Source organism: Phacochoerus africanus, chromosome 4 (assembly GCF_016906955.1).
Source record: "Phacochoerus africanus isolate WHEZ1 chromosome 4, ROS_Pafr_v1, whole genome shotgun sequence".
NCBI lineage: Eukaryota > Metazoa > Chordata > Mammalia > Artiodactyla > Suidae > Phacochoerus > Phacochoerus africanus.
Genome location: NC_062547.1, coordinates 149194469 through 149338647, shown reverse-complemented (window position 1 = coordinate 149338647; position 144179 = coordinate 149194469). Strand labels below are relative to the sequence as shown.

The 144179-nt window shown below is 39.4% G+C and overlaps 2 protein-coding genes across 2 annotated transcripts; both read right to left on the bottom strand.

Moving 5' to 3' along the window:
* Positions 1–9947: 9947 nt before the first annotated feature.
* LOC125126498 (double-headed protease inhibitor, submandibular gland-like) lies at positions 9948–14827 on the bottom strand. The gene is made up of 6 exons (XM_047778980.1): positions 14655–14827; positions 14151–14164; positions 13517–13638; positions 12030–12072; positions 10566–10678; positions 9948–10133 (listed from the first exon to the last, which is right to left on the bottom strand). The coding sequence occupies exons 1-6, from the start codon at positions 14719–14721 to the stop codon at positions 10088–10090; spliced, it is 405 nt and encodes a 134-aa protein (XP_047634936.1). The 5' UTR covers positions 14722–14827; the 3' UTR covers positions 9948–10087.
* Positions 14828–26156: 11329 nt separating this feature from the next.
* On the bottom strand, positions 26157–98325 carry SPINK5 (serine peptidase inhibitor Kazal type 5). The gene is made up of 31 exons (XM_047778979.1): positions 98211–98325; positions 96581–96606; positions 93036–93163; positions 91396–91468; positions 83534–83661; positions 81611–81677; positions 77591–77718; positions 76179–76266; positions 73337–73464; positions 72058–72139; positions 70832–70959; positions 70278–70359; positions 69830–69957; positions 67305–67353; positions 65216–65343; positions 63589–63676; positions 60526–60653; positions 59874–59937; positions 57239–57366; positions 55602–55698; positions 54025–54152; positions 47586–47658; positions 46310–46437; positions 46082–46157; positions 43919–44046; positions 42171–42243; positions 41155–41282; positions 40237–40336; positions 35177–35307; positions 32743–32833; positions 26157–26448 (listed from the first exon to the last, which is right to left on the bottom strand). The coding sequence occupies exons 1-31, from the start codon at positions 98263–98265 to the stop codon at positions 26440–26442; spliced, it is 2988 nt and encodes a 995-aa protein (XP_047634935.1). The 5' UTR covers positions 98266–98325; the 3' UTR covers positions 26157–26439.
* Between the last annotated feature and the right edge of the window lie 45854 nt (positions 98326–144179).

Sequence of the window (144179 nt, the reverse complement as noted above, 5' to 3'; positions counted from 1 at the left end):
TTTATAAAGTACCCAGGAATTCATGGCAGTTACGGAAAATACCAAGCTCTTCCACCTTTGAAGCTGGGTCTCTTTATAACTCCCTACATGACTTCCCTAAAATAGGACAAAAAGATAATGGCCCATTCAAATGTATAGCAAAGCATTTTCTGAAGTTCTGAATTTTTGAGATGCACTGTGGTGGAGGCATATTGCTCGTCATGCTCACTCGTTCCCTCACTGAATCACTTAAGCCCCTGGCCCCCGTGAGGTAGGTTTTATACTCTGTATTGTTAGGTGGAAATGCTGAGGTTCCTGCGCATTAGCTTGGAGGTGTTTTTAAAATGGTGTTTTTAAACACCATTCTCTCTCTCTGTATATAGATATAAACATACATAGTAAAATGGTATATTTCAATCAAAAGAACATACATATATATGAATTTCAAAGCTTTCTCTTTCAGGTTATAGTGTCAGAGCCCACCAATCAATCTTACGCACCTGCCCCAAAACAACTGCATCACTCACCAGAAGGTAACATTGGAAGTATCAGGTTAAAGAATGTCAGGGAGCGGAGGATTGGGAAGGATTTGGCCATTTTCTCTCCTGGAATGTCCTTACAATGATGCTCTGAGATAGTGCTTCAGGATGTTGCCTTTTGATAAAAATCACCAAAGAAGAGGTAACCAGGATAAGACCACTTCTGAAGTGAAATCCATCTTCAGACTACTCATTTTATCCTCTGTATACACCCTTCCATAAGAGCCAATGCCCAGGAAAAGTTAAACCTTGGTGGGTCATAAATAAAAGTAGAGGTCTCAGTGACAGCTCTGTGACACCAAAAGACAGAGGTAAATCAGAGGCTACCCTTGGAAAATAATAGTCTTATTTTAGTATGTAGGTATTTTAGGCATCTTGCAAAGTCACCTTAACATGACAATTCTCTCAAAGTATTTTTGAGAGGATACAGAGAAAACGAGGCCGCTAGCGGTTCTAGACCAGGGCTTCTCAATAAAGTGGATCTGAACTTGCTCATGAAGCAGACATGAAAGTTAAGGTAAAACTTTCTAATGCTCCAGGCCTTCTTGGCTGTGCTGAGAATCTTCTGACTCGGAGAGCTAGGCTCTCTTCGAGTGTTCTCAGGGCGTGGCTGGGAGGAGGGACATCCCACGCTCTCTCATGGGAGCCCAAAGGTATTTTCACCCGCGCGCAGAGGAGGCGAAGTTGGGGAGCAAGTCCTCCCTTGGGATCGTCTTTCCCTGCAGCCACCTTTCTGCCCCTCGGCGGTGATCTATGGAGGTTCCAGGGCCTGACCGAGGACCCTGAACTCTCCCTGTCTCCCTCATCCTGCAAAAGCAATTTGGTCCTCCCTATGTCCTAAGACCTTTATCTCTGTTCTGTAGCACATGTCAGTAGGTCATATATACATAAACTCTTTGCCCATATGCTGTGGGGTGATAATGTGGTAAATCTCAGACATGGCAAAGTTTCCACAGTACCCCACTCTCCAGGATAGCTGGAGGTTCTTGGCACAATGGCCAGAGCTGTCTACTCTGCCTGCTCCTGGGACAGTCTAGGGCTCCATGTCTGTCTGCTAAACACACCTTCATCTCTTCCTGACAGCTTCCCTGGATTCCTTTAGGCATGGAGCATCAATAGTGGAAGATCCAGCTGCACTAGAGCACACTGCCAGATGCCCACTCTTCCCACACTATGGGTCCTCTTTGACCTACCTCAGAAAGGAAGAGCAAGGCAACGTGCTCCTTTGTGGCTGGTGCCTCTCCTTTCCGAGGAGGCGTGTGTTAGGTCCTCAGGAGGAACGGAGCAGCTACACAGGAGAGGGGAAGCCCTGAGGCATCGTGTGCTGGCTGAGGAGGCCCTGGGAGACCAAATTAGGAGGCACCAGGGCAGGGAAGACTTGGGGGTGGGGCTGGATCACTGGCCAGGGCAGCCCTGGGCAAACAGTCCAAAGGGGCAGTAGCGGAGGAAATTTTGCAGCTTTAAAAATACACACACACACCAACATACACATGAACACATATACATATTCTTCTTGTCATAGTCATTCAAATTTTTGCAGTGCATATTTTCTGCTTTTTTCACATAGAAAGGTACCATATTTTCTTTTTTTATTATTCAATGACTTTTATTTCATTTATAGTTGTACAGTGATCATCCCAACCCCCTAACCGATCCCCCCACCCCCAACCTGTCTCATTTGGAAACCATGAGTTTTTCAAAGTCTGCGAGTCAGTATCTGTTATGCAAAGAGTTCATTGTGTCCTTTTTTCAGGTTCCACATGTCAGTGAAAGCATTTGATGTTGGTGTCTCACTGTCTGGCTAACTTCACTTAGCATGATTATTTCTAATCCATCCATGTTGCTGCAAATGCCATTATTTCTTTCCTTTTAATAGCTGAGTAATATTCCATTGTGTAAATGTACCACATCTTCTTTATTCACTCTTCTGTTGATGGGCAATTAGGTTGTTTCCATGTCTTGGCTATTGTATATAGTGCTGCAATGAACATTGGAGTACATATATCTTTTCGAGTCATGGTTTTCTCTGGATAGATGCCCAGGAGTAGGATTGCTGGATCAAATGGTAATTCTGTTTTTAGTTTTTGGAGGAATATCCATACTGTGGTTACACCAATTTACATTCCCACCAGCAGTGTAATAAGGTTCCTTTTTCTCCACACCTTCTCCAGCATTTATTGTTTGTAGACTTTTTGATGATGGCCACTCTGGCTGGTGTAACGTGGTTTTGATTTGCATTTCTCTAATAATTAGTGATGTTGAACATCTTTTCATGTGTTTTTTGGCCATTTTTATGTCTTCTTTGGAGAACTGTTTAGATCTGCTGGCCATTTTTGGATGGGTTTTTTTTTTTTTTTGTATTGAGCTGCAGAAGGTGTTTATAAATTTTGGAGATGAATCCATTGTCAGTCGCTTCATTTGCAAATATTTCCTCCCATTCCGTGGGTTGTCTTTTCGTTTTGTTTAGGGTTTCCTTTGCTGTGCAGAAACTTTTAAGTTTAATTAAGTCCCATTTGTTTCTTTTTGCTTTTATTGTCATTACTCTAGGAGGTGGATCTGAGAAGATATTGCTGTAGTTTATGTCAGAGAATATTTGGGCTATGTTTTCTTCTAAGAGTTTTATAGTATCTGGTCTTATATTTAGGTCTTTAATCCATTTTGAGTTGATTTTTGTGTATGGTGTTAGGAAGTGTTCTAATTTCATTCTTGGTTTATTTATTTATTTATTTATTTTTGGCTTTTGTCCTTTTAGGGCCACACTTGTGGCATATGGACGTTCCCAGGCTAGCAGTCTAATTGAAGCTACAGCTGCCAGCCTACACCACAGCCATAGCAACACTATATCCAAACCTCATCTGCAACCTACACCACAGCTCACAGCAATGCCAGATCCTTAACACACTGAGCAAGGCCAGGGATCAAACCTGCAACCTCATGGTTCCCATTCAGTTTCATTTCTACTGTGCCACACCATGACAGGAACACATAATTTCATTCTTTTACATGTGGCTGTCCAGTTTTCCCAGCACCACTTATTGAACAGGTCATCTTTTCTCCATTGTATATTCTTGCCTCCTTTGTTATAGATTAGTTGACTGTAGGTGTATGGGTTTAATTCTGGGCTTTCTATCCCATTCCACTGATCTATATTTCTGCCTTTATGCCAGTACCATACAGTTTTGATGACTGTAGCTTTGTCATATAGTCTGAGGTCAGCGAGCCTGATCCCTCCAGCTCCATTTTTCTTTCTCAGGATGGCTTTGGCTATTCGGGGCTTCTTTGCTTCCAAACAAACTTTAAAATATTTTGTTTGAGTTCTGTGAAAAATGTCCTTGGTAATTTGATAGGGATTGCATTGAATATGTAGCTTGCCTTGGGTAGTATAGTCATTTTGATAATATTAACTCTTCCAGTCCAAGAGCATGGTGTGTCTTTTCATCTGTTTGTGTCATAATTGATTTCTCTCATCAGCATCTTTTAGTTTTCAGAGTACAGGTCTTTTGTCTCTTTAGGTAGGTTTATTCCTAAGTATTTTATTCTTTTGGATTGCTATGGTAAATGTGATCATTTCCCTAATTTCTCTTTTTCATCTTTCATTGTTAGTATATAGAAATGCAGTCAATTTCTGTGTATTAATTTTGTATCCTGCAGCTTCGCCAAATTCATTGATGAGCTCTAACAGTTTTCTGGTAGTGTCTTTAGGATTTTCCAGGTATGGTATCATGTCATCTGCAAATAGTATAGTTTTACTTCTTCTGAGAAAGGTACTATATTCTCTTGATCTTTAAATATAATCACATACAACATGAATTTAGATGCCTGGTATCACATTCTGTCACATTTATGGACTTTGTTATATTAATATTCTTCCATAGTTGCTCAATTAGGTTGATTCTGACTTCCATTATTATTAACAGTACCAGAATGAACACATTTTTATTTACCTCAGTTAATTTATTTCATTATTTCATTTCAATAAATGCCTAAAAACAATACTACTGGTAACTTCCAGAAAATATCTGGGTCATCTGGAATATGAAAGAAGTGGTTTTCATTCCATCTGTGGTCTCTATACTTAAAATCTAACATGTAGCAATTTGAGAATACCCCGTCACCTTCCTAAATAAATCACTCATCTCCCAGTTGAGAGAGTTAGAGGCATTCCATTGTTGAGAAAGGATTGTGGACAAAAAAACCAGAAGATCTAGTTATAACTCTGCCAAGTTGAAAAGTAATTTCTTCTCTCTAGATAGAATTTTCCCATATGCATAGTGGGGTGATCAGACTTTCCTTAAGGGGCTCTTTGGAGGTTACATGAACTAACATTTAAACATCTGGGAAAACTGTCTAATCCAGTTTTCATCAGGGCTATTTGATGAAAGCTATTTATTTTGTCTCTGTCTTTGCCTCAGCTTCCTATTTGGACTTTATAGGTTCAGAGCCACAAATTCATTGCATCGTATGAATATTTAAAGATGATAGGAGTTCCTATCATGGTGCAGTGGTTAACGAATCTGACTAGGAACCATGAAGTTGCGGGTTTGATCCCTGGCCTTTCTCAGTGGGTTAAGGATCCGGTGTTGCCGTGAGCTGTGGTGTAGGTTGCAGACACGGCTCGGATCCCGCGTTGCTGTGGCTCTGGTGTAGGCTGGCGGCTACAGCTCTGATTAGACCCCTAGCCTGGGAACCTTCATATGCCGTAAGATCAGCCCAAGAAATGGCAAAAAAAGACAAAAAAAAAGATAATAATGATAGTGAAATTACTTCCTCACCTGATAATAAATAATTGACCTTTATTTCAACCTTGCTTTGTCACAGATTTTATTAGTAAGAGAATTCCCTTAGGCCTTCTACTGTCTGGGGTTCTGGTTTGTCAAGAGTTGAGTAGGACGCTGGAAATACAGCAGTGCTGGGCTGTGCCCCACTCCCTGCCCCTGGGTCTGCATGCCCTGTACTTGCCCAGCTTCAAGACCAAAGAAAGAGCCCAGAGTCAGCAACAGAGACGTCAGTGGTTTAATGGACAGAGGAATCTTTTTTTTTTTTTTTTAAGATTTTTACTTTTTCTATTATAGTTGATTTATAATGTTCTGTCAATTTCTACTGTATGACAAAGTGACCCAGTCATACATAGATACGACTTACATATTCTTTTTCTCACATTATCCTCCATCATAAGTAACTAGATATAATTCCCTGTGCTATACAGCTGGATCTCATTGCTTATCTACTCATTGCTTATCTCATTGCTTATCTAGCAGTTTGCATCTGCTAACCGCAAACTCCCAGTCTATCCCACTCTCTCCTGCTCCCTCTTGGCAACTACAAGTCTGTTCTCCACGTCTGCAAGTTTGTTTCTTTTCTGTAGATAGGTTCATTTAGTGCTGTATATTAGATTCCAGATATAAGTGATACCATGTGGTATTTGTCTTTCTCTTTCTGACTTACTTCACTTGGTAGATGAGAATCTTTAGTTCCATCCATGTTGTTGCAAATGGCATTATTTTGTTATTATTTATGGCTGAGTAGTATTCCATTGTGTTTGTATACCATGCCTTCTTAATCCATTCATCTGTTGTTGGACATTTAGGTTGTTTCCATGTCTTGGCTATTGTGAATAGTGCTGCTGTGAACACAGGGGTGCATGTATCTTTTTCTTACACATGGGAAGCAAGACCCTGGAGCGGCACCCTACCGTGTGCTGCAGACAGAGGGTAGGACATGGTGGCAGTCTTTGTTCCTAGGGGACTGGGGAACAGGGAGATTACCAGTTAAAGGCAAATTGACATCAGGTTGGCTCATCAGTTACCAGGGAAACCAGCAGAGGGGCGTGGCCCTCACTGCCCCTTTGATGAGCCATCATGGCAGAGGTCCTCCAATCTAAAGCCAGAGAGTTCATAGCTAGGGCTCAGACAAGTGTGTAGGCAGGGCAGTTTTGTGAGCAGGGTGGAGGTGATGCAGGCACTGGTTGAGTAGGGGATGTACAGAGAGCAAGAGAACAGCCATCCTGGGTGACCTGATTGTACAAGCAGTGAAAAAGACTGGCGTATTCCTTACCCTAATGACATGTATACCATGGCAGGAGAATATTGTTAAACAAATAATTACCCATCGAAGTCAGACTTGAGGAAGCAGTTTTTAATATGTGGGCTTTCTGAACCTTGTGACATTCTGCTCTTAAGCATGGCCTCTGTATTTCTCATCCTCATCAGCATTGAGAAATCAAATAATAGAGTACACAAACTGAGTATACTGACTAGGTAAAAGTGAAACAAAATATCCTAAAATAAAAGGAATTGCAGATTATCACCGCATGGCTTTGTTTAATAAATCTAAAAATAAGAAAACAAAGGTCTACAAATAGTGTAGAATCTTAAAGCACACAGAGGAAAAAGTAAAACATATGAAAGAAATCAGGATAAAATATTTTTAGCTTTTCCAAATGTCCCCAAGTTCCAGTTAAACTAATATTGGGAGAGGAATGTACGTCAGAGAAGGTGTCACATGTCCCCGAAAGAGTCCTTAGCCTATGTCGTCTCTCACACCCATGGTTTCGTTCCAAAAGCTGCTATAGGGGGCTTTGTCCCTGGATGTCAGACTCCCATTCCTAGCTAGGAAATAATTCAATTTGTATGTTCCAATACTAATATTTTAAAAAGTCAGTCCCTCTGTAGTCCAAAGCAGATTCTTAATCACCTTTCAAGGGTGTCAAAACCCTTCACAGGATTAACCCAAGGCTCCCTGTACTCCAGCAGCAAGTCTCAACTCCACTGCCCAAACCAGAGAACTTGGACAGTCCAGCCTGTTCTGTAACCACTCATATCGCCACCCCGGTGTTGAGCTGCCTTCATTTAGGTCTTGAAAGCTATTTTTCCATCCCAGAAAAGCCACCACGCAAATGATCACTTCCACCCCAGGCTGTAAGGTCAAGGCCTTCCCTTGTCAGGGGTTTTATGGACCACAGACGGCATTATCCAGACTAGGGTAGTCTCCTGGGAACATTTTGTTTAGATAAAAACAGAGTCTATGTAAGTAAACTCCCTTTTTCAATTTGTAAGTTAAAAAAGCCGAGTAAGTATTGCATAATCATATTTTTAAAACCCAGGTTATATAATATACTCTGCTCTGCAATATACAGTCTTTACTGTTGTTGATGTTTGTAGTTAAGCAAATTACTAATTATTGTAGGGCCGTCACCCATGTACCCACCATTCCAGCCATGCACTAGAGTGGCCATCATCCTAAAAGTGTTACTGCCTGAATATTTGTGCCCCACTCACCCCCGCCCCACCGGATTCATATGTTGAAACCTAATTCTCAATGCGATGGTATCAGGAGCTGAGACTTTTTGGGAAGTGGCTGGGTCCTGAAGGCACAGCCTCATGGATGGAGTTTGTGCCTTTATAAGGCAGACTCCAGAACAGCAGTGCCCTCTCCATCACGGGAGGACACAGCAAGAAGAGAGCAGACTTTGAACCTGGAAGTGGGCTTGTGCCAGACCCCAAATCTTCTGGCACCTTGATCTTGGACTTCCCAGCCTCCAGAACTGTGACACGTAAATTCGTACTGTTTAAACCACCCAATCTGTGGTGTAGACAGTTCCCTGCTTATGAGAGTTCGATTAATTTTTTGGCTTCATGGTGATATAAAAGCAATACTCATTTAGTAGGAACTGTACTTGAATTTTGAACTTTAGTCTTTTCCTGAGCTAGTGATACACAGTCCGACACTGTGGTGATGCTGGGCAGTGAGCCACGGTGCGCCGTCACCTGCACCGTCAGGAGGGTAAATAACCCACATGCAGACAAGCCACTCTGTACCCACGGAACCTTTCTGGTTTTCACTTTTGCAGGATTCAATAAATCACACGATATATTCAACACGTTATTATAAAAGAGGCTTTGTTGTCTGACTTTGTCCAACTGTAGGCTAATGGCAGTGTTCTGAGCACATGTAAGGTGAACGAGGCTGGCAGGCTAGGTATGTTTGCAACATAGGATATTTTCAGTTTGTGATGGGGGTATCAGGACATAACCACATCCTAAGTGGAGGGAGATCTGTATTTTGCTATTGCTGCCTGAGCAGACGAATACACTAGCTCGTGATGTGACCAATACCTCAGGCCTTCCTTTCGGTTCTTATTGAACGTTTACTCGCTTTGAAGTTTAGTAATCACTTCTTTAAAAATCTGTCTCTTCGCTTAGTCTACAAATTCCTTCAAGGCATGGACTCTTCTTTTTGCCTGTTTGTAGTGCTTCTCCCCACGCAACACATTTCTTGGCCTCTAGGGACCTTTCTTCGTGGGGTGTTAGGAAAAACCCTGCAAGTCTCTACAGCATCCTGGCAAGCATTTAACCAGCCTTTGCTGAAAAAGCTGTTGTGCTTTGGACACATGACCTTAGAGGCCATACCTCTTCTGTTTGGAGACTCACTATTAGAAAATTCTTCTCTCTCTTTCTCTCTCTCTTCTTTTTGGCTTTTTTAGGGCTGCACCTGCAGCATATGGAAGTTCCCAGGCTAGGGAATCGGAGAGGCAGCTGCTGGCCTACACCCCAGCCACAACAATGCGAAATGCAAGCTGTGTCTGCATCTTACACCCCAGCTCACGGCAGCAATGGATTCTTAACCCACTGAGCGAGGCCTGGGATCCAACCCGCCTCCTCATAGATATTAGTTGTGTTCATTACTGCTGAGTCATGATGGGAACTCCAGAAAATTCTCTTTACTGAGGGAAATATCTATCTCTGCACATCCACTGCTGATCTGAGCATCCTCTTTGGAGTCCCACACATGAGATGGTTTTCATATTTCTCTCTCATGACAGTTCTGCAAATACCTCCATTTCCCCCAGATACTTTGAATTGTTCTCAGCTCTCGTTAGTGACTTTAGCATATATTTGCCTCTCCCACGGCAGGCAGAAGTTCCTGGGCCAGGGATCAAACCCACACCATAGCAGGGGGGACAACACTGGATCCTTAGCTGATCGGCCACCAGCAAGCTCCCAGAATACATTGCTTTTTATTTCTTCCGCAACAGAAAACAGCAAGATGCCTTCCTTTGCAGATACCCACACGTGACTGAGCTCTTTTTCAGTGGTGGTGCCTAAAGTATGTTATTCCTGGCCTGTTCTGATTCGTTTATAGTATTAAGTAGTCTTACTCTGTCTTTCTCCAAATCTGGATTTTCCACTTTCCCTCCGTGTAGCTAAAGGTAATGTGATTCTGTCAAGAACCACGCTTTGATCCATGTTTGCTTTTTAAAAAATGATTTAAAAGGGGATGCTATGAGCAAATTCTCCTCTCACCACTGCGTGTATAGTCTCTCCAGCTCCCAGCTTGCGTAGAAATAGAGGAAATAGTTCTGTGTGTGACTCATAGTTTAGCAAGATGACTAGATATTTTCCTTAAGAATCACATCCATAGAGACAAGCCTGACAATTTTCTGCTGCGACTCTTTTATTGAAGAATTAGATTCATATGTACTTGTCTCCGCAACCATCCTAGAGAAACTGGTTTTCTACGTGGCATCTATCTCCCAAAGGAAACTTGGTGCCCTTGAGTTTCAGGGAGGCTCAGCATAATCCATATTTTACAAAAAAAAGTGTGCCACGGCTCTTCCTGCAAAGAAATCATATTTTTAAAAGGAAGGCTTTGGAGACCTTAAAAGAAAAGTTGCATAGCTTTCGATCAAGCATGAACACACAGCATGCAAGATGAGGGTTAGTGACTAAGCTGCAGCCTAGTGGGGAAAAGCAATTACATGTACTAGTGAAAACCAGTGTTAAGAGCCGAGAGTTCTGTGCATTTCTATTTCACCTGCCACTTAATAATATCAGGATGTTGGTCAAGCCTCTCTTTGCCTGGCTTCTGTGTCTCCTCTCTCCCTTTCTCTCTTCCTCTTGTTATTTCTTTTTGTAAAAATATTATGATTATCAGTCCACCATCTCTCTCTTATGCTTCATAGCAGCATCTAGTGTATGTAGCAAAGATGGTTCCTGGCTCTGGGGGAGAGGCTCTTTCTAAAAATACAATATTGAATTAAGCACTTACACAGCAGCGTTGCAGAAGGAACATCTGTTGCCATATACGACTCCATCAGATCCGCAGTGGGGGAGATACTCCATGGTGCATATCTCAGAGTATTGGGTGCATTCAACCTGCCTCTGTGCAAAAAAAAAGGGGGGGGGGAGAGAAAAAACAATTTCAAATCCTTAAATCATAGAAAAGAAACTTAGACGCCTTCAGCGTTCATTTAGTCCAAAAGCCTACATGCAAAAACACATAACATCTGCAGCTTACCTAATCTGACCCGACAGCCATAGAACCCCATCGTGGCAAGGGACCGCTCAGCCCAACGTTCGGGCCGCCCTCTCACTGATTGTCCACACCTAAGCGGCAGAAGTGGATTCTGCCTCCGACTTGATTTCTGACCTAGCGCTCTTCTCACATACGGTCATCCGCTTTATTCAGTCACAGGCCCTCAGTATGTCTTGCCTACACAGTTGCACTATCTGCCAGTTTAATGCCCGACCTCCATGCTCATCTGAGATTCCAGTCACCCTCTACACTGATGCCAGCGTGATGATTTTTTTTTTTTTTTTTTAGAAAACAAATGAGATCTTGTTCAAGTCTTTAACTGCTTCCCTGACAACAGCAAGTCCTGTCCTAACGAGCGCTTCCTTCTCCAGCCGCACCTGTCCTGCCTTCTACCCCAGCTGAACCCAGGGACCGAATCCCAGCGTGTTCTCTGCTCCGTCCATCCCTGGGCCTTCGCTTGTGGCGATTTTCCTACTGGCGTGACCTTAGCCACTTTATCTCTCGGACCCGCTCCCACGCCTTTAAAGGTCCCTTCCTTTTATGGCAGTTCCATGATGACATTTTTCTCCCTCGCTTAACAAATCGGGTTGGGGCCCCTTTCGAAGGCGACCTGTCTTTACCACCGCAGCCCCCTGTTTGCATCTCTCACATCACATGTCAAACAGACTTTCCACTTAGAGCTCTGCGCGCCTCGCTCATGTCTCCGTTTGTGCTCGTCACGTCTGGGTGCTTTTTCTTTACAACGTCCTTTATTGCTAGGAGCGTGTTCTTCGGTCCCTAATGTTCTCTTCTTAACCTACTCATTATTTGCGGTGTTAGAAAACAGCCACCTGTATGTCCGTCTGCCCCAGGTAAGGGCTGTGAGTAAGTCTGTGGCGTCTTCCTCTGGGTAAATAAAGGAACTCTACTTCTGTTGAGACTGGCCAGATACCTTAGTGTAGTCATAGATTATTTCTAGAAGACACATCTTGAAATAGTTTTTCTCAATGAAAGTGAAGATTCATTGAAACATTTTATGTTAAGAATACATACACCTTCTGGATTTCCTTGGTGTCCTCATGGATTAAGGATCTGACATTGTCCCTGCTGTGGCTCCCGTCGCTGCTATGGCGTGGGCTTGATTCCCTGCCTGGGAATGTCCACATGCTGTGGACGTGGCCAAATAAGCACATAAACGACGTTGCTGTGTATACTTACACATTCACCATCATGAAGTTTTCTGAGTTCAAGTCCTCTCTCTCTGAAAGAGAAGGTTTTTATTGAATGGATAATACAGTTACTTGGTATTTTATAGTTTAGAGTAAAAGACAGTCGTATGTCATTGTGTATATCTGACCTGAACTGAATGAGTAGTTCTGGTTAACATTTTACCCTAGTTAGCTAATATTTACCATTAATATCTTTGATATGTAATCACTTTGCAAACAGATAAAAATATAAAAAAATAAGATCAACACTAAAAGGAGATTGGGCATGTTTTAAATAGTCCCTGAGTATTCAGGTGGAAATCAAAGGCATAATACAAGTGTGAAAATAGTTTTGCTGTTGAAAAAAATGAAAATGTGCTCAAATCCATCCCAGGCTCTTATGGTCTGTGTAATTTTATTATAGTCACTTCTTCTTTCTAAGTATTTTATTTCTTCCTTCTAAAAAGAGAATTATATGAGATAATATAGTCAATAACAGCTCAGTCTTTAATCTCTGATGGTTTTGTTAGGGTACAAATTTGCATTTCCTGAAAGACTTTCTGTTGGATATAACACTTGCAATTATATTTGACTGTAAATTTTCAGAAGAGCTGGAAAGCAGGGAAATGATAAAGAGGAAAACTTGCTTCTATGAGTATTTCTCTGTGTCAGCTGCTTAGCTAAGATTCGATAGGTTTTATCACAGTGGCTCCTAAACATTATTATACTTTTTATCTTACTGAATACAGAGGTGTGTAGCCTATTGGGTACTTGCCTGAGGCCACAGATATACCAAGTGTAGCCTGGATTCTAAGCCACACGTCTAACACCAAAGCCCATGCTTTTAACTGCTAATCACAAAGGAATGAATTTGAATTGCTGGAATGACTGGTCATAAACATTTTTAAAGTTTCTTCGATGTGGAGGTGTTACATAAAGTGAGGACTTAATATTTAATGTGTGGGGCTAGTGGCAGTAGAGATTTCAACGAATTCTGACTGTCTGTTTGTTCTTTGAGTCTCGTCTCTAGACCTTTCTGGATAGTCAGGGGAAGGATAACGTAGGGAGGATAGAGCAAAGTCTTAGAGCAGTGCCCATGGCTAACAGCCCAAATACGGACGACTGTCTTCAGAGTTCCCCATCAGTGATAAGAAAGACGTAACCCACAGGACATTGATGACATTTCTACCAAGATGCATTTCCTGTCTGAGACCCAGTTCCTTACATGTCATGTGGGAATAAAAAGGCAACTGCTGATGCCCAAGGGACATTGTATAACATGAGTGAGAATTTGACTGGATAGCAAATAAAGATATATAGACAGCCTTAGTTACAGATAACTGTTTTTACCAAAGCTGTGTCCAAGGAGTGCTGGAAGATCGTGACAACAGGTAAGAATTGTCAGAGCAGGTTGTTAAAACCAAGCAGATTTTGGCCAGTGTGAACTTCATGATCGAAGAAAAAAGGAGGGGGCTTTAAGTTGAGCACTGTACTTACTGACTTAGAAAACAAAAGATGCATTCACTACTGTAAGTTTTCTGATCTATGCCACATATTGGCTTCCACTCCCTTGTGCAGGCAACTCTGGCACCTTTTCCACCGTATTTGGTGCAGTCCACCTGTAATTGGAACAAAAATAATACCCTAAATAATAATAATAAGCATCTTCCTTTAGTTCTGCCTTCGTTCTCATACGGATGGTTAAGAGTACTAGCCTCTTCAACTTTTCAGCAAACATGTACAGAAGTTCTTCTATGCACCAGGTGCCTTGCTACTAAAATAAATCAGACCTAGAACTCTCCTGAAACGAGAAGTTAGTGGTTTAAGAAGGAAATATTAAGCTCTTTTTTTAGGGTTATAATGAGAGTCTAGTGGAATAACGAATGTGAAAAATACCGAGCAACGTTTAGAATGCTACCCAAAGGTAAGAGTTTATCTGCTGTTCTCCTTTTGCAAGGAGTTTCATTTTGCAACCTTTGAAGAAAGGAATACTACCAGGAGAAGTAGAGTAGGAGCAGTTTTACCTTCTGGGAGATTCTTTCCGCCCATTGTGAGCCAGTTACCTACTTTCACAGCTCATTTACACATTAGCTCTGATTTCGTTTTTGCGCAGAGAAAATGTGGTACTCACCTCTACCCCAATTTCTTGATCACCGGAAGAGGGTGGAATGAGGTGCATTTGGAGAGAAGGGATTGGAGAAAGAGTAAATTCCACAGTTAGAAATGCAAAGCTAAATTCCTTGTTCACAATAACTAAAACCCATTTCCCAACATCCCTTGCCCAGGCCAGACCTAAGAGAGGGTACTTCTTTGCTCAGGACTAGCTCAGGATGAAGTCAGAGACGTATGTGATCCTGCCCCTGTCCCTCCCAGAAGGGGCCTGGGGTCCCTGGTCCCTGGAGAGAGAAAGGGCTGTCATCGGTGTCCAGGAGGTCCTGTGGGCATGTCCAGGGCGGGGATGTCCCCATCTCAAAGGAGCCTACGTGGTCCCTGAAAGGCTAAGTCATCAACCCAGAGACAGTCCGACTCGTCCCCACTTTCTTTCCTTTGACTTTAATGCGCTCTAACGCCTGAAGCTGGACTCTGTTGGAGTTAGCATAGACACATGAGTATTTGCAAAGGAATCCTAACTCACCAGGTAGAGAGACAGCCCACGTAGTGGCTGCCAGAGCAAGGAGGGCGAACGCAGTGACGCTCTTCATGGTGGTGGTGATGAGGGGAGCAGTGCGCCGCTGCTCCGAGGGGAGACGTTCGGAGAGTGAGGAAAAGCAGGCTGCTGGGAACACGTGTATATGTACACAAGGCAGGGTCCCACCCTTGGGAAAACAGACCTTTTCTGTGATGACTGGCTCTTAACTCAAGCTAAGGTATTAATTTCATTTGTCAAGGAAAACTTCCTCATTGTCTTGAGTTGCAGACAAGTCGGAAGAGTTACATCTTGCAACTCACCTACTGGAAGGTGTTTCACATCATAAGGCTTTGATCTCTCAGCAAATACAACGGCATGGCTATAATTGAGAGCAAATAAAGTCATAGCTGTATTTAAGGGCAAACAGACATTTAAAAGACATGTATAAAGGGCACTAAGCTTATATTAAATACAGGAAAAGTTGAAATAGAATACAAAAACAATGAGACCATTTCTTTAAAATGTACGATATTAAGCAATATTGCTAGCACTGTAAACCTTGCTTTTTTTCTGGCCATTGAACACACTTTGCATTGTTCTATGAAGCCTCATTAAATGATTAACCTGATGAAATATGAAGACCTGTATGACTGCTGTTTGGCAGATGGGACCACAAAGTCGGAAAGATGACATGTATTCTTTTTAGTCACATGCTTAGCAGTTGGGGGGCCCGTTCCCCCCAGCCCTAGCCCTATGTATTTTTTATAAATTAGGATAGACTATGTCAGTAACTAAAATGGGTATTTATAATAAAAATACAAATGGGGCCATGCCGTCTTATATTAACTCTTAAGATTATCACCGTGATATTCTCTATAAGACATTCCCCTGAATTCATACCTAGAATTTCTGTTTAGCTACATAACCAATATTCTTGCAATCACACAGACCCAGGGATGTCCAGTTCCTTAGCACTTGCCTCTTTAGCTCTCTCGAAGACAGAGTTAATATGAAGAATTAATTCACAAAGGACATGTAAAGATTGGGAGAGCTGAGCACCTTCTCCAAAGTAGACAGCTTATTGTGGTCTTGACAAAAAGCAGTTCTTCCAGAGTCAGATTTTACCATCTCCTCGTAACTGATTGCACTTGTTTCTTTCTTTTTTTTTTTTTTTTTTGTCTTTTTAGGGCTGCACCCATAGCATATGGAGGTTCCCAGGCCAGGGGTCCAATTGGAGGTGTAGCTGCCGGCCTACACCACAGCCACAGCAACGCAGGATCTGAGCCACATCTGTGACCTACACCACAGCTCAGGGCAACACCAGATCTTTAACCCACTGAGCAAGGCCAGGGATCAAACCCACATCCTCATGGATATTAGTCATGTTTGTTAACCACTGAGCCATGACAGGAATCCCTCTTTCTAATTTTTTAAGGTATGTCACTCTCACTCATGCTTTCCATTTTCTAGTATCTTCCAGTATCGCCTCTTTGTCTCAGATAAAATCCTACAATTTTAGTGTATACTGTTGTAAAAATTTGCATGCTTATATGTCACCCATGTTTCAAGGCTTTAGCAACATTCGAATGTGTATACCACAGTGAAATCCAGTCCAGAAGCTTTTTTGAATGGGGTCAATGGTCTTCTTTCCAGGAAGTGAAACATCTGAACAGCGAAACCTCTGATAAGACTGACCATGTATTAAGTAGATAACAGAATTTAGAACAGTGGCTCATAGGATATGTTTCCTGCAGAAACATCTGGATCTGTGGTTTTCAAACATTTTATTTTTAATTTAAGAATGTAACACTTGGGCTTTCCTGGTGTGGCTCAGAGGGTTAAGGATCTGACATTGTCTCTATGAAGATGCAGGTTGATCCATGGTCTGGCTCAGTGGGATAAGGATCTGGCATTGCCGTGGCTCGGCATGGGCCAAGTCCAGAGTCACAGCTCTGATTCCCCCCTAGCCACAGACTCATATGCTGTGATGCGGCCATAAAACAAAAGAAAAAAAAAGAAAGAAAAATGGAACTTTTTTCCCCACGCCCAAATGTAATTTTATGAGGCAAATGATAAACAGATTTTTTTTTTTTTCTCAGTAGCTCAAATAGAAGCAGTACAGGCCTCTAGGGCATCCCCACCACACAGCTCCTGGTTCCATAGAAATCCATTAGAAAACATCAAATCTAGACTGAAAAAACCAAACCAAAACAAAACAAAAAACAAAAAACTAAGGAAGTGGGGTCCTAAGAGGAAGAGGAAAAGTGCCTTGCCTAGGGCCGCTCAGGGAATCTGATCCCCTGACTGCAGAACAGGATTCTTTCCGGGGCGCCGTATCTTCTCGCCTCCCCACCACACAGCTCTAAGTCAGCATTTCTGCCCTACTCACTTTCCCAAAGAAGGTGAGGGAGGACCTGCCGCCTGAATCCTGGACTCAGCTGTCTCCTATTACTGGATGTCACCTTCTAGGCAGCCTGCAGGATCTTCCAGGTCCACTTGTTCCCCAGAAACTTTGCTGCTAAATCTCATTTTTAGGCTTCTCTCCGGTTTCACTCTGCTGATAGCTGTCCGTAGTAACCCAATCCAGAAGAATTGAGGAGTCTTCATTTCCTGTCTGATTCTCACACTCATTTGATCTTTCACCAGTTAGATTTTAATCTGGGTGTGTGCCTTTGTCTCCAGAAAGAATTTTTTGAAAATTTTGTTTCATTCACTCATTCATTTATTTAGAGTTCAAGAATAATGCCCCATAAATCCACCTCCCACGCTCTTCTCTTTCTGAAACCCTCATAGGAAACACTAATCTGTTCACTCTACTCTAACAGGACTGCATGTCCCTTTCTTCTTTTTGCCATACATTCAGTAACAAAGGATTTAAGAACTGTACCAAGAGTTACATTAAATTCAGCATCGTCATAATACATTGCCCAAGTCAAAAAACCCTTAGGCAAAGGCACACCCGTTTCTATTGCCACTTCCTTAACAGGCTCAAGGGTTCTGCCTCATCAAAACTGATTGTTTGGCTGTGATTCTGGGGGAGCCAGCCCTCGATACGGATTTGCACTGCACACGAACTCCTAGCCATCTCCAGCGTGGTCCCACACAGAATAGGCGTGAGTTTCGATCAATAAATGCGGATGTGCAGGACTGTCTGTTTCTTCTTTTTCTCCTAATAAAATTATGTCTGATTCTGAACTCTTCATTCTGCCAGGATGTGGTGGATATTTGGTCTCCTTCCTTCCTGGAGTTTGTGAGGAGCTGAGATGCTAAAGCATGCACCGCAAAGCATGCACTGCAAAGGTCCTCTTATCTCTGAACAGTCGTAGTTGCTGCCTCTCAACAGTGGAGAGGCCAGCCTGAAAGGGTTCCCCTCCGTGGGGCTGTTCCCTGATTCTGTGCCACTCAAGAGACAGTGAGTTTTGACTGAGATTGAGATATATCTGTTCAGCAGATAATTGCACAGTCATACTCTCTCAGAGGTCTCTGCCTCTTCAGGAAGCTGCCAAGCAGCAGTCTTGGTCAGTATTAGAACTCGGTTCGTTTGATTTCTCTTGAAAGTGGCGTTTCTTCTGTTTCGATTCCTTTCTAAAGTCCTCAAGCCATTAAGCGTAACTTTTTGCCTGTTTTTATGTTTTTGTCCAGTTTATTTCAAATACTCTCTAAGACAAAAATAGACCTTTTTCTTTTAGCTTTCTCATAGGGGAGGAAAACTACAAAGAAAACTAGTTAATAAATAGCTTTTAACTGTTGCTTTAGTTGTTAATAGTGTATCATTACTTTTTGTTTGCTGTATCAACATTCAAATGACTGTATCAGAATTCTATTCTTTTGAGTTTTATCTGGTGCTTCCAGATAACGACTAATCTGGGGACAAACAGCTCCAACAGAAATCCTACAGTGGACACTGATAGCTCAAGGTCAAGGAGCAGGCTCTGGGTGGAGAAGGACAGGGCATTTCCTGCTTGATTCATCCAGGTCTGTCCTGTGAGCAGAGGCGGGGACGTAAGCGAAGATCCCTTGTGAGCTCCATTTGTCAAAAGCTCATTTGTAGAGACCTTGGCAGGAGGCGTTCTGGCAGCTTTCTCACTTAAACTTCTAGGAGCAAAGTGGGTCCAGAGAGGAGAACATAAGAGCTGGCAACTCTTCGTTTTTGTGTTGCCCCCAGGACTTCTTTCCTCCAAGTCGTGTCATCAGAATTCACTTTTCATTGCTAATCCAGTTATTCTGTGCTATATACACAGGAATTTACTTTCTCTTGCCACATGATCCATAGATTTGGAATTGGAGTATTCCACAAATTAATCAAAGTGGCCATTTCTGTAGATAATGAATGGTTTTCTAGGATCACTGGATGCAAAATCCACTCTTTTGCCTGAAAACATAATCAGTTAGAGAATGTTGTTTGCATGAAAGGCATAGGACTGTGCTTCATGAGGCCAGAAGGAGGGTATAAGGAACGTGAGAGTAAAAGCCATTGACTTGAATTGGTGTTTATCGTTGCCACTCATCTGAGTGAGCTCAGGAATTCGCCTCCCCTTTCTGGCTTCAAGAATTCCATACGTTAAACATGCTGGATATATTGTCTCTCATTTTCTTCTCCTTCTGTCCATCTAGGAGTTTATCAACCTGGAATAAAATAACCTTTCCTTGATTAAGATTTTCTTTATCACTACATGTCATATATTTAACTGATAAAAAGCAAGTAATTAGTTGAAAGTTACCGCACATAGTTAAAACTACCCACTTCACAGCATATGTTTTTCTGGGCTCATGTTGCTTTGCAGTCCTCTTTAGCTGCAGCTTTTTTTAGGAGTTCTGAGACGCTAGCTTTCATTTGAGAAGGAGATACATTATATAAGTTCATGTTTTATGTAGCTAACTTGTTTCTAACCATCAGCAACAGCAATATTTAATTTGTACCAGGAAGGGGCTGTGGAATCTCTCAGTTCTTTGAAAATAAAAGTCTTTATAGGCTTTGTGTCATTGACTAATAACTGAGAATGCTGGTTCTAAATTTCCTTTTAAAACTCTCTCTCTCTTTTTTTTTTTTAATGGCCATGCCTGCAGCTTATTTAAGTTCCAGGCCTACACCAGAGCCAAGGCAACACCAGATGCAAAGCCACATCTGCCACCTGTGCTGCAGCTTTGATGAGACCGGGGATCGAACCTGCATCCTCACAGACCCTGTGTCAGGTTGTTAACCCACTGTGCCATAATGGGAGCTCTTCCTTTTAAAACTCTTAAGGGGCTCCTTTCATTGGGCAGCTTTTCATTGCTCCATGCGAGGTATTGCACTAGACCCTGGGAATATAAACCAGGACATTGAACCATCTCTTGTCTTAAAGAAATCACAGTCTAGTAAGAGAGAAGATTCGTAAATAAGCGACTATGACAGGTGGTAATACCAATGAAAGGACAAGACTCTATGGGGACCTAAGAAAGGGGTCCCTAATTCACATTCAGAGGGAAAGACGGCAAGGGGACCTCTAGAGAAAAGCTGTGCCTTTAATAAGGTGAGAACAAATTAGCCTAGAGCTTGAAGGAAGGAATCTTATGAGATGGAAAAAGTGGGGCAAACCACGGGGTGGAGAACGAGGCTTGTTTCTCAAGAACAGCTTGAGGAACAAGTTCAAGGAGATGACTCAGGGATAGACGGGAAGGAGGACCGTGTAAGAGCTGAGGCCGGACAGAGGCCTTGGATGTCAGGGTTTGGTGTTCCTCCCGGGGGCTGCAAAAGCCACACACAGGCTTTATGCGTCACACCATCAGATAAGGACTTCAGCTCCTCCTCTGCGTGCAGTGGAGAGGAAGGGAAGGGAGAGGACTGAGGCGGGAGGTCCCATGCAGGGCCGCTGAGGTCAGTCATGAAAGGATGGTGACGGCTCAGTCCATGGCCTTCGGAAATGTGGTGCTTAACTGTGTAGAGGGGGAAAGGGAGGGAAGAAATGCCTAATGTCAGGTGTGTCTCATTCAGCTTTGTTTTAGTGCTGTGTGGCTGCTTAGGGGAGGTTGCAAGAAAGAAAAAAATGCAGCTGGGGAATGAGACAGATCTCTGTTTTGAAGAGGTCATTTGGAGAGTTTTAATAAAAAAGTTGTGAAGTGTGGAGGCAAGCACGTCTGTTCGGTCATTGAAAAAGACCATTGGGAAAAAAAAGAGGGAAGTTCCTGTTGTGGCGCAGTGGAAACGAATCCGACGAGGAACCGTGAGGCTGTGGGTTCCATCCCTGGCCTCGCTCAGTGGGTTAAGGATCTGGTGTTGCTGTGAGCTGTGGTGTAGGTCGCAGACGTGGCTTAGATCCTGCACTGCTGTGGCTGCAGCTGCAGCATAGGCCAGTAACAGTAGCTCTGATGAGACCCCTAGCCAGGGAACCTCCATATGCAAAAATAAATAAATAAAAAAGAAACAGAAAAAAGAGGGGCTAAAATTCATGAAAGAAAAAAATAAGGTAAAAAGCAAGATGTCTTTAGGTTTGAAAGGTATTTACAAGGACTGTAACAGATTAGGACAGAGAGTGTGGACTAGCCTGGAGGCAGACAGCACTTCATCCTTCAAAATAATCGAGAAGGAACTGCTGTCAAGTGAAAAGTCCTTCAAGGATGACAAATATTTTATTACTTTTTTTTTCTGATACTGTTATGCAAATAAAAAGGTCTTTCTCTCTGTTCTCTCTTCATGCTTGAAGAATGATTTATAGTCAGATATTATTTAGATTGAACTTTAATTTCAATGCTGGAAAGAAAAAGGGATTTTTGTGCCAGATACCAGGGAAAGAACAAGATGTCTTGTTATGCTTTTTACCATAAGGGAAACAAACATCACCCATCATTGGCAAGGGCCACAGGATGTGTTATTTGAGGACACAGTCACTTCGTTTACCATAATCTAACTGCTATACTTGAGCCTGGCCTTGGTCACAGTCAACCAGGAGGCCATAAAGCTCGGGGGACTGGGTAAATGTGAAGCTTGCCATGTGCTCTTCTCAGTTTCAAGCACATATTAAGTAGACATGTCAACACTGGTTCTTTTCTATTATTACTGTAGAATAAGAAGTATGGTTGGTGTTTAAGTATATACAAGGGTGCAAAGAGAAGACAATTAAGTTACAAAGATGAAAGACAAGAGATAGATTGTTTTTTTTTTTAATTGAAATATAGTTACTTTACAGAATTGTGTTAGTTTCAGGTGTAGGGTAAAGTGATTCCGTTGTCTGTCTCTCTGTATCTCTGTCTAGACATAGATAGATGTGTATTTTCAGATGATTTCCATGATAGGTTATTACAAGATATTGAACCTAGTTCCCTGTGCTACACAGTAAATCGTTGTTGCTTGTGTCTTTTACATACAGTAGTCTGTATCTGTTCATCCCGTACTGCTGATTTATGCCCCATACCTCTCTTTCCCCTTTGGTAACCCTCTTTGGTAAATTTGTTTCCTATGTCTTGTGGGTATATTTCTGGCTTTTTTGAGTCTTTTATAAAATTTTAAGGACAGGTTTGGCAAAATCAATACCTGCTTATAAATTATATCATAGGCATCTAGGGTCATTTCTTAGGGTGACTCCCCCCAACTACGATGAAATGTGTCAGAGGATTTTTCTCAGATTCCTTTCAATTGCTTTATTACAGTTCCCTGCGCTGGTCAGTAGGTCCTTGTTACCTATCTTATATGTATTAGTGTGTCTCTGTTAATCTCAAATTCCAGTTTTTCCCTCCTCTATTCTTTCTTTTTTAGTAACCATAAGTTTGTTTTCTATGTCTGTGGATCTTTTTCTGTTTTGGAACTTCATTTGTATCATTTTTATAGATCCCACATGTAAGTGATATCACATGATATTTGTTTTTCTCTAATTTCACTTAATACAATAATGTCTAAGTCCATCCATGTTGCTGCAGATGGCATTATTTCATTCTTTTTATGGCTGAGTGATATTCCATTGTGTGTGTGTACATATATCTTTATCCATTCATCTATCAGTGGGGATTTAGGTTGCTGCTCTGTCTTGGATATTGTAAATAGTGCGTATAAACATTGGGGTGCATGTGTCTTTTCGAGTTAAGATTTTTCTCTGGGTATATGCCTAGGAGGTGGGATTTCTGGATCATATGGTAACTCTAATTTTAGTTGTTTAAGGACCCTCCAAACTCTTCCCCATAGTGGCTGAATCAATTTACATTCCCACCAACAGTGTAGGAGGGTCACCTTTTTTCCCACACCCTTTCCAGCATTTATTATATGCAGACTCTTTTTCGTCATAGCCATTATGACTAGTGTGAGGTGATACTTCATTGTAGTTTTGATTGGAATTTTTCTAATACTTAGCGATATGGAGCATCTTTTCACGTTCCTGTTGGTCAACTGTCTGTCTTCTTTGGAGAAATGTCTGTTTAGATTTTCTTCCCATTTTTTGATTGAGGTTTTTTTTTTTTTATTGAGCTGTATGAGCTATTTGTATATTTTAACAAATTATTGGGCTATAGTTGATGTGCAGTGTTGTATTAGCTTCAGTTTTACAGCAAAATGAATCAGTGATATATATATACTTACACTGATTCTTTTTTCCCCTATAGATTATTACAGAGCATTGAGTAGACCTCCTTGTGCTATATAATAAGTCCTTGTTAGTTACCTGTTTTATATGTAGTAGTGTATATGTGTCAATCCCTTCCTCCAAGTTTATCCCTCCCCACTGTGGTTTCATGTTTGGTAACACTAAATTTGATTTCAAATGCTATGAGTTTGTTTCTGTTTTATAATAAGTTCTTTTGTTTTTTTATTAGATCCTTCATATAAGTGATATCATATGATATTTGTCTTCATCTTTCTGACTTAGTTCATTTAATATGATTATCTCTAGGTCCATCATGTTGCTGCGAATGGCATTATTTCACTCTTCTTTATGGCCAAGTAATATTCCATTGTATATATATGTACCACATCTTCTTTATTCATTCCTCTGTCAGTGGGTATTTAGGTTGTTTCCATGTCTTGGCTGTTATAAACAGTGCTGCAGTGAACATTAGGGTGCATGTAACATTTCGAATTACGGTTTTTTCTGGATATATGTCCCGGAATGGGATACTGGGTCACACGGTAATTCTGTTTTTAGTTTTTAAGGAACCTCCATACCGTTCTTCACAGTGATTGTACCAGTTTGCATCTCCACCAACAGTGTAGGAGGGTTCCCTTTTCTCCACATCCTTTCCTGTATTTATTGTTCATAGACTTTTTGATAATGGCCATTCTGACTGGCATGAGATAATACCTTATTATAGTAGTGATTTGCATTTCTCTAATAATTACTTATGTTGAGCATCTTTGCATTTGTTTTTGGCCATCTGTCTTCTTTGGAGAAATGTCTGTCTAGATCTTCCACCCATTTTTTGATTGCATTGTTTTTTTGTGCAGAAAACTGCATGAAATAGTTGTATATTTTGGAGGTTAATCCCTTGTCAGTTGCTTCATTTGTACAGATTTTTTTCCCCACTCTGTGGGCTGTCTTATTTTGTTTATGGTTTTCTTTGCTGTGTAAAGTTTTTAAGTTTATTTTTTGTTGTTTTCATTACTCTAGGTGGATCAAAAAAGATGCTACTGTGATTTATGTAAGAGAGTGTTCTGCCTATGTTTTCTCCTAGGAATTTATAATATCTGGTCTTACATTTTAGGACTTTAATCCATTCTGAGTTTATTTTTATGTATGGTATTAGAGAATGTTCTAATTTCTTTTTCTTTTTTCTTTTTTTACATGTAGCTGTCTAATTTTCCTAGCACTACTCATTGAAGAGACTGTTTTTCCATTGAATATTCTTGCCTCCTTTGTCATAGATTAGTTGTCCATCAGCATGTAGGTTTATCTCTGGGCCATCTATCCTGATCTATATTTCTGTTTTTGTGCCAGTTCCATATTGTTTTGATTACTGTAGCTTTGTAGTATAGTCTGAAGTGAAGTTCTTCACCTCACTGTATCCCTAAGCCACATTCTTTTCCTGGTGCTCAGAATGATTATCAAAGTTTAGTTAATTCTTGAGTGTGAGATGACATAGCCTTAGTGCATATTACCTACTAATTATAATCAAAATAATAATGAAAACAGTATAAGGGGGTTGTTGTTTAAATCTCAATAAAATACTCAAAATGACATAACCCAACAACTATTTCTCCACAAGTAGTATGTCTTGGCCAGGAAAATAGTGTTTCAGGATTTCATAGAAATAACCAGGAAGGAGTTAGAATCTCATATATTATAGACTCTCTAAACCCATTCTGGACATCCTAGAATTGCCAAAGAAAATAGCAACATTTTTTTCTCACCTTTTTCCCCTCTGCGGTGGCTCTGTGCTTTCATGCTTGAAAAATGATTTACAAGCCTTCTTTCTTTCTTTTTTCTTGATGATAACATAGAAAAAAAAAAACACTGTAGGGAATGATTTCTCTTCACTCAGTTATAAAGGACCCCTTATCTAAAAAAACAAGGGCAGAGGGATAAATACAAAATTAACTTCCTACATTCAAGTAGCCCTGCCATGCATGGCACAGTTGTGCAGCTGAGGACAACTTGAAGCAGGACAAATTTCCCATCGCTTCCTCCATCTATGCTGTATTCATCATATTCTAGATTCATATTCTAGAATCTGGGTACTGTCTCCAGACCCTAGGAGCAAGGTTCTGAGCATGGCAGTGTTTCAGCATTGAGGCAGGAGCCTATGAGTTATTCCATCCCATCCATATCTAGTGCTTAAACTCCCTGGTAGGTTGCTGACATGTATTAGGCCACTGTATAGTTTAGTAGCCTCTGGCTACACGAGGCTCCTAAGCACTTGAAATGTGCCTGGTTCAAACTGTGAAGTGAAGTACTTTAAGTGTAAAATATATACCAATATCAAAGACTTAGCAAAAAATAGTTTCTAATGATTACATTTTGAAATCACTGACGTTTTGATACGTTGGGCTAAATAAAACATTACTAAAATTAATTTTATCCATGTCTTTTGTAGCTACTAGAAAATTTGAAATTACATATTTGACTGGTATTATATTTCTATTAGATGCTGCTGCCAAGTCTGGTGCTGCTCAGACTTGGATGCATTGGTCACTTTCATTGCCTTGGTCTTCCTCCAAAGTATAGGTCTAAGGCCCTGACATAGGAAATTATCAAGAGGTAACATGATAGATAGGAGAAATTCCTAGCTTCTGTCATTGGCTGAGGCCCATGTAACTGAGATAGTTATGCTGTTCATGGAAATACACAAGCTAGATAGAGGAATGGGTGAGAAAACAGTGACGGTGAGGGAGATTCGTAGCACAGCCACAGCTCCAGCTTTTGACTGCCTGGGGCCCTGAGCTCCCCACCTCTCTTCTAGACATTTCCTCCCAACTGTGACCGCAGCTCGAATCTGAAAAAAGCATCCTCTTTCCAGTGATAGGCTCAGAAAGACAAAAGGGTAGATTTCATTCAGCTTCTGGAAGAACAAGTTCCTGTTATCCAGGCAGTGGCCAAGAAAGCCCAGAAATGGCATTCTGCTGGGTTTGCTTTTATTGAACAAGCGTTTGAACAGACAGCACTGTGATCAGGAGGTTCCCACAACACAGACTGGGTGAGGATCCTCTGAGCCCTCAGACCACGGAATCGAGGAGGAAAGAGATGGAAAAGACTGAGATGCAGTGAGTCCATCCCCCTAACAGCTCTGTATCATTTTCAATAGTATAAAAGATGAGTTCTGTATACAGATGGTAAAGGTAGGCGATTCAGAATTGCAGTACGTATTTTCTTCATGGCTTTCACCAGCTCTTGCATCATTTGACCTAGAAGAGAAGATGGGTAGGTTAGATGCTAGAAACTCAAAGACATTATAGAAGTTCAGGATCTACATTTATACCAGGAACATATTGAAGACATCCATAGATTCCTGCATTCTGCCGAGAATGCACAATTTCAGATCGCTTTCACTTGAGTCAATTGAGTGTTTATTGAGCATCTAGTACATACCACCTGTTGAGGTGGATGCAAAAATGAACTCTGCTCTTGATTACCTGTGACCCTCATGGTAATGAAACCAGGAAGATGTGATTCACTTCACTTCACAAAGGAAGAAATTGAGCCTCAGAGAAGCTCACTGACTTGCTAAGGTCTCCCATTCAGTCAAGATTTAAATCCAGTTCCTCTACCAATTAATGCTTTACTATTATAGTTTGTTTTAGGCTATGAGAATTTAATCAGCTTTCTTCCTGCCTGACTCATGGTTGTCAACATATTCTTGAAATCAACATTTAAAACATTAAATCAATGTTTGAAATTTTTTAAAAAGGTAAATGCATCTTGTTTGCTGGTACCACTTGGAGAACTAGCAGCATTAGTGTTCCAAACTCAGACCTTCATTCTGGTTCTCGCATTAGCCCAATAAGGCTTCCCTTGATTTGACTCGCAAGCTCTGGTCTTGTTGAAACCTTCAGGGAATTGAGAATAGTCATTTATTCATCTCAAAAAATAGTATGGGTATGTTGGTTAACATATGAATTTCCTTCCAATGTAGCTAAACTTTAATTGAGATAATGCCTTCTTTAGAGCCCTTGGTTTCCAGAATCTCTTGACAACTAAGGGTGCCAGAGCACAAGAAATTAGGTCAGAAGGTCTAAAGTGGACTGAAAACATAATAATGAATAACTGTAGGAAATTGCAGGATTTCTCCCAGGCTCCCATTGTGATTTTCTGTAAAATGGGAGAGATAATGATCCCTGCTCCAAATACAGGTCTGCTGCGAGGATGCAAAAGGAAAGAGCACATAGAACTCTAAAGAGGTAGATGCATCTCAGTGGTTAATATACAATGGAAAGTATTTCTTAGAATAGGAAGTAAAAGTAGGGGTTCCAGAGTTTTCAATCTGTTTTTCCAGGAAAGTTGTGACTGCCTGGTCCCTTATACATTCTTGGGATTCTAGACTCTTTTAGAGAATCTTTTACTCAGGAACAAGTTTAAGCAGTAGGTTCCAACTTCCAGAATATGCACCCCTAAGTGTTATCAGAGCAATGCTGGGCCATGCCCCACCCATATCGCCTTGGGGTATATCCAAGATCACATAAGGGAATCATATAGCAGGAACTGAACCCATGCCCTGGACACCACTTGCTTTAATGATTTGTCCCATCAGACAACACCATAATTAATTCCTGCCATTAATAATGCCTGTTATATAATTCTAGCAGAAAGAAAACACCTAAAAATGAAAGCAAGGTACTTAAAAAAATTTGTGCTTCACCCTGGCACAATTCTTAATTATTTGAATAAATACACCTTATTAGTATTATTCTAGAGCCAACTCCTCATAAAGTCATTTTTATGAAGTTGTCTACATGAGATTACAGCAAGGCATGGTCTGAAATGTGGTCTCTAGAACTGGAATAAGTATTATTTTTACTTTCCTATTCTGAGATGTCCATGACCAGGTGTGTTTGTGAGATGGGAGGACAGTATATTCTGGCAATAAGGTGAGAAGCAAACCACTACAAGTTTATATGTAATAAGATAGCAAACACAATACAGGAACTAGAGTGAAAGTTAAAACCTTTCTTGATAGATATGTAAAGACCCAGAGTAGATAAATGACTTTTTTAACCCAGGTGAGCAAACAATGAAGGCCTGCATCTTGGTTACATTCCAGCAAGCCGCCTATTCTACTCTGCCTTCTAGCTGCCAGTGTGAAATCAGAAACACCCAGCCTATAGCTCCTGCTTTTCCACTTTATATCAAGGCTCCCTGAGCAGTTCTTTCAAATACGGTCTCATGTCATGTTGCCTAAGATCCTCAAATCTGGCAGAAATGTTTTTAATTCCAATACTGCCAAAGCCTTTTGTGGCAGTGGAAGAAGTAAAAATAGTTGTGAGTCATAATAACTGCCTATTAAATACAATTTATTAAAATATTGCATGTTTAATTAAAGATACTATCTTAATATCAAATGTGAATTTAAATAAAATTTATTAAAATTATTCAAACTAAGTAAGCATTCTGCTAGAGTCATCCTTTAGACTCTTAGGTGTGATAATAACAGTAAATGTCATTACTTTTTAAGCGCTGTGCCCAATGCTTAAAAGTCAGTATTATTAAATATTTTCAATAACTTGGTGAGATTTTTGGTTTACATACTTATATGATTTGCCAAAGTTTTCATATATTAAAAACATCAAATTGAATGCAAATTTATCTGGTAACAAAAAATTTTCTCTTATTTGAAAATTCCTAGCTTTTCCCCCAGGTTACATATCATCTTTTTTTTTTCTCAGTTAATTTTATTACATTTATAGTTGTACAAAAGTCATCACAATCCAATTTTAAAGCATTTCCATCCCAAACCCCAGGCACATCCTCCCACCCCTGCAACCTGTCTCATTTGGAAACCGTTAGTTTTTCAAAGTCTGTGAGTCAGTATCCATTCTGCAAAGTTCACTGTGTCCTTTTTTTAGATTCCACATGTAAGTGGTAGCACATGATGTTGGTGTCTCACTGTCTGGCTAACTTGGCATGATAATTTCTAGGTCCATTCACACTGCTGCAAATGCCAGTATTTTGTTCCTTTTAATGGCTGAGTAATATTCCATTGTGTATATGTACCACATCTTCTGGATCCACTCCTCTGTCGATGGACATTTAGGTTGTTTCCACGTCTTGGCTATTGCAAATAGTGCTGCAATGAATATTGGCGTACATGTGTCTTTTCATGTCATGGTTTTCTCTGGAGAGATGCCCAGGAGTGGGATTGCTGGATCAAATGGTAATTCTCTTTTTAGTTTTTTGAGGAATATCCATACTCTTTTCCACAGTGGTTACACCAATTTACATTCCCACCAACAGTGGAATAGGATTCCCTTTTCTCCACAGCCTCTCCAGCATTTATTGCTTGTAGACTTTTTGATGATGGCCATTGTGGTTGATGTAAGGTGGGTACCTCATAGTGGTTTTGGGTCACACATCATCTTGTCTGAGGAAGATATTCCTCAAATGCCATTACCAGGGAGCATGTCAGACTTAATACAGTAGCCCTCCTTATCCTCGGGGAACACATTTGAAGAATGCCTGAAACCGCAGGTCACTGAATCCTATATATACAGTGTTTTCCCTATGTATACATACCTTTGATAAAGCTCAATTTATAAATTAGCCACACTAGGAGATTAACAATAATAACTAATTATAAAATAGAACAATTGTAAGGTTATATGGATGTGGTCCCTCTCTCTCTCAAAATATCTTACTGCCCTGTACTCACCCTTCCTCTTGGGGTGATATTGGATACCACAGTGCCTATGTGATGAGGTTATGTGGGGCGAATGATCTGGGTATTGTGGTGTAGTGTTACGCTACCATCAACCTGAATACTCAGAAGGAGGATCATGTGCTTCTTGTGATCCCGTATCATCAAACTACGATGATGTTGATGGCTGGACGTCACCAGCAGGTGACGTTGATGGTCGGGAACCCTTGATACGCTGGGAACTTTGGGAATAACACCGTAATCGGAACTTGTTGCTCTTTCTTTATAACTCATCCAAGTGCTATTATAACCCTTTGGTGATCACATAGGTGACTTTAATGCTGTGTTCCATCCAAGGATCATATTCTATAATTTTGTCCTTTAATATCCATGCAATTCAGCACTTTGATAAATTTCGGTAATGTTCACATTTCTGGTTCTGCTTCAGTTTCTTTATCGTCTTCCTCTGTACATGACTCCGCAAATTCTTCCAGTTTCTTTTTCATTAACACTTCTCATTGGCCTTCTGTATATGTTCTTCTACTTCATCAGGTATGTCATAAAATCCTTTTCCACCAAGTTGTCTTGCACCAACTTGTCTTGTCCTATAAAGGATTTTTCTAACTTCTCCAGCAATCTCCAGGAAGCCTTGAAAATCATTCATGATTTCACTTCCAAAATTTTCCAGCAGTCATTTAACTTTCTCATTTTAATTCACCCATTGCAGTTTTTTTTTTGTTTTTTTTTTTGTTTTTGTTTTTTTGGTCTTTTTAGGGTCTCACCAATGAATGGCATGTGGAGGTTCTCAGGCTAGGGGTCTAACTGGAGCTGCAGCTGCTGGCCTACCCCACAGCCACAGCAATGCAGGATCTGATCTGAGCTGTGTCTGTGACCTACACCACAGCTCACAGCAACACCGGATCCTTAACCCACTGAGCAAGGCCACATATCAAACCTGCATCCTCATGGATACCAGTCAGATTTGTTTCCCCTGAGCCACGACAGGAACTCACATCCATTGCAGTTTGGATGAATGTTATCGTGTCAGTAAAAAGTGAATGATTTCCAGCGCTGTATTGTGTCCAGATTTGGGTCTGCATCCATTGCTGACCAAATGTGATCAAATACTAGGTAAGCGTATGTGACCTTGAAAAAGGTCGTGATGCCCTGGTCAAGGGGCTAAAGCAATGAGGTTGTAGAAATACAGCCTTGACCTTTTCATAGCAAGTAGATTCAGGATGGCCAGGTGGGTTGTCTGTTATTAACAGGACTTTAAATTCAAACCCGTCCTCTTCAAAGTATTTCTTCACTTCTGGGGTAAAACATTGGTGGATCCATCCCATAAACAATACGGCTGTCAGCCATGCCTTCTAGTTACGTTACCAGAACATAAGCAAGTAATTTTTCTATTGTTTTTGAGAGCAGTTTGGTTCTTTGCTCTGTACGCTATGCTTGGCTTAATTACATGCCCTGCAGTGTCACCACATGGGACCAGAGTTAACCGGCCCGTCCACGTTTACTCTCTGGTGCCTCCTCTGCACATTTATGGATGTAGGTCCTGTTGGGTGTGTCTTCTTTTGGAGGAGCCTGGTCCCACTGTATTTGAAGCATTGCTTTGGATGGTATCCTTTCTCCTTAATCAACTTTACCAACGCTGGCAGAAATGTAGTGGTAGCTTCTTCATGGGCAGACACAGCCTCTCCAGTAAACTTTATTTTTTTCAGTCCAAATCTATCTCTGAATCTGTGTAAGCATCCTTTACCTGCAGTAAATGGCTTGGGGGTCACTCATTTCAGGGGATTCCTTGCTAAAGTCTTCGTTCAGGCTCAATGGTTTTTGGTACAGTACGCCACCAATCAGAACACATTTTCTGTTCATGTGTCTTCTACCCACAAATTTAATGCCTTCTTCATCTTAACTAGCATGAATTTCTTTTTCCTTCTTCACAATTTCATGGATAGAAGATTCATTCTTAGCAAAGATCTAAGCAAACTGAGCATACCATTTTTGTCTGATTAAGTGTAGAACTTTCACCTTGCACTTAAAGGAGGAACGTTCTGGCTTTTCTTTGGTACATATTAATTTCCAGTATGACTTACTCTTTCGGGGCATTATTAAATAAAATAAGGGTTAGTTGAACAAAGGATGTGATGCCACAACAACTGATCTGATAGCCCAGATGACTCTTAAGTGACTGACAGGCAGGATGTGCTGGACAAAGGTAGGATTTACCTCCTGGGCGAGATGGAGTGGGACCATGTAGGATTTCATCACAACACCTAGAGTAGCATGCAGTATAAGACTTATGACTGCTTGTTTCTGGAATTTTCCATTTACTATTTTGTACTCTGGGTAAGTGAAATCACAGAAAGCAAATCTCAGGGAAGGTGGGATTACTGCAGTGTGTGTTGAAGTATCCTGGTAGGGATTTAAATGAAGAGGTCAACTTGGAAACCACTTCATGCAAAGTACAAGGTTATAGGGGCTACACAGAAATGGTTTAGGTCCAGTTCTGTCACTATCTGACCTCTCTTGGTCTCTGATTCATCTTTTAATTGTAGATCACAGAAAATAAAACCTATCTGCAAAGTGTGACATTGTGGACATTCCCATAAACAGTCTGCAAATGATCCCAGTAAATGGTATAAACATTTAAAACTTTTAGCTGTTACGTTTTTACTCCCACATATTTTGGTAGTTAATTACATTCACAGTGAAGACGTGACCAATTTTGAAGTTACCTGACCTAGTATCACCTCCCTGGCGAGAGAAATGTCCAGCACTCTGTGCAAGAGAACAGAAGCAGAACCAACCCGTTCTGACACCGTAATCAGGGCGCCCATGTACTTACAGAGGCTGGCAGGCTGAGAGGGTTTTTTTCTGGGATGCTGGTCTCCTTACACTTCCCCTCACTGCGTATGTGTGTATTAGTTTGGTGTATTCTAAAACAGAACAGGAAGTTTCAAAAATGGGCAAGTTCACAGTTAACAATGAAAAAAATAAAAGGCAAGAATCAACATGAGTGACATTAGAGCATCAAACCAGAACTGAAATTAGGAGTGGGGGCTGGACTCTACATTCAGCCACTTTCCAGTAGGGCAACATTCAGGTTTATTCTCTTCTGATTTAGCTCCACATCTGTGCCCCTGGCCTGGATGTATTTCATGACATTTCACTCACCTATGCACTGCCTACTCATGGAATTGTTGAATGTTGGAAATAAACCTGGAGATCATCTGGCCCAAAAGCAATTATTTTATAGATGGGAAAACGGGATCTCTGAGGGAAGTGTGACTATTGGATACCTATAATGTGACTTGGAGATTGTAAAACAGAATATATTTCATAAAATATATTTTATATAAATATGTAAATTTTCTATATTTATGATAAAACATAAGAACTTTAATACCTTTCTCATAAGAAATAACTATATATCAAACACCTACTTTTTTGCCTTGCCGATGAGAAATTCTCCATTAGGGTAGTTCACTTTGTCTTTGAACGTTGCTCAACTTGAAATTGCTTCCCTACAGCTTCCCTGACCATAGAAACCAGTAATGTTCCTTCTTGCCTGAAATAGCCTGAATCTTCTCCACATAATGTGTCCTCCCAGTTTGTTTAGCTAAACAGTCCATCTGGAGGAAGCCTTCATCAGTATTTCTATCATTGGCATGTCTGAAGTTTCTAAAGTTCCCTTTGTAAAGTATCACTTATTATGGATTTATACCATTAATGGAATGCTTTAAGAACACTGGATGGATAATTTAGGGCCTGACATTTACAATGAAGATAAACTGAAGGATCTCAGGCTGAAAATATGGCACATATAGTAACAAATTCAAGAATGGTTATACTCATTCCTTATACCTTTAAAACTATAAAATCCATGGATGGATTTCAGGAGATTTAAGTGCCCACAGATACACGCATACGATTTCTTGCCATTTCACAATTCTCTTTTTTGTTCTGGAAAGAGGTAGCTTTCCCCATGTTATCAAAGGAATTTTTGATTCCCCAAATGTTTAAGGAACTACTTTCTTGTATATAATTGTGGTGTGGTGGAGAGAGATGAAAACTTTTTTTAGACCCAAATCAACAAGGTTAAAATCCTGTCAGATTTACTTTCTAGCTTTGTCATTAAAAAAAAAAAATTACTTGGACTCTCCTGAGCCTCAGATTTACCTTCTGTACAAAGAAGATAACACCTCTCTGTAGTGAGTGGCGATGATTCAGTGGAACCTGAGTATGAAAGTGCCTTACTTACAGTATAACTGACAGAGCATTTGTCTTCAGATTTTACTCTACATATATGAACTACAGAATGGCTTTTTCTTTCATGAGTTATGTGATTTAATGGTAAATAATTCAGATATTTTCCTGGGATCGAAAAGCAGTATATCAGGCCCATCCTTCTATTCTGGACCTTCTTTATCGTATCCTAAGAAGGACCAAAGGCATATGCATGAACTGCAATGAAAGTCTGGGGGAGGGTGGTGTAGAGAAGTCAAAGACTTGCCCCCACACCTTCATTTAAAGCAGGTCCAGTTAACGCTGGGAACAAGTGAGGAACGTGTGTGGAGGTCAGGATAAAACAGCCCTCGGGCGGAAAAGCAGGGATGCATTTACAACCAATAATGCCAGCATTAAAACAAACCCCTTATATTTAACTAAAATAAACACAGCAGTTCTTCTCAGGAATCGAGTGAAGGCAGCTGGCTCAGAGAACTAGCTCCAGTTTTCCAAGGAAGAAACTCAATCTCTGAATAGTGCAATAATATGCCCACAGATAGACAGACTGGAGTAAATCTGAGAATAGACTCTGGGTTTGCCATTTACTGCAGTGTGCTTTCTTTTGCATGACAGCATTTCCTGCTCCAGGAAGACTTGGAGAGGACGGGAGATCTGTGACTATCAGGTCGTCCCAAGGACATTAGGGATTAGAGGCTGGCTCAGTCTGTAAAGCAGTGGTTGTGTTTTCCTCTTTACACAGAGGAGAGGTGATGGTCACACTTCCTGAGTGTACAGGAGCTCAGACACCCCCTCTCATTATTTTAACTCCACCCCTTTTTCCTTTCTCTTCCACTCAGTAAAGTACATGAAGAATTTTATTAAAGGGATGACCTTAGATCCTCTCTATTTTATACATGAATAACGTCATCCATGATATTTAATGTTTAACTACTGTGATTAGTAAATTGGTGGCAACACATCTCACATTCATATCCGTACACTACTAGGGTCTGCACTGGAAGGTAGTAGCATCACTGGACTTGTATACTTACAGATTTTCATGACAGAGCATGCAGGGGTTATTGTATGTTCGGCCGTCATCACCACAGACAGGCTGTAAATTCTTTGGGCAAAGGTAACCCATCTTGGGCAATACGCGGTAGTGTTTGCACATCTCAGAATCCTGAACAAGCAAAACACAAAGCAGATTTGCTCAGTGGCGTTTGAGAGATGTGGGTTGGGAAAAACCTCTTGGTTTCCTCAATAATGTCTGATTAAATGGTTAGTAAAGGAGCTGTAACATAGGATATACAAACTCACATATTTATTTTACACCATTATTAGGCAAATTCAACCTCCAGGGTTTGGCTTCTTTTTATCAGATAAGTAGATAAAGATACAGGGAAGGACAAAGCAATAAAAGCAGAAATCCTGCATGACATTGGGCACAGATAAACTGAGGTATGCCTTCAGGAAGAAAACAACCACGCAAGACATAATATCCTTTTTTTTTTTTCCTTCCTTAAATGAAGGCACTGGTTACATATAACCTAGAAAGGAAAAACTCAGAGGTAAATGCTAGGAAATCACATGAATTTTTGAGTCCTAGCTCTGCCACTAACTAGAGGAGCGATTTACCAGACTCATATGAGACTTAGTTTCTCAACTGAAAAACTTGAATAATAATAGCTCTTGCCTCATATTGTTTTATGGATTCAAATCCCTAATGTATTTATATGCATACATAATACAGGATTTGGCACATACTAAGTGCTCAGTATATGATAGTTGTTAGTATGTTTCTCAGGGTAAAAAATACATAAATCTTTCATGGAGAAAAACGTATTTGTTCTTGGTAGCCCTTTGGAAGTGAGAGTTTAATGATGACGATGACTTTATTAATTAAATAAAAGTAGGACCAAAGGGAAAACTACAGAGGCATTTAAAAACTAGAATCATAGAAGACTTAAATTCAGTGGTGCCAACAATTGCATTAACTATTACCAGGACTAATAACTCCAGTTAAAGAAAAGAGATTATCAGATGGGAGATAGAGTCTCATCATCAAACGAAATGACTCAGCTTATAATGTCAGATTATAATTAAATAAAAAGACTCAACTTAGAATGTTTCCAAGAGGTATACTTTAGGAGTTCCCTTTGTGGCTCAGCAGAAACAAATCCACTAGGAACCATGAGGTTGTGGGTTTGATCTCTGACCTTGCTCAGTGGGTTAAGGATCTGGTGTTGCCCTGAACTGTGGTGTAGGTCGCAGACACAGCTAGGATCTGGCATTGCTGTGGCTCTGGCATAGGCTGGGCAGTAACAGCTCCAATTAGACCCCTAGCCTGGGAATCTCCATATGCCATGGGTGTGGTCCTCGAAATACAAAAGGACCAAAAAAAAAAAAAGAAGTATACTTTAACTGTATCTTTGTATTTCAACCAATAAGTTGAAAGAAAAAGATAGAAAATATATACATGCAAATACTCATTATACAAAAGGTAATATATCTATATTAATATCACACAAAGTAGAATTTAGGACAAGTAATAGCAGAGATAAAGAAGAGAATTTCTAATTGTAAAATAATAGATTCAGTAATTAACAAACTTAAACATGTATGTACCTAAAGTGAGTTTCAAAATATATATGAGGCAAATCTTGACTGAGAGGAGAAATAGGCAACCTTGTAAACATAAATGGAAACGCTAACATACTTCATTTGGTAAATGATACCATAGACCAAAAAATATCAAAATATAAAATATTTGAAAAACAAAAGCAATCAGCTTGACCTAAATGATATTTATAGGCTTCTATATTCAACAACTACAGACCATACCTTCTTTTCAAGTGAATGTGAAATTGTTACCAGAGTACTGAAGTAGTCCATATTCTGGGCCATTAAGCCAGTGTTAATAAATTTCAAAACTGAAGTCATTAAATGTAGGTTTTAGGATGACATTTGAAATTATAGTAAAAAATATGATAGCTGTAAAATTCCTAGATATTTAAAAATTAAGCAACACACTGGAATCTAAAGTAATCATAATGGAATGTAGAAATGTTTTGAACTGAATGGTAATGAAAGTATAAAATATTAAATCTCAGGAGCTAATGCAGTGATATGAAAGTTTTAAGTGAGCACATAATTAGAAAACTTTTTAAAATCAGTGATTTAAACTTCCATCTCAAGAAACTAGCAGATAATAAGCAAATTAAGCTCAGAGAAAGTAAAGCAAATAAATTTATGAAATAGAAAACAGAACAAAGCCAAATGTTGGTTGTTTAAAAGACTAATAAACTGATAAACTATTTGCAAAATTGACAAAAGGCAAGAAGCACACATTATCAATATTAAAAATAAGTGGCATACCATATAAATACAGTTATTAAAAGGATAATGTGGAAATGTTGTGAAGAACTATATGCCAATACATTTGACAACTTAGGTAAAATTAAGTTCCTTGAAAAGCACTTTCTGAAACAGACACAGAGAAGAAATAGAGAATTTAATAATAGTAGTCCACCTGTTGATAGTCATTTCAGAGATGTAAAGAAGTATTGGCTAATTCCTTTTATTAAATAATTTAAACATCTGAAGGGACAGCTGTAGATTGTGGTGAATTCTGCGTCAACACAGATATTGAGGGAGAATTTAGACAAGCACCTTCTGTGAATCACTGGCAAAGGTAGGACCGAACCAAGGGTTCTTAGTCTTTTTCAGGTACCTTCTGATCCAAGGTTCAAAACTACTTAAATAAAGAATCATAAAGACTCAACAAAGACAGATACATCAACATAGTACATCAACTCTGAACACATTCTCTACCTTCAAATAGACCCAGAAATTCAACCACCTTTCAGGACCTCCACAGGATAACCTAGCATCATCACCTCTGTGGATTACTATTGTGGCTCACAGCTGTCTGACTTTTGTTCTTGCCGCCCTTCAGGGTGTTTTAAGTACTGCAGTCAGAGTCATTCTTTTAAAACATAAATCAGACCATGTCAGTTCTCTTTTCAAAAGCTTCATTCAGAATACTGGCCAACATCTTTAAAATGGTCTGCAAAATCCTACGGTAGCATCCTCCATGTTACTTCATTACTCCATAGTTTGCTCTGAGGTCACTCTTTCAACCATACTGGGCACCTACTTCCTCTTCGATCCCTACCTCAAGGCTTTGCTGCTTCTCTTCTTGAAATGTTACCTTCTCATTTACAGATATGGAATTAATCCCTTTAGGAAGTGCAAATGCCTCCTTCTTAGAGAGCTCTTTCCTTTATGAGCTACTTAAAATTGGATCGCAGCATTTACCATATCATTTTTCTTCTTGATTTCCCCCTTACTATTCTATTTTATTTATTCACAGAATTTATTGTCTAGGTTCGTCCATAACAATTTCCACAAATGTAGAGGTTCTGTTTTATTTATGGCTATTGGTCTCAGGTACATAGTGATACCTATCATATAGTAGGTGCTCATTAAACATATGTAGGATGCATAAATGATGGTAAATGAATGACGAAATAAATAATGAACATTGTTCTCTTCTCCAAGGGGAAGCTCAGCTCAAAACCAGGTTATATAGGAGGAAGCATGATGAGGTGTTTGGGTGGCTGGCGATACCTTATTTCTTGACCTATGTGTTAATACCACGGATGGGATCAGTTTGTACTATTTCATTTGGCTGTACACTTATGTGCACTTTTCTATATGACTTTAGTAAAGTTTTTTTTAAATAACATATTTTATTATATATATACACACACACAAACAGAAGAGTATTATTCAGCCATGAGAAACAAGAATATCCTTCCACTTGTAACAACTTGGATGACCCCTGAGGGCACTGTGCTAAATTAAATAGACACAGAAAGACAAACACTGTATGATATCACTTAAATGTGAAATCTAACAAAGCCCAGTTCACGGAAATAGTAGAATGGTGGTTACCAGGGCATAGGACTGGCGAGGATGAGCAGACAGTAGTCAAAGGGTACAGGCTCTTAGTGACAAGGAGGTTCTGGGGATCTAATACACAGCGTGGTGATTACAGTTAATGTTACTGTGCCGTATGTTTGAAAGCGAAGGAGTGGATCTTAAGTCTTCTCACCGGAAAAAGGAAATATGAATTCTGTGAGCTGATGGAGGTGTGTGCTAACCCTCCCGTGCTCACCGTTTTGCAGCCTGTAAGTTTTGTACACGTATTTACACAAGATGCCACGGCAACTATCAGTCAGTAAAGCTGGGGGAGAAAATTTTTGTGAATAGCTTTTCTCCGTGCTTCAGAACTCCTCATGTAGTGCCTAATTTATTAGAAATATTTAATTATTATGTATTTCACCAGTGTAACTCATCTATTATTTTACTTGATTTGGGAAAATAATCAGATATAATTCAGGTTTGATTACTTTTCTTCTTTCTTTCATCAGGCAGGTAACTAAAGTTTCTCTTCTAGGGCCCAATTTGAGATGGCCCTTTGTCAGTGCATATGCTTCATGGGCTTATATCCTCTTTTTCTTCTTTCTACTCCTGGCCTTGGCAAAGCTCTAAAAAAGCAACCGTGTGAGGCTCAGGCACACCAAGATACACATTAGGGATGGTCATCAGCCGTATTTTAAATAAAAGCATTAACACTGTGAACTGCTGATGGGTGGGATTTTGCAAGTATACACAAGGTCAGCATAGCATTCTAGGCTATTAGGAAAAGGACTTGGTTGGGAGGGGGAGTGAGAGGAAGCTGGATACGGAGAGCTAATGGTCTGTTAAATTACAGAATCCAGGCTCCTAGCTACGTATGGGACCATGGGCCAAGTCACATTCATCACATACCCACTTTTTAAAATTTCAAGAATAGACTGCAATCACTAGGAGCAGGGCTGGTAATCTCGGAGAGCAGAATAATGCACCAGTGAGTAATCCTAGAACTCTTAATAAGCATGGACTCCACTTCCCCCTCAAAGGATGGGAGGCTGCACTGGATCAGGTTTTCCAGAACTTCACATGGCTGAGATTTATGGAGGCTGAGTGGCCACAAGCACCGAACCCCTCACCCCAATAAGGGAATTAAATTATTAGGGAACCTCTTACAAATCGTCATTTTTACCAGAGAAGAAATGGAGGAATCTGGGCCTTCTTCTTCTTCAGAAGAGCTAATGTAGTGTGGCTGGTTTTGCATTTTTGTCCTTTCCAAAGCTTCTTTTTGACTAGAGAAGAAGACAAAGGTATTTTAAATCGATACCCGCAAAGACTAGCTCCTTTAACTTCCAGTGGGAAGTTAAACAGCCCTAATAAAATATGATGGACCCACAGAACATGGAACGAGATAGTGACCCAGATGGCATATTAAGAAAAATACACAGCTAGGGGCTGGCTTAGTGTTCCCATCACTTAATGGAGGTGCACCCTTGGACAAATGTTTAATTCATTGAATTTAGATTTCCTAGAGCATAAGAAAAAGATAATATTGCTAATTCTTACTTCAAGGAACATACTCTGAAAAGCTAAAAAATACTGATTTTTATTATTTTCATAGTGTTTTTTTTGCAACTGAATCATTGTCATCATTATCATCTGTCATATCTCTTGGTCACCAAATATGGTTATTTATCCGAATAACCTAGAAACCTTTTCTAAAAAACAATTCCTTAGCTCTGGAGAGCCTGACAATATATTTTGATGTACAAAAATCTGTTTGTGTGTGTAAGACTTCTCTGTTGAGTCTGAGCTAGTTGTGGAACAAAAATATGAAACAATTTCTTATTACTATGGTCCTGAGACTTGAAAAAAAAAAAAAAGACATTTTTAAGTGACATGGCTGATAAACATCATGGTTAGAACTTAAGCCTGAATTTCCTGTCTTCAAGTGTTCGTTCTCCTATACCAGGTGTTCTCCGCATAAGAGTCTTGCATCTAAAGGCTTAAAGCCCCGTGGATCCATGGGCACAGGTGTATTTGGTCAACAGTCTCTGAAAACCTGCAGTTCGCCCTCTAGCTGAAGGGGTCCCAGAATCCTGTTACTCACAAGACAGTTCTGCACATGGAGCACTTGTTTAGATATAACTTTCCATCAGCACCACGCACGGGGTCATTCTCTTGGGTGCACATGAGCTCCTTATTCCTCACGTACTCCCGAAAGTTGCTGCACTCATCCTAGAAAATGACAGGGGGAAGCAGGCATGGCTCTTTCCCTTCTCGGCTTGGTGGTTTTCTCAAACTTGGTTTTAGGAAGTCCTCTCTTGGCTCTCGGCTCAGACTCGCTGCCCTTATCCTGGCCGTGGAGGCCAAGGAACACCCAGACTGTCTAACCTTTCCATCCTCCACTTCACCCCGAACTTCGCTGCACTGGGCCTGGAGACACAGGGAAACACCACATAACTCTTGGTAGATCGCCTCGTCCCCTTGCCCTTTTCATCAACACTTCCTTCCCCCATCTTCCGCACGAGGTGTTGTCTTGACCAAAGGACAGTATCCCAGGAGTCTAACTCTGAAAATACGATTATCGCTGTTAAGACTGACTGAAGGGGATCTTCTTTGTGATCTTGAAAAGTAAATAGAAGAGGCAGCGTCATGCCCACGCACTGTTGATTTGTTGTTGCTCAGAAAACCATGTGGAGAAAACAGGAAAAAGACATCAAGGAGAGACTCCAAAGGGGAGGCTTTGAGACTAGTTTATTGCACCTGAATTGTTAAAATCAGTGTCAACAAGCTACCTTCACATTTAAAGTGTCAGACAGAAGCATGCAGTTGATGTGGTTAAAGAAGTTGCCCCTCCTTTTTTCAATCCACATTTTCCAAAGAGGAGAGACTAAAGCAGTGATGGACACGCACTGCAGGAAAATGCCACATAAAATTGAGAAAAACATTCAATCACAAAGGCAGAAAATAATCTTATTAGAACCCAAAGTGATAATATTGGCAAAATCAATTTTCTTTGAAGTAGAAGATTAGCAACTTTATTATCCAAAGAGAGGAGGAGAAGACAAGATTCTGAGGGTGGAAAGGAAAATGGTTATATCTTCATGTCTTGTAGGCAATAACCTTTGCATCCTTTGGCAGCTTGGTGCCTGATTTTTCTTCTTCATTCTTTTTTCTTTCACTAGCTTCTCGCTCACTGCAGAATTTAAAAGAAAGGACAGAGAGTTTTTCCAAGTTATGAATTTTTTAACCAAGTATTTCTCCAGTTCTAAACATTAGAATATCTAACACTGTTTTCTTTTTCTTTTTTCCTTTTTTTGATCACCATAGATAACCATTTTATTGCCACCAATTCAAATGAGGTAGTGAACAAGAACCAACTAGTGTTTTGTGCCTCACATCGATTTAAAAAATAATGATTATTCAAGTTTAAAGGCATCAGGCCAAACACGGTAGAATATGGCAAAGTTCAACTCAAGTCTAGGATACAGTTCAGGAATCTCCTTTGTTTCACCATGAGGACTTCCGGGAGCAACAGAAATATCTAAACAAAGAATTGGCAGAGTTTCCATTGCGGCTCAGAAGGTTACAAATCCAACCAGTGTCCATGAGGATGCGGGTTCCATCCCTGGACTTGCTGAGAAGGTTAATGATCCAGCGTTGCTGTGAGCAGTGGTGTAGGCCTGCAGCTTCAGCTCTGATTCAACCTCTGGCCTGGGAACTTCCATATGCGACAGGAGCGGCCCTAAAAAGCAAAAATAAAATAAAAACACAGTTATGATCATGTCACTTGCATGAAAAAAAAAAAGAATTAGTGACTCGACCCCTTTTTACAGAAGTTGTGTTGGTAACAGCGTTGCTCCTATAGACTTGGTGATGGCTTTGCCTGGGTAAAGTAACACTGGTTTCTCACCTCTATAAAAATACCTAAATCTAAGATACTTTTTTTAACTAATGAGTTCTGATTGTTGGCATTTTCATAACATATTTGTGAAAATGCTACCAACTTTCATAAATCCAGTTACTATTCTGCCATCCAGAATGATACAAATCTAAAAGGCCGTCCCTTTCTATTTTCCTTAAGAGAATGTATTTATAACTGTCACATAGAGAGTTGCTTCCTTTCTTATTTTTATTTTCATATTAAATTACAGTGCAACTCTCCAGGATTGATTGTTCTTTACGTAGTTATCATGCTTTACAGTTTATAACACTTCAAAAATAATACATTCTTGAATCCCCATAAAACTATATTGTATAGTTATGATTCCCTTTATATACACTTGAAACTCAGGCTCTGCAGAGTGAACTGGCCTGTCCCATGTTATTTGTCTGAGAAGCTTCCCCTTTGAAGGTTAGTGGTTTTGTCATGATCCAACAGCTGTCTTCCTATCCTTGTTCCTGGAATGAATATGTTGTCAGCATCAAAATGAAAATTCCTAATGGAATTGCTTTGGAAACATACTGTTCTCTTCTAAAGTGAGGAGCTGTTATATTTTAATTTTATTTTATTTTTGCGTTTTAGAGCCATACTCACGACATATGGCAGTTCCCAGGCTAGGGGTCTAGTCAGAGCTACAGCTGCTGGCCTACGCCAGAGCCACAGCAACACCAGATCTGAGCTGCATCTGTGACCTACACCACAGCTCACAGCAACACCAGATCCTTAACCCACTGAGCGAGGCCAAGGATTGAACCTGCAACCTCATGGTTCCTAGTCAGGTTCAATTTCTGCTACACCACAACGGGAACTCCATGTTGTTATATTTTTAACATGTGACGCCAAGAGCTGTAAGCTCTAAATTAAGAGGAACTATTTTCTGGCAAACAGGCACAAGCTATCAAACTGATCCATAAAGTGCCACACTTACAAGATGCTCTGACACATGGCACACTTGTTGATGTGCATCTTGCCATCTGGACCTCGAACGGGGTTGTTTTCTCTGGTGCAGATAAGCTTTCCGTCTTTCACCATGTTCCGGAATTCATGACACTGGTCCTGCCAAGAGGAACAAAAAAGATCTTACTGCAATGGTCTGCTCTGTAAAACTGAAATCATGACAGGCTGGTTAGATATAGACTCATAACACTTGAGGAGGAACAGAAAAACCAAGAGAAGCTGAACTTGTAGAGATGGAGTGTGTTCAAAGGCACTGCATTCAGCATCTGCTTGTGAAGTCTGAATCTCCGCCGGAGCATCCCTCCGAAGCATCTGTATTGCCCCAGTGGCGCTTCCCTGCCTCCTAAGGCAGTGTTCATCAGGCTGAACCCAAACCTGTCCCCCTGGACCTCTCCTTATTACTCCCCACTTAAAAAGCCCTGGAATGAACTGAAAGACACTCATTTGCAAGACATACAAACATGTAAAGTTTTAGTATCATCCCTCAAGAACAAAATTTTTTTAAAATTTTAATCAGGTCAGTATTACATTCTAAGCACTTCATTGGATGCTATAATGGATCTTTGGTTGTTCTTAAAAAACCTGTAAGATAAACCCTCATTATCCCCATAAGATAAACTCTCATTATCTCCATTTTAGAGATGAGAAAAATAAGGCTCAGATTATGTAATAAAAATCAGTGTTGGAACTGTGACAAGAAACCTGCTAACAGCCAGGCTATACTTCTTGATTCTTTGGCCTTTACATGGAGAGAATAAAAAAAGAACCTTAAAAAGAGGCAGTGAAATTGGATTAACAGGATTTGACCTTTGCTGAAATCTGTGGACATCCATAGACATTTTTCCTAAACTTCCTTTAAGCCCAAAGAGCCATAGTAGAGGTACGGGAAGACTACCTTCAAAAATAGTGCCAGTAGCCTGCACTGTTGTTGTCCTTCTTACTTTAAATTGTGATACCCATGAACAACTCCAGATCTCCTTTTATCTGTAGCATTTTAACAGTTCTCTGGAATACCTGCTCAACACAGTAAATGTCTCATAGCCATCATTTTTAGAAGTTACCAGAATTTCTTTCTTCTTCCACATACCCCACACATTACCTACGTATGCTTACGAGAGCACCCATCTGCCTGTATTGCAACCTGTGCTTTATACGGGTGCCACTTTCTGGCTCTGCTATTTGTTAACTGGGTTAACTTCCCTGAGTTTTTCTCAACTGTAAAATGGGAACATATTACCTACTGCATAGATTTGCGGCAGGTTTAAATATGATGGCGCATGTGCTTTATAAAGCTTATTTTACTTGGCGCGTGTAGATGAGACTGTGGCTTTCTTTTTGCCACACGCACACAAAATATCTGGATATTTTCTCTTCATTACATATATGGAGAATTTTTCTTCTTGCTTGAAACTCCTCAAGTAGATATTTTAAAAATTGACCAAAATTAGGATAGCCAGTAGAGATCATTTGAAATTGTACAATAGTCTTTTCTCAAAGATACTCATCTACCAAAGTGTAATAAAAGATATTCCTAGCATAGTTTTCAAAAATGACCATTACCGTTAACGCTTTCTTTTGTTTGGTCAGTAAAGAACTAATGAAAAGTGGCCTCACCAATGGGGAACCTTTCCTGGGTAGATCTCACTATTTCACTTTTCTCACTGAGGTCCACAGACAGGTTAGAAGAGACGGTGCTGTGTCATAGTCTACGGATAGGTGGTGTAAAGGGTTGAGCAGTGTTTTAAAAAGCCCAGAGTGAACACGAGATGGCACCAGAATGCCAAGTCAAGAATTTATCATCTGGAGCTCCAAGCTTTGGATAACTTGCTTTCTTGTTAGTCACTGTGACATCTCTTGGCTCAACTGTTTTAAAACTTCAGAAAAACATTTCGCCCAATGACAATATTTTTACAATGGCCCCTGTTCCTACAAATGTGTGGTAATTGCATCAGAGTCGTTCATAGGACGTTGAATTCCATGCTATTTCTTTGTAGCTCTGGCAAAGTCCTTCTTGTTTATCATTATATCCACAGTGGCGGGGACAGAGTAGGCACATTCTGTACATTATGCTGAACGAATCAATTGTGCAACCAATCATCCAAATTTCAGTATAAGCACATCTAACCTATATTACCTGTTTTTCATCGTTATTTTTGTTTCTGTTTCTCCGGTCACCCTCTTCTTTCTTTTTTTCAGCAGCTTCCCTTTCCCTTGAAGAAAAAAATGGGAAGAAATGTTTCAACCAAAGTACATAAACCATTATTTATCAGGTCTGCTTTAAAAAAATTGTCCCTTTCTTAAACGGATGAGCAATGATGATTTAAGACTCACAACAGAAGGCCTCTTTTTGAACCATACTCACAGTTTCTCCTTACACATAGCACACTTATTTCCATGTGTCTTGCCGTCTGGACCTCGGACAGGGTCGCTTTCTCGGGTGCAAATAAGTTGCCCATTTTTCATTTGACTTCTAAACTCGTCACATACATCCTGAAAAAAAGGAAAGATTAGGTTGGGAGTGGCGGTTTTCACGTAGCATTTGAACCCGGAAATTTGAAGATTTGACTCAAGAGTCGGGCAGCCACTTAACCTTGCTATGGGAGGCTATAGAATAATGGTCCACAAAGGTGTCCTTGTTCTGCTTCCTGGAACCTGCCAATATGTAGCTTTACACGGCAAAAGGAGGAATTTAGACTGAGGATGGGATTCCGGTTGCTACCCAGCTGACTTGGGAATGGAGAGATTTCTCTGGGTTATCTGGCTGGGCCCAAGATAATCACGAAGGTTCATATAAAGCAAATCAGGAAGGCAGGAAACCACTGCAGAATGATGCAGTATAAAAAAAAATCACTGGGCCTCTGCTGACATTAAAGATGGCAACAATCAAGGAATGCAGGTGCTTCTGGTAATTAAAAAAAAAAAAGGCAGAGAAATAGATCCTCCCCAGACCTTTTGCAAAGGAAAGCAGCCCTGATGACACCTTGACCTTAACCCATTTAGGACTTTTAAACTCCAGAAATGAATGGTAATGAATTTGGGTTGTTTTTGGCTTTTTAGGGCTGCACCTGCAGCATATGGAGGTTCCCAGGCTAGGGGCCTAACTGAAGCTTAAGCTGCTAGCCTACACCACAGCCACAGCAATCAGGATCCGAGCTGCCACCGCCACCTACACCACAGCTCACAGCAATGCTGGATCCTTAACCCACTGAGCGAGGCCAAGGATCAAACCTGAAGCCTCATGGTTACTAGTTAGATTCATTTTTGCTGTGCCACAATGGGAACTCCTTGGGTTGTTTTAAGTCACTGTTGACTTAAACTTCATTTTATAGCAGCTAAACTTCATTTTCTTCATCTATAAAACGGGGGTAAGAAAATTTATTTGACTAGGTTGTTGAGATAATTAATCCCCCCCCTTTTTTTATAAAAGTGATTTGTAAAGTGTTCACAGACTGAAAGATTTCCATGTGGCATTAAATATCTATGCCAAACAAGTTCTCAGTGATATTCGCTTAAGGATGACTTCCGACCTTCCAAGAGCAGGATCTTGGCTGGCACCACTGACACTCTGCTGCCAGTTTCTGAGAGTCAAGGAAAGACTTGGAAAGACCATTTTTGACAAAACCTAGTGAATGAGTCACCTTTCTTGATGCTGATTCAGTCCCATTTGATCTGTAGGTGGAATGCTTATTTTTTCCCTCAGCTTCTTTTTGCCTGGAAGAGAAAAGAGTCCATAGTCACCTTTCTAACACCACATACTCAGGTTCGGAAGGGGCCTTAGGGTTTAGGTATCCTAAAACACCTCCTTCATCGAGAATTTCTGCATTCTCAGCGATGGGTGGTTGCACTGCTTACTAAGAAGCTCCTTCATGACAAGGTGCATCAGCTCAAGTAATCTCAGAGTCTCCTTTATTTGTATCCTGATGTATCTCCCTATAACTTTCCGTGGTTCGTCTTACTTCTCATTCTCGAGACAACACAGGAGAAGCCTGCTGAATCCATTACCTCCTCCTCTTATGAACCCCTCAGGTATTTAAAGACCCTTCTGGTCTCCGAGTCCAGCCTCCTCAGTTCTTTCACCTGTTCATCATAAGCTGTGGTTTTAATTCCCTACCAATTTACCATTTTTGTTTCTTGATTTGAAGGTGAATCCATTATACTATTATTTCTTAAAGTATGGAGCCCAAGACAGAAAGAAGACAAGTGATACAGAAAGTAACTTAGGATCATAATTTTTTTCCTTTTTGTTTTTCCTTTTTTTACTCTTTAACCTCTCTTAATAAAATATTTATGCCACTCGTGACTAAATATTCATGTACATTAAGAATCACCTGTGAGATTTTATTTTATTTTTTCTGGCTGTACCCATGGCATATGGAAGTTCCCAGGCCAGGGTGGGAACCGGGCTGCTGCAGGGACAATGCCAGAGCCTCAACCTGCTATGCCGCAGTGGGAACGCCTCACCTCTGAGATTTTAAAGATCAGATTTACTGTCAACCCAGCAGTTTTATTGACAGGATCTACATGGGGATTCAGCCCTGATTTTTAGCAAGCAAAAGCCATGTGATTCTAATGCAGTTGGCCTAAGTCCCAAATGTTGCAAAGCCATGGTACGCATATTTCTCTTTTAAAGTTTCTTTTGGCTTTATACTTAAAACAAATGTGTATGAATGTATATAACATGTGTGTGTGTTTGTTTTAGGGAGTCGCTTTTTCATATTTAAGAAAGAGGGAAATGGTGGTAAATATATTCTGAATATTCAAACAAATACAAAGTCATGAAATTTTAATCAAATACTAGCAAAAAAAGAACACCTATACTGATTCAGTCTGGTGGGTTCAAGTCACAGCTCTGCTCAAAAATCTTATTGGCGCTCACCTCACACACAGAGTAAACTCCAGTGTCCTTGTCTTGACCTAAAAGGCCTCATATATTCTATCCACATTAATTTCTACAATTTTTCATGCAGTAATCCAAGACATAGCAGACCCCTCTCTGTTTTTTTGAGCTTGTGAATTTCATATCTATCTTTAGAACTTTGCACTGACTCTTGCTCTGCTGGCACTTCCTTTCTGCAGATGGCCAGCAGGTTCATTTCACACCCTTTTTACAGGTCTCCCTCACATGTCAGGCCTTCTTAGAACACTGTTAAATAAAAGTAGCACCTCAATCCCTTTGTGTTACCTTACTCTGCCTTTTTTTTTTCTTTTCTTTTTAGGGCTGCACCTACGGCATATGGAAGTTCTGGGGTTGAATTGGAGCTGCAACTGCCCGCCTATACCACAGCTGCAGCAACAGGATCTGAGCTGCATCTTCGGCCCACACCACAGCTCGAGGCAATGCTGAACCCTCAACCCACTGAGCAAGGCCAGGAATCAAACCCACATCCTCATGGATACTAGTCTGGTTCATAACCCACTGAGTCACAGCAGGAACTCCACTCTGCTTTATTTTTCCTATCGACACCTGATCTTATGTAGATTTTTGCTTCTTTGTTTATAATCTGTCTTCCCTATATTATTTTTTGTATTATTTAATAGTTTTTATTTTTTCCATTATAGCTGGTTTACAGTGTTCTGTCAATTTTCTACTGTACAGCAGGGTGACTCAGTCACACATACATGTATACATTCTTTTTTCTCATTATCATGCTTCATCATAAGTGACTAGATATAGTTCCCAGTGCTACACAGCAGGATCTCATTGCTTATCCATTCCAAAGGCAGTAGTTTGCATCTATTAACCCCAAATTCCCCATCCACCCCACTCCCTCTCTCTCAGCAAACACAAGTCTGTTCTCCATGTCCATGATTTTCTTTTCTGTGGAAAGGTTCATTAGTGCCATGTATTAGAGTCTAGATAAAAATGATATCATATTGTATTTGTCTTTTTCTTTCTGATTTAACTTCACTCGGTGTGAGAGTCTCTAGTTCCATCCATGTTGCTGCAAATGGCATTAATTTGTTCTTTTTTGTGGCTGAGTATTATTCCATTGTGTATATATACCACATCTTCCTAATCCAGTCATCTGTCAATGGACATTTGGGTTGTTTCCATGTCTTGGCTATGGTGAATAGAGCTGCAATGAACATGCGGGTGCATGTGTCTTTTTCAAGGAAAGTTTTGTCTGGATATATGCCCAGGAGTGGGATTGCTGGGTCATATGGTAGTTCTACGTATAGTTTTCTAAGGTACATCCGTACTGTTCTCCACAGTGGTTGTACCAATTTATACTCCCACCAGCAGTGCAGGAGGATTCCTTTTGCTCCACACCCTCTCCAGCATTTGCTATGTGTGGACTTATTAATGATGGCCATCCTTACAGGTGTGAAGTGGTACCTCATAGTAGTTTTGATTTGTATTTCTCTAATAATCAGGGATGTTGAGCATTTTTTCATGTGCTCATTGGCCACCTGTGTATCTTCTTTGGAGAAATGTCTATTCAGGTCTTTTGTCCATTTTTCAATTGGGTCGTTGGCTTTTTTGCTGTCGAGTTGTATAAGTTGTTTGTATATTTTAGAGATTAAGCCCTTGTCGGTTATATCATTTGAAACTATTTTCTCCCATTCTGTAAGTTGTATTTTTGTTTTTTTATGGTTTCTTTTGTCATGCAAAAGCTTGTCAGTTTGATTAGGCCCCATTGGTTTATTTTTGCTCTTATTTCCATTGCTTTGGGAGACTGACCCGAGAAAACATTTGTAAGGTTGATGTTAGAGAATGTTTTGCCTAAGTTCTCTTCCAGGAATTTGATGGTGTCTTGTGTTATATTTAAGTCTTCCAGCCATTTTGAATTTTTTTTCGTGCATGGTGTGAGGGTGTGTTCCAGTTTCATTGATTTACATGCAGCTGTCCAGTTTTCCCAGCACCACTTACTGAAAAGACTGTCTTTTCCCCATTTTATATTCTTGCCTTCTTTGTTGAAGATTAACTGACCATAGGTGTCTGGGTTTATTCTGGGTTCTCTATCCTATTCCATTGCTCTGTATGTCTGTTTTGGTACCAGTACCACACTATCTTGACTGTGGCTTTGTAATATTGCCTGAAGTCTGGGAGAGTTATGCCTCCTGCTTGGTTTTTGTTCCTCAGGATTGCTTTGGCAATTCTGGGTCTTTTGTGGTTCCCTATAAATTTTTGGATTGTTTGTTCTAGTTCTGTGAAAAGTGTCATGGGTAATTTGATAGGGATTGCATTGACTCTGTAGATTGCTTTGGGTAATATGGCCATTTTTACAATTATCTTCCCTATATTATATTACAGTTCCATAGGGCAGGAACTTTGTCTTGTTTGCTTGAAGAGTACTTGTCTATGAAGGTAGCCAAAAACCATTTATTATCGGATGAATAGGTTCCAACGATTATAAATATATTTCACTTATGTTCTCTTCTGTTATATACTCCCAGTAAGTATCTTATAACATAGATGGCATGGACTGTGTCAGCAAAGTTTTATCTTAATAATTCTCTGCCTCTGAGAATCATCGTGTGTTCCTTCACAGAATGATCCACTACTAATATGTGATGCAGAAAGAAACATCTATGTGGAATATTAATGAGGCATAAAAAAGAGTGAAATAATGCCATTTACAGCAACAAGGATGGACCTGGAAATTAACATACCATGTGAAGTCAGTTAGAGAAAGACAAATATCATATGAGATCACTAATAAGTGGAATCTAAAAACATGATGCAAAAGAACTTACAAAACAGAAACAGACTCAAAGATTTTGAAACCAAATTTATGGTTTACCAAAAGGGAACAGGGAGGGAGATAGATTAGGAGGTTTGGACTGACATACATACATATATATATATATATATATATATATATATATATATATATACACACACTATATATGAAATAGGTAAGTAACAAGGACTTACCGTTTGCACAAGGAAGTCTCTATACTGTGTCATTACCTATATGGGAAAAGAATCTCACAAGGGATGTATATGTGTGTGTGTTTATATACATGACTTTGCTGTACACCTCAAACTAATAGAACACTGTTAGGTCAACTATACTCCAATAAGATTTATCTTTAAAAAAAGTCATATGTGAAGAGCTATCTCAATTACACTTGTCATATCAACAAAGCATGAGGTGTGCAAAGGGGCAACCCAGTATAGTATAAGGGAGCATAACATTAGCCATTAGGCTATTGCCATTATTGGTGACACTACTATTTACTGAACACTAACGATAGTGCTAATAGTGACTATTCACATTTATTGTGCACCTTCTTTGTGTTAGGACTGTGCTAAGAGTTTCACATGGTTCCTCTCATTTAATGTTCTTTTTGCTTTTTAGGGCTGTACCCTTGGCACATGGAAGTTCCCAGGCTAGGGGTCAAGTCGGGGCTGCAGTTGTTGGCCTACACCACAGCCAAAGCAATGTGGGATCCGAGCCACATTTGCGACCTACACTGCAGCTCACAAGCAACGCTGGATCCTTAACCCACTGAGTGAGGCCAGGGATTGAACCTGCATCCTCATGGATACTAGTCAGATTCATTGCTGCTGAGCCTCATTTAATTTTCAAAAGAAACACGATGTGACTACTGTGGTTCAAGCTGTTCCACCCCCCAGTATAATGTGAGCAGACTGAAGCCTAGGGAAGTGAAAATGACCTTTCCAGGAACATGGAGCTGAAATCACCATCTGAGGCTAAAGCACCAGCACTGCCCCACTCTGCCACACTGCTTCTATTAGAGAATTTTTATCATGTGGAATAAATACTAGGCTGGTGTTCAGAAGAACCCGATTCTAGTTTCATCTCTGAAGTCACTCCCTCATGAGATCTTATACTTAAAAAAAATTTAGTTTTTCTGGGAGTTCCCCTTGTGGCTCAGTGGCAATGAACTCAACCAGTGAACATGAGGGTGTGGGTGCGATCCCTGGCCTTGCTCAGTGGGTCAGCGATTCGGCACAGCCACAAGCTGAGGTACAGGACACAGATGTGGCTCAGATCCTTCTTTGCTATGGCTGTGATATAGGCCGGCAGCTGTAGCTCTGCCAATTCGACCCTGAGCCTGGGAACTTCCACATATCTCAGATGCGGCCCTAAAAAGCAGGAAAAAAAATTCATTTTTCTCATCTATAAAATGCAGCATTTGGATGAAATTTTATCATATGGCCTCTACTACTACTAGATGGTGATTTTTTTTTACAAGAAAAAAATTTGGAGACACATTATCTGCTTATTAAACATATATCAATTAAATACAATAATTAATAGCATTGTGAGAAATATATCAAATTTTAGAATTCTGAGTACCCATCAAGGTCACCTAGAAAACTACTTCAAGGTACAATTAATACCAACAGTGGTTATGTTACTTGCCCAATAACACAAATCAGAAGTGGCTTAGGCACTCCCATTGTGGCTCAGTGGAAATGAATCTGACTAGCATTCATGAGGACACAGGTTCGATCCCTGGTCTCGCTCAGTGGGTTGAGGATCTGGCATTGCTGTGAGCTGTGGTGTATGCAGGTCGCAGACATGGCTCGGATGCAGTGTTGCTGCGGCTGTGGTGTAGGTAGGTGGCTGCAGCTCCATTTTGACCCCTAGCCTGGGAAGCTCCATATGCTGTGGATGCAGCCCTGAAACAAAAAACAAAAGAAAAAAAAAGAAGAAGTGGCTGAGTTTGATCATTTCGATCATTAAGCACTCCAATCAGTACCATTCACCACCACCCCCCAAAAATTGAAGGAACAAATCCTGGATTATGCAGCAGATGTGTCCCATACACGTGACAAGAAGCACCTCTCTTAAACTCCGCTGGTCGGCTCTTCCAAATGACCATCCCAAACCGTCCCTGGGATTGAGGCATGACATGTTCTAAAAAGTCATTACCTACCATGATGACACAGTTCCCAGAATTATGATAGAAAATCTAGTAGGAATCAGCCACTGATAGCTGCCCTCGCTAGTGCTCATTGCTCCTTAGAGGACATAAGAGAAAGAGATGCTAAAACCAGCATGAACCTAAAGGATAGGGTTCAGGAAGGGTGTGGTATGTAAATGAGAAAGAGGAACAGGTGACTCTCTTTTAGACATACAGGTTGACAGAAGTACTCACAGTTTCTCCTTACACATGATACACTTATTGTTGAACAATTTGCCGTCAGCGTCACGCACAGGATCCCTCTCTCGGGTACAGCTGAGTTTTCCATTTTTCATTTTTTCCTTATACTCGGCACATTGGTCCTAAAAAGAGGAGGAAGTCACAGGAGGCCTCCTGGGTGACTTGGTCTATTTTTATTTTTTTTTATGTTTTTATTTTTTATGTTTTTATTTATTATTTTTATGTTTTTATTGAGTTTGTTAAGTAATCTGAATAAGAAGTTCTCTCTCTCCTCTCACAAGGGATCTTACATGTAGGGTTGCTGTCTACAGGGGAAGAGGGGCTGGAATCAGCAGCCTTCTAAGAGGCCAGTTGTCATGGGTGATAAAGTTTCTTTTCAGGTTCTGCACAGGGAAATCATAAAGCTGGCTGGGGTTTCATCATGTAGCCTAGGGGACTTAGCTGTCTTGCTGTCCGTTCTTACATATTGAAGATACGTAAGATAAACATATATATATATAGATAAATCTTGAAACACACCCTCATTCATTTTATGTAAGATTTTAATTTTTTAATTATAGTTGATTTACAGTGTTCTGTCAATTTCTGTCGAGACAAATGATGAAAATATTTGCTATCTGGACTTTTATGGAAAAAAATAATCTGCTGACTTCCAATGTAGATAGAGGGAGAAAGACATGATGGGGAGACGGAAGACAGGCTTGAGAAGATTATGGAAGAGACAGACAAAGGGTCTCAAGTCTATCGCTTGAGAGTAAGAACTCAGCCCTACTCAGCAAAAACTAAAACGCTGAAATTTATCAAAAGCAAATGTCAGGCCCACGTCATATGCTGGAAAGAGATGGTCTTGACAGCCCCAGGTTGTAAGAACGGAAATAAGGTGGCTGTGATCTTGGACAGCTGTGTTGCACATGCCCAAGGAGTGGGCTTACAGGCAACACTGTCATGCTGACACTTAGAAATAGCCCAGGAAAGGTGCTAAACCCTTGCCTACATTATGTTATCATATCCCTCTAAGAGTGTTGCTAAGTAAGAAACTAGAGTTGAGGGACATGAGGTGGTTGATTCACAGCTTCACAAGTCCAAGTGGCAGAGGTGGGACCATACCCAGAACCATCTCACTCCAAAACATATGCTCTTTCACCCTATCACCCTGCCTTGGAGCAAGAGAAAATATACCTCCCAAAAGAGGTTGCCTTCAGGGACAGAGAAAAAGCAAAGGAAATGAAGAGCTGATGATGACGTGGGGTGTCTCCACGTTTTCTCACTTGCTCTCCTAGGATCAGTTATTGCCTGAAAGCTAGAGGATAGAAAGAGGAGTCAGGAGAGTGGCATCAGGTCATCATGTTAATTATCCAAGGTTTAAGGAGGTCAAAATGAGCTCTAGACAAACTAAGATTGCTCAGATATTACCCTACAGTCTTAAAGGGAAAACCTCATAGCCTTCTAAGGATGCTTTCAAACTCAGCCCTACATATGTCCTCAGCCTTTCACTGAATGCTCTGCCATGGTGCCACCGTCATGAGCTGAGCCCACTCTGGCTGTGGATGGAAACTGGGGGCTGCTCTCACCTGAGCTTTCTCTCCTGCGCCATCACTAGGACCCCGTCCTGCAACATTTCTCTGATCTTCCCCTTCTTTTCTCTTTCTTTCTTCATCTTCTTTCTGGCTGGAAATTAGAAAGTGGGAAGGAGGGAATAATAGATTGGAGAGTTTGGCATGTGTTTCTATGAGTTTCTCATAATATGATCAGATAAGATTTGTGTAGAATTCACTAGCATTGTTTGAATATCTATTACATTGCATGTCCACGTCTTTGAAAATAGAAAGATGAATTTCGTGGAGTCCTTTTGCCTCAAAGAACTCTCACCGCAGTAGAAGAAAACCAATGGTTACATAACCATGGGCAAGACTAGGTGAGCAATTACTTAGCATTTCATAAATGCTCATGTGAATCTCCAGCTGGATTTCTCTCAAGCAGCTCCTCTTCAAGAGGTCCCCAAATAATTACATTCTCTGCCCAGTGTGTTCTTCCTTCCTGATTCTCTGTCCTTCATGAAGAAGAAAACGTTGGAGCCAAGGGCTTCCTCTCCTGCTCACAGAGCTGTTGACACCAAACATCAATTTGACCTTCACCGCGGCTCCCACGCTGATCCACTCACCAGTGCTGGCTCCTTGCTCTCGTTACCTCTCCTTGGGGTATTGTAATCCTTTACTACCGCCAGCAGCATTCTGAATTTTAGTCTCCTCCTTCTCTTTCTCCTTTTCACTGCTGATAGAGGAATCTTCCTCAAGGAACATGTTTATACCCTTCCTCTCCTAGCTGACACATCTTAGCAGCTTCCCACTATAGACAGAACTGACTTTGGCATCCCTCATCTGGCATTCAAAGTTGGTGAAGTGGGAAAGGTGTAACTCAACGAAGGACTTGCTCTTTCATGTATATACTGCCGTTGTCTTCATTCTACCTGTTACCTGTGATGTTCCCTTCTTTCCCTCTCATTTCTTCCTGCACGGTTCACATAGTTTCCAAATTCCAAGGTGCAGTTCTGTCCCTCCATAAAACTTGGTATTAACTTTGCCCTTCCTCAAGCACCGTAACACATAATCATTTTTCAGTTCAGCACTTCCTCTTTTGTGTTATTTATGCCTATGTCTAATTCCGAGTGAACAATATGATTCCTAAGGCTTTCATTCACCTTTGTATAAACATTATATACATTATACATTGTACATGTTCAGGAAATGGCCATTGAAAGACAAGTCTTTTAGGTGTACTTCCCAACGTGGTGTAATAAGCTATTTTTCATTTCCTAAAAATGGGATTATTTTCAAAACTGTAGGTAGAGGAGTTAGATTGATAGCAAAATCTGTGCATATATTCTTCCCAATGGACATTACAAGATAATCCAGAGAAGAAATCCACCCGAAATCAAAGGACTTGAAAATTTTATCAAGAAAGATGTGTGGTCCATTGGTAGGTACCCCACACCTAACGGGGAATGTAGTATAATCATGTAGTCGAGTGTTTCCTGTGTTGACAGTTGAGAATCGTGGCCTCTGTGGGCAAAGGTTCACCTAAAAGTGCCTCACAGATAAGGATTTCTTCCTTTCAGATGTAAGGAAAGGGCACACACCACGTGTATTACCCTCGCAGCTCTTTGCCCCCAGCTCTGCCCCCACAGCACGGGCTCCATCTGTGCACTCACAAGACTTCTTTGCACATGGCGCACTTGTTGCCGTGGGTCTTGCCATCTGGGCCACGCACAGGATCATTTTCTCGGGTGCAGAAAAGATTTCCATTTTGCAGAAGGCTCCGGAATTCACTGCATTCATCCTAAAGGAGGAGAAAAGGCAAGAGCTGGGGTATTTTCTTTGAAATTACTTGGTTTGGGCCTTATTAAATATTTCCGGGGGGGGGGGGAGAAAATGACCTATGGATTTTTCTTTCTGGCATTTATTTTCTTCAATTCCTACTAAGCACAGAGGACTTAAAAAGAGGTTTCTGTTCCATTTTCCTTGAGTTTTCACCTCCAAATCCAGACTGAAACTGCCGTCACACACTAGCAAGAATCGTGCCTTTAAACTGTACATGTCATAGAATGAAAACCATCCAGGTTTGGGTAGAACTTGAACGTTCATCTGGCCCAACCATCCAGACCACGTCTCAGTCCCCTTTCCATCATGCCTGCCAGAAAGTCATCTAATTAGCACTGGAACACCTGCAGGGATAAGGGGTCTGTCACCCTCCACGTAGTTCACTCCAAAATTTCTGCTGGATCATTCCCACAAATTACCATAGTGCTACTTTGGGGGGAGCTTAGAAAATAATTCTTATCAATCCTGAAGGATCCCTACTGTTAAGGTTTTATTGTTCTAAGACATCATTGCAAATGGAAAGAGTGTGTTCCTTGAGACCAGTAGGCAATGCCAAAGTATTTTAGTTCACTCAGAGAATTAAGGACATTTTTCTTCTACATAAGGATCCTTCTGATATTTTGAAGGAAGGTTTCTTGTCCTTTTCTCCTCCCTGTGTTCTCTTCCAAGAGCTAAACACCGCCAGATTCTTCAGTTATTCTCTTTCAGTCACTTGCACCATATTTTGTTCTGAATTCTTCCTCTCTTCTGAAGAATTTAACATAATATTCCAGGCAGGGAGGACAAGCACTAACATATTGGCAGCTATGGTATAGTAGTTAGAATTCTGATCTGCCACTAGCAGAACCGGAGTGAAGGTTTCTTGCCTTTTGGTGCCTGTTACCTGATCTATAAAATGAAAATAATAATAGTATCTATTCCACACAGGTACAACAATCATGGCCAATATGCATTCATATTCAATATAGGTGCTGTACTGTGAGAATAACATGGGGTAATACATGCCTGTAGATTGACAATGACTAATATATCTAAGGGGTACTCAGTAAATGCTAGCTTCAGAATTACTTGAGGAACTGAGACAGAAGAAGCAAACTACAATCACAGAATTAGTTACTTCGGGCAGTTAGGATTGAGTTGTGGGTTTGTTTGTTTGTTTGCTTGTTTCTGTATCTTTCAGTTCAAGCTGAAACTCAGTGAGGACAAGAGGGAATTTTTCTCCTAGCTTTGCTTTAAGGTTCACTGCCAGATTCCCTAACTGGTCATATTCAGCAAAAGATATAGAATGTGAGAGGGCAGTTTATTGGTAGTAGCTGATGTGAATCAGAAATTGGCTCATACTGAAGAATTGTCTCTTGTAGCTGTTGCAAAGGGAATCTTACTAAGTACGCATTATTTTAAAATTCAGACTCACAGTTGTGGGACATACACATGTAAATAATCATACAAAATTCTGAGTGTGATGCTTCTTTAGAGATTATTTTCAATATGGCCAGTTTTGGATGGGAGAAAGGAAATGAACACACACCTGGAAAAAATCTACCTGGAATTGATCTTTTTGAAACCAAGAAAACATTATTTGGGAAAGTTATTTTCATACTTATCCCCCAAATACTGCCACCAAAAATAATGAATGGTAAAGCAAGAAGTATACCTGGTTTAGACATATGTGCTCATCAGGGCTGCACAGCCTGCTAGGAATAATGCTAGAGATTTGGTGCCGATAAGTTTAGGTTTGAATTCTTTGTTTCCACTTTTTAACTGTGAGAACTTTGAAGATAAAGGTTCTGGTACCAGTACTCCCACTACCTTTGTAAGCCAGTTCTTCCTTCTCTCTGGATTTTAAATCTTCACTTAAAAATACGGCAATGGCGTAAATCAAGGGGTTTGCAAACTATGACCTGTGAGGAAAATCTGGCTCACATCTCTTCATGTAAATAAAGTTTTATTGGAACACAGCCATGCCCAATTGTTTACATATTCTCTGTGGCTGCTTCAGAGCTTACAAGAACAGGGTTGAATAGTTGTAACTGAGACTGAAAGGCCACAACCTAAAATACCTACTAACCGGTCCTTTCAGAAAATTTTGTCACTCCCTGGACTAAGTGAACCTCAAGTTCACATAGGCTGCCAGTGATTCCATGAGTTTTTTTTTTTTTTCTTCCCAAGGCCGCACCCATGGCACATGGAAGTTCCAGGGCTAGGGAACTTGGAGCTGCAGCTGCCAGTCTACAGCACAGCCACAGCAATGCGGGATCCAAGCACATCTGTGACCTACACCACAGCTCAAGGCAGTGCTGGATCCTTGATGCAATGAGCGAGGCCAGGGATCAAACCTGCATCCTCATGGATACTAGTCAGGTTCGTTTCTGCTGAGCCACAGTGGGCACTCCCCATGAGTCATTTTTAAAGAGAAACCGCAAACCTCATCCTTTCCTTGTGGTGTGAAACTTCCAGAACAACTACCTTTTCAGCTTCTCTCTTGGCTTTTGTTCTGGATTCGGCTTCTTTTTCTTTTGCTTCTCGCTGGCTGTAACAGAGGGGCGATGAATCATTCCTATACCCAACACATGCTATCCTAAGGGAAGTTCCTCTAGGCAGGAATATTCCATTGCTTCTACACCTCTACCAGCTTAGCTTTGGAGCAGAAAGGTAAATGCACACCTAGACACACATGCCATGGCAAACCAGTAAATCAATTTTCACTACTCTCTTACTTTTGGAAAACAAATATATTGTCTTTCTCCCCAGAAAGCAAGTAGGATACTTAAAAATGCTGACCAGATGTTAGTAAATTTTCAACGTCTTAGCACCCAGTGACTCCACCTTTGGATAACTTGACAGTATCCGTGCAGAGAACAGAAATCCCAGGCCCTACATGCCATTAACTCTGGGGAGTTTGCCCTTAGCATGTGGTCCTCCCTTGACAGCAATTCAAGTACCTTTCAGAACACTGTGAGCACCAAGTATATGGCTTTACAACTGTAAATCCCCCAAGACAGGCTTCCTGGTCTGCCTCCTAGAGAAAACTTCAATACTGCCTTTCTCACGTACCACCCCTCCACCAAGCCAGGCCTGTCTTCTCCCTGGCAAGAGCAGTGACTGCAGCTGTACTCACAAGAAGGCCTCACACATGGAGCAGGTGTTGCCATGGATTTTCCCATCGGGGCCCTCGATGGGGTCATTCTCTCGGGTGCAAGGAAGGCGTCCATTCCTCGTGTAGTTGCGGTATTCACGGCACAGCTCCTGCCAGATGAGAGAGGAGTTAAGAATCAGGTAACTGAATATGGGAACGCATCCTCTACATTACCCCCTTGAAAACTGTGATATAATGCCCCAGTCCTAACAGCTGCATCAGAATGGTGATGCAGGAGTTCCCGTCGCGGCTCAGTGGTAAAGAATCTGACTAGCATCCATGAGGACTCGGGTTCAATCCCTGGCCTCGCTCTGTGGGTTAAGGATCTGGCATCACTGTGAGCTGTGGTGTAGGTCACAGACACAGCTTGGATCTGGTATTGCTGTGGCTGTGGTGTAGGCTGCCAGCTGTAGCTCTGATTAGACCCCTAGCCTGGGACCCTCCATATGCTGCAGGTGCAGCCCTAAAAAGACAAAATAAATAAATAAATAAATAGGTGGTGCAAACAGTTGGTATTAGAGGATTTGCAGAGGCCTAGGTCATCCATTATTTGGAATGTAAGATTGCTGTCACTTATCTCATTAGAAAACCTTTCGTTTAATTCACATCTTCTGGGCTGGTCACCATGAAAGATACAGAGAAGAGTCGTGTCCCTGTTGCAAAGCAGTTTGTGGTTGGCAGACTGATAGCTCCTGCCCCTAAATTTGTCCAAGTCCTAAGATCCAGGACCTATGAAACTGTTACAGGGCAAAGGGGACTTTGCACCTGTGATTACGTTCAGGACCTGAGCTGGGGCTACAATCCTGGATTGTCCTAGTGGGCCTGCTGACATCACAAGGCTTGGTCCTTAAAACCAGAAGAGTAAGACAGAGGAGAGTGAGAAGGAGATGTGACTGCAGAGGATCAATTAGAGGCGCAGGTTGTCGGCTTTGAGGAGGGAAGGGGTCTAGAAGCCAAGGAACGCGGGTGGCCTCTAGAAACTGGGAAAAGCAAAGAGACAGGCTTTCCCCAGAGATGCCGGACAGGAGTGCAGCCTTACCAACCTTTGGCTTAGCTCCTGAGGTCTGTGTCAGAGTGCTAACCTAAAGAATCCTAAGATTATAAGTTTGTGCTATTTAAGACAATTCGTTTGTGCTAATTTGAAAAAGAAGCCATGAAAAAGTTAGCACCTAGGTTTTAATTTCTTTGCAGAAAATAGATAGAAACATCTATAAGTTACAGTTAAAAAAGGGCAAGGTGAGAATTATAGAAGTTCCTGGTAGAATAGATAATAGAGCTATTAAGTGTATGATATAAATGGGGAAAACCTTTAGGGAACTGGAAGTATTTATCCTGAGCCATGAACAGTGATCAAAAGTTTGACAGCTAGAGGTTATAGACACTCATGACTGAGTAGGAAAAAAGCCACACAGAAGGTGGAGTTTGGAGTTCCCGCGTGGTTCAGTGGAAGCGAATCTGACTAGTGTCCGTGGGGTAGGTAGAAGATGCGGCTCAGATCTGGCATTGCTGTGGCTGTGGTGTAGGCCGGCAGCTACATCTCCAATTTGACCGCTAGCCTGGCAACCTCCATATGCCGCGGGTGTGGCCCTAAAAAGACAAAAAAAAGAAAAAGAAGAAAGTGGTGATCATTGTATGTATAATATCAAGGACTTAAGATATGTGAGGGGCTCTGCTGTTGTACGTGCATAAATTCCGTGGGATTCCATAAACATAATATACATAATACACATTATAATGACTCTAATATCATTTTGAAAATGAGGACACTAAGACACAAAGATGCCAACTGTCTGACTTCCTGCTGGGGAGATGGAACCAATACTAAAACCTGGCCGTCTGAGTCCAGGTTTCTAAGCACAGGGTTAGCGAGTTCAGGTGCTGGGAAAAACCACGAATCAGTGCTTGGCAAGTCCGTGGAGCAACCCGGTGACCAGAATGGCACTGGGTATGAGAGCAGGAAATCGGGTCCGAGAGGTGACAGAGGTCAGGTTACACGTGGCATAGTTGCTCACTAGAAGGACCTTGGCTCTTCCTCTGGGTGAGAGGAAAAGCCATTGGGTAGCATCCCCTGCCTTAGGTTTGCAAATAATTGTTTTGGCTTCAAAGTTGGCATTCAAAGATGAGAGCAGAGAGAGCAGTAAGACACGAGGTCTTCTCCATTAGATAAGGCTAAAGGGAAGGAGACATGAGGCACAGCCTGCGGGAATATCACAAACGCAGGTGGTGCAGAATCTAAGGGCATCATGGGCTTCAAAGCCAGAGCCTGTGGTTCAGTTGTTAGGTCTCAAATTGCTAAGTGTGGGGTGTGTGTGTATGTACATATGGATATAGATATAAGTGTGTGTGTATATATGTATATCCACATATGAATATATATAACTACTCATGCACATGTATATACAAGTGTTAAACATACAGGTACATGTATATATTTTCTAACTTTTTATCTAAGCCTCTGGTTCCTGTTCTGTAAGATCCAGATACTACTATGCACCTCAAACAGGCACGAGAAAGATCGCTTATAACATTGCTGCACAACATGTGACACAGTAGCAGCTCCCTGGAGAACACAGCCAGCATCAGTATCATCTCCATCCCTGTCATGTGAGATGTTACAGAATACGGACCCCAGGCTCAAAGATGCTTTTAAGATTCCCCAAATCTTTTCCAAAAATCTTACAGAGAACTAAGTGGGATGAAAACCCTATCATCCTTCTCAAAAAGGTCTGGAGAAAAGTTTAAAATCTACCTCTGTTGGTTTGCATTCAGACAAGCTAGGCATTGGTATATGCTTCTTTCCTAGGATACTCTAATTCATACGGTCAGTGGAGAAAAGGGTGGTTGTCTTCTCAAGTGCACAAGCAACTAGATCAGATCTGAGCTGGGTAAATTGAATAAAATAGGGATCTTCTTATGCATGAGGATCCAGATAGATCTCCTGAGCTTGCAAAGTCGCTGAGGACACTGGGATGAGGAGGGGGGAGGAGGAGCCTTGCCCAGAGAGGGTGGGATTGTTAGTTGGCTCTGATGATCTGAAGCAACTACCTCTACTGCTTCTCTCTTAACTTTCTCAGTCTCAGTTTTCTCCTTTGCTTCCTTGCCATTCTTTTTCTTCTCTTCTTCTTCAAGTTTGCTGCAACAAAAAAGAAGATACAAGCTAAATACAATTTCCCATTCTCTTTGGTAATATAATTTAAGAAGGAATGAGGCTCTTCCAGACCAAAGGTCAGGTTCAGTCTTCAGCACAAATTTATTCAGTCAAGAGGTGCTTAATCATTTGTCCAAAAATGCAGATATGCAATTTAAACTTATAAATGCAGATAAGTAGTTTAAACTAGTTCATACTACTAGTTTGAGTAGTTTATAATCCCCCTCAAGCAATAAAACTAGCATGCTTTTTTCCCCCCCAGTATGAGTCTTGGGGTAGTATTTTTTTCTGTCAGACAATGACTTCAATCAGTGATCTGTAAAAAGCCACCATTGCCTTTTTTAAAAAATTTTGAATCTTTTCCTACGTAAATAATTACTATTACTGATGAGAGCAAGGGGGTGATCCCAAGTCAGTGATGGGCCTGAATTGAAATAAACCATATTGCACTATAAAATATAAAATTTAAATATTGTGTTGGCATTCACATTCAGATTGAAATTCAAGTTTTAGAGTGCCATAATGATTCAAGTCCAAGAAGATTCAACAACTAATATTTTGAGGTCATTTATGAGCCCAAGATTCCTGTTATTTTCTTCGGACATGTAGCATATCAGGAAAAATCCTCTGCATTTATTGCATCTAATATAGCTATCGAGTCCTGCACTAGCAAATCAAGCAGGTGAGACAACAGCCCTGATTTCTTGGCTCTCAAGCCCTGTTTGGTCTGCTGGCTGCCTCTTTCACTCTCTCCTTTAAGGAACTGTGTGCCCATTCTTAAGGTTCGACCAAGACATGCGAAAGGTAAGGGGCAGTAGCTCTTCACCTCTTTAAAAAGGATATTATTTCAATATTTTTCTCAGCACGTATTTTCATGTGAGGTTGGGGAGGGGTTCAGGAGTCTAAGAAGGAGGAGACGCACTCAGCAAGACAGTGGCTCAACCAGAAGACATTTCATAAACATCTATTAGGTGGGCCTACCTGTGGGGAGTTCTACTCTCTATAATACGCCACTTACCAAAGACTTTATTTCACCTGCATAGGGTAATGCTCCTAACAAAATAAGCACAATCCCGTCTGTCCCGTCGCCTGGTCAGGCTGTTTGAGAAGTGCTTGCACACTTGCCCCATGGACCTCTGTCCAGCTTGTTTTCCCTGAACCACTATCTGAAGGTAAATACCACAAAACGTCCGGGTGGGAGAGAGAACAAAGGCGTCACCCCACCCAGGTCATCAAACGTCTGCTCTCTTTTTGTTGGGTGACAGCTATGAGGCGTGAAACATCCTAGCACTCAATTAAGACCTTTCCTGTGACTTAGCCAGGAGATAAAAAGCCAACTGAATAGAGCGTCACCGTGCCACTATGTGATTCAGTATCACTTAAGGTCTTGTCCATGTGCTTTAAAGACTTTGTAGCACACCAGCCATGGCATATATTCTGCTCGGTTAGGAGGAAGCGGAGATGAGGGCTGAGAAACGAAGAAGCGGTGCCGGTGGCGTGGGAGAGGCGAGCTTAGCTACTCACAACAGGCTGGCACACATGGCGCACTTGTTCCCGTGCATTTTGCCGTCGGGGCCACGGACAGGGTCTTTCTCCCTGGTGCATATGAGTATCCCCTTCTTCAGCTGGCTCCGAAATTCACTGCAGGGATCCTGGAAAACGGAGAAAAGATTTTCTCAGGGTGGTTTTCTACCCTTCCTACACTTTGGTCTAGTATGAGGATTAAGTCGTACAGAGGGAAAGTGATGACACGCAGCAGTGAAATCAATAAGCATTTAAAAGGTTTTGGTCATGGATGCAGAACCGGGCCGGCCCTGTAGTGGGGCTCAGTATTTATCATGACTGTCCTCTAGAGGGCGCTGCTAAAAGGTGCAGAATACGGCTGACAGAATTGGTGGAGACCAATAGGCAATGGATAAGTTCCTGCTATGTTGCCCATCACCGTCTTTAAAAGCTGGAAAGATCCAAGGCGAGGAGATTCGACAGGCCTCGAGGGGGAGACTTACTGGAAAAACTGGGACTGTTATGGCGCTTTCACGAGAACGAAGGGCACCCTGCCACTCATGGTACTTTGGATACAACTTGAGGATTTTTTGTACTCCGTGAAATAAGTCAGACAGAGAAAGCCGTATATTGGAGCTATCACCTATCTGTGGAATCTAAAAAAAGCCAAATTCACAGAAACAGAAAGAAAGGTGGTGGTTGCCAGGGGTGGGGCAGGCGAGGGGAGATCACTGAACGGGGTCCAAGGATACAGATGTAGTTATGAGATGAAGACCTTCTAAGGCCCAACATGGTGATTCTAGGTAACAGGACCGTATTATATACTTGAAAGTTGCTAAGAGAGTAAACTTAAATGGTCTCAACACACACACACACACACAGAGTAATTATGTTACAGGATGGAGTTGTTGGCTAAGGCTATAGAGCAATCATTTTGCAGTATGTAAGTACATCAAATCAACACTCTGTGCACCTTAAACTTACAGAATATTATGTCAATTACATCTCAATAAAACTGGACATTTTTAAATTTTAAAATGTGCAGGCAAAAAAAAAAATATTGTAAGCCTTCATTTGTCTTTAAAAGGCTGAGGAAGAAGAGAAAACATGCTCAAGCTAAGAAATAAACATCTACCTGAAATAAAGACAGAGGATGAGAGAACAACTATGGAAGTGTGATGCCTGGAGAAGCTGACACCTTGCTGGGAGTTTCTTGGTAACATCCAGGGATGGGGGATTGCAGAGTCGAGACAGAAGAGTGATGGAGAGAAGGAGGAATATGTCAAGACAATTTGAAAAAATCTAAGAAGATCTGGAAACTGATCAGACATTATAGATAAAACAAATTCTCAATTCTGAATTACTAATAGAAAGACGGTTCCCGCTAACAGAAAGCTACCAAGAAAGGGAAGTTTTAAATGATCTCAACTCCAACTCCCCCCACATTTTTAGGCTGATACTTTTGCAGCTATCATTAAGAATTAGAATAAAGGATAACCTTGTGTAAGGCTGTGGGAGAGGAATTTCAGATCTATATAAAGACAGTTCTGCTACTTCAAAATTTATAAAATAATACTAGGTTAAAGATAATTAGAAAGTTGAAGGATTTACTTAATAATCATAATTGAAGGTGAGAATACTAGTATTCCTTCCTGGTTAGGTGGTGACAAAGATCAGATGTGATAATATATGTGCATTTTGGTTTGCAAATTGGACTAATGTGAATGGTAGGATCCTGTACTCCCTCTTTGAAATAAATAAGAGGTAGGAATTGCGTGAGCTGAAATAAGTAAATTTTAAAAATTGCTGTGAATAAGCTGTTCCTGACAACAGAAATCTAAGAAAATCCAAACATAGGAAGTATTTCTTACAAAGAAAAGTTAACATTCTACTTTTTATGAAATAAACCTCAAATTGTGATTCATCCTAAAATAAAACTGATATTCAGGAAACTTGTAATCAAGACCCCCTTTTCAGGTTAAAGCTTGTATTTGTTCACTTCAGGCATAAAAATTAAACAGGGAGACATTGATGCTAATGAGATTATGTAGAATGCTGTTGTAGAAAAAAGAATATCGGGGTATAAAGTCAGCATTCCTTGAAAAATTACCTCTGCAGCTTCTCTTTTAGGCTTTGCTCTTGCTCTTTCTTCTTGTTGACTGTGAGAAACAGGAAAAGGGAGAGAGAAGAAATGAATCTTACTACGTAGAGTAGCTTCCTAACATTCACAAGCTGATCAGTCATCCCTCTGACTACACTCAAGCCACCCCAAATTTTACTGGTGAGCAGTTAGATAATACTGAGTAAACGCCTCAAGAAAATGGCATGCAAGAGAGTCTCTCTTAATTAATGAGCAAATTCATGGAGCTTCCCAGTAAATACACTGCAATAAGACTTTCCTGCTGATGCTTTTGCATCTGCAAAAGATACAGAACTCTTTATAAAGTGGTGATATTTGGCTTCAGGGAGGCAGCATAGCATGGTGATTAAGAAGAAAAACCTTTTTCGGCAGATTGAATAAGGAACACAAGAAGTGTCTTAACACTTCTATGCCTTCCTCATCTTTAAATGGGGAGACGGAGCAGAGGAATAGAAGAGGTAATAAGAACACTTTTTTTCATAGGACTGTTGTGAGCATTAAATGAGTTGATACTTGTAAGGCAATTAGAATAAGCATCTGGTACATAATAAGGTCACTGATAAAAAATGATATGAGTGAACGATAAATCACCAATGTGGTAATCACTATTGAACATGAATCCTCCAAAAATAGGCATATGATGGAAATTAAATGTAAATAATTCAGTCACACGGTAGAGACAAAAATGTTAAAATGTTTTCATATGTTACCGTCAACATAAAGATTGCTCACTGATCAAATTAAAACTTCTTTAAAAGTTGAAAGGACTCTTCATATGCTAAAAAAGTGTGCAAGAAGTGACTATGGGAGGAAGTATGATTTGCTAAGAAAGTCAACAGCCTTTGCTAACATATCCGTAAATTATGAGGTACTAAAACTTTAGTTTGATAAGGAATTTCTTAACTGATGGAAGAAACTAAAATAGCTCCGAAATTGTGGAGTTTGTGGTACTTTTTTATATAAAAACTGATCAAAACTTTACCATGAGTCTAAGTTGACTATAAAATTTAAGAAGCATTTTCTTTTCATAATGGAGTTTTCAGAGGGAACAGCACAGCTGACCACTAGGTGGCAGAACTACCTTCTTATCATGAAAGATTAACGCCGAGGAAGAGACGGAAGCCTGAATGCAGGCAGGTGTAAACGCCCGAAGTTATTTAGCAAAGGCAGCCTTTGCTGAATAACTAGACCCTGTCTTCACAATACAATGAGAAATCTTACCATTTTCTTCAATTTTCCTGTGCTGAAATTTCCATCCTTCTCAGCTTTTCTGGGCCTTAATTTTTTCATCTATAATTTGTGGTAAAACAAAGCCCATCCTGCTGTTGTGAGGATTAAATGAGATTGGGCAGCAGATCCCTTAGCAAGTATGTGCTGATGGTATGCAGCCCATAAATGTTGGGTATGGCCATCATCTGACTGCCTGCTAACAGATTTTTAATGCTTCCATGGCTTGCTTACACTGTGGGACAAATTTGCTGGGTTCTATTGCTCTCTACTAGGGGAGGTAGAATGACTGAATCTTTTCATAGATTCTGGACATATAGAAAATATTAGAGATGATCCCTTGGGACAAAGAGCAAAAGACAAGGAATATCGTAGACTCTGGTTCGAGGGGACATACCAGTGTTATCTATTCTAAAGTCATACTTTTGTTCTCTCTGTAAGTGCATGTCCAGCTCCTGCACAAGGACACCTGCATTCCTCACGCAGCCGTTCTCTCCTCTATTGCAAAGCTCATCTTCATGTTGTACCCAAATATGTCTCCCTCTCTCTCTCCTCAATTTTAATTCTATCCCTTGAGGTCACACAGAATGAGTAGAAAGAAAAATAGTGAACTAAAACAAAAGAAAATTCTTAAAATTTGCCACAGATATATATATATATATATTACATGTAATCTCATGCTCTCCTTTTTCAGCTGCTAATCCTTCAGAAAACTAAAGCCAGTCAGTATGATTATCATAGAGTATGCTCTTCTCTGAATAAAAGATTCTGGGTTCCTGAATGGAAATGGCCTGAAGTTATTCTGCATCTCCTTGTATCACAGTAGTTATCTGAAAGCTCTCCACTTGCTTCTTGGCTTTGTGATTTTTTTTCCAGTTCATTTAAATGTGATGCTTGGGAGTTCCTGCTGTGGCACAATGGAAATGAATCCCACTAGAATCCTTGAGGACGCAGGTTCAATCCCTGGCCTCGCTCAGTGGGTTGAGGATCCGGCATTGCTGTGAGCTCTGGTGTAGGTCACAGCCGTGGCTCAGATCCCACTTTGCTGTGGCTGTGGCGTAGGCCAGCAGCTGTAGCTCTGCCAGTTCGACCCATAGCCTGGGAACTTCCATATGCTGTGGGTGGGGCCTTAAAAAGGAAGAAGGAAAAAAAAAAACACTCAAGACTGAATGCTGCATTGAAGAGGAAATGCATTATTCACACTTGTTTGAAAGCTCCCTGTAGCAGTTCTCTCCCCCACTGTCTCAGAAGCCCTGAGCTCTACTCACATGAAAGCCTCACACATGGAGCAGGTGTTGCCATGCATCTTCCCATCCGGGCCCTGGATGGGGTCATTCTCTCTCGTGCAGAGAAGCTGTCCATTCTTCCTGGCTTTGCGATATTCCCTGCACAGCTCCTGCGAAATCAAGGAGAAAGGTGTGAGGTATTGAACACAGCTGGGATCGTATTCCAAAAAATGCTGATATTTAGACTTTTTTTCTTAAATGGGGGTCAACAATTGCAAAATTTTACAGTTCTTACCTTGAAGACATAGATCTTTTTAAATGACACAGTTACAGAGCCACAGTTTAGAGTCACATATGCACATGTATGAACAAATACACAAACCCAAAATGTATAAATGTTTCATGTAGTTTCAGGGAATATATGGCCCCCTGAATGCTGTCTATGGATCCCAGGTCCATGTGCATCTGTTGCTGGAGAAGGTCCCCTCACCTCAAAGGAAGATGTATTCCCAGATTGTCTTTTATTTCTTGATTCACCTTCCTTCTTTTTCTTTTCCTTTTCTTCTGCTTGGCTAAAAGAGAGTGATTAGAAAGATGAGATGAGTAAGAATCATAGAATCTCCAGAAGGAAGGTGATCTCAAATACTCAAATATCATTGAATTATTACAGTTAATATATATTACCTATTATGAAGTGTGTCTGAACTAATGTTCCATTTGGCATATTGACATGTTTGCTTGTGATCTGTCATGTGATTTCAGATGACATGTGTCATGTGATTTTCTGTCCCCCTCTGCAAGCTAATGATCTTTGTTTTACATTGTTGCCATTTCCATAGGAGCTCAACCAGTGGCTGATATGAAGGAATCATTCTTTGATAATTATGATATTATGCAAAAACGTGTCACAAAAAATGCCACTAGCAAGACACAAACAGTCTTGGGAACAAAATACAGTTGAAATACCCCCTTCCCCCCCAAAAAAAGAAATGACGCAGAAAGGATAGAGCCCTCCCCCATTTTCCCAGCAGCAGATTTACTCACAAGAAGGCTGCACACATGGAGCAGGTGTTGCCGTGCATTTTCCCATCCGGGCCCTGGATGGGGTCGTTCTCCCTGGTGCAAGGGAGTTTGCCATTTCTCACAAGCTTGCGGTATTCACTGCACAGCTCCTGCCAAGGCGGAGAAGGTAATTTGGACAAACATTTTATTGCCATTCAAAGCAGAAATGCAAAGCATCTACATTGTGGGAAACTCATTTTTGAGCCCCAGATTTTAGGTGTGTTCCTCTCCAATGTAAAATTCAACAGACAAGACTCATGACTTGCTAAGAGTTGGAAACGACCTAATAGCATGTCACAGGATAATAAAAGAGGTAGACAAGCAAATCCCCTGTAATCTAACTAGACTTCAGTAAGTGCAAACACACAGGTATGAGAAAATGTGAGAACTCAGAAGCTGGAACCATGAGATCTGGTTGTGGAAGTCAGGAAAGATGTTAGGGAACTACAGTAATTTGAGTGTGACTATGAAGCGGAAATAGGATTTTCCTGGTTAACGAATGGATTGAGAGACATCATTTCAGAGTGCTCAAATAAGCTGAGAAGCACAGGTTGAAACCACATGGTGTGTAGCTGAACATGAATTTCCGAACGAGGGTGAGGAGCCAACTAAGAAGAGAGAGAAGGAGATTGAAATGCATGCTTTAGTTGATGATGAGCTATTCATGCATTTTAAGAAGAGCAGTGTTGTGATCTGGTTAATATTTTGAAACTTAAGTCCAGCTGTGTTAGGGAGGGTGGTTGAATAAGAAAAAGAATAGAACCTAGAGGGAAGATGAGAAGATTTTCATCTAAACAAGAAGTTATGACAACTTATAAAGGGCCATGAAGATGAATATTGCAATATTTCAAAGGCGAAAACTATGTTTTGTTTGTGTGTGCAAGGTATTTTTAACCCAACTCAGGTGTGAATTTCAAAAATTCATATGTACAAAATATACACGAACTGTCTCTGGGAAGTGGTTAGCAAAAGCTAGCACAGTCTGTAAGAGATGTAAGTAGAACAAGAAATCATTTTTTTAAACTGTAAATAAGTTCTTTTTAGTGCATAGAGTTAGTCTCCGAAGCAGCAGGAATTGATCAATCTTCTGTAGCATTCATCTCAATGTCATCTCCAGATTGAAAGATAAAGATTTCTGGGAATTTTTGCACATGCAGTATTCCAGCCTTTAGGCTCTTTGAACTGTGTTCAAATTATAGTCTACTCACTGCATATGAAGGAGCTTTTCCAGATTCTCTTTTACTTCTTGCTTTTGCTTCGGTCTTTTTCTTTTCTTCAGCTTCTGCTTGGCTGAATAAGAGAAAAAAATAAGAAAACACAAGATTCATAGGACCAAACACAGGCAGTGGCTTCTTCACATGCCTACACAGCTAATGTCTTCCCTCCTTAGGAAGAAGCAACCTTGCCCCTTTATCACAGCATATTAATGAGAAGGAATGTAACAGCCTCCAGCATGCTAAGATACCATAACTTCTTCATCTTTACTGCTTATCACTGAAAGAAAGGTAGGAATAGCTGTGGATCTGGAAGACGTGCTTCCTGCAAATTACCTTTCTTGGCTATGGTCAAAAAAGGAATATCATCAGTGTCACTAAGGAGAAACCCAAACTCGCACCATGGTGCTGCTACTTTACACCTGGAGGCCGAAAGTCACCTTCACAGAGTGACAGGTCCCCATGTTTGACAGAGACAAGGGAAGGAGTGGGGGCTTTGATGATACTCTCAGGAGATGATCTCATGACTGTTCTCTAAATGCTACAACATGCAGCCCCTCGCCTTGTTAGTTCACTTTACATGTATGACGTACTCCCGGCTGGGTTATCTCAAAGATGATATAGAACGGGTGGAAAAAGCTCAGTAATTTCCAAACACTGATAAACCAAATGAGCCTGTATTTGCTTCATACAATGCAATTGCATAGTACGTACAGTTAACTGATGGTATTGCAACCATACATGGTCGTCAATCAAAACAAAAGACCATAGATCCTAAATATAAGTCAATGGCCTAAACTGAGCTCAACCAAGTCAACTGGGGGCAGTCCCAAATTTTGAAGCCAAACATAGTGATAACTTGAGAAATGTCACATTATATATAAAGTCACATTTGCTATAATTTTATAGTCATTCATGGTAGTTTAATGAATTTCTGCAGTAAGTGTTAACTCTGGGTCCTGACTCTTCCGGAAGATGAGATGCCTATAAACTTGTACAACAGGTTCACAATGTGAAGCTTCACCAGAAGGGAGAATTTGCTATCTGCACAAGTCAGGATGTTCCAGTGCTAAGAGAATGAGTGTTGGGGAAAACAGATATTTTGGAATAAATAGCTCTAGGTATGTCCTCCCAGCCCTGTTACTAATACTCCCAGTGTAACTTCTTCAACTCCCCAGTTTCGAGCTACAGGCTTCCCATTTATGAAACAAGCTGTTTGTTAGGTCACCGTAGGATCCCTCCTCTCCGTGACATTCCAAAGCTCTGTACTCACTAGAAGGCTTGACACATGGAACATAAGTTGCCATACATCTTCCCGTCTGGACCTCGGACGGGGTCATTTTCTCTGGTGCAGAAGAGTGCTCCGTTCCTTGCATGATCGTGATACTCACTGCAGAGTTTCTGAACAATGAAAATGAGGCAGTTTACGTATACTTCTCTGTCAATTTTAGATACTCTTTATCAAAGCTATTGGAAAAGAGGAATTAAGGACAAAAAAGTAAAACTTTCAGGATTTAGAATTATCCAAAAATTTTATATTTCTCTACTCATAATATTCATCCATTTAAATATTCAACAACCGTATTAAGTTAGATTAAATATGAATGTGATTTAGCCCTTTCATGCCCTGTGAAAAAGATTAGGAATTGCAATATAAAAAGATAGGGATTTGACACAGTTCTAAATTGTGTACTAGCACAAAGGAAAGAATGATTCAAGGAAGCTTAGAGAGGAGATATATCTTAGTTGTGAGTGTAGGACGTGCCCAGGAACACAGGGGGCAAAAAGCTTCTCCAAGAGGAATAAGCAAAGACGAGGCGTAAAGGAACATATTTTTGAGACAATCTATTATAGCCTTAAGTATAGTAGCTAAAGAATTAGCTGGGCACAGAGGAAGATTTAGGAATTAGTCAAAAGGAATCCTTGCAGATAAGTCAAAACAAGACCACTAAACTTTAAGAGAAATTTGACTTTATTTATTTTTTATTTTTTTTTTGTCTTTTTGCCTTTTCTTGAGCCGCTCCTGCAGCATATAGAGATTCCCAGGCTAGGGGTCTAATTGGAGCTGTAGCCGCTGGCCTCCCCCACAGCCTCAGCAACGCGAGATCCGAGCCACGTCTGCAACCTACACCACAGCTCATGGCAACGCTGGCTCCTTAACCCACTGAGCAAGGCCAGGGATCGAACCTGCAACCTCATGGTTCCCGGTCAGATTCGTTAACCACTGAGCCACGACAGGAACTCTGAAATTTGACTTTATTTTTAAGAAAAGAAAAACAACATTTCTGGGCAGAGAAAGATATAATCAAATCTTTTTTTTTTTTTTTAAGATATAGTCAAATCTTTGTTCAAAAAAAATCCTAACAGATGTGTGGAGGATTTAAGTGATGAAAGACTGAAGTCAGCACAACTATAGAAGGGAAGGAAGAAAGGAAGGAAGGGAAGAAGGAGGGAGGAAACAAAGGAAAGAAGGAAGGAAGGATGAGAAGAAGGAGAAAATTGGAAATGAGAGATAAAGGGATAGTGGAGGGGCATGTGAACCTAAAATTAAAAAGATTGAAAAATAAATAAATAAATAAAAATTAAATAAAAACCCTCCTGCACTGTTGATGGGAATGTAATCTGGTACAGCCACTATGGAGAACAGTATGGAGATACCTTAGAAATCTATCACAGAACTACCATATGACCCAGCGATCCCACTTTTGGGCATATATCCAGACAAAACTTTCCTTGAAAAAGACATATGCACCTGCATGTTCACTGCAGCACTATTCACAATAGCCAAGACATGGAAATGACCCAAATGTCCATTGACAAATGATTGGATCAGTAAGATGTGTTATATATACACAATGGAATACTACTCAGCCATAAAAAAAGAATGACAATGCTATTTGCAGCAACATGGATGGAACTAGAGACTCTCACACTGGGTGAAATGAGTCAGAGAGAGAAAGACAAAGACTATATGATATCACTTATAACTGGAATCTAATATACAGCACAAATGAACCTTTCCACAAAAAAGAAAATCGTGGACTTAGAGAACAGACAGGTGGCTGCCTGGGGGGAGAGGGAGGGAGTGGGAGGGATCGGGAGCTTGGGGTTTATAGATGCAAACTATTGCTCTTGGAATGGATTTACAATGAGATCCTGCTATGTAGCATTGAGAACTATGTCTAGATACTTACATCACAACACAACAATGGGAGGAAAAAGTATGTATATATGTATGTGTAACTTGGTCCCCATGCTGTACAGTGGGAAAAAAAATTAAAATAAATAAAATCAAAAGGATTTTGTAACCTAGAATTGAAAGGAAGAAAGCAGTTGAAATCGAGGCCTAAGCAATAAGTTAAAATTACATGGAGGCAGGAGGTGGACTGACTCATGGACTGGGCTATTTTATGAAACCATGAAACACGGAAGGTGGTATAATGCTCTGTAAGTAATAAGTTAATTACAGTTTCTTCATGGAGTTGAAATGGTTGAAATATACTCTAGGATAGCTTTCAAGTGTCAGATGTTCATAATGCCATTGGTTCATGGAAATATTTTCTACTTTATGAAAGCGACATGGAAGATGAATTGGGTCTCGAGGACTAAGGGAGATGCTGGGTAGAAGTACAGAGACCAGGCAGGAGCTAATGTGTTAGTGCAAAGGAGAGCTATTTAGGTATCCGGGAAAAAGGCAGAGGACTAGTTAAGAGATGTTTGTAAGTAGAATGTAGTATGATTTCAAAGAGAACCTATTAAAACTTTATATTTCTGTTGCTTTCACAAGGAAAATCTTCAAAACAACTACCACACATTTGGAGAAGAATACGTATCAAAAATTGAATACAGATACTGCTTTGATATAGCTCCTTCATTTAGGCGTGTGGACCAGTTTTTAGTACTACAACTTAATTTCCTCCAAGGAGAGCTAAAAATTGTAATGCCATAATTATTCTTCTAAATCTTATCAAGTAATAATTAAAATTTAGTTTCCAAAAAACCCATTAGTGTGGAGGAAAAAATAAATAAATATGGAAAAGGCATTCTAGAGTAAAACACCCACTCTCTACACCCTCTGCAAAAGTCAAAACTAAATTGATCAAACAAATCCTCACCTCAGTTTCTCTTTTAACTTTAACTTTTTCTTTAGCCTTTCTCCGGTTTTCATCTGCTTTATTTTTTCCTTCTGAAGAATTCCGTTTGCTGGAGAAAGAAACAAAAGTAAGGAAGTGAAAGAAATGTTTAGAATCTTCAAGTTACACAACAGTCATTTAGATGCAGGTGGAAAGAGCTAAGTGTTCCTGGAACAAACATTTTCAAATCACCTTAAAGCCCCTTATTAAACTGAAATCTTCACTGTTCCCCCAAAGGACCTCTCATTTTGCCTTCATGTTTCCTATTTCTTTCCACTGTAGCAGTCTTTTCTTTTTTTTCTTTCTTTTTATTTGGGGGGGGGGGGCTCATCTTCCCTTCTTTTAAATCTCCTCAGCTTAAATTCCACCTTCCTTAAGAAAATATCCCATACCTCAAAGTGGAAATGAGTTCTACAACTGTCACTGTGCTAATACCTGAATATTCTTCGCTTATGATTTTTTCATTGTCTTGCAATATGTATGTTTGTGTGCACATCCAAAGATTACTCAGCTTTAAGCATCTTAAGATCAGAGATCTTTGTTCATACATTCATTCATTCACTCGCTTATTCAACATTTAGTTAGTAATTATTTTTCTGGCAAGCATTGGCAAGTGCCCTGGGGAAATGGTACGGTAAGTCGCAATATAAAGACATAGCCTATCTTCTTAGAACTTACAGACCAGTAGAGAAGACTGACAGTCAACAGTCCCAGAAATAATTACACAAATGCCAACTATGATGATGGTGATGAAAATTATTCAGTGATATAAAGATTGAATTTCAATTAGGGATTGTAGGAGCTTTTATCCAACAAAGGATAATCTTGAAGTGCAATCCATAGATGAGACATTAGCCGAGACAGAAGAAGAGGGAATAGGAAAGCTCATAGGAGAGGACGGAGAGTTCAAGGATCTAAAAGAAAGTGTGAAGAGACCTTTTCTGAGCCACCTTCATAAATGCCATGTTTTGTATGTTATGGGGTCTGCTCTTCCACAAAGGTCAGATGTCCAAGGTGAAAAGATAAAGTTAGTCCAGTTGACAAAGGAACATGAAGTTTCTTGTGGGCATCCTATCTATTCTGTCACAATGAGGTGATTACGGGAGGCTTTTGTCCTCCTTCTGTACTACGACTAGCTCATCAAAAGGCTTACAAAGATCGGGGAAGAAATGATAACGAGTATTCTGTAATCCAGTCATCCTACTGGAAATTAGAACCCAGTGTATTAAAAATGAACCTAGAAGAGCATCAGAGACTACTTATTAGGCGGTCTTATGTGTGGAGAACATAACTCTGCTCAGAAGCTCTCCCTTTGGCACTGTTCCTACTCATCATTGTAGTCAATCTCCACTTCACCTTTTGAGTTATTCCAAAGAAACCTCCTCTCTACTTACAAAAGTTCAGCACACAGGGCACATTTGTTGCCATGCATCCTGCCGTCAGGGCCACGAACTGGGTCGCTCTCCCGGGTACAATAAAGTCTTCCATTCCTCACTTGGCTTTCATACTCCTTGCAAAGATCCTTTAAAAAGACAGCTAATTATATTTCGTACTTTTCTGCTTTTTAATCTAGAAAATGTACATCACGGAGTTATAGTCAAGGAATGTCATCTCTAGAAGGTGTTCTAGACACATACAATATATTAATGAGAACTAATGAGAAATATCAAATTACTCAGTACCTCTAAATAAGTGGTATATTTATTAAAAGGTAAAAGAACCTAGGAAAGGATAAAGCTGAACAAATTTTTTTTTGGCTTTTTGCCATTTCTAGGGCCGCTTCTGCAGTACATGGAAGGTTCCCAGGCCAGGGGTCCAATCGAAGCTGTAGCCACTGGCCTACACCAGAGCTGCAGCAACGCGGGAGCCAAGCCATGTCTGTGATCTATACCACGGCTCATGGCAATGCTGGATCCTTAACCCACAGAGCAAGGCCAGGGATTGAACCTGCAACCTCATGGTTCCTAGTTGGATTCGTTAACCACTGAGCCATGATGGGAACTCCATGAGCAAATATTTTCTAAAACTAGATAGTTCTTGTTAACTTTCAAATCGATGAAAAAAGATAGTAAAGATCTGTTAGCAGTGAGATGCTGCCGTTTAGCCCATGGAACTCTACCTGATCACTTGTGATGGAACATGATGGATACTGTGAAAAAAAGAGAATGCGTATAATGCAGATGTATATGCATATGTGTATAACTGGGTCATTTTGCTGCATAGCGGAAATGCAAGACATTGTAAGTCAACTATAATAAATTTTTTTAAAAAAAAGATAAACAAAAAGAAAACATCTATTATGGGGTTCCAACAAAGACATATCAAAACACAGCAGCCAAAAACAAATAAGAAACGTTGCCAGTGAGCAGAATCTGTGAGCTAAGATATTTAAGAGCTACTTAGTATGGAACAAGTCCAGAACAGTCTTATTTAGTTTGCAAGGAAAAGGGAATAAGAGAGACTCCAACAGCCTTCTGCTTACTCTGTTGTCTCTGTGGCTCATTGCGTATACTCTGCCTTCCTTATCAATGTTTATTTCGGACACTGCAGGTGGGATCCTCAGAGAGAGAGGACTCTACCTTTCCTTCACGTCCTACTCAGAAACGTGGACCGTCAAGACTAATTTTTACTTGGAAAAACTAAAAGGGTTGCGACTGCCTCCCAAAATTCAGAAGAGGTTTATACATACAAATTTTCTGATTAATGCATTGATTCAGTATTTTCAGCTTTCTCTCCCTGTTTTGAAATTTCTACTATTTGATGAGGGTTCTCTCTCTCTCTCTCTCTATGTAAACATATATATACATCAAATGTATGTTTATATATATGGTAAATATATATATATATAAACTTAAATATGTATTTTTTGGTACTAAAATACTATCCACACTTAATTAGACTTGAATACATATATATTACAGGCTTTGGAATCTTTATTTCAATAAACATTTTGTGATAGCATGTGTTACTATAATCTATAAAAAATGATTCTCTGTAGCTTTTTTCAACTGTATGGCCTTCATTTTCCCATTTCAGCCAAAAAAAAAAAATGAGCATAAGGAGCATAATTTATTCACTACAGCATTATTTATTATAGCCAAGATATGGAAACAACCTGTGTTCCTCAATAGATTAAAGAAGATGTGATATATATATAATACAATGCATATGTATATATATATATATATCGGATACTATTTGGTCATGAAAAAGAATAAAAGCTTGCTGTTTGTGACAACATAGATAGCTATTAGATGGTATTATGTTAGTGAAATGAAGTCAGAGAAAGGTAATCACTGTATGACTTCACTCATATGTGGAATATAAAAATAAACCAACACAGAAATAGACTCATAAATACACAGGACAAACTGGTAGTTGCCAGGTTGAAGGGGTCTGGGGGCGGCAGGTGAAACAGGTGAAGGGGATTAAGGGGTACAGACTTTCAGTTATAAAGTTACAGAGATGTGATAAACAATTACAGTGGTATTGTAAGAACTTTGTAAGGTGTATATGTATATATAAATCACTATGATGTATGCCCGAAACTAGTATGATCCTGAACATTAGTTACAGTTCAATTAAAACATTAACAAAAGAGTGTGGTTGTGAGTCCAACGTGCAACAAAGCCCCGTCGCTTTTGAGACGTTCATTTCTCCACCAACACCAAGGAGGTTTTTAGAATAGATGCTCTTGAGGAGCCTTCCTAGATCTAGCACTGATTTTAAAAAAGATTTAAAAAAAAGAAGGAAAAAAAAAAGGAAAACCTCATACTTCACTAGGACGCTTTAAAGAGAGACTCCATGAGAAGACACTTCGTCTGGAAGGAGCAACGGGGGTGCTCCCAGCTCCCTGGTAACGAGAACCAAGGAGGACGGACGCAGGAGGCAGTCACCTGATAATCAAAGCGTGGTAATAAAATTAAGGCTCAGTGGTTCCCACAAAAGAAACAATGATAATTTCCGTTTATAAGGTGTGATCCATCCAAGGAGATTCTGAGGGAATACTGTGTGACCAACCCACTGAGAGGTGAATTATGGGGCAAATACAGCTCTCAGTATAAAGCGGTCCAATTTGGCACATTCATGTCCAATGACCCCTCGGAAACAATGGCCCCTGCCACAGAGACAGAGAGAGAGAAAAGAAGCTGAGACACGGTGAAAGACAAGGGCAAAGAAACTCCCTGTTGCGAAGTAAGGCAATGTTGACTATCACAAGATGACAGGAAGTGTCAGTCTGAAATTTAATGAGCGTCGCAAAAGAATTGCTTTTCAAAGCATTGGTAATTCGGAATGTAGTGTGTATCTTATTTTAAACGAGGAACGCCCTATTTAGGGTAGGACATTTGTTTCACCGAACTGTATAATGATGTGGAAAGTCAGCTCCTAACACCAAAACCCGGACCTGGGTCTCCCCTTAGCAAAACGTGCAACGCTCCATAAAAACGGTATCCTGCACAAGAGGATGCAGGACACAGGCAGACTCCAGGAGAGCTGAAATCAAAGTCATTTCCCCAATGTCCTTATTCGACCAGGAAAAATGAGGCCTGGAGGGAAGAGATGACACACTCAGTTTCCTACACCCGGAGCAGGGCAGACCTCAGGCTAACACTTAGGTGTTCTGGCTTTTCAACAAAAAAACCTGCTCATTACCAAAGCAACTGCTATCACTCTCATTGAAATGAGGGTTTAATAACCTTGGTGGTTTAAGAAATCCAGGCTGTGATATAATATAGTCTATAAAAAAGGCTTCTCTGTAGCCTACAATGGGTATTCAATTAATGAAGGAATAATTTTTTTAATACTAGATTGAAAAATCACTGAATAATTTAGAAAAACCTAATTTTAAGGGTATCTTAAAAACCAAATGTCAATATTTGTTTGAAGTTTTGCTTAATCTGAAGCATGACCTTTATAAATACAAGCCTCTCTGAATGTGAAAAACGAGTAACTCTGTGTCCCATGGGATTATACATAAAGTGACCCAGTGGATATTCTGTTTAAAAGATGCTGGAATCATTTCAAACTTATTCCTGCCAAATCTATGTCATGTTGCTTTTTAAACTAATTTATTCAAAGCAAAATTAATGTACACGATGTCAAAGAGAAGTCTGGTGGAAATTAAGCAGAATTTAATTTGCATACGCTTTGTCTTATATTCCCTTTTTTAAAGCAAGGAAAGAAATTACGTATTTTGAGCTTTTGGTGCGAAATGCCGTTTTAACTTTGAATCCAATAACTAATATACCAGGAATAATATACTAGGAATTCAACTTAGAGAACTTGGAAATTAAGGAGAAAATTCAGTGTAATAATGAAGTCCAATGACATTCCTGAATTACCTTAAAGGTTCAAGAATCAGTTCCTTAATACTCACGTCCACAGGAACGGAAGCATGTGGATGTGAAATTTACCTTTTCAGCACTTCGGCGAATTCTGGCTTCACTTTCTCGCTTGGCATTTTCTCCAGCTTCTTTCAAGCTGTTGAGAAGATAGTTGGTCGATTTATGACTTTATCCTATTTCAGGGGCCAGGTCTGTGCTAAGCCCTTTCATATCCTTGCTGTAACTTGCTAAACCCACTCACACACAGGAGACAAGACTTTCCCTGTCTTGAATGGCTGAGCCAGAAAATTGCCAAAGGTAAGGAGGGGTATGATACTGACTCACTGACAGTCAATTAGAAGCTTTGTTCTGTAAAACTGGATGGGTGTGACTCCTTAATTGACAAACAGAAGACTGTCAGGAAAGTTCACTTGGACAGGCCAAACAGAGAGCTTTAAAACAAGGCTGTGACCTTTGGAAACCATGTTTTTCAAAGTCTGTGGGTGGGGGGGATGCGCTGGAGTTGTGGGATGGAAATCCTATAAAATTGGATTGTGATGATCACTGTACAACTATAAATGTAATAAATGCCTCGAGTAATAAAAACAAACAAAACAATTTGAAAAAGTTGATTAAATGATTTAAAAAATAAAAATAAAATAATGCTGTGCCAATGGCGAAACCACACTAAGCATTTGAAATCCATGCTGTCATCCAAACCCTTATGGAGAGCTTTTCGACCCTGGAGAGTATTTGTTTGCCTTAAGGTAAAAATACCCTTGTTAATAAAAACGACATTGAACTGAGCTTCTACGTCCTTTCACATCTGTTATCTATTTGCCGTCTCAACTTGGAGATGGGCCACGACTCTCTGAGTTCTAAGACAGAAGAAACCAACCAGGAGTCAGGAAGGTCAAGTTCTCTCTTTTAGCTAGCACACGAAAAGAAACCAACTCACAGAATTAGGGAAGGTCTGAACACTAAAAGTTCATGCCTCCTAGGTAAGAAGGTGGTGGTAAGGACGCCCTCCTGTCAGGAACCAGTTACAACCACTGTTTTGTAAGCCTGATAGGACATGTTCTAGAATTCCACTACAGCAGACTGTAATTTTCAAAGACAGATGTGAAGTTCTTTATCTGTTAGATCTTCCTCTGTCCCGATTTTAAAGACCCAGCAATGTAAACACAGCACTTTGAGGCTTGTTGACACACAGATTAGAGAGTCTCTGCTTTGTTTAACAGGCAGAACGTCAAGACTCATTGGATCTTATGCATCCTTGGGTCTCGGTGCTCAGAGCGGTGTCAGGCACTCGGAGAAGGATTAATCCAACAGTTCTTCCCTTTTCCAAGTCCCACGGTGTACACAACTAATCAGTTCAGCCACAGGACATTATCATTTTACGTCAGACTGTCATTTTCAATAAGACTATCTATACATGCCTGAATGAAGCGGTGCGTGTCAAATGACTGACCTGGACCTTTCCAGAAGAGAGCACTTTTTAAATTTTAAAATACTGTGCCTTAAAAACATGGTATTTTTGAGTCGTCATAAGTAAACAAAGAGTCTTGAATTAAAAAGCTAGAATAACCACCCTATCCACTCCTTTTAAGGAACTTTATCAGATAACATGAATTAAGAAGAAAAGAAGCCAGAGTTCCTGTTGTGGCTCAGAACCTGACAGCGTCTCCATGAGGATGCAGGTTTGATCCCTGGCCTCACCCAGTGGTTTAAGCATCTGGCCTTGCCCCATTTGCAGCACAGATTGCAGATGAGCATAGGTTGGCAGCCTATCTCCGACTGATTCGACCCCTCGCTTGGGAACTTCCCCATACCGCAGGTGCGACCCTAAAAAAGCCAAAAAAAGAAAAAAGAAAAAAAGGAAGCCACTCTGGGAGCAGGCACTATTTCCCCTTATGAAGACAAAGGATTATATACTTTCCTCCCTGTGGATGGGTTCTCAGAGCAGCAACCAAGTGCTCCTCAGGGCCCCCTGCTGGGGATGGGCGTACTTACAACAACTCCGCACACATTGCACATTTATTGCCATGTGTCCTTCCATCAGGACCGAGCACTGGGTCATTTTCTCGCGTGCACCCAAGTCTTCCATCCTTTACGTAAGGCCGAAAAGCACTGCACACATCCTGAAAAACAGGGGAAGATGCTCTGCTCAGGGCACACCGCTAGCCAGTGCCAATTGTGTAGAGGTAGGTAAGTATTGTAAAATTCACCGTTAGGTGTAGAACTCATTTATTTGTTTATTCATTTATTAGTAAACGTGGAAAGCCTATGATGTGCTGCAATGGAGACGGAACACAGTCCTTCTTAATTTTCTCATAATCTAACAATCTCATAATGATACAAAGAAACATTTAAAATACCATGGGCTAAATATCTTGGGGGAGGTAACTTCTGGTGGAACAGCTGTATTTGAGAAGGGCACAAGACCTAGACTTAGGAAAGGCATGCAGCTACAAAAAAATCAAGTATGATCTTGATGTAGGAGACACCCAGCCCCCCCCCCCATCACAGGCTCCTTAAGAAGCAGTTAAAAACAGAGTGAAAGCAGGATACATCATGACCATATGTGCCCTCTCATTGATTTGGCTGGTCATTTATTGCTCAAAACCCATGACACACTTACTAGGCTCTTGGCATTCAACTAGACCATGGCCCTGACACAGCAAAGAAGAGAAATGGAATACGTACTCCAAGGGACTTACATTCTGATGAGAAGAAATAGACAATAAATACAATAAATTATCATAAGTGCTATGAAAAAATAAATGGAAATAGGGTAGCACCCAGAATGGAGGCTATTTTAAACACAGTGTCAAGAAAGATCTTTCTGCCAAGGTAACTTGTGCAATGAAATGAGATGAGATGAATGAGGAGGACCCGGGCATTAAAAATATGAGGAAGAACGTTCCAGGCATGGAGAACTTGCAAGTGCATGGCTTTTGTGGCAGTAACTAGACCTGTTTAAGGAGCAGAAAGAAGAGCATGTGGCTGGAAGGAAAAGGCAGGGGTATATGGAAAAACTGCTGATAGGCTCCCAAAAATAATTTCTAGAGAAGTTGCAGGAGCATGGGGTTAGGGATCAGAACAATTAATTTGGGGTAATCCCCTGTCCTCATTCACCAGCAAAATCAACAGCAGCATACTAGGTCACAGGTGTTGGCAGGGTGATGACAGGGCTGATGAGAAGCCCAGCTGGGAGGTGATGAGCTCAGGTACAAGCATTTACTACCCCACCTCTGCCTCCTCCTCCAAACTCCAAGGGCTGGAGGGACAGGGCCTACAGAGAACACCTCTTCCTGATGCTGCCAACTTCTGAGAGTTTGCAGGTGGATTCCTGAGCTGGTGAAGTGGCAGCAAACTGGAGTTGGCAACCTAGTTCTAGAACCTTCTGCTTTGGGCCTTAACCCTTGTCTTCTCCTGACACCAGGAGAGGCAGAGGCTGAAGCTTGGCCTTGGATATTTTCTAACTCACGTTTAGCAGAAAAAAAAATTGCTAAAGAAAAATTAAAATTAAAAAAGCACACAAATCACCTCACACCAGTCAGAATGGCCATCATTAATAAATCCACAAATAACAAGTGCTGGAGGGGCTGTGGAGAAAAGGGAACCCTCCTGCACTGTTGGTGGGAATGTCAACTGGTACAGCCACTATGGAGAACAGTTTGGAGATACCTTAGAAATCTATACATAGAACTTCCATATGACCCCGCAATCCCACTCTTGGGCATCTATCCCGACAAAACTCTACTTAAAAGAGACACGTGCACCCACAGGTTCATTGCAGCACTATTCACAATAGCCAGGACATGGAAACAACCCAAATGTTCATCAACAGATGATTGGATTCGGAAGAAGTGGTATATATACACAATGGAATACTACTCAGCCATAAAAAAGAATGACATCATGCCATTTGCAGCAACATGGATGGAGCTAGAGAATCTCATACTGAGTGAAATGAGCCAGAAAGACAAAGACAAATACCACATGATATCACTTATAACTGGAATCTAATATCTAGCACAAATGAACATCTCCTCAGAAAAGAAAATCATGGACGTGGAGAAGAGACTTGTGGCTGCCTGATGGGAGGGGGAGGGAGTGGGAGGGATCGGGAGCCTGGGCTTATCCGACACAACTTAGAATAGATTTACAAGGAGACCCTGCTGAGTAGCATTGAGAACTTTGTCTAGATACTCATGTTGCAACAGAACAAAAGGTGGGGAAAAAATGTAATTGTAATGTATACATGTAAGGATAATTTGATCCCCTTGCTGTACAGTGGGAAAATAAAATAAAAAAAAGCACACAAATGTAATAGAATAAGATACAAGGCGAAAATGACTCAGAGGGCAGAAGCAACAATACTAGTACTTAACGTATAGAATTCAGTCCAAAATACATCATAAGCATCAAAGAAGGACATTACATAAAGTAAAAAGAACAAGGAGGTACAGTCATGAACGTACATTCAATAACGCAGGCTCTAAATATGTCAACAATAACCAATAGAATTATACAAGTCAATGATGGGGTTATTGGGTTTAGCACAGATTTCCCAGGAACTGATATATCAAAGGAAAAAACTAAGATGCTTAAGCCATTAGAATTTTCATAGATAATTACACCCAAGAAACAGAAAGTAAACATTTTTCAGAACATAGAAAACATTCATGAAATCTGAATATTTATCAGGCCTCAAAGAAACTCTTAGAAAATTCTAAAGGATCACTATCACATGGCCTATGTTCTTTCAACATGAGTCAAGACAATTAAAAGTTAGTTCAAGACGGAAAAAAGGACCACACATCTGAAAATCAATTAATGTATGACTAAGTAACTTTGAGAGGGAGAAAAAGTAACACATGTTGGCAAAGAATGACAAGCGAAAACACCTCAAGCGCAAATCTTGAGAGAGATGATCAGACAGTTTCCATCAAGTTATTTTGATGCCAAGTTCGGGTCATATATTCTGGTTGCTTTGCCTATTTCATAATTTTTGCTCAAAACTGGACACTTTATTTTATTGTATTTTATTTTAATGGCCATACGCATGGCATGTGGAAGTTTCCAGGCTAGGGATTGAATGGGAGCTGCAGCTGCCAGCCTGCACCACAGCCACAGCAACACCAGACCCAAGGTGTGTCTGTGACCTACACCACAGCTCCTGGCAATGCCAGGTCCTTAACCCACTAGCGGGCCAGGGATCAAACTTGCATCCTCATGGATACTAGCCAGGTTTGTTACCACTGAGCCACAATGGGAACTCCAAAACTAGACATTTTAGATACTTTAGCAACTCAATTTATGATTTTATTCTAAAGATTATTTTGCTGTTTTATTGTTTGCTTAATTGGTTGAGCTACATCTCTTTCTTTCTTTCTCTCCCATAGTGTGTAGCTGTTGATGTGTCTGCTAAGAAAATATTTATACAGTCATACTTTAGGGGGTGGGGTGGTTCCAAGACCCCCATGGATACCAAATTCCACAGATACTAAAGTCCTTTATATGAAATAGTGTAGTATTTGCATTTAAAATATCATCCTGCGTACTTTAAAGCATCTCTAGATCATTTATAATACCTAGTATGGTGTAAGTGCTATGTAAATAGTTGTAAGTACAATATAAATACTATATAAATAGTGGCCAGCATGGGGCAAATTCAAGATTTGCTTTCTGGAAATTTTTGGAGGGTTTAAAAAAATATATTTTTGGTCTGTGGTTGATTGAACTTATATGGAGAGTTGATTGTAGGTTTTTGTTGTTGTTTTCTGTTTTATTTTGGTTTTGTTTTTATTTTAAGCCTAGTTTTCTAGGTTTTTTTTTTTTTCCCTGTATCAGTATAACTTAGAAGTTGGCCACTGATCGAACACTGTTTTTGCTCAAACAATCTCAAGCTGGTAAGACTTCCAGCCTCCACAGGTTGACCCGTGTATGGAGGGGAGGCTATTTAAAATTCAGGCCATTTTTACATATACCCCAGTATTCATTTTTCACTGGGATTTTCTCATGTCTTCTAAGTGCTTGCACACAGCCCTATGCTTGGCCTGGACTTTTTCAACTGTTTGGTCCCTTTTTGGTCTCTGTTGCCCCTGTATGAAGACTTAGCCAGAAATATACTTACTGCAACCACGCTCCAACCTAAGATCATCTTCTTACTATTAGCAAAGATCATGACTTCCATCAAAAATATCTCTGGTATGACAGTTGCCCTCTACTCCAAATTTAGTAACCCACTTTCAGCAATGGCAAGGCAGTCACTGATCCTCATAGCCTACTCTGCTGTGGTAGAACATATCAACCAAGCCATGGGGCTGAGATAGGACTGTCACAAAGCAAGAACATCATAGACGCCCATTGTTCTTTTCCAAAGTTCAACAGTTTTTCAAGTATAACTAATTGCTGGATTAACAAAGGCTGCTGGTCAATTTCCAGAGTGCTAAAATGGTTGTTTTATTCAATTTTGTCTAGCCTTATAGTTGCTGTTTGGGGAAGGAATTTACTGACATCCTTTTTCAGCAACAGCCTAAAATGCCGCCCCTCAGGGTAGTTCCATGTTCATTCCCAAATCAGATAAGAATAATTACAAAGGGAAACATACAGACTAATTTTACTTATGAAAACAGTCTCAAATTTTATAATGTTAGCTGCAACTTCAACAATGTATAAAAAATTACATTGTGATTAAGTATGATTTACCCTAAGAAAATAATAATGATTTAACCTTCGCATGTTTATCAAGAAATGATACAAGAAATTAAAAATGTTAATAGACAGAAAGAAAAAAATTATTTCAGTAGCTGCAGAGAAGGCATTTGATATTGATCAAAATATTTTCAGAAGAATAAGAAAGGAACTTCCTAAACTTGCCCAAGTTTATAGAAAAAAACACCTATGGGTAAAACATTATACTTAATGGAGAAACTTTAGATATAGTTCCTTTAATGTGGCCAAGAGCAGTCAGTTCGAAGTTCATTATCATCACTGCTATTGAACTACTGAACTCTAGATGCTCGCCAATGAGATATGGGAAGAAAAAGAAGCTATAAGATTGAAAAGAAAGTTATATAATTTCCATTATTTGCAGATAATGTGATCACCTCCCCCCCCACAAAAAACCAGAATTAACAGATAAACTATAAATATCAACAAGATATAATAAGGCTTTTAATATAAGATCAGCTTATAGGAATCAATAGGACTTGTCTTTGCCAACAATAACCATGAAGAAATACCATAAACAACAAAATACCACTCAATAATAGCAATGAAATTATAAAAATTCTAGGTATTCGCCAAAAATATAAAAATATCTACAGAGAATATTTTATAGATTTCAGAAAATACACAGAATTATATAAATTAATGATCAGATACACTATGCCTTTGACTTAGGCAAATTACTTATTGTAAAATGTCAATTTTACCCAAATTAGTTAATAAATTCTTTGTAGCCTTAACCATATTGGGTCCTCCAATTTAAGTTGAATTTTTTAATAAACTCAGTGAGCTTCTTATTTCAAAAATATTTGTAGAAAAAATGTATACATTCATGGGTAAGTCAACTTTGAAGAAGTAGCTAAGAAAAGGGGATTGTCTTATTAGTTACTAAAGAAATGAATCAATACAAACGGAAAAGGAAAGTTGGAAAAACATACATACATACACACCCATAAACTTAATATCCTGCAAAGTTGGCACCCTAAATCAATGAGAAACAATGAATAATTGAATTGATCAAGTAAGAAATCCACAAGTGTCTATATGGACCAGAGATGTCCGTGATTCGAAATTATGGAGGATTTCAGGAAACCGGGTGGTAGAAATGGAATCATGAGCAGGAGTCAAATTAGGGTTATACACTGAAGGCAAAACCAACAAGGCTTGTGGACGAAGTGGTTATCAGAGTCATCAGGTTAAAAAATGACATACACATCAATGAAGAATAAACTGATGATGCAAAAGAGAGAAGGTATTTGTAGGAGGAAGATTCTGGAACAGGCAGATCATCTTGCTCTGAGAGTAACAGACGGTTAATTTTTGATGGGAGTGGGCTATGCAGAGAAAGTGAGTAGATTGTTCTCTTTTATCATAAAGAGAAAAAACAGTAATAAAAACACAGGGTAATTGCATTAACCCATTCAAACACAGACAAGTAAAAATCTAGACAGAAGTTATTTGAAGGCACATAGCCAAATATTAACTGCCTTAATCTGTAAGTAGTTTCCTAGGTAACAAAACATGAAACCACAAGAACTTAATTATCTAGAGGTCAAAATTATAACCTAGGCATAAAACCTTAACAGAGAAGTATAATGTCTTAATATTCTATAATTTTATTTCTTAAAAAACACTATTTGATTAAATTCAGTAAATGTCTGTCTACATATGAAAATATCCCACTAGTAATATTTCAAAATAGTGGGTTTGTCAAGAATGATTGTGTGTGTGTGTGTGTGTGTGTGTGTGTGTGTGTGTCTGTGTGTGTGTGTGTATTGGGAGGATTTTTATTTTTTTACTTTCTTATATTTCATATTTCTAAACATCATTGATATACCTGTTTTTCATGAGGAAAAAAAAGGAGGAGGAAGGAAATTGATTTTATAGAATGAGTTTCTCTCTAAATGTGACAAAGAAAGGCAGATTTGAAAGCTATCAGTAACCCTTTCTGACCACCACAGGGAAGCAGCTCTTTTTTGTTCAAAGAATTTGGAGTTATTGACTAGTTGTGTGGCCACTGTTCTAAGAGTCAGACTGGATGAGCCCAGGCAGATGTTGACTGAGTAGGTCTGCTGTGCAGGCTGAGGTGTTCAGACGCTCCTGAGTCACAATGACAAGGAAGATGGTAGCTTGGGTAGGCCAGGGGTATTAGAGTAATGAGGGTGTGTCTTCCCTGACTGATCATTTTAATTATGTGTCAGAGGCAGGAGGGGAGGAAGAGAAAGAAGATATTGGAGCAGAAGCTACGTGGAGACCTGGAGTCATGTGAGTGGTTGTCAATACCTGGTGATAGTCCCAGCTTTGTCAACAGCTTTGCGACATTGTACGGCAGAAATTTTGCTCAGTCTGGGCCTAGAATTTTTTTGGCATAAATAAAAACTTTTGTATAAAGGGAAATTATTTATAAAGGGAAATTATTGTGTGTTGGTTTGGCATCTTTGTGGTTTCTTTCACTTTGTTTAATTTTTAAGTTTAAAAAACTTCACCACAGAAAGAGTTTTCTCAAACAAATATTACCCTGAATCCCAATTTGCAAAATAGATAGAAACAAGCAAGTCTACTTGAATTAGGGCCAATCTCCAAGTATTAGAAAACATGTGGAGTACGAAGCAAAAGAGAAAAGAAAAAGAGAAAGGAAATAAAATAGGTCAATGCCTGTTAACACATGTTAAATTTGTAGCTGGCTTTTTAAACTTATTTTCTCATTCAATCCACATTCCACGTCACAGGTGAAAAAACTGAGATACAGGGGTACATAAATTCTCCAAGTGAAGTGGACAAGACATACAAATTCTGAGATTTGAACTTAGGTCTACAACCCCATAAAGGCTTGTTGGAGATAAGACAGAACAGTAGGAATGAGAAATGGCCATGAAGGCAGACATCGCCTGGGCTCACTCCACCTCTTAGCATCCGTCAGTGCTCAGAATGTTTTCAGAGAGCTGGGTCATGGGTTGGGCCTCTGGACAAGCTGTACTGGATATTTAGCCCACCCCTGGGCTAAGCCGGGTTCCCTCCCTTCTAAGTAGCTGGCTTCACAACAGGCATGACCTAGTAATTAGGAAAGAAACAGACAGATGGAAATAGGCTCGAGCGCCCTCTCCAAAGCAGCTGCAACGAGCTGACTCCAGTCTCACCTTTGCTGGGACAGTGGCCCTGGGGGCTCCTGCTAAATGCCTGGCCCTTCTTTGGGATTTGGCTTCTTTTTCCCTGGAAGACAGCAAAGAATAGACTTCTTAGACATGTTTGCCCATGTTTTAGGAATAGCAACGTACATGTTAAACTTATTTTTGACTCTTCTTATTGGCGCAGTCCAGCCTGTCCGAAGAGGAGATATATCCAGAAATGATTACAGATACCACCAGTCTCTCCTCAGTGATGAAATATTTCTTAAATGTGGTTCTACTGGAGGCCAGTACCATGAACTGCGTAACAGACGACCCCATGCAAAGCTTCCAACACCCAGGTTGTCATCAACTCTAAAACCATCTGTAGCATTTTTGGAAAGCTCTCTTTGAAAGATCACATTCATATTGAGCCAAAATCTACCTGCCATCGTGGTTCTGGTGACAACCTCTAAGGACACACAGAGCAAATCCAGCAATTTAATGACAACTTTAATGCCTCACACAGTCTCCTTTCCAGGTGAAGAAGCCAAGTTTATGCCAGCATAATTTACATAAGTAATAAAAATAATAACTGAGTGACTTCCAAGTGATAACATGTATAACTCGTATGTCTTAAGACATTTTATTTTGTTTTAAATGACTTTTCAATACACATATTCATAGTTTCAGTCTATGTAACAAGGAGGAAACTCTTTAGTAAATAATACACCTGCTGGTTTACACTGAGCTTTCAAGACACAAAGAGAGGATCATCCAACCTGCCCTGGGATTCTCCGCTCCCTAAATTTGCCCTGCCTTCCTTCGTCTTCCTACAGTGTCTTCATGAGAAGCAGCACGTGTGACCAGAACTTCCTTATCCCAATCTAATGCCCTGACACATTACCAACTTGCCATTTTAAAAGCTAATTATAACTTATCTTAAATGGGTGGGGTTCGTATTGGCTTGGTACCAGTATTGAAGTTCTGACGGTGGTCAAGACTGAGAATGAACTCCCTGTTCAAAGGCAAATGAAGTCACTTTGAGGATTTGTAACCGATAGCTCAAGCTCTCTCCACCCATGGGGTGCCATTGGAGAGAAGAAAGTCAGGGTGAGAAGCACGGCAACAGTGTCAGTCAACTCCCAGAACCCTCGTTCTTTCTGAGCTGCAGGCAGTTGGAAGCTGCAATCAATTCCATGGTCCATCTCATGCTGGCACAATCCTAGGTGGCTGAAGACTCTGGCAGCTCAGAATATCCTGCTTCTCCTGGTCGGCTGCCACGAGAAGAGGATGACACCCTTCTCAAGGGGCTTTTTTCAGCCCCTACGGTACCACAGAGTCAGGTCTTAACAAGCTCAAGAACATTTTTCTCCCAGGTGGTAAAACGCAACCTTGAACTCTTGTCCTCAAAAGACTATCACGTGCTTCCTAGTAACGTATTGATTCTGCGCCCTCCAGGATGTTTTGGAATTCTAGGGGTGAGCATTCCAGGTGGGTGGGATTTATCCAGCTTTATTTGATGAGAGGTATCGCAATAACTGCTAAGCATTTTTATTTACCCATTTATATTTAGAAAAATGTATGCGACAGAAAATAAAAGCAGCACACTTACTAGTTCAGAGAATACCTGGTAACTCAAAACACTTGAAGGCAAGAGGGGCTTTACTCACAAGATCATTTTGCACTTGGCACATCTGCTGATGAACACCATTCCCTCGGGGCTTTGAAAAAGTGTTTTATCTTGGGAACAGAACAACTTTCCATTTTTCATCAGTGCCCGATATTCGCTGCATGTTTCCTTAGGAAAAGAGGAAAAAAGTGTTTACTTTCGAAGAACAGTGTTATTTCATGACTACTACCCCCTTGGTAGGGACAACATTCACTCAGTTGATACAAATAACACAAATCAAAATAATGACTCTGGATTGTCCATTGGAGCTTGAAAAATCACCTGAAGTTTTTCATCTGAAACTAAGTGAAAAGGACAGGACAAGAGACTTGGGGTCAGAAGATCTAAACTTATATTCCAGGTTTCTCATTTACAAGCTCCAGAGCCACAGCCGGTCAACTTATCAAAGGCTCACGTAGATACACGTACTTCCTAAATTCTGTGTGGATTAAATAGCATAGCCATGTGAAGCCCTCAAAGAGTATCCAATACGTAGTAGATGTTCAATAATGACATCCTCCGCCTCTCCTCTTCCTCCTGCTTTATTATTATGGTTGCTCTTCTTCTTATTATTAGAATATGCTAAGATAACACATATAAAATACCTAGCACACAGTACTTCAATCATAATTGCCATTAAAAGGTATACAAAAAGGTTGCTGAAAAGGTTAATTCAATGTATTTCATGAAGGCCTGCTGTATGTCACTTTTTCCTGGGAGTTTAATATCAATAATGCATTTGCACTAACTAGTAAAGTACTGATTTAAAGTGTTATACGACCTGTTAGTTTAAGAAATCTACTAGGTCCTTTGGAGTTTATGTTTTTGGATTTTTTTGTCTTGTTTGACTTTGGGGGGAAAAAAGCTTCAAGATCCTTCTACCAGAAGAAATAAGTTAAAAACCAATCCTTTGCTTCAATTCTGACAAATGCAATGTCTTCCGAAAGACTGATTATAGAATTCTATGCAGCCTCCTATGTCTTTGTAATAATCCTTCAGTTAGTCAAAACGCACGTATTATGAGGATGCTGTACTTTTCTAGGTGCCTTGGATAGAGCAGTAACTACGGGGGCAGAAGAACCCTTGCCTGAATGGTGCTTACCATCTAATGGATGATGATGTATCTAACTTAGCATCTCCTGCATGGTAGGCCGTTGGTAGCACTTGAAGAATGAAGACTGGTTAATGGCGAAGAAGAGGAAATAATTTCAAAGTCCGGCCCCGGGAAATTTCACGAAGGGTGACCCACCAGACTACCTTTAAGATGACTCTCACCGCCCAGTGATCTTATCTGATAATTTCTGGCAATAGACTGACCACTGAGATCCGTGTCTCGTCTCTGATTCTAGTGCATCTTGTGCCACTTTTGCAAGTTCCTGGTTAGCTTCTGGATATAACTGATTCTATAAAGTCTAGATAAAAACCTTGACGTAGATTCAGAGAAGAGGCTGATGTCTTTGTCTTAAAAATAGATTCCTCGTGAGGTAGGTCTTAAAGAAAGTACTGAAAACCAAGATTCATAGCACTAGAATGAAGTTTAAATATATTTAGTGGTCAAGTTAAAAAGAATATTATCACCCAAGATAATTTCTGAATTAGACTTCTTTGATGTCACAATGAGTTCAATAATTAGAGAAGACCTACTGGTTTATTTTTTTTTTTAATTTTTTTTTTTTACACAGGCAACTGAGTCCCAGAGGGTAGGTTAAGAAACTTGTTCACAATAATCACTAAAGATGGAACTCAATGCTCTTTTTCTGAGTCATGAGGTTATCCAATACATTCTCTTGGAAAATAGGAAAAGGCCATACAAACTGAAAGCAGAGTTGGGATTTTCTCTGGGAAAAATGAAATGCCCTGCCAATGACCCTAACGGAGCAGGTCTAGACCACACAGGAGCCCCGAGGCGGGAGGAGGACGTCCACAACTGTTTACCTGCAGGCTAACTTCTGGCCGTTGGCTCATTTTTGTTTTCTTTTGCTTTGTTAGCGTTGCCGTTGTTGGTGTTTTTGCCACGTCTCTGAAAAACGGCAGGCCTGTAGGGCCAAGCTCCTTCTGTTTTCCTTCACTGGCTGTGATAGGGCCCACGCTCTTCCATCGTCCCTCCCCAGGAGCCGAAATCGCACCTACCCAGGAGCACTGACAAGGTAGCTTTGCTTCTGTGATGCAAACTGAAGCATATTATAAAGTTCCCTGCAGATTACTACAGCACGCTGCTGTGTTGTTCCCGCTCATACCTGTCAGAGTCGATGTGTTTTTATGGTCCTAGAAAGGACTCGAGCTACTGAACTTGGCAAACAAAAATTCCAGGACTATACGAAAGACTTTTTTTTTTTTTGTCTTTTTTTTGCTATTTCTTTGGGCCGCTCCCGCGGCACGTGGAGGTTCCCGAGCCGTGTCTGCAACCTACACCACAGCTCACGGCAACGCCGGATGGTGAACCCACTGAGCAAGGGCAGGGACCAAACCCGCAACCTCATGGTTCCTCGTCGGATTCGTTAACCACTGCGCCACGACAGAAACTCCCTATACGGAAGTCTAAATCAACAGTTTTCATTTCTGCTGAAATATCCAAAGGCTATCATCAGAAATGTTTCTAGGTAAATAATTACGTTTTATATTCTTTTTGCTTATGCCGACATAAGAGGGGGCTAAATTTGTTTCTAAAATGTTTTTTAGTGAAATAGAGTTTAATAGTATGAGAAATATCACTGAAAAATTTGAGATAGCCATTGATAAGTACCACCCATTATCCAAAACTGTGTGAAAGAAAAGTATGGTTTCATGCACAGTGAGACTCACATTACACGCTTCTTTTCCAGCATAAAATCCAAATGAGCAGACTCTCCAAAGCCCAGCCTTTTCCCTTCCCTACCGTACCATTCTCCCGACGCCGTGGAGGTTTCTGAGCCTCTCTTTAATCAGCAAACTTAGATGAAGTAATAGAGGCTATAAGGAAATTCTCTAGGATGCCCCAGTAAGAAGTTTCTTTTCTTAAAAAAAGAGGTTGCAGTAAGATAAGGCAAGAGTATTTTGACATGGTTATAAGAATTTTGGTGTAGAAAAGAATCTTTTGACGGTTCTATTCTTTTAGTATTCATGGTCTTTGAGAGACATGGTAAATAGTTGCTATATAATTAGCGATATTTTAAATCTGAAATGGCATAGTTTTCTGTGTGTGTGTGTGTGTGACTGGCTCTTTCAACTTGTCTTTCAAATTGATGAAAACATTTAAATGTCTATAGAAAATGATCCCTTCTAAGAGTTGGTATAGACCATTCCTGAGTCACAGGTCCTTTGCGTGGTAGACTGCCTCTCGCAGACATGCATTTTCTTACATAACTCGTGTGCATGTGTGTGTGTGAGAGCGAGCGAGCATGCTTCATGTCTTCCTTCATAAAGATCTGCTTCTGCGTTTTTAAGAAAAGATGTCAGCGCCCATCAGTAAAACACGCCTGTCTTAAGAACTGTGAAGGTGCCGGTCACAGAACATTGTCCTTCAGGGATCTTGGAATGAATTCAATGAACAGAAAAAGCAAGACTAACCTGATTTTCACCTTCACTGGCAGCATCTGGGACAAAAATACAGAAACCAAGGTTAAGGGAATGTAAAATATTTAATAAGTAAAAAAAAAATTCACGCAGGGCTTTTCCTTTCTTATTTTAATGGAAATATATTGCAAAACCACAAACCAACTTGAACACATTAAAACTGACCACAGCACATAAAGTGAGGGCATTCCACCAGGCTGTGTATAGTCACAAAGATCTATCACTCAGACAGGTCCAACTACTTCAAAAAATAATACTCATAAGCTTTCTGACTCCTCAAAATATCTAACTTCTAAGAGGTCCTTTCCAAATAAAGTATGGCACACCTCTTTGAAAGTTATAACATACATATCAAATATCTCCATTATAGTTTTAAGGTATAATGGAGCATAAAGTTTATTATCATACATATTCATAAAATTAAATTTTCTGATTTCTGATAATTCTGCCTCCTCATTACAGCCACAGAAATTAGAGCTCTGGTCAATATTAAGGTTCATTAAAATCGAGGTGCTCTCTCATTAACGGATTTATGCACCTGCACACGTATTTTAGGAAAGTGGACATCGCCTGCGTACAGTGATCGCCTACCTCGCCATCCTGTGAGGTTTCGTTTTAAAAAATGTAAGCGCCTGAGAGCAAGTGAAGTCCAGGCAATTTTGCTCCTTTCAAATACAAATAGCAAAAGCAAAAATCTACCTCCTACCTCCCACAAAAGTCCCTTACCATTTAGAAGAAATAGTTTCAATCCATCTAGAATTTGAAAACACAAAAATAAAAAAGGCTAGAAAGCACTACTGCTTTAAAATAAAAACAGATGGCTGAATTTGATTTTAATGTTTCATTTATAAATAGAGTATTAAAATATACATATTAACTGCATATAAGTTTTTAATAGCTTTTATATGCATAATTCACATCAGTTATTAATTCATGTGTTTTATGTCCATATGTGTGTAATATGTATAATTCATGTCATTATGAACTGATACGTTTGGTGAGTGGAAGATGGAGAAGAATCTATTAGAATCTATTTGCTTTTCAGAACTAATGTTGAATTAATGGAAGTGGAAGGATTTCTTTCTTTCTTTTTCTTTTTTCCTTTTTTTTTTTTTTTGGTCTTTTTAGGGCCACATCTGCGGCATATGGAGGTTCCCAGGCTAGGGGTCTAATCGGAGCTACAGCTGCCCAGGCTACCCCACAGCCACAGCAACGCCGGATCTGAGCTGTGTCTGCGACCTACACCACAGCTCACGGCCATGCCAGATCCCTAACCCACTGAGCAAGGCCAGGGATTGAACCCGCAACCTCATGGAATAAAAATGGATGGATAAAAATTCAGATTATCACAAACTACTTGACATTTTTAAAGCTAACATAGTTATAAAGCCACTTACGTACTTCTTCAAAACTCTATGTCTAGCAGACCTATGTCTATGTCTGGCAAGATATTTCAGGATCATTATACATATATATATGTGTGTATATATACATATGTGTATATACACATACACATATACACACATATATGTATGTACATATTAGGGAGGAGGCAAGTCCCTGCCCAGAGCTCCAAGCTTTGGAATGTGTGGCAAGAGGCAGAGATTACATCCAGATTGCTCACCTTGTATGAGGCAAAGAGCCAGGATCAGAAGCGATGGCACTGTGGCTCTCTTCATGTTGAAGATGATGCAAGTTAGTTACAAGGCTGCTCCTTGCATTGCTCACCAGCTGGTGCTCTGAGACTGAACCCGTGGAGATGCAGCTCACTTTTATATATACACCGCGGGTGACACCCACAGCAGCAGCCAACATTGTAAAACCAGTTGTTCAAGGTCACGCTAAACTTCATATACCACATCAATTTACTTTGCACCTTTTAGGATCCTGTCAAGGTGGCAGATATGAACAGATACTATTTCTAAGGTAGTTCTGATGTGTTTTCACGACACGTTCCTAGAAGGCAATGGATTAAGTCCAAGGACCCTACTCAAAGCTGAATACTTCAGTCCCATGGAAGACCTGAATTCCTCAGCAACGCCAGACACGTTATCTCATAGACAAACATGTTTCTAACTCAGCTCCCTGCCTAAGTGGGAGGGAAGGGAAAAAGAAGACAGGTGGGTTGATCCTACCAGTCAGGGAAAGATTTAAAGATTTCCACGTCTGGAGAAAGCTACTTAGAGCAAGAGAATCTAGGATTCCTTCTGCTTCCATCTGCATCTGTTTTGAAGTATCTCAACTCTGTGTTAAAGACACACATACAAGCTAGAATTAAATGACCCTGAGAGATAACCTACCAAAATTCCGACACCGAGTGCACGGGGAACAGAAACTCAGAGAAGCAGCAACGACTTTCTGAAGAGCACACTGCTTAGCTGGGAGAGGCAGAGTGGCACTTGAAGAAAACCACAATGTCAACATTTTTTCAACTCCATACCCTGCCTCACCATCCCACACCAGTAAAGGCAGAAACTATATGAAAGCAAAGCTTGCGCACAACTACTTTGAAAACTTTCCAATCGGAAGGACGTTGTATGTTCTCAAGTCTTATCTGTACTCTAGCCAAATATCGCAATCATGGAGTCACAAAACTTTCCAATCGGAAGGACGTTGTATGTTCTCAAGTCTTACCTGTACTCTAGCCAAATATCGCAATCATGGGGTCACAGGGCTTAACTTTCCACAGTCCACCACTCCCCAAATCACTGTTTGGAAAATGTGGCTCAGTTGATTTTCCCCTAAATTAAGTTTGCTCCTTAATGGAAATGACTCTAAAATTACTCCATAATAATGTGTCACTCTTTAGCATCCCAAGAAGTAAAGAGATAAAACATTAAAAAGTATAACCATATAAATGCCGCATTTTTCTAGACAAAGTATGTCTCTTAGTTCCATCTTCTATTCTGCAAGTAAAGCCTTTTTTTAGCAGTTTATTTTCCTCCACTACCTCAATAAAGCGTCTGAAGAAGTTTGTAGAGATGATGGAAACCGAAAGAGTCTACAGAGTTTCCACATCTACAGAAGGAAAGTTGTGGACTTAATGGGATCAAAGCCCTTTTAAAGATGTTTCCAGACAACTGAGCTGAGACTTACTGATGCTGAGATGTCAACATTCTGAATACCGCCAAAGACAGACTATGTCCTTTTTTTGTCCCCATGAAATAACTTCTTTCCTGTAAAATATAATCATTGTTCTCAAGGTCGATGTTATTAGCTTGCTTTCTTTCCAATTGTTTGGTGAAATGAGAGACCGTGGAAAGTGCATTCAAATTGTGTTATTGTTACAGGTTAGAAAACTGACATCCATCAAAGCTTAATGGAAAGAGAGTGGGACAGGGAGTCAGAAAATGTTTCTATTCCTGTCTTTGCAACCACATAGCATAATGGAAATGAACCTGGCTTTGGTGCATAATAGATCTGGGTCCAAAGTTTGACTCACAAATTACTCGCTATGTTGCCTTAGGCAAGTCACTTATTTTCTCTCAGCTTTAGTTTCCTAATACATAAAACAGGGATACTACAACTATATCGTACAGTTGTTTTAAGAATGAGATGTACATTGTGTGTATGTGTGTATGTGCGTGTGTTTGTATGTGTGTGTGGGCCTGATGTTTACAACAATCCCAAGTACACGTATAAGCTTTATAGTTAATGACAGCTGGTCTTGCATTTTATCTCATTATAAAGATGTGGTTGTACTAGGTAATTTCTCAGACTCCAAGAAAAGTCAACATCTCTTAAACGTGGACCACAATGACAGATTTAAGTTTACCCCACATGGAAATAATAAACATTCTGAAGAAAAATCAAGATGTTTAGACACAAGCTCTCTTTTTCATCCTATCATTGCATTCTCAATCATGTTACCTAAAACAAGTCAAAGCATTAGCCATCTAAAATTTGCCAACATCGTTGCTGGGTTTCAGTCGTCACTGACTCCTTATCTCTACCCATGCAATCCTCTTCTGCATAAGACCATTCCAGTACTAATTTTTTAATCTTCCATTTACTCGGTTCAACCACAGGAAACGTGTCCCAACCATACACTCTGTTAGTGGAGGTAGGAAAGTTTCAGGGTGACTGCGTAATATGCTGCTGTGAACACCCAACCGAGCCCAGATGGACCGTGTTCCCAGGAGTGGAAGTGGCGACGGGGTGGAACAAGCGAACCCAAGGATGACTGCACCTCCCAAGTGTCCCTGCTATGAGGAACGCCTGAAGGGGTTGGTTTCCTTCTTACTGGAAAAGTGTTCCTCACTGACTCCCAGAACCTTCTGAAATGATGAATAAGAGCCATGAAACTGATACCCTCTTCCAAGAAAATAAGGTAGCCGCTAGAAGATTCCGTGAGCACCCCCAGTACTGGAAATACATGTCAGCTGGCTCTCGTCATCAGAGCTACTTCTCCATTTCATTCCGGAAACGTCATAAATCCAGAGGTGGTTGATCGTATACTCTGTTAATCACTCCTTATTTTTATTTTTTCCATTTATTGATATATAGATATATTTTTCTACTGTACAGCATGGTGACCCAGTTACACATATATGCATACATTCTTTTTTCTCACAGTACATGTTCCATAATAAGTGACTAGACCGAGTTCCCAATGCTACACAGCAGGATCCTATTGTTAATCCATCCTGAAGGCAACATTCTGAATCTATTTACCCCAAGCTCCCAGTCCCGCCCACTGCCTCCTCCTCCCCCTTGGCAACCACAAGTCTATTCTCCAAGTCCATGATTTTCTTTTCTGTGGAAAGGTTCCTTTGTGCCTTATATTAGATTCCAGATGTAAGTGATATCACACGGTATCTGTCTTTCTCTTTCTGACTTGCTTCACTGAGGATGAGAGTCTCTAGTTCCATCCATGTTGCTGAAAATGGCATGATTTTTAAATTCAAATGAATGGGATTGCTGTTTTAGAGAAGCAGGGTTGGATTAACAGTGAATTTTTGTATTAGTTTATTGGAGTACTTTTTAATTCTATTTTTTTTCACCAGCCCTTTCAATTATTCATCGCATGTATAAAACCCGTTTTCTTCTCATTACAAAGGAATGGAGCTAGGTTGTAAAAAGTGTCAACTTTACAATTCAACACATAGAGCAAGTGGCCCAGAATCTGCCTTCACACCACGGATATTGACAGAGATGGAAGAGATGAGAAAACTATGAAGCAAACCAGACTTTCTAGGCCAGTAAAGTGACTGAAGGTGGAGGTTATTTCCAAAATCCAAAGTTAGCAGATCACTTTCCAGAGCGTCTCGTTTTTCTGTGCTGAGATACCCCTGATGATCACAACAGAGTACATTCAGCCTCGTCCAATTAAGTCACCTCCCGCATCTTTCCAAACACCCTGTCATCCATCAGCTCCCTTGATCTGCTTACGCAACGCGGGGAGGTGGCAGTGCAGGTGTTGCTATCCTTTTCTTCCCTGTCGAATATGGTGCCTTCAACAAGCCCCCGAGTAGGAACGAGCGTGGATGGGCATCCCAGCCTTGGCATGCTCTTACCTTTTATACCCTTTGTGGCCACAGCATAGACTTTCACACAGTTCAGAGGATCCAGACATTATTGTGCTTCAAATTAGGTGCAGCATTCTGCGGCTAATGCAATCCTTTCTGTTTATCCCCTGCTCGCACACGTTCGCACACACACCCATAAACCCACGACTGGGGCAAAAAGAAGTGTGTTGGGACCATGACTGAAAAAAATCTATGTCCTAACAGTTCTTAGAAGTTGAATTCGTTTCTCATTTATTTTCCTAGTTTTTTAATTTCCTTTCCTTATGATTCTCATATTTTCTCCCATTAATTTAACATGTCCGTCTTCTCCTCTTTGAAAGGTACTCCCCAGAAAACGGCCTTGACCCCCCCTCTTATCTTTAAGTGTCCCATTAAAGTTTCCCTCACGTCCTCTCTGGGAATTCCTTCCGTCTGCCTAGAACAAATGAGAAACTATAGAGATAAGCATCTCATGTTATGTAAGAGCAGGATGGGATGGGCACTTATTGATCACTAAGCATACAGCCCCTGATATTTATAGACATAATTGTTGCTTTTACCAGATCAGGAGTAGGAAAATAGGAACATTCCCATGACTGATTTTAACTGTATTAAATTTTACATATTGGATTAGCTTTGGTTCTTAAACATAATATCCAGCTTCTCCCTACAACTGATGCTACAGGAACTCCTGTTTCATGATCCCATACTACGAGCACCTGAAAATTCAGTACATTCTCAAGCCTCCTGGGATCCATTCTGACTGCAGAAAACAGGAGTTTGTGGTGCCACAGTCCTTTGGAGAAAAAAAAAAAATCACCATGAATTAACTCTGAAGCAGCTGGTCTATTGAGTTTGGACAAAAGAGTAATGCATGTTTTATAGTGAACTATTTTGTGTGTGTACAATAAGAAAGAACAAAACTGAGATTGATCAATTGTTAGATTGATTTATAGGGAAAATTGGGAAAATATGGCACACATCCTTATTAAATTATTTGCAAAGAGATATAAAATTTGCTGTCTTTCATGGTGCACTTACTAAGTTGAAGGGTACAGCCATAAAAGGTCAATGTCATTTTGTTATTTTTTTACAGGTTATAAAATGAAACTTTGGTGAGATTGTGTAACTGTTCCAAGGTCATAGAGCCTGTAAGCAGTGATCTTGACAAATGACAACTGTCAATGCCAATAAAGGCAGGCAAAGCCAGAGCGTGAGCTCTTAAATACTATGGACGGTAGAGGCCACCCTACCTATACCTATAACGAATTAATCTCAGACACTCCCTGTTAGATCCACCACTGTGCTCCTCCAAAATTCGTATTTTTAAGTCTTAATCCCAGTAGCTCAAAAGGTGATTGTGTTTAGGAGAGAGCTCTTAAAAGGTGGTTAAGGAAACGGAGGAGGAGGAAGGACAAATCAGGAGTTTGGGACTGATATACACACTCTACTATATGTGAAAGAGATAATCAACAAGGACCTATTGGATAGTGGAGGAGCTATACTCAGTATTTTTAAATAATCTCTAGGGGAAAAGAATACGAAAAATCTATATGCGTAACTGAGTCCCTTTGCTGTATGCTTAAAGCTAACACAACATTGTCAATCAAATATACTTCAGTACATTTCTTTAAAAAAACATTAAAAATGCTCATGATTAAGTTAAGATGAGGCCATCAGGGTTGAGCCTCAACCCAAGGGACTGGTGCCCTTGTAAGAAGAGGACATTTGGACACAGGATAAGACACCAGGAACGAGCACAGTGACTCACACTCGGCCACGTGGTTTGTAAGTGGCCGTGCTGTGACTCCTGTCTAGGTCTGAGGACTTACCAATCTCATTCCAGCAAGTGGCGGGTTAAATAGCACTAACCATTGAATCACATTGCAGTCTTGGTTTGTTAGAACAAGGGAGTGAGAATGAATAATTAACCAGAGAATTCTCAAGTATGGGGACAAACTACTAAAACGTGATTTAAAATTAAAGATGTAAGTCCAACGTCAGGTGCAGTGGCATTCCAACAGATTCCATAGTACTCCCCACAAGAACACAACATTTTTTTTTTTTTGCCTTTTCTGGGGCCGCACCCATGGCATATGGAGGTTCAAACAAACAAGAAACCCACTAAATTCAAAAGAATTTCTACATTCACTCCTAAATTTCTTTTCTTCTTCTTCTTTTTTTTTTTTTGGTCTTTTGTCCTTTTCAGGGCTACACCCGAGACATATGGAGGTTCCCAGGCTAGGGGTCGAATCAGAGCTGTAGCTGCCGGCCTACACCAGAGCCACAGCAATGCTGGATCCGAGCTGCATCTGCGACCTACATCACAGCTCATGGCAATGCCAGATCCTTAACCCACTGAGTGAGGCCAGGGAGCAAACCCACAACCTCATGGTTCCTAGTTGGATTCATTAACCACGATGGGAACTCCCTCATCTGAACTTTCAATTTCCACTATATTACTAGTTAGTTAACTAACACCATTTGGGGGGCTGGAGGTGAATTTAAAAGTGAATGTAGGAGTTCACACTGTGGCACAGCAGAAACGAATCTGAGCTAGAATGACAGCTCCTGTGTGATAATGCAGTTCAACACCATTCAACACCAATTCCTTACCATAAAACACCTCTATTTAAGAAAGTATTTTTTCAGAAAGTAATTTTAATATTTATTGTTTAGTTTGGTTTAAATGATAAGATTTCTGCTTCTAGCCAAGAGGCAGTAACAAGGAAAGGCTATTTCCTCCCACCTGACATAGTAATAAGTTCTTTCTGACACTGGACATCAGATAAGGTCTGACATGATCCCTGGGAGTGGGAATGAAACCCAAGTTAGCCCCACATTATCACAGCCTACTGTCTGGAGAGAGAGAGAGAAAAACCACAGGGAGGGCATTGCAGTCTTCCTGAGATGAAGACAGGAAGCTGAGAGCTGGGCAGACCAACTGGGCTAAAATTTCATGGCATGGTCCCAAGAGGACAGAACTTAAAGAGAAGCCTTCAGAGATAGGCAGCAACTGTTCCCCCTAGAGTATGCAACTGAGGGATTATAAATAACTGTATGTGAGAAAACTGCTCAAGGCAGTGGTGGGGGTGGGGTGGGTGGGGGAATCACACTAACAATTAGAGAGAACAACATCCAGAGTTTCAACAGGAGAAGAGATGGCTTGTGTTCCACCAATTAAAGGGAAAAGCCTCTCATTTAGTTACAGATCTGAGAAGGGTATTTCCTTAGTTGTGGGACAAGATTAACCGCAAAAGGCTATTCTATTTCCACCTAACAAAGCTTAAAGCCAGGCTGGAGAGAATCAAAGTTTTTTCAAGTAACTTTAGTGTATCTCAGAAGAAACTTCAATGACATTTAGAGGAATACAAAAATATTCATCACCTAACAAAGTAACCTAATGACTAGCATACCATCTATAATTACCAAACAAACCAAGAAACAGGAAAGAGAATTCAGGTTAAGAAGAAAAATCAGGAGTTCCCATTGTGGTGCAGTGGAAACGAATCTGACTAGGAACCATGAAGTGGCGGGTTCAATCCCTGGCCTTGCTCCGTGGGTTAAGGATCTGGCGTTGCCATGAGCTGTGGTGTAGGTTGCAGATACAGCTCAGATCCAGTGTTGCTGTGTCTCTGGTGTAGGCCAGCGGCTCTAGCTCCGATTAGACCCCCAGCCTGAGGACCTCCATATGCCGTGGGTGCAGTCCTGAAAAGACAAAAAGCCAAAAACGAACAAAAAACAAACAAAAAAAAAAGAAGAAGAAGAAGAAGAAAAATCAATCAAAAGAATTGATTGGACTCATGACTCCAGCCAAAATACAGTAACAGGCACTGGAGTTACACTGCAGCCTGCAACGAGTAAACAAACAAATAAAAAGGGACAAAATGTAGGAAACGATGATTTTCAAGATACTAGACATCAATCTGTTGATGTGAGGACAGGTGATCCATGAGAGACAGTAAACAGACAAGCTGAGCCTTAAAATTGCCCCCACTCGCTGCCTTGAGAAAATGTCCATACCACGGAGCATGAAGGAGAAGCTTGGGCACAGCCATGCCGAGCTGGAGGACAGCTAATATAAGATCAATGCAAGTGTAACTGTGGCCCCCAAAGGTAGGCCTGGGAAGACAGAAAAATTGGAAATTTAATGGCCTCTGATTTTCCCCATTGTAAACCAAGAGGTCAAGACTCTCAATGGACTGCAAGCACAAGAAGTGTGAACAACCGCTATGAAGGGACACCATCATCAAGTTGTCAAACATAGTGAGAAAGTCTACAGAGCGGTCAGAGGGGGAAAAGCTCCATCACACAGAGGGTAATAAAGATGCGGAGAACAGCAGATGTACCCTTTGGAAATAACGCAAGTAAAAACACAGGGAAGCAACAACTTTAAAGTACTTAAAGAACATCCTGTCAATCCGTAACTCCACGCCCAAAAAAAGCACCTCTTAAAAATGAAGGTAGCATCCTGTGGCTCAGCGGGTTAAGGATCCAGCATCGTCACTGCAGTGGCTCAGGTCACGGCCGTGGCAAGGCTTCGATTCCTGGCCTGGGAACTTCTGCATGCCACAGGCACAGCCAAAATATGAGACAAAAACAAACAAACAACCCCCCCAAAAAAACCCACAAACCCCCCAAAACAAACAAAAAATAAGATGAAATAGACTTTTTCGTATAGAAAAGTTAAAATTCATCCTTTCCTCCATAGCTTTACTAGAAGAAAGGTTAAGGAAGACTTCTCAGCAAGAAGGAAAAAATACATACTACACAATACTATCCATCTACATAAAGGAAAGAAAAATCACTAGAAAGTAGAGCTACATGGGTAAATATATGAGAATTTTTGTTATATTTGAACTCTCTTTTAAAAATCACTGCCTAAATAATAATAATGACTAGAGAGCTATAGATAGTAAATTAACAAAGGAGTTGCAATAAAATCACAAGATACTTGATTCATCAAAAAGCAGAAAAAGGGTAAAAGGTAACAGGAAAACAGATGGAACAGAGAGACCAAAAAGATGATAGACTCAAAGCTGACCATATCCATAATCTACATTATACTTAAGCCGAGATCTATTTTATGTAAGACATACGTTAAATGAAAGTATACTCTATATAAATTATTAGGAATAAATGTGTGTGTGTTACATATAAATACATAAATTAAAAGACAGATGGCCAAATTAGATTAGAAAAAAGGAAACCCTATTTGCTGCTTTTGAGAAACACACCTTAAATACAAAGAGAGAAATAGGTTAAATGTAAAAGGATGGGGAAAGTATGTATGATGCCACCATTAATCGAAAGAAAGCTTCATTAATGTCAGACAACGCAGATTTCAGAGCAAAGACTAATACCAAGGGTAAAGAATCTTTTCACGATGACAAAGAGATCGTTTACCAAGAGGACACTACTATCGTTCTAAATGTTCTGCGCCCAATAAATAAATGAGAGGTAGCCAAGAGTTATAAAAATTACATGAAAGAGTATTTCTTATGTCTATGGTTTCATTAGATAAAAAGCACTCATATGTTTATAAATTATAGCATCGGTTTATAAATCACATTAATCCACAATTGCTCCCCATTGCCATTTTAAATATTTATCAAAGTCTTGAAATTCTTTACGCTCAGGTAGGAAAAAAAAAAAAAATCGCTGCATTCCGTGTAGCCTAAGAAAGCAAAGCTTAGAGCCTGTCAGACAGTGCGATGATTCTAGTGAAAGCAGAAGGTCTCTAACAGTGAAATCTGTCCAGAAATAAAAGCAGCGGGTTGCCATGGAGAGATTGTGTTTTATGCCTCTGGAGAAGGCAGAAAAACCTGAACTAACACTAACACATCACATGAAGGAGCTGTGGATTTTAAACGATAAAATGTGAATGTTATGTAGAAATTAACTAGAAGCAATGATGATGGTACAGAAATATTCAATGTGGAGATTTGAAATTAAGCCTTGTTCTCTTGTATCCTTATTTCTAAGGATATTAGTGCCAACCAAACACCTTGTAAATGTGTAGGCATCATATGGAATTTAATTAACCATAGGTGTTGGAAGTAAGGAGAAAAGAAAGATTATTCTACACTAGGGAATCTAACAACCTAGTAAGGATGACAATCGTTGCATCAGAAAATAAATAATGCAAGAGAACATAAAACATTGAAGCGTCACAAAAGAAGTACAAATAAAGTGTCCAGGAAAGAGATGCTATTTCTCTGGAAGATAGTAATGATTTATTTTATTTTTTTTGAAAGACGTGGCCTTTGGGTTGTGCCTTGAAGCTTTAGGCTGTTTGAACACTGGGAATGGGAGCGTCACTGATGTTTCAGCAGAACAGCGTGAACACAGTTCCCAGAGCAAAACACAGTGGGGTCTCCGTGACTGTAGTACGTTTTGACTGCATGGATATATGAGAAAGGAAAGAGTGAAAAGTAATTTTCAGATGAGTGGAACGGAAGAACGGCTACAATAAACAATAGTGACCACATAGAATGCTGGAAAGTACCTAGCGAAACCAGTCTCTCCTGCGTTGCTGGGCGGGAGGGTAAAATGGTGCAGCCACTCTGTTAAGTAAATTGGTAGCTGCTTTAAAAATTAAACATAAACTTATAATAAGGCCCAGTAATGTACTCCTGGGTATTTATCCCAGAGAAATGAAAATGTATTTACAAAAAAACCTGTACGCTGTCGTTCACAATAGCTTTATTTATAATAAATAAAAATTGGAAATAACAAAAACCTGCATGGTTAACAAAAAACGACCCCATTAAAAAATGGGCAGAAGATCTAAAGAGACAATTCTCTGATGAAGACATACAGATGACCAAAAGACACACGAAAAATTGTTCAACATCACTGATTATTAGAGAAACGCAAATCAAAACCACCCTGAGGTATCACTTTACACCAGCCAGAATGGCCATCATCAAAAAGTCTACAAACAATATGCTGGAGAGACTGTGGAGAAAAGGCAACCCTCTTACACTATTGGGGGGAATGTAAATTGGTGCATCCACTGTGGAAAACAGTATGGAGATTCCTTAGAAAACTAAAATTACCGTTTGATCCAGCAATCCCACTCCTGGGCATCTATCCAGAGAACACCATGACTCAAAAAGATGCATGTACTCCAATGTTCATTGCAGCACTATTTGCAATAGCCAAGACGTGGAGACAACCTAAATGTCCATCAAAATAGGCGTGGATAAAGAAGATGTGGTACCTATACACAATGGAATATTATTCAGCGATAAAAAGCAGAGAAACAATGGCATTTGAAACAACATGGATGGACCTAGAAATTATCGTGGTAAGTGAAATTAGTCAGACAGTGAGACACAAACAGCAAATGCTATCATTTACATGTAGAATCTAAAAAAAAAGAAAAAGGATACAGTGATCTTCTTTGCAGAAGAGATGCGGACACGCATACTTTGAAAAGCTTATGGTTAACAAAGGAGACAGGTTGCAGGGAGAGGGATGGTCTGGGCATTTGGGATGGAAATACTGTAAAACTGGGTTGTGATGATTGTTGCACAGCTGTCAATATAATAAAACTCACTGAGTTAAAAGCCAAAAAAATCATAGTGCACAGTTAAATCTTAGTACACTGCACCATGGAATCCTATTCAGCAATAAAAAGGAAGGAACTGTTTATACATGTAACCACATAGCTTCATCTCAAGGGCATGATGCTGAGGGAAGAAAGCCTATCTCTAAAACACACATACTAGAATTCAATTTATGTAACACTCAAAATTACAGATATAGAAAATAAGTTAGTGGCTGCCAGGGGTGACGGGTGGCTGTTGGATGAGGACTGGGGGGCATAAATACGACTACCCGAAGTAAGCATGAGGGAGATCTTTGTGGTGACGGGAAATTCTATATCCTGACTGATGGAATAATTTCACAAAGCTAGGAATTCAATGAAATAACATCAAAAGACACACACACTTCAAAACTAAATTCCTAGTTTTGATTTTTATGTAGGAGTTCATTATTGAGGGAAATTGTATAAAGATAACACTTCTTTGTAGTATCTTTACAAATCCTTGTGCATCCATGATAATTGTCCCTAAATTTTTTTAAAGTGGATTACAAATCCTATATTCTTTCTATAGAGTTAACCATATGCTTACTATGTGACCTAGAAATCTCACTCTTAAGTAGTTTCAAAATTTGTATTTATTTTTTGTTATTATTATAGTTTGCATCTGCTAGTCCCAAACTCCTAATCCATCCATCCCTTCGTCCCCTCCCCATAACCATAAGTCTGTTTTCTATGTCTGTGAGTTTGTTTCTGTTTTATAGATAAATTATTTTGTATCATATTTTACATTCCATGTATAAATGGTATCATATGGTATTTTGTCTTTCTCTTTCTGACTTACTCTGCATAGTATGACAATCTCTAGGTCCATCCACATAGCTGCAAATGGCATTATTTTGTTCTTTTTATGGCTGAGTAATATTCCAGTGTGTGTGTGCGTTCTTTATCCACTCCTCTGTTGATGGACATATTTAGGTTGTTTCCCTGTCTTGGCTATTATAAATAGTGCTGCTATGAATATTGGGGTGCATGTATATTTTCAAATTATGATTTTCTCTGTATATATGCCCTGGAGTGGGATTGCTGGATCATATGGTAGTTCTATTTTTAGTTTTTTGAGGAACCTCTATACTATCTTCCATAGTGGTTGCACCAATTTACATTCCTAATGAAAGCAAAGGAAGGTTCCCTTTTCTCTATACCCTCTCCAGCATTTATTGCTTGTAGACTTTTTGATGATGGCCATTATTTTTTTTTCTTTTTAGGGCCATAACCTGTGGCATATGGAGGTTCCTAGGCTAGATCTAATTGGAGCTGTAGCTGCCAGCCACAGCCACAACCACAGGCATGTGGGATCTGAGCCACATGTGTGACCTACATCACAGCTCAAGGCAACTCCAGATCCTTAACCCACTAAGTGAGGCCAGGGATCGAACCCACATCCTCTTGGATACTAGTCGAGTTCGTTAACTGCTGAGCCATGACGGGGAACTCCTGATGATGGCCATTCTGACTGGTGTGAGGTGATACATCGAAGTAGTTTTGATTTGCATTTTTCTGATAATTAGTGATGTTGAGCATCTCTTTATGTGCTTTTTGGCTATCTATATATATTCTTGGGAAAAATACCTATTTAGATCTACTTCTGCCCATCTTTGTTTTTTTTTGTCATTGTCACTCAAGTATTTACTCAAAAGAAGATTAAATATATGTCTATACAAAACTAATAAAAGAATATTTATAGCAACTTTGTTCTTAATCACTAAGAAACAGACACAATCCAAATATACATCAATTGGCGAATGGATTAAAAAACTGCTCTATATCCATACAGTGGATTTCTACTCAATAATAAAAAGAAATGAACTATACCTGCTCCAATATGGATGAATATCGAGAACATTATTCCAAGTGAAAGAAACAAGACCTAAAATTCCATTTATATGACATTTTTTAAGTAACAAAATTGTAAGGGCAGAAATCAGATCAGAGGTTTCCAGGGGCTCCAGATCAAAGAGGATACAAGGATTGACCACAAAAGTACACATTTGGGGGTGATGGAACTACTTTATATTTTGACTATGCTGGTAGTTAAGTGATTATAAAAACATATGTAACTGTACATCCAAAATTTTGAATTTTGCCTTTATAAATTTCACTTCTATCAACTTGACTTTAGAAAAAAATTGACATTCAATACTGCACTATTTTTAAAACATTTATATATTTATGCTTTAAGGGAGGTGGAAACTTTTTTTAAAGTCCTAAGATTCTGATAAAATTATTTATGATTTTTTATGTTTCTCTTTCATTTTTCTTTTCTGAGACTTTTTTTGCACCAGGTAGGTATCATTTTTAAGAACAGAAATGCTATTTTAAAAAATGAGACACTTTTATGGCTAGATAGGACATTGAAACTCTTCCAGCTACCCCCCCCCCCTTTAGTTTGTAGATGAAGATATGAGGGCTAAGACAAATATAATGATCTTTCGTAATTATTTAAAGACACACACCTTCAGTACCTTCATCCCCTCAGGGATCTGACTGTCAATGCCATGATTTACGGTGATGGGGTGGAGGTCATTTTCATTCTTCCAAACTCCCACTTCCTAATCCTAAAGCAAAGTGTTATGGGATTTTCTTTCAGGTGGATTCCAGTAGTGTCTGGACAGAGAAGAGTAGTTCTCCAATCTGTACCACAGAAGAGGAATAGTTTTTGGAAATATGTGACTTGCTAGCATTTTAATCTCAGGCAAATCACAAGTATCATTCACTTGACAAAACTATTGAGCAGATGGACATGATTGTGTGAAAAGGCTAAAGCAACAACTACTACTGGTAGCAATTCAAATTATACATACAGAAGCCTCCCTGAGAGCAAAAGGAGATGTCACTCACAAGTTAAGTGCTGGGCTTTGGAACAATGTTATCGGTTTCAAAACGGACTTTTTTATGGCTGAGTAATATTCCAGTGTGTGTGTGTGTTTACCTAAACTCCCTGTCTTGGTTTCTTCACCGCTGAACTGAGAAGTGTAACAGTGACTGCTGTGAGGATTACATGAGGTAATTCATGTAGAGCCTTTAGATGGTACCTGGAAGATGGAGAGCGCACGGTGCTGGCTGTTGATAGAAGGGGCTTCTTGTTAGCCTGCTGACTATGTTGAATTAGAGTCATAGTAAGGAAATCCACTCCCTGGTCTTTTAAAGTGTTGAGTGTTTGGTGAGAAGTGGCAAAAACCAGTGCCTAACTTTGGGGGCATCACTGATAGCCTTCAGGGTGGAGGAGATATTTCCTTTTGGACAATACCCCTTCCTTTGGACAACTTGTTGTACTCCCGCAGGTGAAGATTTTGTAGGGATTGGCTACCCTCAATGAGCCATGGCTGGATGGACTCACAAGTCATTTAAGCCATCAAACAGTGACAGCTTTTTAAATAGGTCAGAAAATCAAACAGCACATCCTAAGCTCTTAAATTTTCAAACTTTTTTGAAATCTTTAAAAGAGAGGAATTGTCTCATTATCCATCAAGGGAGGGGACAGGAAGGAATGCCTTTTCTTACTGTTATCAGTTCCTTTCGCTCTGGCAAGTTCATGAATGAAGTCAAAACATAGTGTGATCTGGAATTAGGAAGTCTGTGTTTTAATACCAGTCCTCGCTTTGAACTGAAATGAGCCTGTGAACACAGATTAAATTCCTAAGTTCCTAAGGAGGGGAGGCACATTGGGAAATGAACAAAGGGGATGAAAAGAAGGTAGACCTATCCAATTGTACTAATGTAGTGTATTAACCAATGTAATAAAAATGTTAGCTTCACAGAGGATTTTTAAGATAGTGAAACGACTCTGTATAATACTATACTGGTGGAATCATGTCATTATATATTCATCCAAACCCACGCAATGTACGCTATAAAGCGTGAATCCTAATGTAAACTATGGATTCTGGGTAATAATGGTGTGTCCATGCAGTTTCCTCAGTTATAGCACATGCATCACACTGGCGGGGGGATACTGACAGTGGGGGAGGCTGTGCTTGGGTCGGGGTGGGCATTACAGAAAATCTCTGTACGTTCTGCTCAGTTTTGCTGTGACGCTAAAACTGTTCTAAAAAAATAAAGTCTATTAAATAAGTTTTTAAAATATACTGCCTCTAGGAGTTCCCGTCGTGGCGCAGTGGGTAACGAATCCGACTAGGAACCATGAGGTGGCGGGTTCGGTCCCTGCCCTTGCTCAGTGGGTTAAGGATCCGGCGTTGCCGTGAGCTGTGGTGTAGGTTGCAGACTCGGCTCGGATCCCGCGTTGCTGTGGCTCTGGCATAGGCTGATGGCTACAGCTCTGATTCGACCCCTAGCCTGGGAACCTCCATATGCCGAGGGAGCGGCCCAAGAAATGGCAAAAAGACAAAAATAAATAAATAAATACATACATACATACATAAATACATAAATAAAATTAAAAAAATAAAAATAAAATATACTGCCTTCAAAGGCAGCAATGCCTGGACAATAATAGCACTCACTCTACAGTGAGTTAATTGATGACTTTTTTTGACCAGTATATCCTACAGTTAAGTTACTTAGAAAGGGTGCAAAAGGGTGGGAAAAAAAGCATGTGATTTGGAGTCCAAAAATGAGTTCTACAACTTCCCTGTGTGACAGTAGACATGTTTACTTGTATTTCTGAGCCCATTTTCTCATTTATAAAATATAAATAATGTTGCCATCTGCATAGTAATCACATCAGTTTTGCCGTAAAGATATAACAAAACAATACGAGTGGAAGTACTCCACCAGCTATGAAGTGCGAAGCAAAGCCTAGTCACTGCTTTTGCTGTAGATGCTACCATGTGCCTCAAGCTGCCTCAGTGCCTCTCTTTACATTCACACACAAGGCTCCCGCATCCTCTCTCAAAAATCTCAAACGTGTGTGTGTGTAGGACTTGGAGAAGAAGAAGAAGAAGAGCTGACACTTTAAGGTTTTTTGCCCCAGATTAATGACTATATGCAATTTTAAAAATTAAAGTTAGCCCTTAAAAAATACAATTCGTTGTCACCTAGGCGTGGTTGAATTCTAAGATGCCACCGCTGTGAGGGTGGCTGGCAGCGGCACCGGGCCAAATCCATCATGGGTGTGGAGACATCCAGGATAATAAAGTATCGCTCCACCCTGCTGTCTCGCTGCCTAATTAACTTATGTGCTCTGCAAACAACTCTTGGGAGTCAGAATAATCTCTCGCCTTAGCGTAGTGATGCAATGGAAAAAGGGCAGCCTGCTTAGGGCGGAAGTGCACAACGTCCTCCGACGATCATTTTCTGGGCAGAGAAGCAAGTCCAGAGAAATGGGCCTGGCAGTTCCCATGGAAGTTCATCCTGACCCCTGACCCACTTTGCTTACGTCTCTGAGCTCAACAAAAGGTGGCTGCATAACCCCAACTGCCTAGCCCTGGGCCTCTTCTCTGGAGGTGAAGGAAACAAACAGCATCTTAGGGCAAAAGGAAGGCCTTTGCCAGAGCACCCTTTGTCCCTGCATTCCTCGTGGAAGTGAAGCAGTGAGAGTAGATACGGGGTGAGTTCTGTCAGGAAAAGAAAAATGAGAGTGTGAACACCTGTCAGATTGGGCCCTGACAAGGAAACACACTCAGCCCTCTTGAATATCCTGGAGAGAGTTCAATGCCAAGAACCAGAACACATTTATAAAGACTCACAAACTCGTCATAGCCTTGGAACAGGAATGGGCCTTGGTGTATTCTAGTATATTCAAACACCTTTATTTTCTTAGTAAGGCCCGACCAGGGGAAGCCATAGATTTGAGGACAAATAGCTAGAAATGGGCAGAGCTGGAACTGACTTCGCCTCTCCTGGCGCCCAGCCCCATGTACTTTTCCCAAACCACAACTTTTTCAATCACTCGCTCATGCATGATTTTCAGATTGATTCATTTTTCCTCACTGAGTATTCCAGGGAACAAACTCAGACCATAGCTAACATTTTATGTAATGGGGTTTGATGGCTAGTTTACGTTTTCATTAGCTTTAGTCTATTTCGAGGGGAGGCGATTTTGCCCCCCCTGCTCTCACTCCCCCCACCACCCCCACCCCCGGCCAGGGGGTAATTAGCAGTGACTGGGGACGTTTGTGGTTGTCACAATTAGGGATGTTGCGCAGCGCCTACTGGAGAAGAGCCAGAGATGCTGTCAACAATCCTGCCAGGACAACCCTTCTCACTCCAACGAAGAGCCACCCAGTCTAAAATGCCAACAGACATGTTCAGAGACCCTAATCTAGGCTTATGAAACAGAATTTACTTCAAGCTTCATTAATTATCTTGGTGATTATAGAGCTGATTCTGGAATTAGGGACTCTGCTATACCCCACAGAGGTATGATGTACTGAGAGAAAAGCCAAGTGATACTTATTTTTGAATGATTTACTGGATTACCCAGTTTCTTAGTTCTGATTTTAAAAGTCAAATCCTTATCCGAGTGCAGAATTTATGAACAAATCTTGAACCCATTGACAACCCATTTTAGCCTGAGATAGGACTGCTTTCAAAAAAGATACAGGGCTTTTTATTTTGGCTTTCTTCCTAGCTGCTTCCTCCTTTTTCCAGTCATTATTTTGTCGTTAGCATCTCCAGAGCTGAACTCCTGTTAGATCTAACTCCTAGACGCTTTCCTTCCTAGGACTGTCTTTGTATGGCCTCTCTCACCTTCGATGAAATTTCAATGAAATCTTCCTGTACAGCACAGGGAACTGTATCCAATGACTTGTGATGGAACATGACGGAGGATAATGTGAGAAAAAGAATGTATATATATGTATGACTGGCTCACTTTTCTGTACAGCAGAAATTGGCAGAACATCAATCAACTATAATAAAAAAGAAATTTAAAAAAGAAAAAAGAAATTTCACCAAGCTATCTAACAGCTGGTCACATTCTAAAGGTTGGTATTTTTGACTCACTCTACTAAAAAATGCATGATCTACCTCAAACTTGCATTCCCAAACTGCTTTTCTAACTTCTTTTTTTTAAAAAAAATAATCTAATGAATTTTGTTATATTTATAGTTGTACAGCCATCATCACAACCTAATTTTAGAAAGTTTCCATACCAAATCCCCAGTCCACCCCTCTCTCCCTGCTACCTGTCCCCTTTGGTAACCCTAAGTTTTTCAAAGTCTATGAGTCTGTTTCTGTTCTGCAAATAAGTTCGTTTGTATCCTAACTTCTATTCTTGCTTCATTAGAACTTTCCTAGATGTCTTCTGTTCTTTATTTGGGGTTTGCAATGTTTCTGTCTTTGCTACATCTAATCCATGTGTAAGCAATAAAATTTGTTCAAGGAAGACCTTGGAAATAACCATAACATACATAATAAACAAAAGTGCTTTGTTTTCAAGCAGAAATGGGAGAACCAGTATGCTTCCAACAGCCTCCTCCTTCAGTAAAAGTGCAGAGACCATAACTTTTTAAACCACCGTGTGTATCTAGCATCTAGGATGATGGCACACACCAAGAAGCACATACTTAAATCTTGATCAAAATGAAAGACGAAGAAAGTGAAAATGGTTTGAAAATCACAATGATGGCAAATGTGCACTTTGCTCCGTATCTTCCCCCTGTATCTCAATTGCTCTGAGGTATGCTGAATCTTTTATCAGCTGAACATTTCTCATGTTATGAAGTGTTGTGTCTTTCCTCATTGAATACATTATTCATATTTGCTGCCCCTTCTCTTCCTTTTTCAAGGCTACTTCTCATTTTCCATTATCTTTGTCAAAAGTATTCATTCAGTGTGCGTGCTTTGGCAGCACACACACTGAAACTATTCATCGATTCACTGAATCATCACTGAGTATCAATTTCAAAGTCTGTTGCTGAAGTTACTAAAGATGAATCAGATACAAGTCTTGCACTTAAGGACTTTGTAATCTAAAGAGTAGATAAGGCATATGCCCAACAGAGCTTTCTACTTTGAAAAAAAAAAAAACTGCCAAAACTGTGGGAGTTTAGAATGCAAAAATGTACTATCATATAAAATATTAGGAAAAGGTTTATAGGAGACATGAAATTTGACAAAAGCCTTGAAAGATAAATTGTCTGAACAAATGGATATATGCGTGAAATTCAGGAAAAGTGTATTTGGAGAAAAAGTGATATTGCAGAGCTGAATTCAAATGAACCAAAAGGTGAATGAAAATAATGGCAAAAGACCAAAAAAAAAAAAAAAAGAAAAGAAAAAAAAAGAAAAGAATGATAGATACAATTAGAAAAGGATATTGGGACCAAAATGTCAGGAGCACAATACCTGGATCTTGGGTCTCATTCTGCTTCATCTCTCATGGCTTTTTCTACATGATACTCTTTAATATCAAATATTTTATAGGAAGTCTGTATCTTAGGTTAATGTTCTATTAAACATTTTGGTTATCTATTCTGCTATAAATACTAGCTGAGTTTGGACAAATTTTGGCATGCAAAATTAAAGAGTAATCTGATATACTTTCACAAGTTGGAAAATATAGTAAGTGGAAGCAGTTATCACCTATATATAATCAATAAGGAAATAATATTAAAAACTTGGCCAAAGTTAACACAAATAACATTTAAAAATGGAATTGAAAAATAAATTTTAGTGAAAGGGAGTTAAATTTTCTGAATAATATTTTGAAAAAAGTAAAATGAAAAACTACCAAAGTTGTTTAAAAAGAATAGTGCAAGCTCATGGTTTTTAAAAAATATGTATATATCTGCATCTATTTTTACCTATCTCTCTTTATCCAAATATTCAGTCTTGGTAACAGTTACTATGACAAATGCAGTAATAAATCAGTGCTGCTAAGAAACAGTGTTGTCACGTGCTGATTTTCCTTAGCAATGCTGATCACCACCCTGAAACCACATGGAATAGGAGTAAGATTGGAAATGGAAATCCAGAGACACAGGCTACAAGCTCGGCTCCTAATGATAAGTCATCTAGCCTTGCACAAGCTACACTGTCCTCTTAGAATAATGATTACTCAGTTACGTGGGCAGAAGACCTAAACAGACATTTCTCCAAAGAAGACATACAGATGGCCAATAGGCACATGAAAAGATGTTCAGTATCACTAATTATTAGAGAAATGAAAATAAAAACTATAATAAGGTATCACTTTATGCCAGTCAGAATGACCATGATTAAAAAGTCTGCAAATAGTAAATGCTAGAGAGGGTGTGGAGGAAAAGGAACCCTGTTGGTAGGAATGTAAGTTGGTGTGGGCACTAAAGAGAACCATACGAACATTCCTTAAAAATACTGTGAAGATGAGTTCTCTTTGTGGTTCAGCAGTAACAAACCCAACTAGTGTCCATGAGGATTCAGGTTCCATCCTTGGCCTTGCTCAGTGGCTTAAGGATCTGGCATTGACATGAGTTGTGGTGTAGGCTGCTGATATGGCTCGGATCCTGCATTGCTGTGGCTGTGGCACAGGCTGGCAGTTGCAACTCTGATTCAATCCCAAGTCTGGGAACTTCCATATGCTGCAAGTAAGCATTCCCCTCCCCAAAGAAAAGCCCTAAAAAGAGAACTACCATATGATTCTGCAATCCCACTCCTGCGCATGTATCTGGAAAAAAACTATAAATTGAAAAAATATATGCACCGCAATATTCACAGCAGCACTATTTATAACAGCCAAGACATAGAACTAACCTAGTGCCCATTGACAGATGAATGGATAAAGAAAATGTGGTACGTATATACAGTGGAGTATTACTCAGCCTTAAAAAGAATGAAACAATGCCATTTGCAGCAACACGGATGGATCTAAAGATTCTCATGTTAAGTGAAGTAAGTCAGAAAGAGAAAGGCAAAAACCATATGATATCACTTGTGGAATCTAAAATATGACAGAAATGAACTTACCTACAAAACAAAAACAGACTCACAGACGGGAGAAGAGACTTGTGGTTGCCAGGAGGAGGGAGAGGGAGTGGGATGGACCAGGAGAGTTTGGGGTTAGTAGATGCCATTTTTCTACATTCTGTTTCTATGAGTTTGCCTACCTGAGATACCACATGTAAGTGGAATCACGTGGTATTTGTCCTTCTGTGTCTGTCTGCATTCACTCAGCATAATATCCTCAAGGCTTACCTATCTGTAGCGTGAGACAGAACCTGCTTCTTTTCTGTGGCTGAGTAACATTCTATTGTGTGTATATATCATGTTTCATCTATGATCCTTCCTTCTTATTGTTACGCATTATCCTCAAAATGCATTCCCGTTACCAGATGTAGCCCGGGTAAAACCTCTTCTCAGAGCCTAGAGAACTAAGACAATGTTTTTCATCTGTCATCTGATTTAATGTTCCCCCAGAGACCTACGAGGTATTGTACGTCTATTGTAAAATAAGAAACCGAGGCTCAGAATCTTAATCCAAAATCACAAAACTAGAGAGTGGCACAGACTGGCTCCAAACCTAGAAACGTGTGACCCCTGAGGCCATGCTGCCTTCCAGACTTAAAAGGCCACTGGGCTGTGATCCCACACATCTAACTGAAAATAAGAGCGTAGTATTTTTCAAAATACCTTCATATCGCTGTCCTATTGGATGATAAGATTGTTATACTTGCTCCTCTGTGGGAGATGGGAAAGGTATTTTACAGATGAAAAAAAACCTAAGATTCCTCCATCTGGAGACTATATAAAGCAAACCACTGCCGAGGAAAAGACACCTGCTTTAGAGCCAACGACTTCCACATACAGGTATATGACCTTCATATCTTTAGTAGAGAAAGAGACATAATGACATTGATCTCAAAGAATATTGTGAGGATTAAAGTGAAATGAAATCTAGCCCAATAATTGGCAAATAAAAGGTGTTCAATAAATGACTGTTCTCTTCCTTTATTCCAGATCCCACCCACCAATTCTTTCTAAGAATTAAATCACACCACCCTTAGCAGCCACCAAATTCTCTAAGGTCAAATTATAATATGAAATGCATGAATTGTGATTCATCATACAGGATTTTCTTAGATTTCAAGAGTGTCATTTTATCCAAGACTACTCATGTCTATTCATGCTCACTTGCTAATTTGTTTCCACCCCGCCTTCTGCTACCAAGTATGTGAGGCAGAGGATGCAACTTCTAAATCAAGTTTCCTAAACATAAACAATGACAGAGCTCTTTCTTTCTGAGGTTTCCCAAGGAAACAGCTGCCGATAGAAATGGAAACAAGGGCTAAAGTACAAAGTTCTGAAATCCAGATATATTTAGAACTCAGTACAATTTTTATCATTAAAAAACTACATTCCAAAAAATTGCCCTCTCTGAGCCCCAGTTTTCACAATGGTGAAGTGAGAAAATGTGGTGAGTTGATGGTTGGCTTTCTCTCAGTTTTATGATGTAATGTTACTATGTTACTATGGGAGAAGAGCATCAATGGGCAACTTGCCCACTACCCTAAAATTGGTAAGGAGGAGATTTCCAGCTGCTACAAAGAGCCTTTCTTGTCCACCAGGCTTCAGGGACCACGCCCTCCTCTGACCTTCTCTAGCATATACATATTGTCTTGATCACTCATTTGACACATTAATTATGAGTTGCCCTTTGTTTTTGTAGCTGTGTATCTAACAGAACTGAGTCAGGACCTTATACATTTTCATAACCACACGACCTGAAGAAATATCAGAAGACAGTGAATATTTCCTATGGGAAAACTTTTCTTTTTTGTCCTCTCAAGATTCAGAATGGATTTACAGTGAGGTCCTGCTGTGTAGCACTGAGAACTATGTCTAGATACTTACAATGCAGCATGACAATGGGAAAAAATTTTGTATACGCGTATGTGTAACTGGGTCCTCATGCTGCACAGTGGGGAAAAAAAGTGTGTTGGAGAAAATAACAATAAAAAATAATAAAAAATTTAAACTCCTTGAATCCATTTACAATTACACAGAAAACCTCCTCTCATTAATATTGGTTTCAGACATTATAAAACATTTTAACCTTAATTATTATATTTTATGCCTCTAATAATATCAAATCTTGCAAGTTTAGTCTGATCTATGTTTCAATAACACCTTACAAGCAGAACACTGTAAGTCAAATGTATATCAATAAATTTTTGGGGGGACCAGCCCTGTGTCACATGGAGTTCCCAAGCCAGGGATCACACCAATGCCATAGCAGTGACAATGCCGATTCCTTAACTGCTAGGCCACCAGGAAACTCCCAATAAAGAATTGTAAGTGAATGAATGAATGATGCTGGAACAAATGAACATTCACGAGCCAAAAAAAAATTAATTAAAACATCAACTTTACACCTCTCACAAAGATTAATTCAATACAAAGACTAACTCAAAATGTAAAATGCACAACTATAAAACTCCTAGGAGGTAACAAGGAGAAAACCTAGATAACTGTGTACAGTGATGACTTTTTAGATACAACACCAAAAGCATGATCCATGACAGAAATAATTGTAAATTGTAGATAACCAAAATTTAAAACTTCTGATCTGCAAAAGACACTGTCAAGGCAGTGAGAAGACAAGCCATGGATTGGGTGAAATATTTGCACAAGACACATTTGATAAAGGATTGCTAACCAAAATGTGCAAAGAACCCTTAAAACAATAAGAAAACCTGATTTTTAAAATGGGCTGAAGCTATACTCCAATAATTTTTTTTAAGGGAGGTGAGAGTTGGGAGGGTGGAAATAACATATGCACACTTCTATGTAAACTAGGTGATGAACAAGAACCTACTGTACAGAACAGGAAAATCTACTCAGTAGTCTGTAATAACCTCTATGGGAAAAAAGAATGGATATATTTCTATGTATAACCGATTCACTTTGCTATACACCTGAAATTAATACAACATTGTAATTCAGTTATACTCCAGTAAAATTTTAAAAGAAAAACAAAATAAAGTAAAAGCTGAAATAAACAAGCAAGATAAAGTAAAAATTGAAAAAACCGAAGTAAAAGCTGAAATAAATAAACAAGCAAACGCATTCATACACACATGCACATACACTCAACCAAGTCAACAACAATGAAAAAATGGGCTGAAGACCTAAAAAGAGACCTCACCAAAGAGTATATACAGATGATAGATAAGCAGATGAAAAAATGTAACACATCGTATTTCATCAGGGAAATGCAAATTAAAACAACAAGGAGATACCCCTACACACCTATCAGAATGGCCAAAATCCAGAACACTGGAGATGGCAAATGCTGGCAAGAATGTGAAGCAGCAGGAATTCTCATTCTTCACTGATGGGGATGCAAAACAGTACAGCCATTTTGAGAGACAGTTCGGCAGTTTCTTACAAACTAAACATAATTTTACCATACAATCCAGCCATCCTGTCCTTGGTCTTTCCCCACGGAGTTGAAAATGTATGTCTGCACAAAAACCTACAGTGGCTATTTCTAGAGACTTTACTCATAATTGCCCAGACTTACACACAACCAAGCCGTCCTTAGTAGGTGAGTGGATGAATAAACTGGTACAAACAGAAATGAGAATATTAACTGGTCAAAATAGTAATGATCAGAGTTCCCATCATGGCTCAGTGCAAACAAATCTGACTGGCATCCATGAGGACACAGGTTTGATTCCTGGCCTCGCTCAGTGGGTTAAGGATCCAGCATTTCAGTGAGCTGTGGTGTAGGTCACAGACGTGGCTCAGATCTGCCATTGCTGTGGCTGGTGGCAACAACTTCGATTCAACCCCTAGGTTTGGAACTTCCATATGCCACAGGTACGGCCCTAAAAAGACAAAAGACAAAAAAAAATAGTAATGCACTATCAAACTCTGAGCATATATGGAAAAACATTAAATGCATAATACTAAATGAAAGAAGCCAATCAGAAAAGGCTACATACTACAGGATCCTAACTATATGACACTCTGGATAAAGCAAAGCTATGGAGCCAGTAAAAAGTGAGTGGTTGCCAGGAGTTAGGGGTGGGGGTTGGATTAAATAATAAGAGCACAGAGGATATTTAGGGCAGTGGAAATACTTTGTATTATATCATAATGAAGGATACATGTCATGACACATTTGTACAAACTTGTAGAATGTACAAAACAAAGAGTGAGCCATAAAGTAAGCTATGGATTCTGGGTGACTATCATGTGCCAGTGTGGGTTCATCACTTGTAACAAATGCACCACTCCTGTAGGGGTGTTGATAACGAGGAGTCTATGCAGATGAAGGTGAGCAGGGCATATATGGGATATATCTGTACCTTCCTCTCAATTTTGCTATGATTCTAAAACTGCTCTAAAAAATTAAGTTCTAATCAAAAAAAATTTCTAAATTACTCTCACCTTGTGGCTTCCATCCACTAACATCATCCACGACTCCTTCCAGCCTCAGAATCAGAATCTTCCTATTCATCTCTGCTTTTCAAAGGTCACATAGTTTGGATATGATTAAACTACTGGAATATATGTGAATCTATGTGAGTTCTTAGACCTTGACAACATCCCGGTTTACGAATGTATTTTTTATTCCTTCACTTTTTTCTGTAGAAAGAGTGAGAGATTTAAAGCTAGATACAAACAAACTGAGTTGAATGCAGCCTTTGCCACTTTATACCATGGGACCAGACCCTACCCACTGCACTTAACCTACCTCCATCTGTGAAAAGTAATGGTAACGTAAAGATTGCTGATGGTACCTGTAGTGTTTATAACTCAGTATCTGGCCCATAGTAGGTACCCACTAGGAGGTAGTGATGGTGATAATGAGGATGATGGGTTTTTGGCCACAGAGCAGAGATGCAGAGATTAGAAAAGGCTCTCTCTTTGAATACTTCAACCACGTTCTAACCAAATCGGTACTTACTTATTGAGCTCTGTGTACTTTTCCCTAACTACTAGAGTGCCTGCTATCTGAACCATGTATTCTATTTCATGCTGTTGTCTTTATGTAAATGAAACTTTTACCAATCAGATGTCTTGTAGACTATCAACAGAATTTAATGATTAGAAGTATGGACTCTGGAAGTAAATTGCCCGACATCACATCTGCCACGAACAAAGCACTTAAACTTGAGTTTTCTCTCTTTTTGTTTCCTTGCTTCAGTTTATTTATATGCAAATTCTGGTTAGTAGTAGTTATCTCATGATTAAGTTAAAACATATATAAAGTACTTAGAATGACCCCTGACAATGATAAGTTCTCAATAAGTATTTGTATCATTTTCATCTCACTCTTGGTTCTCTCGATAATGCTCTCCTCAACTCCCTTCCAAAATATTGAGCCTTAGCTGGCCAAAGAGAGGATTTTAGTACACAGTGACTTGAAATAGGATTCAGGTTGGATTCCCAAAGGTTAATAAGAAAAATTCTGATAGTTCCAGGAGAGTTTGTGGAAACCAGTGGGATTTATAGAGTTTAGTATACTAAACTTTGGTGGTAGAAGTGTGAACTGGTAAAGCCTTTCTCAAGAGCATTATAGAGCAATTTAACTTCTTGATGCCCATGAAATAATAGAACACATACACTCACTCGAACATTTAACAATGATAACTGCATACCTTTATATAAAAGAAAATATCAAGTTAAATATACACCAAAAGAAAAAAATGGGAAAATAAATAATATTCACAATCCAGCTCTTTAGACTTGAGCTTATAGACCCTTGGATCCTAACTCTCCATTACTATAACCTATCTCAGTAAATGTCTCCAGCTTCAAATCAATTTCTTCAGCCACAAAGATATAATAGCTATCTGAGCTATTCAGTAAGTCCCATCAATTCTTCCTCTACTGCACACCTGACTTTCTCCACTATTACCAACTGAACGAAGCCATGACTGTCTCTCATGTGTACTACTGCTATAGCCTCATCATCAATTCATTTGCTTTTATTCTGATCCCCATGCCAATGCAGTGTTCACAGAATAGTCTGAGATATCTTTTAAAAATATCAATCAGATCAATCAAAACACCTTCTTAGAGCTTCTCATTAGTTTCCGTCAAACCTCACATGTGGAGTTAGATCCAAACGTCCAGCTGTGGTCTACAGTACAAGATGCTAAGGAATCTTTCCAACATCGATTTGCGTGGCTATTTCTTCTCCTCACTTATTAATCCCAATACCATCAGCCCTCTTATTGTTTCTCCAACATGCCAAGTTCATTCCTACCTTGGACTCCTACACAAGCTTAACTCTCTGCCTTCCCCTGACTCTTACACAAGACTCATCTTAAGTATTTTTTTTCAGACAGACCTTTCTTTACAATCGAATTAAAAGTGGTCTCTCCACCTACTGCATCCACGATAATCCCAGTCATTTTCATGACACAGTGATCACTATCTGGAATCTGCTTGCTATTAATCTGTTTACTTCTTTAAAATTTGTCTTTCCCACCAGAATATAGGCGCCATAAAATAGGGACATTACCTGAGAAAGAACTCTGGGCTTTTTTCTCAGATTTCCTCCATAAAAATGTACTTCATGATTTTTTTTACTGTTATTTTTATCACTATCATCTTTATTATTATCAATTGGCTGACTTGAAATTTTCTCCAGGGTTTTTCCTATTTCAGAGCAAAAACAATAATATTCCTGTACATAGACCTCATATCCATAAATACAGCAACTCTTCCTCATTCTTATTATACTTTCACTTAAAAAGAATAAATCCATTTTTTGATGCTGATTATTTTTATTTTTCCTCAACTCTTCTCATCGTATCACCTGCCAGTTCTTTTTATTTAATAAATTATAACATTTATATATAACAGTAGGACTTGAAGTATCATTAAAACCTGTGTCAGTCATTTAATCTACCTTATCTCATTTAACTATCCTTAACAGTCTGAAGGGAGAGGTGTCATTATGTCTCTTTTGTGGATAAGAGCTAAAATTTGTTCACTGATTATTCTGTGCCAGGCACTGTAAAATGTATTCTTATATTAATCAGCTTCATCACAACTAACAACCAATTTTACAGATCAGGAAGCCAAGGAACAGAGAAATTAATTGACATATCTGATAGTTTCTAGATATTGTTAATGGCAACATCAAAACTCAAACCTGATTCATCTGACTCCATTTTTGATATTCTAAACTTCTATATTATATTGATTTTCTTCACTTCTATATTATAAAAGATTCATTATTATATTAAACTCTTTTCTCAAATTTTCTTAACTTCTACATTATATTCTTTCAAAGGTGAAGAAATTTCCTTAGAGAGAGTTTGAAGAATTTGAGAGTAAGCAGCAAAACAGGATTTAAATGAAAAATACATACTCTAAGGTATTAAATTGTTTTGTCTAATCCAAAGGGATCTGGTGCCTAAGTCAACTATAACTCAGATGAAGGAGAAAGGAAAAACCCCAGAAAAACAGCTAAGTGAGGAGGAGATTCTTAGCCTCCAGGAAAAAGACTTTAGACTGTTGATGCTAAAGATGATGCAAGACATTGGAAATAAACTGGAGGCAAAGATGGATAACTTACAGGAAACACTGAGTAAAGAGATACAAGATATAAAACATAAACAAGAAGAGATGCAAAATACAATAACTGAAATAAAAAACTCACTAGAAGCAGCTAAAAGCAGAATACAGGAGGCAGAAGAACGGATAAGTGAGGTGGAGGACAGATTAGTGGAAATTATGGATGCAGAACAGAAAAGAGACAAAAGATTGAAAACAAATGAAGAGAGCCTCAGAGAACTCTGGAACAACGTTAAACGCACCAACATCCATATTATAGGGGTGACAGAAGGAGAAGAGAGAGAGAAGGAGACAGAAAAAATATTCCAAGAGATAATAGCCGAAAATTTCTCTAACATAGGAAAGGAATCACTCACTCAAATCCAGGAAGCACAACGAGTACCATATAAAATAAACCCAAGGAGGAATACACCGAGACACATATTAATCAAACTGACCAAAATTAAAGACAAAGAGAAAATCTTGAAAGCAGCTAGGGAAAAGAAACAAATAACATTCAAGGGAACCCCAATAAGGTTATCAGCAGATTTTTCAACAGAAACTCTGCAGGCCAGAAGGGAGTGGCATGATATACTTAATGCAATGAGAGGAAAAAACCTCCAACCAAGATTACTCTAACCAGCAAGGTTCTCATTCAGATTTGAAGGAGAAATCAAAACCTTCAAAGATAAGCAGAAGTTGAGAGAATTCAGCAACACTAAAACAGCCTTACAACAAATACTAAAGGAACTTCTATAGGCAGAAAAGAACAAGAGAAGAAGGAAAGAAAAAAGAGCAGCAAAAACAAATCCAAAGTAATTAATAAAATGGCAATAAGAACATATATCAATAATTACCTTAATTGTGAATGGACTAAATGCCCCAACCAAAAGACATAGACTGGCTGAATGGATACAAAAACAAGACCCATATATATGCTGTCTTCAAGAGACCCACTTCACTTCTAGGGACACATACAAATTGAAAGTGAGAGGATGGAAGGAAATATTTCATGCAAAAGGGGATCAAAAGAAAGCTGGAGTAGCAATACTCATACCAGACAAAACAGACTTTAAAATGAAGAATATTTTAAGGGACAAAGAAGGACATTACATAATGATCAAAGGATCAATCCAAGAAGATGATATAACAATTTTAAATATCTACGCTCCCAACACAGGTTCACCAAAATATATAAGGCAACTGCTAACAACCTTAAAAGGAGAAATCGACAATAACACAATCATAGTGGGGGACTTTAACACCCCACTTACAGCAATGGACAGATCAACCAGACAGAAAATCAATAAGGAAGCACACGCCCTGAATGACGCATTAAACCAGATGGACTTAATAGATATTTATAGGACATTTCATCCAGAAGCAACAGAATACACATTCTTCTCAAGTGCACATGGAACATTCTCTAAGATTGATCATATCCTGGGATGCAAACCCAACCTCGGTAACTTTAAGAAAATTGAAATCACCTCAAGTGTCTTTTCCGACCACAACGCTATACGACTGGAAATCAACAACAAGAAAAAAACTGCAAAAAACACAAATACGTGGAGACTAAACAACATGCTACTAAACAACCAATGGATCACTGAAGAAATCAAAGGGGCAATTAAAAAATACCTGGCAGCAAATGGCAATGAAGATACAACACTCCAAAACCTATGGAATGCAGCAAAAGCCATTCTAAGAGGAACGTTTATAGCAATACAAGCCCACCTCAGGAAACAAGAAAAAGCTCAAATAAACAAGCTAACTTTATATCTAAAGCAGCTCGAGAGAGAACAGACAAGACCTAAAGTTAGTAGAAGGAAAGAAATCATACAGATCAGAGGAGAAATCAGTGAAATAGAAACAAAGAAAACCATAGAAAAGATGAGTGAAACGAAAAGCTGCTTCTTTGAAAAGATCAACAAAATTGATAAACCCCTAGCCAGACTTATCAAGCAAAAAAGAGAGAGGACTCAAATCCATAAAATTAGAAATGAAAAAGGAGAAGTAACAACAGACATCACAGAAATACAAAGAATCATAAGAGACTACTATACGCAACTATATGCCAATAAAATGGAAAACCTAGAAGAAATGGACAAATTCTTAGAAAAATACAATCTTCCAAGACTAAACCAAGATGAAATAGAAAAGATGAATGGACTGATCACAAGAACTGAAATTGAAACTGTGATTTAAAAACTACCAACAAACAAAAGTCCAGGACCAGATGGCTTCACAGGTGAATTCTATCAAACATTTAGAGAAGAGCTAACACCACTCCTTCTGAAACTATTTCAAAAAATTGCACAGGAAGGGATACTCCCAAACTCATTCTATGAGGCCACCATCACCCTGGTACCAAAATCAGACAAAGATTCCACAAAAAAAAAAAAAAAAAGAAAACTACAGGCCAATTTCACTGATGAACATCGATGCAAAAATCCTCAACAAAATACTAGCAAACCAACAATACATTAAAAGGATTATACATCATGATCAAGTGGGATTTATCCCAGGGAGGCAAGGGTTCTTCAATATTCACAAATCCATCAGTATGATACACCATATTAACAAAATGAAGAATCAAAACCATATGATCCTCTCAAGAGACGCAGAAAAAGCCTTTGACAAAATCCAACACCCATTCCTGATAAAAACCCTTCAGAAAGTGGGCATAACAGGAACCTACCTCAACACGATAAAGGCCATATATGACAAACCCACAGCAAACATCATTCTCAATGGTGAAAAGCTGAAAGAATTCCCACTGAAATCAGGAACAAGACAAGGATGTTGGCTCTCGCCACTACTCTTCAACATAGTTCTGGAAGTCCTAGCCACAGCAATCAGAGAAGTAAAAGAAATAAAAGGAATCCAAACTGGAAAGGAAGAAGTAAAACTATCCCTATTTGCAGATGACATGATACTATACCTAGAGAATCCTAAAGACGCTACCAGAAAACTGTTAGAGCTCATCCACAAATTTGGCAAAGTCGCAGGATACAAAATCAATACACACAAATCAATGGCATTTCTATACACTAACAATGAAAGAGCAGAAAAGGAAATTAGGGAAGCAATCCCGTTTACCATCGCATCCAAAAGAATAAAATACCCAGGAGTAAACCTACCTAAAGAGACAAAAGACCTGTACTCTGAAAACTATAAGCCACTGATGAAAGAAATCCAAGATGACACAAATAGATGGAAAGATACACCATGCTCTTGGATTGGAAGAGTTAATATTATCAAAATGACTATTCTACCTAAGGCAATCTACAGATTCAATGCAATCCTTATCAAATTACCAAGGATATTTTTTGCAGAACTCAAACAAAATATTTCAAAGTTTGTTTGGAAGCACAACAGACCCAGAATAGCCAAAGACATTCTGAAAAAGAAAAACGGAGCTGGAGGAATCAGGCTCCCGGACTTCAGACTATACTACAAAGCAACAACCATCAAAACCACATGGTACTGGCACAAAGACAGAAATACAGATCAGTGGAACAGGATAGAAAGCCCAGAATTAAACCCACGCACCTACAGCCAACTAATCTATGACAAAGGAGGCAAGAATACACAATGGAGAAAGGACAGCTTGTTCAATAAGTGGTGCTGGGAAAACTGGACAGCCACATGGAAAAGAATGAAATTAGAACACTCCCTAACACCATACACAAAAATAAACTCCAAATGGATTAAAGACCTAGATAGAAGACCAGACACTATAAAACTCTTAGAGGAAAACATAGGCCAAACACTCTCTGACATAAACAGCTGCAACATATTCTCAGATCCACCTCTCAGATCCACCTCTTCTGTATTGACAACAAAAACAAAAATAAACAAATGGGACCTAATCAAACTTCAAAGTTTCTGCACAGCAAAGGAAACCCTAAACAACACAAAAAGACAACCCACAGAATGGGAGAAAATCTTTGCCAGTGAATCGACTGACAAGGGATTAATCTCCAAAATTTATAAATACCTTCTTCAGCTCCATACCAAAAAAACAAACAAATCTATCAAAAAATGGGCAGAAGATCTAAACAGACAGTTCTCCAAAGAAGACATACAGATGGCCAAGAAACACATGAAAGGATGTTCAACATCACTCATTATTAGAGAGATGCAAATCAAAACCACTCTGAGGTACCACCTTACACCAGCCAGAATGGCCATCATCCAAAAGTCTGCAAACAATAAGTGCTGGAGAGGGTGTGGAGAAAAAGGAACACTACTACACTGTTGGTGGGATTGTAAATGGGTGCAACCACTGTGGAAAGCAGTATGGAGATTCCTAAGAAAACTCAACATAGAACTACTATTTGATCCAGAAATCCCACTCCTGGGCATCTACCCAGAGAAAACCATGACTCGCAAAGACACATGTACTCCAGTGTTCATTGCAGCGCTATTCCCAATAGCCAAGACATAGAAATGTCCATCGACAGAGGAGTGGATCCAGAAGATGTGGTACATATACACAATGGAGTATCACTCAGCCATTAAAAAGAACAAAATACCAGCATTCTTAGCAACATGGATGGACCTAGAAACTATCATGCTAAGTGAAGTCAGCCATACAATGAGACGCCCACATCAAATGCTTTCACTGACATGTGGAATCTGAAAAAAGGACAGACGGAACTTCTTTGCAGAACAGATGCTGACTCACAGACATTGAAAAACTTATGGTCTTCGGAGGAGACAGATGGGGGTGGGGGATGTGCTTGGGCTGTGGGATGGAAATCCTGTGAAATCAGATTGTTATGAACATTATACAACTACAGATGTGATAAATTCATTTGAGTAATAAAAAAAAAACGCATTTCTCATCACCTCGGACACTGCCTGTTCTTCTCATTTAACTGTCCTCCTCCATTCTCTATTGAAAGTTTTCCTCTTCATGGGACTGATTTAAAATCCTGTAGTTATTCACCATTGATGTTACATCCACCTTTGTCCCAGCAAATGTGAACAATGGGGCTGGCATAGAAAAGGAACTTCAGGGAGAAAGTGTAGGCACAGGAGCACAGGATGGCAGACTTTGCTAGTTAGCACCTGTCCTGGATGGAGAGCTACTCATCTTCCAGGCACTCTGAGCACTTTGCCTGCATTATTTTATTTGGGTCTTCATAACAACTCTGAGAGTAAGTATCATTATCTTCACTTCCAGGTGAGGAAATAGACTTGGAGAGGTTAAGACTTGCTGGAGAACACACGCAAAGGTAGGAAGAAAGCACCAAAATTTGAATGTGAATTTCTCTAACACCACTGACTCCTCTTAAACACTCCCGCTATGGATTCCTAAGCAAAATTAGGAGGGAGCTTTGCACCTGGGCCCTGTTTTAAGTCTGTTTATCAATGACTTTTTGAATTGTAGTAAATACAATTCAACTTCATATTCACACAGGAAGAATGCTGGATAAGGGAGGGCTCAGAAAGGCAGGGAGGGTATCCTGAGATGGAAAAGGCTCTGTCCTTACATAACACAGGTTCATAAAATGTTTCCGGCCCAGACAAGCAATATCAGTGCTCTCACTGGATTACACATTCAGAGCTGTCATTCCCAACATTATTTTGGTATCATGGCGACAGATTCAGGTCAGAATTCCGGCATTTTTATTCTTGCCAAACAGTGGAAATAGTGTCTCACTTACTGTCACAACTCAACAAGTCCCTAGGGTTCAGCCAGCCCATCACTTTTCATTGTAGAGATTAAGAAACGGAATCCCTACTGACATTAAAATAAGAGGGAGCAACCTGGATGAACATGTGGAGTAAAGAAGCCAGACACAACAAACTACCTGGGCCAACATGCAATGTTTTTATACAAGAAAATAAAGTGAATTGAGCCCATTTAAAACAAAATGACATAATATATCATTCCTTTTATATAAAGTTCCAGACAGATAAATCTGTGGTGATAGAAGTTCCAACAATGGTAACTTCTATGGATGAGGGGAAGAGACATAGAGGCAGAAAGAAACTTTTAGGGCAATAAAAAAATTCATACTTTGATCTGAACGGTGATTACATGATACACATACATAACAATAAATAAAACTATATACTTAAGATTTGCAAATTTTAGTGTATGTAAATTATACCTAAAAAGAAAACAAAAGAAGAAAATAAATGCCTGTATACTCAGATGCTTGCCTGGATCTCACTTTCTACTGAATAATACCCAGAGACTATTTCATGGTACATTTAGGATTGCATACATAAAAAATGTGCTCTGTAGACCAGGGAAGAAGTTTATTCAGGATCATGTAATAAGAAAAAGCTAGATTTGAATTTTACATTTCATGCCACAATGGCTTAGAATTACCTAGATTTTAATGACGTCCCCTGCAATAGGGTGGAAAAAGCAGAGTGAAAGAGTATTGCGTTTGAAGCTACATGGTTTGTATGCAAAGACCTACCTTACCATTTTATTTACAATGTCTGTCATATAATAGGCTTTCCATTTATTTTTAAGAGGGGCAGTGTGAAAGGAAAATTGAATGAAATATGATAAATCATTTAACCTCTATGAATTTAGGAATAGTAAAAATGAAAATTATATATTCTAAAACAGTAAGCTTCAAAATATGTTCTACATAAAACTATTTACAATTGTATCATTAGGAAAAAAGCATTTTAAAGTTGAAGGTAGTTTGCTAATCTTGGTTTAAACAAATTCAATAACTTTGCTTGACTCCAGGATTTCTTTCAAGAACTAGTATGCATGTGAAATTCCTAGAGAAAAACAAAATATACAGCATTTTCTAAAATCATTTAACAAATTCTCATTAGATTGAAATATTTATTTAAATCTTATAAAATAAATATGTATTACAAAAAGGAATAGTCATATATTTTTAAAGGATGAGGTAAAAGGTCAAACTTAGTTGATAATATCTGAACAAAAATGAATTAAATGCAATTTCATTTTTAACATTTTTCAAATTCAGATTTAAATATTTTTAATGAATAACTTTAAAAGACATGATATTCTAAAGCAGAAGTAGTTAAATACATTTGGGGTTTATTTACATATGAAGAAATGAAACACAGGACCACAATGGTACGAGAGATTGGAGGGAGGAAATAAAAATATTCCATTGTAAAGTTGTTACGTAAGAAATGGTTATCATAAGATTTAATTATAGACCACAAAAAGTTTAGATGTATACTGAAAACACTAGAATAAACTGGAAAACATTTAAGATGTGTAACTAATAAGCAACAGTAGAGAAAATGGAATCAGAAAGAAATACTCAATTTAAAGATAGCAGAGGAAGGAGAAAAACAACAAAAAACAGAGGAGAAAAACCTTAGAAAATACAAAATATGTAACAAAATGGTAGATTCAAACTTATATTATCAATATATACATTAAATGTCACTATTTTAAATACTCCAATTAAAAGGCAGAGATATTCCTGTTGAATAAAAAGGGAAGACCTAACGACAGAGTATCTATAGCCAACCCTTTTTTTTTAATGACTGCACCTACAGCATATGGAAGATCCCCAGCTAGAGTTCCCATGGGAGCTGCAATCGAGGCTTATACCACAGGCACGGCAACCCTGGATCCGAGCTGCCTCTGAGACCTATTCCACAGCTTAGAGAAACGCTGGGTCCTTAACACCCTGTGCAAGGCCAGGGGTCAAACCCGCATCCTCACAGAGACAACTTCGAGTCCTTAACCCTTCAAGACACAACAAAAACTTCACCAATCCATTTAAAAAATATAAAAGCAGAGGTTAATATAAAAAGATGAAAAAATACAGTATAGATGTCAATCAAAAGAAAACTGCAGTGGCTATATTAATGTCAGACAAGGTGGGCTTCAGAATCTGGAACATTACCAAGGCCTGCAACGGTAGCTCTGATTCGGCTGCTAGCCTAAGACCTTACATATGCTGCAGGTGTGGCCCTAAAGACAAAGAAGATTTTAAAAAAAAGAAAAAGAAAAAGAAAATTTAAAAAAGAGAAAAAATCAGAAAGGAGTATAATAGGACCCAGATATAGACTGAATTTTACTGAAGCTGCTTCATCCCAAGCAGCTTAACCCCCGATTGAATGGATGTGATCAGGCTTTCCCCTATCTACCTGAAAGAAAAATATAAAGTGTAAGGATAGGAAAGCTTTAGTAGAAAGTAGCATCATCTGGATGGAGTCTTTATGGTTATATTATACACTGTATCTGAAATACCATAATAAAACACTAGACAAGCAAAGTGGCAAGAAAATATAGATAATGGTTAACAGAAGAAAAAAATGCAAAAGGAGCCAATGCAATAATGACCCAGATATTGTAGTTAGCAGACAGAGAATTTTTGTTAGCTGTGATTAATACCTTTAAAATATTGAAGAACACATGGAAAAATTAGAGAAAAGTGTGAGAAATTTAATCAACTAAATATAAGCTTTAAAATTAATCAAATGGACTTTCTAAAATTGAATAAGGGCACATATAAAATTCTGAAAGTGACATACACAGAAGAAGAATTTTAAACTGGAGATAGGACTGTAAAGGGTTCCTGAAAATTTTGAAAAAAAGTGTATTAAAAAACCTTGAGATAACATTGTATTCAAGAGTGAAATATTAGCACTTGTCATCTAAAGTCAGAAATAAGAAGAGGATAGCAACTTTCACCACTTCTATTTATCATTAACTTCTAGCCAAAATTAAAAGAAAGTTGTTAAGTTTGTAAAAGAGTATATAAAACTCTCTTTCTTGTACTATGGCATTATTGTGAACATTAAGCATCCAATAGAATATAAAACAAAGTATAAAAATCAAGTTAATTTAGCAAGGTCGCTGATCCAAGATCAATATATAAAAGCCAATAGTAGTTCTACATGCTAGCAACAAATAATTTAAACACAAGTAAAAATGAAATCATTCACAAGAGAACTTTTCAGAAAACCAAGCACTTAGGAATAAGTCTTTAAAAAGTTGTGCAAGTTCTCTGTACTAATTGCTATAAACCATTGCTAAGAGAAATTAAAGACTCAAATATGTGGGGAGAGATTCTGTGTTCAGGGGTCACAAAACTCAACATTCAAGATATTAATTCTCCCAAAATTGGTCTATAAATACAATTACAAGCAAAAAGGCCATTATTTTTTTCTAGCCTTTTTGCAATGTTTTTTGAAAACTGACATGCTGATTCCAAAATCTATATGTAAATCAAAGGACATACAATAGCCAAGATAATTTGGAGGACTTAAACGGCATGATTCCAAGACCTCTATAAAGCAACGAATTAAGAGAATAAAATTTGGTACAGGGGTAGAAAAATAGACCAAAATATAAGAATTATGAAACTACAAATATTCTTATGAACTATTTAGATAAAGAAAAGCAACCTAACTAATAAATTGGCAGAAAACTTGAACACCTTAAAAAGTGAATATCTAAAAGACTAATATGCATATCAAAAGTCACAAAGCATTATAAGTAATCAGACACATGCAAATTAAAATCACAATGATCTATCACCATACACCCACCAAACGGTTCAAATTAAGAGGACCGACAATGTCAAATATTGGGGAGTACATTGAGCAACTTGAACTCCAATGCATTCCTGATGGGAGAATAAATTTGTTCAGCCACTTTGGAAAACTACTGAGCAATATCTCCTAAAACCAAACCTTTGCCTACTCTGTGACACACCCATCAAACTCTTAAGTACAAACGAATGTGTGTTCACTAAAAGACAAATAAGAGAATCTACATGAGTAAGTCATATCAGAAAAATTTAAATGTCTATCAACAGAGGAATAGATAAATAAATAGCAGTGCACTCATACAAGGTCGTACTACCCTGCAGTAAATAGTTAACATATATATATATACATCCAAATAAATACAAAATAAAAAATAAATATAATTCAAAATCATTACATTAAGTGAAAGAAGCCAGACACCCAGACATGAATGTGCTATGGTTCCATTTATATTACATTCAAGAATAAGTAAAACTAATATATTCATCAAGGTGTTGATTTATCATATGTATACCTTGCTGCTTATAAATTATACCTTAAATATATTGGTATATAACCAATAAAATACATAAAATTGAATAAACTCAACTATCTAGAAACAAAAAAAGAACTTCTAAAGATCAAATAGGAAAATTTGCACAAAAAGTAGAAAGTATTTTAAAAGAATGATAAGAAAAATAGGAATGCAGATAATAAGGGGGAAAAAGGATATGTATGGCTTTAAACATATGATTATTTTTAAGAGGAGTCAGGAAATAAATGATCTCAGCTTCAATCCCAAGAAGCCTGAAAATGAATATAAAATAAATTTTAAGGATACTAAAAGGAAAGGAATAATAAACAGAAAAGTAGAAATCAGTGAAATAGAAAATAAATGTACAGTAGAGAAAAGCAACAAAGCCAAACATTGGTTCTTTAAAAAGTTTAATTAAATGGGTAAATCCTAGCAAAACTAATCAAGAAAAAAAGATAAAAATAAAAACCTACAAATTATCAATATCAGAAATTAAAATTAGGACATCATATTCTATGCACACCAAAAATATGTAATACACAACTAGGTACTACCAAATTTACAACTATGAAATAGAAAAATTTCTACAAAAACACAAACCAGAGTTCCTGTCGTGGCTCAGTGGAAACAAATCTGACTAGTACCCATGAGGTTGCAAGATTGGTGTCATAAATATAGGTGTCTAGGAGTTCCCGTCGTGGCGCACTGGTTAACGAATCCGACTAGGAACCATGAGGTTGCGGGTCGGTCCCTGCCCTTGCTCAGTGGGTTAACGATCTGGCGTTGCCGTGAGCTGTGGTGTAGGTTGCAGACGTGGCTCGGATCCCGCGTTGCTGTGGCTCCGGCGTAGGCCAGTGGCTACAGCTCCAATTCGACCCCTAGCCTGGGAACCTCCACATGCCACGGGAGCAGCCCAAGAAATAGCAACAACAACAACAACAACAAAAGACAAAAAGACAAAAAAAAATATATATATAGGTGTCTAGACATCATAAATATAGCTTTGAAGAAAAGAAACAAAACATGAAAGTTAAATGCAGCATCATTCCATTTATATAAAATCCATCAAAATACAAAATGATTCACCAATACCGTAAATCGAGTGGTCATCATTGACAAAAGCAGCGACCAAAAGGGAATGTGAGGAAATAAGAATTAAACAAGTATGTTTAATTTTTTGAATCCAATTAAAATGCGTTATGTGCACAATTTATGTACATTATAAAGCAATAAAAACTTTACAAAATCGATATTAGTGAGGAGAAACAGAATCTCACTTTGGAGAGGGAAGTGAATTGACATCAAGCAAACTAGGATGGTTGTCTGATGGATGAGTGAATCAAAACTTTATTTTTTCTTTCAGAGCATAATTTTGCTTCTAAGTTAAAATATAAACAAAAAGAAAGTTAAAAGTGAAGAAATATAAAAAATGTCAAGTAGAAATTATAATCAAATTAACAAAATAAAACAGAATAGGTAATAATGGGCACCACCTATAATCACCATAGTTTATGTGAGTGAAACAAAATGTTTCTTAAACTTCGAAGAGCATAAATGCTACCCTTTCTAGCTCAGCAATTTATATTATGAAGTCCTTGATGGGGTTTATCAGATCTATGGATTTAGAGGTGCAATTGCTATAGGATAATCACAAGAAATTCAATCATCCAAATTTCTGACTGACTCGAAGCTCAATATAGATTACCAGTGTCTACCCCAAAAAGTCAGTGTGAACTTTGGCCTATGCACATTGGAACAAAGGAGGTGATGGCTGCATTGTGATCTAATCCATTGAACAGAGCACATCTAAAGTACTGTGCTCAACTATAGATCCCATGCTTTTGAGATATGGTTAATGAAATAAGATAGATCTGGAAGAGATTTATTTCTGTAAGAGAGTTCAGAAATTCTGTCCTATAAAATAATAGGAAAAAAAATAGTGCCTTGCACCCAGAGAAGAGTACTTGAAAATAATGAAAAGTTATCTCGGGCAAGTGGGTCCTGTTTCCTTTATCTATGTAGCTACAGGAGGTGAACTTGGACCCAGGGGCAGAAATTATGAGGCGATCAATTTCAGTTTATTTTAAGAAAAAGCAAGTAATACAAGATGGACTAACTAGCTTCAAGAGGAAATGTAAGGGGCCAGATCATGACAGCAGAATAGAAGGATATGGATCTCACCCTCTCCCACAAATACATCAAAAATACATCTACATGTGGCACAATTCTCACAGAATACGTGCTGGATTCTGGCAGATCTCATAAAACCAAAATTGCAAGAAAGAATGATGAAACATAACCAGGAAGGATGAAAAAATAAAAAGGAATCAGGATGGGGCTTGTGTCCCTGGGAGGGGAGTTACGAAAGAGGAAATAGTCCCACACCCTTCACCTGTGGGGAGATCACCTGAGACAGAAAGGGAACTGCATTGGCTCCTTTTGAGGAGAGTATAGCAACTGTTTGCAGCAGGCAGAACAGACAGAGACCAGCCCAAAGGGTCCTGACAACCTCCCTGCACCCCTCAGCCTAAGGTATACTTCTGCTGGAGCACATGGGGTCTACGTGATGAAACTCAGGCTTCAGAGGACAAACTCAAAGAGAGGAAAACTGGGTTGCATGGAGAAAGCCTGAAGGTGCTGGACTGTGGACCAAGTCTCAATTGGGGGTGTACACAGTAGGAGTCTGGATCCACCACTGAAGTCTCATTGTTAACATGCACACTTGAAGGGAGGGGCAGGGCCCTCTATAGAAGCCTGACTCTCCATGTGCTCACAGTAGGCACAGCCACCTCTATGAGTCTGAGAGCACACAAGAATTGAACGGATGCCCAAACATGGAGGCAGGCTGAAATCTGAGCCAGACCCCAGGGATTGCACAACTTTTGAAGCAGGGATGAAATTTGCATGTCCAGTGACTGTAATTTGATGATTTACACACAACAAATGGCTTTGTAAACTCAGTGACTGCAGAATGTGCAGGCATATGCATTTGGAGGGAGGGTCAGGGTTTGGTCTGACTCAGTAGCTCCTGTGGAAGGTGCAGGCACACAACTATGGCAATCCCAGTGCCTGACCTCAGTGGTTCTATGCAGTGGATCTGCCTTAGTGGCTTTGTGAGCATAGTTCATGGAGGACACCCAGGATGATTGCCTGAATTCCCACAGTTGAGATGGGGCCAAGGCCGTACCTAAAACAATGTTCTTTGTGAGCCCACAACATGGAAGCATTATGAGTGCACAGTCTTTAAAATAAAGGCCATAAAGGAAGATAAAGGACACAATATAATGATAAAAGGATCGATGTAAGAAGAGGATAATACACTCATTAACATATCTGAACCCAATATAGGAGCTTATTAATATTAAGAGACATAAAGGGTGAAACTGATGGGAATACAATAAAAATAGGAGTCTAACACCCCACTCACACCTATAGATAGATCTTTCAATAAGGAAACAGAGATCCTAAATGACACAATAGAACATCTAGATTCACTTTATTTTTTCAGAACATTACATCCAAAAACAAATAAACAAACAAATACAGACTACACATTCTTTTTGGGTACACATGGAACATTCTCTAAAGTTTATGACATACTAGGATGCAAAACAAGCCTCAAAAAATTTAAGAGGACAGAGATTATTTCAAGCATCTTCTCTGACCATAAGGGTGTGAAACTAGAAATCAACCACAGAAATAGAAATGAGAAAAAATAGGATTATATGAAGACGAAACAACATACTACTAGAAAACTAATGGGTCAGTGATGAAATCAAAGAGGAAATTCAAAATTACCTTGAGACAACAATAAAAACATAAACATACCAAATCTATGGGATGAAGTAAAAGCAGTTCTTAGAAGAAAGTTCATAACAATACAGGCCTTCCTCAAAAAATCAAGAAAAATTTCAAATGAGCAACCTAACTTACCACCTAAAAGAATTAGAAAAATAGGAATAAACAAAATATAAGGTCAGCAGAAGGAAGGAAATAAAGATCAGAAAGGAAATAAATAAAACAGGATGTAAAAAAAAAATCAGAAAAAAATCAGTAAAACCAAGACCTGGATCCTTGAAAGGGTAAACAAAATTGACAAACCTCTGGTCAGGCTTACCAAGAAGAGAGAACCCAAATAAACAAAGTAAGAAATGAAAGAGGAGAAAATAACAATGATACCACAGAAATACAAAAAAAAAGAGAGAGAGAGAGAGAACACTGTGAACTATTATATGCAAACAAAATTGGACAACCTAGAAGAAATGGACAAGTTTCTAGAAACATATAGCCCATCAAAACTGAATCAAGAAGAAATAGAGAGTTCCCATCATGGCTCAGTAATAAAAAACCTGATTAGTGTCCATGAGGATGCAGATTTGATCCCCAGCCTTGCTAAGTGGGGTTAAGAACCTGGCATTGCCATGAGCTGTGGTGTAGGTTGCAGACATGGCTCAGATCCCGAGTTGCTGTGGCTGTGGTATAGGCTGGCAATCATAGCTCAGATTCAACCCCTAGCATGGGAACTTCCATGTTCCATTGGTGTGGCCCCAAAAAAGACAAAAAAAAGGGAAGAAGAAATAGATAATTTGAATAGACAAATTACTAGAAGTGAAGTAGAATCAATAATTATAAAAACTCCCTGCAAACCAAAGTCTAGGACCACATGGCTTCCCAGGCAAATTCTACCAAATATACAATGAACTTACATGCATCCCTCTTCCAAAAGATAGAAAAAGAAGGAACACTCCCAAAGACACTCTATGAAGCCACCATCACCCTAATACCAAAACCAAAGATACTACCAGAAATAATATACAGGCCAATATTTTTGATGAATATAGATGCAAAAACTCTCAGCAAAATTTTAGCAAACTGAATCCTGCAAAACATAAATAATATCATATACCACAACCAAGTGGGATTCATTCCAAGTTCACAAGGATGGTTCAACATTCACAAATCAATGTATTGATATATTGACAATATACCACATTAAGAAAAGTAAAAAAACACATTATTATCTCAATAGATGCAGAAGAAGCATTTGATAAAATTCAACATCCACTCATGATAAAAACTCATACCACAGTGGGTATAGAAGAAACACATCTCTACATAATAAAAGCCATTTATGACAAACCCACATATAATACTCAACAAAAAAAGCTGAAAGCCTTCCTGCTAAAATCTGGAACAAGACAAGGATGCCCACTCTCATTACTTTTATTCAACATAATATTGGAAGTCCTATTAGCAATTAGACAATAAATAAATAAATAGTATCCAAAGTATCCGAATTGGAAGAGCAGAGGTGAAATTGTCATTATATGAAGATGAGGTGATACCATATACAGGAACACCCTAAGATCTCCACACAAAAGCTAATTTACTTGATCAATGAATTTAGCAAAGTAGTAGGATCCAAGATTAACATTCAGAAATTGGTTGCATTTTTGTATACTAACAATTAAATATTAGAAAAGGAATATAAAAACAATACTTCTAAAAATCATAACCAAAAATAAATACTAAAATAAACCTGACCAATGAGATGATTTTTTTTGATGGCTGCATGACGTACCAATATATGTTGTATTTAACCAGTCCCTTGGTTTAAACTGCTTTTGTTTTTGGCTATTCAAAATAAACATTTATATACACAAGTTTTGTTACACATTTTTGAGAGGATAAATGGTTGTAAAATAAAAATGCAAAGATACAGATAATTTCAGGTCTCTTGATCCATACTGCCAGCTTAACTACCAAAAAAACATGCTGTACCAACTTATACCCTGACCATGGGCTGACATACTTTCCACTCCTGAGTATTGATTTAAAAGACTCAAAAATTTTTTTTGTTAATGTGGCCTATTTGCTAGATGCTCCCAAAATCTATTCTTTTTTAGTTTGTATTCAAAACTAAAAGAGAGGACCCAAATAAAGTATGAAATGAAAGAAAATATTAGCAAATCAAATCCAACATCTCATAAAACAGGTCATACACCATGATCAAGTTGGACTCATCCCAGGGTCACAAAGATGATTCAACATATGCAAGTCAATTAATGTGATATTTCAACAAAAGAAAAGACAAAAACCACATGATCATCTCAATAAATGCAGGAAAAGCATTTGATAAAATGCATCCATTCATGATAAGGATGGATTTTTTAACAAAACAAAGGGAAAGCAAAGGGAACATAATCTCAACACAATAAAACTATTATGACAAACCCGTCGTCAACTAATACTCAACAATGAAAAGACAGAAGCCTTCCTGCTAAGATCTGAAACAAAACAAGGTTATCTACTCTTACCACTTCTATTCAACATGGTATTGGATGTCCTAGACACAGCAATAAGGCAATAAAAAGGAAGTAAATGTATCCAAATAGAAAGGGAAGAGGTAAAACCATCATTATATGCAGATTACATGATACTATATATAGAAAACTGTAAGGACCTCACAAAAACTACTAGAACCGATAAATTCAGCAAGGTAGCAGGATACAAGACTAACATACAGAAATCTCTTGATTTCCTTACACTATCAATGAAATATCAAAAAGGAAAAGAAAATAAACAATTCCTTCAGAGTTCCCTTGAGGCGCAGCAGGTTAAGTATGCAGCATTGTCACTGCAGCAACATGGGTTGCTGCCATGGTGTAGGTTTGATCCTTCCCCATGCCATGGGTGTTGCCAAAAAAACCCAATCCCAATCCATTTTAAAATCACAACAAAAAATAAAACACTTAGGAATAAACCTGACGAAGGAGGTGAAAGACTTTTGTGCTGAGAAATATAAAACACCAATAAATGAAACTGAAGATGATTCAAAAAAATGAAAACATACCCTAAGCTCTTGGATTGGAAGAATTAATATTGTTAAAATGGCTCTATTAACCAAAGCAATTTACAAAGTTAATGTCATCCTCATCAAAGAACTAGAGCAAATAATCCTAAAATTTATAAGGAACCCCAGAAGACCCAGAATTTTCAAAGCAATACTGAGGAAAAAACAAACAAACAAAC

Excerpts from the sequence above, each read along its gene's own strand:
- LOC125126498 (XM_047778980.1), bottom strand. The coding sequence starts at position 14,721 with ATGAAGAGCGTCACTGCGTTCGCCCTCCTTGCTCTGGCAGCCACTACG. Across the intron at positions 10,679-12,029 it reads AACTTCATGATGGTGAATGT|AGGCAGGTTGAATGCACCCA; the intron begins GTAAGTATACAC and ends TTTTTTGCACAG. Across the intron at positions 10,134-10,565 it reads TCCTTCTGCAACGCTGCTGT|GAAGAGCCGTGGCACACTTT; the intron begins GTAAGTGCTTAA and ends ATTTCTTTGCAG.
- SPINK5 (XM_047778979.1), bottom strand. The coding sequence starts at position 98,265 with ATGAAGAGAGCCACAGTGCCATCGCTTCTGATCCTGGCTCTTTGCCTC. Across the intron at positions 63,677-65,215 it reads GCCATGTGTGCCAGCCTGTT|CAAACTTGAAGAAGAAGAGA; the intron begins GTGAGTAGCTAA and ends TTTTTGTTGCAG. Across the intron at positions 46,158-46,309 it reads GCTATGTGTAAGGAGAAACT|GGAAAGGGAAGCTGCTGAAA; the intron begins GTGAGTATGGTT and ends TTTTTCTTCAAG.